The sequence below is a fragment of the Dendrobates tinctorius genome, unplaced genomic scaffold (assembly GCF_039654945.1).
Source record: "Dendrobates tinctorius isolate UK_male_01 unplaced genomic scaffold, ASM3965494v1 ptg000011l, whole genome shotgun sequence".
Lineage (NCBI taxonomy): Eukaryota > Metazoa > Chordata > Amphibia > Anura > Dendrobatidae > Dendrobates > Dendrobates tinctorius.
In genome coordinates, this window is record NW_027361679.1 from 111,698,065 (window position 1) to 111,842,243 (window position 144,179).

At 44.7% G+C, this 144,179-nt stretch overlaps 1 protein-coding gene and 1 long non-coding RNA gene across 4 annotated transcripts; one reads left to right on the forward strand and one right to left on the reverse strand.

The window, feature by feature from the left end:
* Positions 1 to 22,406: 22,406 nt before the first annotated feature.
* Positions 22,407 to 83,412, reverse strand: LOC141049624 (uncharacterized). Of its 3 annotated transcripts, none has more exons than XR_012220398.1 (3): positions 83,307 to 83,412; positions 23,733 to 23,885; positions 22,407 to 23,588 (listed from the first exon to the last, which is right to left on the reverse strand). XR_012220398.1 is itself a non-coding variant. In XM_073546234.1 (3 exons), exons 1-3 carry the CDS (start codon positions 83,332 to 83,334, stop codon positions 22,589 to 22,591), a joined length of 1,185 nt encoding a protein of 394 aa, XP_073402335.1. In that variant the 5' UTR covers positions 83,335 to 83,412; the 3' UTR covers positions 22,407 to 22,588. The 3 variants fall into 3 exon arrangements, 2 of the variants coding, with proteins under 2 accessions (XP_073402335.1, XP_073402326.1); XM_073546234.1 differs by having other exon boundaries at positions 23,729 to 23,885; XM_073546225.1 differs by having other exon boundaries at positions 22,407 to 23,591; positions 23,729 to 23,885.
* Positions 83,413 to 83,473: 61 nt separating this feature from the next.
* On the forward strand, positions 83,474 to 99,938 carry LOC141049634 (uncharacterized). The gene is made up of 3 exons (XR_012220404.1): positions 83,474 to 83,549; positions 96,122 to 96,262; positions 99,281 to 99,938. It is a non-coding gene; the product is annotated as an uncharacterized lncRNA (long non-coding RNA).
* Positions 99,939 to 144,179: the final 44,241 nt, after the last annotated feature.

Genomic DNA, 144,179 nt, shown 5'->3' on the forward strand with positions numbered 1-144,179 from the left:
TCAGGACAAATTTTACAACAACTTTTGTGTTCCACTTTCTCCTTTTACCCTTGTGAAAATAAAAAATTAGCGGGCTAAATATCATTTTTGAGGAAAAAATATGATTTTTTATTTTCACGGCCCTGCGTTATAAACTTCTGTGAAGCACTTGGAGGTTCACAGTGCTCACCACACATCTAGTAAGTTCCTTTAGGGGGTCTAGTTTCCAAAATGGTGTCACTTGTTGGGGGGTTTCCACTGTTTAGGCACATGACGGGCTCTCTTCCAAACGAGACTTGGCGTCCAATCTCAATTCCTGCTAATTCAGCATTGAAAAAGTCACACGGCGCTCCTTTCGTTCAAAGCCCTGCCATGCACCCAAACAGTGGTTTACCCCCACATATGGGGTATCGGCATATTCAGGAGAAATTGCACAACAAATTTTGTTGTTAATTTTCTCTTTTTACACTTCTGAAAATAAAAAAATTGGTTCTGAAATAAAATGTTTGTAAAAAAAAGTTAAATGTTAATTTTTTCCTTCCACATTGCTTCAGTTCCTGTGAAGAACGTAAAGGGTTAATAAACTTCTTGAATGTGGTTTTGAGCACCTTGAGGGGTGAAGTTTTTAGAATGGTGTCATATTTGGGTATTTTCTGTCATATTGACCCCTCAAAGTGAATTCAAATGTGAGGTGGTCCCCAAAAAAATGGTTTTGTAAATTTTGTTGTTAAAATGAGAAATCGATGGTCAACTTTTAACCCTTATAACTTCCTAACAAAAAAAAATTTGGTTCCAAAATTGTGCTGATGTAAAGTAGACATGTGTGAAATGTTATTTAATAAGTATTTTGTGTGACATATCTCTCTGATTTAAAGGCATAAAAATTAAGTTTGAAAATTGCAAAATTTTAAAGATTTTCCCCATATTTCCGTTTTTTCAGATTTAAACGTAAGTCATATTGAAGAAATTTTACCACTAACATGAAGTAAAATATGTCTCGAAAAAACAATCTCGGAATCAGCGGGATCTGTTCAAGCGTTCCAGAGTTATAACCTCATAAATTGACAGTGGTCAGAATTGTATAAATTGGCCTGGTCATTAAGCTGCAAATTGGCTACATCACTAAGGGGCTAATTATATCCTTTTTTTAAAATAATTGTTTAATAAAAATCAATACTTTTTAGACACTTTTTGTGTTTGGAGGATCCTTCTTTTCCTTTTTAAATAGAAGACTGAGCAGCTCGTTACTCAAGTCCGGCTTCTTTCTCAAAAATTGTGAATTGCCACGGGGAAAATGTCAGTAACTTTTACCGGTTGTGCTACTGATAATGGCTAGGGACCTGTTAGATTCCTAACATGGGGGGGTAGTTATGGCTGAGTTACTTAAAGGCACAGTCCACAGTCAGAGTCCACTGAGCAGAAGAAGAAAGACGCGCACTCTTGCTGTGGAGATAGGTGCTGACTGTACGTGGAGGGTCCACAAACAATAGTCAGCAGATAAACAGTCGCACTCAAGTGTGGATTAATCTTGCCAAAAAATCTTGAAGATTTTGTGAAATTTTGGGATTTTTATTTTATTTCAAATACATCAAATAGTGTAACACCGCAGACAAAAGAAGTATCCAAAATGTGGGTATAATATCGTAATCCAGGATATGAGTATACTATGGTTACGTTTCAACCTACTAAGAGGCCTTTCTCAAACCATACTCAAGTAGTGTCAAGGAAAAGATTAATTAGAGCATTTTCAGAAGTCCCAAACAGGGGCTAATGGCATGGGAGCAGCCTGGACCTGTTACAACACCGCAGGTCCAGGCTGCTCCCATGCCATCAGCCCCTGTTTGGGACTTCTGAAAATGCTCTAATTAATCTTTTCCTTGACACTACTTGAGTATGGTTTGAGAAAGGCCTCTTAGTAGGTCGAAACGTAACCATAGTATACTCATATCCTGGATAACGATATTATACCCACATTTTGCATACTTCTTTTGTCTGCGGTGTTACACTATTTGATGTATTTGAAATAAAATAAAAATCCAAAAATGTCACAAAATCTTCAAGAGTCCACTGAGCAAACGGTCAGCGAGTACTCCTGGCCCCTTGTACATAAATAGACAGGGTTCTGGGCAAGTAGAGTCCAAGAACATGGCTGCGGTCTAACAGGGAATAACTTTTAATGAGTCATACCCACAACAGCTGTAGTAGCCTAAGTTACGCGGTAGTCCAATCGCTTATAGTCTCTTCAATGAGGGGCCAATCCGAAGTCCTGAGACCCATGTTATGCTTCTTAAGTCCTTTGTCCTTAGTCCAGGGCAGCAGATCCTCTCCCTCCTGGGAGTCTGGCAATGCTCCGTTGTGTGTCTTTTTGCCTGGGGCGGCAGGTCCTCTCCCTCCTGAGAGTCTGGCAATGCCCCGGCTCAGGCCACACACCTGTCCAGGCCAACATGACTGGTAGCAGCAGCTTCCTGCCGCCTTTTCTGCTGCTGGCCCAGCCCATATCATTAACCCACTACTTTCCCTAACTCTAATATAGAAACATTACTGACACAGCACAGCATATTAGAGGGTGAACAAAGCACAAAAAAATTACATGACAACGCAGTGCAATAAAGATATATAACACAGTAGGATAACGTACACATGACGGCACTTAATGAGTACGTGAGGCATAACATGTACAACGTGCAAGCAGAGCCACATGGGTTCAGTGTGGGGGAAGGAGCAAATGTGGTCTCTCGCCACCTCCTTACATATTTTTTATGGTAAGGTCAGAATTTTGCAATTGTATTTCTGGGTAGCACTGCATATAGAGCTGACATTTACCCAGTTACATCTAAGCCACATTTTTAACAGAATATTTGAAAGATATTTGATGTAGACTAAGTATTCACATACAAAGTTAAAATGAGAAACTAAATCACAATTAATAGCAAAGGAGCTCAAGTGCTAGTGGTGTGAAGTAATGGAATCTAGACAGGTGAGTATTATGCTGAGTGTTGGGGTACTAAACAATCTGCTGTTATAACAGTTATAGCATTATGTAGAAAAAAGTAGTTTAAATACGGAGTGAACAGTATACATCTTACTGGAGAAGAATCGGCTGGTGGGCAGAAAATGTACAATGAAGCAGCATGTTTTCATGCTGGTGTGCACTACATGTAAAACTTTGTTTTCTACATGTTGTAGTAGTTCAGAGTTTTGATGGCAGCATGTTGAGTAGCCTTTACGCAAATTATCGAACAAAAAAAAGCATGCCTGATCCCAAAACTAAAACTTTTATGTCCCAGCCCAAGCGTCTAGGGCTTGCACAGAGTGAAGCTGAAAAGTTACCATTTTGCCAATTGCATAGTAGGTAAATATAGTAAGAAGTGTCTCACCCTTGTGTTTGTCCTGGCATCTTTCCCATAGCTTCATATTTTTAGGTTTGGTAATCTCTTCAAGGTAACGTGCTAAGAGAAGCAAAGCCCTTTTGAATCCATCAGTTTGAATCTTGGGAAATAGTTTTCCGGTTAAGCACTTAAAAGTGATATTTTATATGTTAACTTCCTATTTTTAGTGACCTGGGAAAAGCAAACAGATGAAGTCTTACATGTCTGAGGTATTGTCTTCTAACCTCAAGTGAGAAGAGATTACGAATGTATAATTTATCATGACAGCACTTTAGGCTATGATTTGGCGCCGAGACTCTTTAAAGATTAGATGGGAATACTAGATTCAGTCTTCAATTAAGAGAAAACCAGACAACAAGTGGCTTTTTCATGAACAAAGTCTTCTTTTTCATACAATTTTTTTTTTTTTTTTATAAATTTGTTCTTCAAAATCTGTTTTCCATATATGTGTCTCTCTCAACCTTGTTTTTTGCAGGTAAAACAAGTACCCATCAAATACTATGGGGCTTTCACATGCCTGGAAATTGTATTTATTTTTCACATATATGAAAAACTTATAAAACAAATAGACACGCTACTAGGACATACTACCAGCTATTTTTGTTTTGTTTTGCGCTTTCCGAACTTTTTTCGAAGATTGATAACTTTTTATTTTTCCATCAACATAGTTGTATAAGGCTGGTTTCACATTTGCGTTTTTTTGCGCTGGAAAAAAACGCATACGTGCGCATGCGTTTTTTCCCCTATATTTAACATGGGTGCGCATACCTGCGCGTTGGCATGCGCACGTATGCGATTTTCATGCGCTGCGTTTTTTTGGGGTGTGCGTTTGTATTTTCCAGACGCAGCATGTTGCATTTTTTGGCCCTGCAAAAAAGCGCATGCGCACGTATGCGCACGTTTTGCGCTAAAAATGGCCATTATAGCCTATGGATGCGCATACGTGCGCACTGGCATGCGCATGTAAGCGTTTTTTTAGAGCTGCGTTTTTTTGGTGGTGTCCACTTGTTGTACTAGTTATAATCTTCTAAAGTAAAAAAAAAAAGTCTATATAAAGGAGGTGCCTGCCAAAACTCTGCCACTACTACACTGACAGATTGGAGAGCAGACAGTCAACAAGGAACCCATCTTCTATCAGCGAAGAATGTGAGTATATTACATTATATGCCTGTCCTTTTAAATTATGTATGTACTAATGATTTTTATTATTTTTACATGCAGTATGTCTTCAGAATCCGAGTATTCCCCATCGCGGCAGGAATTGGCGCAAGCAGACCGTGAGGTGATTATTTTCGTGCATCTGGTAAGTATATCTGCAGCTTCTCCAAATCTCTTACGTTTTTTTCAACTTTTTTAAGACATCGTCATCATCATCTTCTGCGGACGGGACTAGTGAGGGCGAAGAGCAGGAGCAGCGAAGCCAAGTCCCGGTGGTGATACGGAATGTATGTATCAAATGATTTGTAATGTTCTTTATTTTTTATCTTCTATTTTTACTCTTTTTTATGTTTCTTTTTTTGTAACTTTTTATTCAATTTAAATTTGATTATTCTAATGAATGTGTTTTGTCTAGGTTCCACAACGGGATGAAGACGTCTACCTGGATAATGAGCAGCTCATCAGCCTGGTCCAGGAGCGTTCGCCGTTGTGGGACAGCCGTGACCGGCTGCACAAGGACATTGTGGTGACCCGGCGGCTATGGAATGAGGTGGCCGCAGCGTTGATGGATGGCTGGGACAGCGCCACAGCATCCTCCAAAAAGGCGTTTAGTGAGTATTTCCCTGCTCTGTATTGTGCCGCAGTGACTGTTGTCCTTGACGGCACTGTTGGGTTTCGTGCTAGGCATATTCTAGCAGGAAACCCAACAGTGTCATCGGGGTCTACAGTGACTGCTTTGAGTATTGTATTGCTACATTGTGCCGCAGTGACTGTTGTCCTTGACGGCACTGTTGGGTTTCGTGCTAGGTGTATTCTAGCAGGAAACCCAACAGTGTCATCGGGGTCTACAGTGACTGCTTTGAGTATTGTATTGCTACATTGTGCCGCAGTGACTGTTGTCCTTGACGGCACTGTTGGGTTTCATGCTAGGTGTATTCTAGCAGGAAACCCAACAGTGTCATCGGGGTCTACAGTGACTGCTTTGAGTATTGTATTGCTACATTGTGCCGCAGTGACTGTTGTCCTTGACGGCACTGTTGGGTTTCGTGCTAGGTGTATTCTAGCAGGAAACCCAACAGTGTCATCGGGGTCTACAGTGACTGCTTTGAGTATTGTATTGCTACATTGTGCCGCAGTGACTGTTGTCCTTGACGGCACTGTTGGGTTTCGTGCTAGGTGTATTCTAGCAGGAAACCCAACAGTGTCATCGGGGTCTACAGTGACTGCTTTGAGTATTGTATTGCTACATTGTGCCGCAGTGACTGTTGTCCTTGACGGCACTGTTGGGTTTCGTGCTAGGTGTATTCTAGCAGGAAACCCAACAGTGTCATCGGGGTCTACAGTGACTGCTTTGAGTATTGTATTGCTACATTGTGCCGCAGTGACTGTTGTCCTTGACGGCACTGTTGGGTTTCGTGCTAGGTGTATTCTAGCAGGAAACCCAACAGTGTCATCGGGGTCTACAGTGACTGCTTTGAGTATTGTATTGCTACATTGTGCCGCAGTGACTGTTGTCCTTGACGGCACTGTTGGGTTTCGTGCTAGGTGTATTTTAGCAGGAAACCCAACAGTGTCATCGGGGTCTACAGTGACTGCTTTGAGTATTGTATTGCTACATTGTGCCGCAGTGACTGTTGTCCTTGACGGCACTGTTGGGTTTCGTGCTAGGTGTATTCTAGCATGAAACCGAACAGTGTCATCGGGGTCTACAGTGACTGCTTTGAGTATTGTATTGCTATATTGTGCCGCATTGACTGTTGTCCTTGACGGCACTGTTTTTTTTTTAACAACAGTGGACAAAGTCCGAACACGTTGGCGTTCGATCAAGGACCGCTTCAACAGTGATGTTCGTGCTGAGGGCCAGGTTCGCAGTGGATCTGCGTCAAGGACCAGAACTAGATACCGTCACTATCACGCGTTGCAGTTCCTAAGACCGGTCCTTGCCACGAGATCGTAAGTATTATAAATTTTGGGTTTGTATTTTTATTAATCTGTGTTTTTCTAATCCACAGCTGATGCTTCTTGTAAAGGCATGGTAGTAATGATTTTCCTTTCTTCCACAGCACCTGGAGCAGCACCCTGCAACCTGGCCCTGGAGCGGTCCTTCCTCGGACGTCCTCTGACCCGTCCCAGCCATCCGACAGCCAGGAAGCACCTTGCAGGTCAACCACACACACAGCTGGTGACCAGGAAGCTGGGCCATCAGGTGTTCCCCTGTCCCAGGTCTCTGCCACTGGTTATGCGGGCACTACCCGCCAGCGGCAGAGGGCCTTGGACCGGAATGTCTTGCCCGAGTTTATGCATTTGAGCGAGGCCTTTAATTCCAGCCTCAAGTCACTGTCCGACAGAGTTGAAAGCGGTTTTGCACTCATGGAACGTGGTTTTAACCACTTTGAACACCGCTTCAATTCTGTAGAACAGCGCCTTGACCGTCTGGAGGCCGACCTCAACAGACCAGCACACCATTTTTTTAGTAAGATTGGAAAGGGCATGGCGGAACACCTTAGTCCTGAGCAACAGCTGAATGTGCTGCAGGCCTGCAACAATGCTTTCTTGCAGGCTATGCAGCATAATCGGTACGGTCAGCAGTCAGTGGTGTCATTTCCACCTGTGCCACCATTGACTCGCTTCACCTCACTACCGACTTGTGCTGCATACCACTGCACGGACACCTCTATTCAAAGCCAGGACACCCACCGTTACACCACCACAAGTCTGAGTGCAGCTGGTCACTTCACAGACACCACCATGGCAAGCGCTGCTCCTGTCTGGAGCACCACCGCCACTCCCATGCATGCGTGGAGCTCAGCCACCACTAGGCAAACATGGAACAGCCCTGCCACTACAACAACATGTAGTAGCCCTGCCACCACCACTCTGCAAACCTGGACCATCACTGCCGCCACCAGTCCTCCTGCAAGGACGAGCACTGCCAACGAAGAGCAGCAGCAGCAGCCACCTCAGCAGCAGCAGCCACCTCAGCAGCAGCCACCTCAGCAGCAGCCACCTCAGCAGCAGCAGCAGCAACCACCTCAGCAGCAGCAGCAGCCACCTCAGCAGCAGCAGCAGCCACCTCAGCAGCAGCAGCAGCCACCTCAGCAGCAGCAGCAGCCACCTCAGCAGCAGCAGCAGCCACACCAGCAGACGGGGGACCTACATTCAATATTTGCCCCTAGTTCAAGGCGAAATCTATCAAGGCGGGCATTGGGCCAAAGTCGGTCCAGGCACACAAGCCTACGGCGACATGCCATTACAACTAATGTACCTGAACAGATTTCCTCTCCTCCAAGTGTTCCTAGTTTAATTCCCTTAACTGGACTACCTTCCCCCACAAGTTTTGTTGCCCCTTCCCCTCAAACACCGTCTTCAACTGCAAGTGTTGCATATTCCCTGCACACCCCCAAATTGAAACCATCTGCCCCCAAACGCCGGAAAAAATAATTTTTTGGTTTATTTTTGTGATTAAAAATAAATATACATTTGTGGTTCACCATTACAAAGTTTCATTAATGTTGTTTGCGCCGCTCACACACACTGATGGGTAAATACATGTTAAAAACCAACCCAAGGCCTAGTATAGTCATATGTGAAATAACACGGACTAGTATAGTCATACCAAGTAATAACTCGAGTTTTACCAACTTGGATCTGGTTTCATGAAAAACAAACTGTTGAAACTTGTCTTAAAAATAAGTTTCTTTCTAGTTTCACCAGTTTGTTTTTTGTGAAACAAGATGCTAGTTGTTAAAAATCGAGTTATTACAGTAGGCCTTGGTATGACTATACTAGGCCGTGGTATTTCACATATTACTATACTACTAGCCCCAAGGCCTACTATACTCATATTTGAAATACCACGGCCTAGTGTAGTCATTACAAGGCCTAGTGTAATAACTCTAGTTTTACCAACTAGAATCTGGTTTCATGAAAAACAAACTGTTGAAACTTGTCAAGTTTCACCAGTTTGTTTTTCGTGAAACAAGATCCTAGTTGGTAAAAATCGAGTAGGCCTTGGTATTACTATACTAGGCCGTGGTATTTCACATATTACTATACTACTAGCCCCAAGGCCTACTATACTCATATTTGAAATACCACGGCCTAGTATAGTCATTCCAAGGCCTAGTGTAATAACTTGTAAGTTGGAATGGAGCAGATTACATTCATCCACTCAATGCTGACTTGTATTCCCCATGGACTTTCATTGGGGTTGGGTTTTGAGGGTTGTGTTTTGAGAAAATCACATACTTTTTTTTCAACTAGTTGCACAATTTTCTCTTGAAAAAAATTGGTTTCCTGATTCATGGCCTGCAGCTTTGCTCGTTCCAATATATTTTTATTTAATTGGAGTTTAAAAAATATAGTGCACTCAGTAATGGTATCAAATAAGGTTTTTTATTACCATAAACAAACAAAAACATTACAACATTTCATCTTGCCAGTGCACCCGTCCTACATCAGAAATAAAGTAGGCCGCAAATTGGTCCCTCATTTGGCCAACTTCAACGGATGACCTGAGAGTGTGCTGAGTGAATTCAGGCAATGGGTTAGGAGCATCATCGTCCAGTTCAAAGGTCGGGTGCTCTTTAGCCATCACAAAGTTATGTAGAACCACACAGGCCTTCACCACCTCATCGACTGTTTCAAGTTTAAGATTAATGGCCGTGCCCAGAATTCGCCATCTGGAGACAAGAATCCCAAAAGCACACTCGACAGTTCTTCTGGCCCTGGTCAGCCTGTAATTAAATATTTTTTTGGTGTGGTCCAAGTCCCGGCTGGAGTAGGGTTTCAGTAAGTTTCCGCACATTTGAAAAGCCTCATCGCCAACCATTACAAAGGGCAGTGGCGGAGCTTCGGTGTGAGGAAGAGGCCGTGGCATAGGGAAATTAAATTGGTTGCCATACAACCTCCGGCCCATGTCTGAGTTTTTAAAAGCCTGTGAGTCATTACCACGGCCAAATGCTCCAATGTCCACTGCTACAAACATACATCCGGCATCCGCAATCGCCATGAGTACTATTGAAAAGTACTTTTTGTAATTATAGTACTCAGATCCCGTTCTTTGGGGTTTGATGATCCGTATGTGTTTACCATCAACAGCTCCCAAACAGTTGGGAAAATTGCATACTGTCCAGAATTTGTCAGCAATTTCCATCCACTTTTCAGCGGTGGGCAGGGGCATAAATTCTGGACAAAGAACATTCCAGAGAGCCCGGCAGGTGTCAGCAACAATTCCAGACAAGGTAGAGATTCCAATACGGTACTGGAAGTGTAGTGAAGATAGGGTTTCTCCAGTCGCCAGGAATCTGTGAACAGACAAAGAAGTAAAATTAATATTTATGTATATTATTTTAAAAAACTATAAAATAAAATATTAGTACATTCACGAAAACTAATTACCCAAGGTTTTGAATACTAAATTTAAAAAAAAACCATCAGACCGCACCCCTTGGTTTTTAAAACATACCGTAATGTCACCAGTAGCCGTTCCTCAGGAGGAATCGCACGACGGAGCTGTGTGTCCTGTCTCCGGATGGATTGTTGGACACGAGCAAGCAAATCCATGAAACTTTCGTGGGACATCCGGATATAATCTGTAAATTTCTCCGGGTTTGACTGGAGCTCGCTGTAGAGGGTGTGGTATGCCCCACGGCTCTCCCGGAGTTCAACAATCGGATGTATCCACATACGCCGCCGTCTTCGCTGCCTCTCTCTCTTCCTTTGTTCATGGCAAGCAACTGCATACGCCTGAGCCATCGCGATGTCCAAATCCAAGTTGAAGTGAAAACTCTTCCAGCGCAGATCCATGGTCACGAGAAGAATCAAGCAAATGTGAAGAATACTGTAGACAGGGTCTATATATTAACATACCACACCCACAATGAAGTCCCATTGGTCTTGTGTGTTGTTGAATGGTTGTTTTTTCTTTTTTTTGGGGTTTTTCCAAAGTCTGTAAAAAAACGCAAACGCACAAAAAACGCATACAAACGCACAAAAATGCTGCGTTTTTTTCCTGCATGCGCATAAAAATGCTTGAAAAAAACGCAGCGTTTGTATGCATTTGTATGCGTTTTTTTAATGCGTTTTTTTGCGGGAAAAACGCGCTGCAAAAAAAAGCAAGTGTGAAACTAGCCTATGGGCTTATTTTTGCAGGATGAATTGAAATTTTGAATGACACCATTCATTTTGCCATATAATGTACTAGAAAAGGGAAAAAATCCAGGTAGGGTGAAATGGTGAAAATAATGCAATTCCGCCATGATATTTTTTGTGTTTTGTTTTTACAATGTTCATTGTGTGGTAAAAATAACCCTGAAGCATAATTCTTCAGGTCAATATCATTGCGGTGATACCAAACATGCGTATAATTTTTAATTGAAGTGGTGAAAAAAAAATGACAAGTTTGTAAAAAAATAAAACTCTAGAAAATTTAGATTTTTCCGCCAATTGAGCTTTATGCGGGAAAGCTGACTGTTTTATTGACACGCTTAACATTTTTATTCTTCCTTTGCTTTGTGAGGAAAAGCTGATTTTTTTTACAACAATTTGGATACATGCAACATTTTGGTGCCTATTTATTGTATTTTTTTCTGTGGAGGAGAGGCGACCAAAACACAATAATGCTGTTTTGATTTCCACTCGTTATGACTTTCACTGTATGGGTATATTATATGCTGCAGTACCATAGTATTGCAGCGTATAGTGAAAATCTTGGTCCCCTTCCAGCTTCCAAGATGGCAGTGACAGGGGCCTTTGTCAGGAAGGTCCAATGGAAGGTGAGGTTTTTTTTTTTTTTTGCTTTTATTCCTGGACTACAATGGATTATCAGTCATTAATTTAACTTAATTTGGGGAGAAAGTCACTAATTTAATACCATAGTGGGGCACACAGGCTAGTTTAACACTAAAGGTAGCATAGTGTTAAATATTAACCCCTTTATGACCAATGACGTATATTTAAAGGGGTTGTCCACTACTTTATATTCACCCCCCAATGTATCCTACCGGGGCCCTTAATGAATTTTGTAAATACCTTCTGTTGCCAATACTGCCTGTGAGCGGCGCTATCACTGGCCACTCACAGGCAGCACCTGACCTCCGGCTGCAGCCGCCGCTAATATCCGCTGATGTCACATCAAGTTCTTGACTCTGGAAATTGATGTGACCTCATCAGCAGGCGTGACCCAGCCTCCACAGACTGCTGTCACTCATCAAGAGTGACTTGGCTGTGGGCGGTGCTGCACTGCATACGGGGCGTTTTCAGTTGTGCTGTGGGTTGCCGGGGGTCTGTGGGCTGTGCCGGGGGGTCTGCGGGCTGTGCTGTGGGCTGTACAGGAGGGTCTGAGGGCTGTGCGGGCTGTGCTGGGGGCGGTGCTGTGGGCTGTGCGGGGAGTCTGTGGGCTGTGCAGTGGGCTGTGCTGTGGGCTGTGCAGGCTGTGCTGTGGGCTGTGCGGGGGGTCTGCAGGCTCTGCGGGGGGTCTGCGGGCTGTGGGGGGGGTGCGGGGGGGTCTGCGGGCTGTGCGGGGGGGTCTGTGGGCTATGCGGGGGTCTGCAGGCTGTGCGGGGGGTCTGCGGGCTGTGCTGCGGGCTGTGCATGGGGTCTGAGGGCTGTGCGGGGGTATGTGTGTGTATGTAGGCATCGGCCGATGCAACTACAAGTCTATCTATCAATCTATCTATCCCATATCTATCTATCTATCTATCTATCTATCTATCTATCTATCTATCTATCTATGTGTGTAGTGGAGTGTGGGTTGGACAAATGTAAAAGAGGAGGTTGGACAGAAATGACATCACCAATCTTTTTTTGTTTGTTAAATAACATATCTTTATTTAGCTTACAAAAACGCATACAAATCCGCATGTAAAAAACGCACGATAAACCGCATAAAAAACGCACCTGCATTTTCTGCCAAGAGATGCGGATTCTGTGCAAAACAATCCGCACTGGAATCCACAATGTGTGCACATACTCTTATAGCATTCAGCACTATAAAGGAATTTATATGGGTACATATTCATTATTTTTAAAAAAAAGAATGTCTGTGTTTGTGCTCATGATGCTTGCAATGTGTTACAATAAGATGCTTCAGATTGAAGATAGAGGAGGGAGGGGTTTGGGTGTGTTTTGGAGTGGGTGTGCTAGTTGCTGGCTTACAGGCCAGTGCAATGTATCATGGAACTTGTAGTATTAGAGCACAGTAAGTCAGGAGAAAGGAAGTTGTCGATTAACCCCATGAGAGCTGGAGCCAGCACTGAGGAAGTGCTGCAAGAGCATGATAAAATGTAATATGGCTAAAATAAACACAGTGGATGTTTTGAGTGGCACATAATAGCAAGAATTATGAAAAAAAAAAGTTATAGTACTGGATAACCCCTTTAAGTCATCGACCGTGTCTTTGATGTGGACTCACATGCTGAACCCACATCTTTCCATGCACTTGATGACTAATCTAATCTAGAAACTCTAACAGCCGCAGGTGGATCCGAGATCCACCCGCTGCTGTTAACTAGTTAAATGTTGCTGTGAATCACTGACAATGGCATTTTAACATGTGCAGACAGGTAGAATGTCATTGATTCCGTCCATCGACATGCCTCTCGTGTGATCGCGGGGTGCCAGTGAGTTTTCATGACAGCTGGGGAACTGCTGAATAACCCTGTGCCTGTCATCACAATCCTCCATAAACACTAACCCATAGCCGGCGTTCATAGGAGATCGTGACTTTTGCTACACAGCAATGCTATAGCACAGGCGATCGGGTGATCTTAGCTTCAAGTCTCCTAAGGAGACTATTATCAAAAAAGGAAAAGAAAGTTTTAAAAAATATATAATCCCCCCCACAAAAGTTCAAATCACCTGCCTTTTGCCCCATTAACCCCTTCATGACATGACGTATCATGACCACATATGTTGTGTCTTCCCCTTTAATGCAGGCTCCGGCGCTGAACCCACATATTTTCTGGCACATGACAGCTGATTTCATGCTAACGCAGCATGTTTTATCCGCATCAGCTTACGCATCATGGCAAAAAAATGCTGCATTTGCATGCGTTTTTGCACGCGTTTGCGCTTTTTATGTGCATGCGTTCGATAGGAAAAGATTTTCCAGGAGAAATTCCTTGTCAACAGACGCCACCAATGGGACACCAATGGGCGTGTCTCATGGGATTTCTATGTATAGACCCTTGTACAGATGAAATCCACAGATTTTGCTCCTGTATCTAGCGTCAAGATAGAGCTTCGCATGAAGAGTTTCTATTGGAATCTGGATTTGGATGTGAACTTGTGTCTTGCATTTGCAATTGCTTGTGAGCAAGAATGGAAAAGAGAAATATGGAAAAGATGGCGTTAGCGCTTTCTGCAACACCCCATTGTTGAAGTCCGGGCAGGGGCGGGCTGAGCCGGGTGGCAGGGAGACATGTGCCCCCGGGCCTCTTCCCCAGCAGCTGTGCAGGGCCGGCGGCCTGATGGCCCTGCACAGTGAACTGCGTGCGGCCGTGTCTGCTTTGCTGTGATGTGGCCGGCAGCAGACACGGCCGCGCACTTGTCTGTCTCAGCCGAGGTCTGCGGCTTTAAGCTTATGAGACAGACTGTGTTGTGCTCGCAGGCGGCGCAATGACATCATTGTCTTGCGCCGCTCTACAGGCCAGAAGAGGACACGGAGGCCGCGGTGCCAGGAATCAGGAAAAGGTGAGTATAAACTTTATTATGTTTATATGAACGGGCTGTGGGGCCATCATACTGTATATATGGGGTTGGGTTGGGGCCATCATCCTGCATATATGGGGGAAAACCGGGGCCATCATACTGCATATATGAGGGATGGGGCCATCATACTGCATATATGGGGGAAAACGGCCGGGGGTCATCATACTGCATATATGGGGGCTGGGGCCATCATACTGCATATATGGGGGCTGGGGCCATCATACTGCATATATGGGGGCTGGGGCCATCATACTGCATATATGGGGGCTGGGGCCATCATACTGCATATATGGGGGCTGGGGACATCATACTGCATATATGGGGGAAAACGGCCAGGGGCCATCATACTGCATATATGGGGGCTGGGGACATCATACTGCATATATGGAGGATGGGGCCATCATACTGCATATATGGGGGAAAACGGCCGGGGGCCATCATACTGCATATATGGGGGCTGGGGCCATCATACTGCATATATGGGGGCTGGGGCCATCATACTGCATATATGGGGGCTGGGGCCATCATACTGCATATATGGGGGCTGGGGCCATCATACTGCATATATGGGGGCTGGGGCCATCATACTGCATATATGGGGGCTGGGGCCATCATACTGCATATATGGGGGCTGGGGACATCATACTACATATATGGGGGCTGGGGACATCATACTGCATATATGGGGGAAAACGGCCGGGGGCCATCATACTGCATATATGGGGGCTGGGGACATCATACTGCATATATGGGAGAAAACGTGGGCCATCATACTCAACATATGGGGGCTGGGGATATCATACTACATATATGGGGGAAAACAGGGGGCAATCATACTGCATATATGGGGGCTGGGGACATCATACTGCATATATGGGGGGAAAACGGGGGCCATCATACTGCATATATGGGGGCTGGGGACATCATACTGCATATATGGGGCAAAACGGGGACCATCATACTGCATATATGGGGGCTGGGGACATCATACTGCATATATGGGGGAAAACGGGGGCCATCATACTGCATATATAGGGGCTGGGGACATCATACTGCATATATGGGAGAAAACTGCGGCCATCATACTGTGTATATGGGAAGAAACTGCGGCCATCATACTGTATATATGGGGGGGAAACTGCGGCCATCCTACTGTATATATGGGGAGAAACTGCTGCCATCCTACTGTATATGGGGAGAAACTGCGGCCATCCTACTGTATATATGGGAAGAAACTGCGGCCATCATACTGTGTATATGGGGAGAAACTGCGGCCATCCTGCTGTATATATGGGAAGAAACTGCGGCCATCATACTGTGTATATGGGGAGAAACTGCGACCATCATACTCTATATATGAACGGGCTGAGGGGCCATCTTACTGTATATATGGGGAGAAACTGCTGCCATCCTACTGTATATGGGGAGAAACTGCATCCATCCTACTGTATATATGGTTAGAAACTGCGGCCATCATACTCTATATACGGGGCTGGGGCCATCCTAATGTATATATGGGGAGAAACTGCAACCATCATACTCTATATCTGGGGCTGGGGCCATCATACTGTATATATGGGGAGAAACTGCGGCCATGATACTCTATATATGGGGCTGGGGCCATCATACTGTACATATTGGGGGAAACTGCGGCCATCATACTGTGTATATGGGGGGAAACTGCGGCCATCCTACTGTATATATGGGGAGAAACTGCGGCCATCATACAGTATATATGAACGGGCTGTGGAGCCATTATACTGCATATATGGGGAGAAACTGCGGCCATCCTACTGTATATATGGGAAGAAACTGCTGCCATCATACTGTGTATATGGGGAGAAACTGCGGCCATCCTGCTGTATATATGGGAAGAAACTGCGGCCATCATACTGTGTATATGGGGAGAAACTGCGACCATCATACTCTATATATGAACGGGCTGAGGGGCCATCCTACTGTATATATGGGGAGAAACTGCTGCCATCCTACTGTATATGGGGAAAAACTGCAGCCATCCTACTGTATATATGGTTAGAAACTGCGGCCATCATACTCTATATACGGGGCTTGGGCCATCCTACTGTATATATGGGGAGAAACTGCAACCATCATACTCTATATATGGGGCTGGGGCCATCATACTCTATATATGGGGAGAAACTGCGGCCATGATACTCTATATATGGGGCTGGGGCCATCATACTGTACATATTGGGGGAAACTGCGGCCATCATACTGTGTATATGGGGGGAAACTGCGGCCATCCTACTGTATATATGGGGAGAAACTGCGGCCATCATACTGTATATATGAACGGGCTGTGGAGCCATTATACTGTATATATGGGGGGGGAAACTGCGGCCATCACACTGCATATATGGAGGGAATCTGCGGCCATCATACTGTATATATGGGGAGAAACTGCTGCCATCATACTGTATATATGAACGGGCTGAGGGGCCATTATATGGCACATATGGGGAAAAACTGCAGACATCATACTGTATATATGGGGAGAAACTGCGCCCATCATACTGTATATATGGGGAGGAACTGCGGCCATCATACTGTGTATATGGGGAGAAACTGCGGCCATCCTACTGTATATATGAACGGGCTGAGGGGCCATCATACTGTATATATGGGGGCTGGGGACATCCTTCTATGTATATGGGGTGGAACTGGGACCACCATACTGTATATATGGGGGCTGGGGCCATCATACTATACAGTATATATGAGTGAACTGGGGCCATCATAAAATATATATATATATATATATGGGAACTGGGGTCATCATACTATATATACGGGAGAACTAGGGCCTCCTTACTGTATACATGGGGGAACTGGAGCCATTCTACTATATATATATATATATACATATAAATATATACTGTGTGTGTGTGTATATATATATATTATAGGAACTGGGGGTCATCATATATATGGGGTGAGCAGGGGATATCTTACTATATATATGAGAACTGGTGCCTCCATACTATATTTATGGGGCTGTGGGACCATCATACTTTATATATTAGGGAACTGGGCTCATCATACTACATATATGGGGGAACTAGGACCATCCTATTATATAATTATATACACGGGGGCAACTGGGGCCACCAAACTATTTATTTGGTGCAGTCGGGACCTTTATACTATATATACAGGGCAGTGGGGCCATCATATTATACAGTTAAAACCAGAAGTTTCCATACACTATATAAAGACACATATGACCTAAAACGGGAAAGGTTTATTCTGATTTCATGTCAGATATTGAGAAAAACTTGCAGATTTGTATTTTTATACAGTATATAGTGGGTGTAAATTTCTGGTTTCAACTGTATATACATAGGGGTCAGTGGGGATTTCATACTATAAACAGGGAGCAGTGGGGACCTTCATACTATATATAGGGGCAGGGGGACCTTCATGCTGTATATAGGCTCATTAGGGACAATCATACTATATTTAGGGACAATGGGAACATCTTTTTTATATAGGGGCTATGTAGCCATTTCACTATATATAGGGAGATCTGGGGTCCTCAATGTATAATAAAGGCTTTGGGGACCATCGTATTTTGTTTTGTGGTATGTAGGGCCATCATTCTGTATATTCAGAGCTTTGTGGGCACTCAGAGGACATTATTTGTTATAAATGGGGACATTATTAGTTTTGATAGGGGCACTCAGGTTCCATTATTTTTTTCTTAAGGCTCGGTTCTCCTTTCATATCTCTGTAGTAAGCTCCGTTCTGCTCCTATACTTCTGTAGTAAGCTCGGTTCTGCTCCCATATCTCTGTAGTAAGCTCCGTTCTGCTCCTATACTTCTGTAGTAAGCTCGGTTCTGCTCCCATATCTCTGTAGTAAGCTTGGTTCTCCTCTCATATCTCTGCAGTAAGCTCCGTTCTGCTCCTATATCTCTGTAGTAAGCTCAGTTCTGCTCCCATATCTCTGAAGTAAGCTCGGTTCTGCTCCTATATCTCTGTAGTAAGCTCCGTTCTGCTCCTATATCTCTGTAGTAAGCTCGGTTCTCCTCCCATATCTTTGTAGTAAGCTCTGTTCTGCTCCCATATCTCTATAGTAAGTTCGGTTCTGCTCCTATATTTCTGTAGTAAGCTTGGTTCTCCTCCCATATCTCTGTAGTAAGCTCTGTTCTGCTCCTATACTTCTGTAGTAAGCTTGGTTCTGATTCTATATCTCTATAGTAAGCTCCGTTCTGTTCCCATATCTCTGTAGTAAGTTCCGCTCTGCTCCTATACTTCTGTAGTAAGCTTGGTTCTGCTCCCATATTTTTGTAGTAAGCCGAGTTCTCCTCCCATAGCTCTATCGTAAGCTCCGCTTTGCTCCTATATCCCTGTAGTAAGCTCCGTTCTGGTCCCATATCTCTGTAGTAAGCTTGGTTCTGCTCCCATAGCTCTGTAGCAAGCTTGGTTCCGCTCCCATATCTCTGTAGTAAGCTCCGTTCTGCTCCCATATCTCTGGAGTATTCTCCATTCTGATCTATATCTCTGTATTAAGCTAGGTTCTGCTGCCATATCTTTGTAGTAAGCTCAGTTCTGCTCCCATAGCTCTATAGTAAGCTCTGTTCTGTTCCCATATCTCTGTAGCAAGCTCCATTCTGCTCCTATACTTCTGTAGTAAGCTTGGTTCTGCTCCCATATCTTTGTAGTAAGCTCAGTTCTGCTCCCATATCTTTGTAGTAAGCTTGGTTCTGCTGCCATATCTTTGTAGTAAGCTCTGTTCTGCTCCAATATCTCTATACTAAGCTCGGTTCTGCTCCCATATCTCTGTAGTAAGCTCGGTTCTGCTCCCATATCTCTGTAGTAGTAGTAAGCTCGGTTCTGCCCCCATATATCTGTAGTAATCTTGGTTCGGCTCCCATATCTCTGTAGTAAGCTCTGTTCTGCCCCCATATCTCTGTAGTAAGCTTGGTTCGGCTCCCATATCTCTGTAGTAAGCTCGGATCTGCTCCCAAATCTCTGTAGTAAGCTCGGTTCTGCTCTCATATCTCTGTAGTAAGTGCGGTTCTACTCCCATATCTCTGTAGTAGTAAGCTCGGTTCTGCCCCCATATATCTGTAGTAAGCTTGGTTCGGCTCCCATATCGATGTAGTAAGCTTCAGTTAGTTTCCTTATCTACGCAGCAATCTTGGTTCCGGTCTTGTGTCTATATAGTCAGCTTGCTTCTGTTACAGTATCTATGTAGGCAGCAAACTTGGTTCTGCTTCCATATATATGCAGCTAGCTCCGTTCTGTTCCCATATCTATGTACCACCCTGTTTTTAAAGCCTGTTATCTCTGCTTCTTTAATGTAGTGGCCGGAGATAAGCAGGGCAAAAGCACTGCAACTGGAGGGCCACTGCCTTGTGATTGCCCCCCAGGCTGAAAAGTGCCAGCCAGCCCCTGCGTCCGGGAGAGCCGTGGAGCCTACCACTCTTTATTCAGTGAGCTCCTTAAAACCCGGATAATGAGTACATGAGGATGTCTCAAGGGAGCTTCCGGGATTTGCTGCTTCGTGTACAAGGAGCCATCAGCAGGCAGGACACCCAGCTCCGAAGAGTGATTCCTGCTGAGGAACGTTTGCTGGTGACACTAAGATACGTAATATTTAAAAATAAACGCCTGTCATAATTATTATTGTTCTGCAATGTACCGTATTTTTCGCTTTGTAAGATGAACTTTTTTCCCCCAAATTTGGGGGGAAAATAGGGGTGCATCTTACAATGCAAATATACCTTTTATTGTGCTACCGCTGTCTGTTACTTGCCACCATTGTGCTGTGTCCCCCGGTGCCTGCCGCCGGGCTCTGTCCCATGCTGCGTGGGGGGCTCTGCTGTTCCATCCATGCCTGTGCGGTGGATTGCTTCCTGGAAAATGGCCGCCGTGCAAGCGCAGATGGAGATCTCAGCATTGAAATCTCGGGAGATGAGATTTCAGCGCTGAAATCTCATCTCCCGAGATTTCAATGCCGAGATCTCCATCTGCGCTTGCACGGCGGCCATTTTCCAGGAAGCAATCCACCGCACAGGCATGGATGGAACAGCAGAGCCCCCCACGCAGCACGGGACAGAGCCCAGCGGCAGAAGGGAGCGGGGGACACAGCATGGGGGCGGCAGCACCCGGGGGACCAGCGCGGTCGTGGCAGCACCCGGGGGACCCAGCGCGGTGGCGGCAGCACCAGGTACAGAGTGGGCGGTAGCACCCCGGGGACAGAGTGGGCGGCAGCACCCCGGGGACAGAGTGGGCGGCAGCACCCCGGGGACAGAGTGGGCGGCAGCACCCCGGGGACAGAGTGGGCGGCAGCACCCCGGGGACAGAGCGGTAAGCAATAAGACGCCTGGATTATAAGAAGCACCACCATTTTATTAAATTTTATTAAAAAAAAGTTTTTTCCTCCTCAAAATTTGGGGTGCGTCTTATAATCCGGAGCGTCTTATAAAGCGAAAAATACGGTACTTAATTTTTTTCCTTTTTCTGTTTTGCCAAACACCTGTCCTAAGTATTATTATAAAAGCCATGTCCTTGTACTTAATATTTTTTTCCTTTCTCTGTTCGGCAGATTCCTGGCTATCGGAGAAAGCTTAACATCGCTCCATTTCCAGTTCTGAATTGGAATTTCAACACTTTCTGGAATTGTTGCAGACACCTACCGGGCTTTGTGGGATGTTCTCCGTGAGGAATTTATCCAACTACCCAGCATGGAAATCTGGCAGGAAAAATTCTTTGAACTTTCCCCAACTGTTTGGGAGCAGTGGATGGAAAACATATTCGGATTACCAAACCGGCTGGAACTGGATCTGAGTACTTTAATTATAAAAAATACTTCTCTATAGTGCTCATGGCGATTGCAGCTGTGGACTGTAGATTTCTCGCCAAGGACATTGGATCTTTTGGCTGTGGTAATGACTCCCAGACATTTTAAGACTCGGACATGGGCCGATGGTTGTATGGGAATAATTTTAATTTCCACCTGCAACGACCTCTTCCCAACACTGAAGGCCCGCCAATGCCATTTGTTGTGGTTGGGGATGAGGCCTTTCATATGTGTGGAAACCTCCTTAAACCATATTCCAGTCGTGACTTGAACCACACAAAAAGGATTTTTAATTACCGACTGACTAGGGCACGAAGAACTGTTGAGTGTACCTTTGGTATGCTTGTCTCAAAATGGAGCATTTTGGGAACAGCCATTAATCTCAAAATTGAGACAGTCGATGAGGTTGTCAAAGCATGTGTGGTTCTGCACAACTACATAATGGCTACAGAGCGACCCAACATTGAACTTGATGAACCTGTTTGTAACCCATTGCCAGATTAAGGGAAGTTACCCAAATGAGGGAAACATTTGCTGCCTTTGTTTCTGATATTGGACGTGTGGCATGGCAAGATGAGATGGTTTAGTAAAATGTTCCTGTAATGTTATGTAAAGTTATGTAGCTGGAATGTTAAAATGTACCTTTAATGTTTGCTGACAATAAAACACCACTAGTGAAACACCTGTTCTAAGTGACCTCTACATTACAATACTTTTTTTTAAAGTTTAATAAGGTGATCACTGGTTCATAACTACAGTCTTTATAAAATCCAATCGCTGTCTCATGCAGATTGCATGAGACAGGGAGTCGATTATAACCAGATTGGGTTATGCTTTACACAACACCTCTTCTCTCTGAGGTCAGTGCTATGGTAAGTGACGTCGGATTAGCTCCATCGTCTCTTCAGTCTACATTTCTATAGTCTAATAGATTAATGCAGACTGAAGAGACGATGGAGCTAATCCACCTCATATCTTTACTCACCTGCCCGTGTGTCAGAACTAGTGAACTCAGGATGCTGAAAACCCAGCATCCTGAGTGCACTAGTGCTGACACCTGGGCAGGTGAGCATTGCTGACCCCTGACCCTTTGTTTTGTATTAATTCTGATTTTTTGGAGGATTTTCAGTCCTCTTTGTGTTTTTGCCACGTCATAGCTCTATGACAGACACAAGAAGCAAAGCTGCAGTGTAAAGCAAAGAAAGAAAAGGAGGAGCAGATTGTGTCTGTCATGGAGCTATGAGGTGGCAAAAACACAGTGTGTGTAGACGGCGACATGTGTGTTGACGGCGCACTGTGTGTGTTGCCAGCGACGAAAGAGACAAAGAACAAGCAATGATAGGGGAAAAACAACACAAATTTATTTACAACACAAATTTTTTTTTTACTTTTTACGAAATAATGAGGGGGAAATGGTTATGGACCTGGGAGGATTGGCTAGGTGTGGACGATGAAGGAGTTCCAGGGGAAGTGACTACTAAATGTGTGGGGTCTGGGAGGTCAAGGATAGAAGTATACACATTAGGAGTGGAAGCATGGGACGGAGAGAGACACATTGGAAGGGAGAGACAAACTGGACAACACAGACACATTGGGAGGTGTGGGTAGAGGTAGTTGAACAGTTTGTCTCTTCTTTTTTGTTTTTGGCTGCTGGCTTCTTTTATGTCTGTGTCTCCATGGGAGGGTTGGAGTGGTGGGTTCAGCGCTGGATGTGGAGGGGCGTGCTGGATCTGGACCCGGCATGGTGGTGGTAGTGGACAGCCGTGCATGATCTTGACCAGGCATGGTGGTGGCGGTTGACAGCCGTGCAGGATCTTCACCAGGAATGGTGGTGGCGGTGGATGGCCGCACAGGAGCAGGACTCAGCATGGTGGTAGAGTGGAGTTCAGCAGCACCCGGCATGGTGGTGGTGGTATAGTGGTGTGCGGCAGGACTGGGCATGGTGGTGGCGGTACAGTGGTATGCAGAAGAACTCAGTAAAGAACTGAAGCGGCTTAGTGGTGGCACAGGTGGAAATGCCACATGTGGCTGCTGGAAGTACCGAGTCTGCTGCATAGCCTGAACGTATGCAGCATTGCAGGCCTGCATAACATTAAGCTGGAGTTCAGGCGTAAGGTGTTCCGACATGCCCCACTCTATCGTATGAAAAAAATGTTGTGCCGGTCTCCGGAGGTCGGCTTCCAGATGGTCAAGGCATCGGTTGACATCCTGGAAAAGTGTGTTTATATGGGCAAGCCCACTTTCCAGTTTGTCACCGATCGACTTCAGGCCATTCTGTAAGACCGAGCTCAAGTGAATAAACTCAGGCATGAGTGGCCTGTCCAAGGCCTTCTGCCGCTGGCGAGAAGACTCATAAAAACCAGTGGCAGAGGCCTGGGACAGGGGAACACCTGATGGACCAGCTGCCTGTACTCCAGCCTGTGAAGCCGGCCCACTTGCTGCATCGCTGATGGATGACTGGAACTGTTCTGTGGCTGTTCGATGAGGGGCCGCTCCAGAGGACAATCCAGGTTCAAGGGTGCTGCTCCAGGTTTTGTGTGGAAAAGAAAAGAAAAACATTACTATACAAAAATAAGAATTGTAAAAGCTCCAACTCCTGTGGAACAGAAAAATTCAGATTAGGGAACACAAAACAATGGAATACAACACTAAAATACTTACGTACTCTGAGCAAGGGCAGGCCTCAGGAAAGCCAGCATCCTGTGATATTTGTATTTCCTTATCCTTGCTACAGCACCACTGCGAACTTGGATCTCCTGTCTCTGGTCCTTGTTGAAGCGATCCTTCATCGAACGCCAACGGGTTCTGACTTTGTTCACTGTGAAGGGGGAAAAAAGAAATTGTTAAACAATGCACTTTAGGCTAGGATCACACAACTGTGTGTGAAGCAAGCAGGGTCGCCATCAGGGCATGACAGCCCTTACAAGTGTATGGGGCCCGGTGATTATGGGGGCCCGGCCGCTGCCCGAGCACGCTGCCGCTGCCCCGGGTCCCCCTACATTTTGTTCAGGCTTCTCCGTTTGCTGCTTATTAAATCATGACTCAGGCCTGCCGGTCACCCCCGTTCACCATGGTCCAGCGCCGCCCCCTCAAGTGACGTCACACGCTGCTCTTTTCCACTTCCTCATTCCGGAGCAGATCGGTGTGCGCGCGCTACGTGGGACTGGGAGTGGTGGCAGAAGACTGTGGACTGTGGTGCCGGTGGTATGGCGAAGCGCAGACTGCAGCCAGGCAGAGTCACGAGGCGGCAGTGAGCAAGGAGGGTAAGGTAAGTAGTCTTTGTCTTGTCTGTCTCTCACTCACTCACTCTATCTCTGTGGCAGCCGTGCTGATGATGGGGTGAGCAAGGGGGGCTGATGATGGGGTCGGGTGAGCCAGGGGCCCGGCTGATGATGGGGTGAGCCAGGGGCCCGGCTGATGATGGGGTGAGCCAGGGGGCTAATGGATGATGGGGTGAGCCAGGGGGCTGATGGATGATGGGGTGAGCCAGGAAGCTGATGGATGATGGGGTGAGCCAGGGGGCTGATGGATGATGGGGTGAGCAAGGCGGCTGATGGATGATAGGGTGAGCTAGGGGGCTGATGGATGATGGGGTGAGTCAGGGGGCTGATGGATGATGGGGTGAGCCAGTGGGCTGATGGATGATGGGGTGAGCCAGGGGGTTGATAATGGGGTGAGCCAGGGGGACAAATCTCCATGCTCCTTGATAACTAGGCACATTGTTGACTGTCTCCACAGTCTCCACCTTCAGCTCAGCCCATAGTCCTATCCTTTTAGTCAGCACAGACTGTGCTGACCAGTACCAGCATGTTGACTGTCTACACCTGCAGCTCAGCCTGTAGCCCTATACTTTTAGGTACCAGCATGATGACTGTCTCCACCTGCACCTCAGCCTGTAGTCCTATCCTTTTAGCCAGCACAGACTGTGCTGACCAGTACCAGCATGTTGACTGTCACCACCTGCAGCTCAACCCGTAGTCCTATCCTTTTAGTCAGCACAGAATGTGCTGACCAGTACCAGCATGCTGATGACTGTGTTGGGGTTAGGGTTGGAGTTAGAATTGGAGGTTTCCACTGTTTAGGCACATCAGAGGCTTTCCAAACGTGTCATGGTGTCTGATCTCAATTCCAGCCAATTCTGCGTTGAAAAAGTGCTCCTTCCCTTCCAAGCTCTGCCATGCACCCAAACAGTGGTTCCCCCCACATATGCGATATCAGCATACTCAGGACAAATTGCACAACTGTTAGGGTCCAATTTCTCATGTTACACTTTGGAAAATAAAAAATTGGGGGTGAAAAGGTCAATTTTGTGAAAAAAATAAGATTTTTTTTTTGTGGCTCTACATTCTAAACTTCTGTCAAGCACTTGGGGGTTCAAAGTGCTCACCACACATCTAAATAAGTTCCTTAAGGGGTCTACTTTACCATAGCGTTTACAGACCGTGGGAATATACCCTAAAGAGTTTTGGAATTATTACTGTATAAAAGTTAGTATACTAAATAAATGGTGTGATCAGCCCTTTACTCTTGACTCCTATTTTATTTATTTTTGTTTTGTTACATAATCACTTAGTGTTACGTTTTGAGGTATATTTATGTTCTATAATTTATCGGTTTTTAATAAATACCAATAAAGAGTTTTTTTTGTAGTGTGTAAGCAGTATATGCAATAATATACACTTTCTATTTATTTGGTGGGCAGGCTAAGGCGGCAGTGGTGGGCAGGCTGAGACGACCATTAGATTCTTCTTGACTGGGTGGTGGGTGCGGCGGCAAAACCGGCTGTGTGAGTAAATAACAAGTCCATGTATTCGTTTGTCCACCATTTCAGTACGTGATTGTACTTATATATACATTGCTATTGGGGAGGTAATGGGGGAGGGGGAAGGCATGTTTGTATAATTATTCCTTCCCCCTCCCCTTTCGACTCCCCAATAGCAATGTGTATATATAAGATACTGGATGATCCAGACCTGCTGGAAAACCAAATGCCCAATGATAACATAAATTCCTTAATTGATGTAAAAAGACATAAATCCATGCGACACATTAATACCTCCACTGAATGTGTCGAAAGTTTTCATAAATTTGTACTCAGAGATTCTTCTCTCTCTCTGAGACTTGAAGTTACCTTTTAAGACAAGTAATTTAATGTCCATCATGCTATGACCAGGGATACAAAAATATTGTCACGCCGTGCTCACCTGGGGGCGGGACCTCGGTCCCGACGTCATCTCTTCCGGAGCTGCGGTCACTCCGGGGGTCCCGTAGGGTGCGCACGCGCAGCTCCCGTCCCCGGGCCTCCTCCTACATGTCACGTTTGCGCTTGCGCGCTCCTGTCAGTGCTGTATAGGGCTCGGTCCTCTCTATGGTAATGGAGGACCTGACCCGGAACCTGTAGTGGTCATGTGCTTTCTGGCTAGGTCCTGACCCGGAACCAGTAGTAGTCATGTGCTATATCAGACGACCTCCCCCTAGGGGAGGTGCCTGATTATTGTTGTGCTCCTGGCTTGGTCTGCCGTGTCCCTGCCTGGCTGTGCGCTGTACTCAGGTCCTCTGCCTTGCACTCTGTTGTGCCTCTTGGCACACGCTCTGAATCTGCACTCTGCTTTGTACTTGGTTGTGCCTCCTGGCACACGCTCTGACCCTGTGTTCTGTCTCGTACTCGGTTGTGCCTCCTGGCACATGCTCTGACACTGTACTCTGTCTCATACTCGGTTGTGCCTCCTGGCACACGCTCTTACCCTGTACTCTGTCTTATACTCAGTCGTGCCTCCTGGCACACACTCTGATTCCGTGCTCTGTCTTATACTCAGTTGTGCCTCCGGGCACACACTCTGATCCTGTACTCAGTCTCTTACTCTGTTACACCTCCTGGCACACCTGCTGCCTGATTCTGTGCTCTGACGTGCTCCTTGCACGCTTCCTGCTTCACTCACACCCGGACGAACGAAGTCTCTGTATACCACGTGTTCCCGTGTCCACACTTTACACGTTCCTACAGACACTCTCACCCACTCGTGTCTCCTGTGAGCCGGCCGCCTGGTGCCAGCAGTCGTGGTGCCTCACCCCCTGGGGCTTGCCCCTGACACTCCCTGTATAGGGGGTGGTCTTCACTAGGTCAGCTCGCCCTGGGAGGGTTGGTGTCACGACCCAGAGGGTCCACTCCAGGAGTCGTCACAGTATAATCAGGCCATGGACCCCGCTGGTGCCACCACCTCCATCCAAAAGGAACTGGTGTTCCTACGGGAGAGTCAGACCAGGATTATGGTCTTTTTGAAATCCATGGAGTCTCGTTTGTCGGCCATACAATCCGTTTCTGCCCAGTCCTCGGCCCCGCACCCGATACCGCGCCTCGGCAAGCCACCCCGATATAGCGGGGACCCTAAGTTTTGTCGAGGATTTCTGAACCAATGCCGGTTACATTTTGAGCTTTTGCCGCAGCACTATCCCACTGAGCGCGCCCAAATTGCCTTTATTGTTTCACACTTAGAGGGGGAGGCATTAGCATGGGTGAACCCCCTCTGGGAGCGCAATGACCCACTCGTCTCTCGGCTTTCCACCTTTTTGGACACCTTCCGCAAGGTGTTCGACGAGCCGGGTCGGCTGGCCTCTATCACCGAGTCCCTCTTTAACCTTCATCAGGGTACGCTACCGGTAGGACAGTATGCCATCCGTTTTCGTACCTTGGCCTCTGAACTCGGTTGGAACAACGAGGCTCTCGTAGGGATCTTTTGGCGTGGCCTGTCCAGTCGGATCAAAGACGTACTGGCAGGTCGGGATACTCCCACCTCTTTAGAGGATCTGATCTCACTGGCGACACGCATCGACCTGCGGTTTCAGGAACGTGCCCGTGAATTAGCCAGAGAGAGGAGCTCCTCTCCCCTCCTCCGTTCCTGCTCCAAGAAGCCGGGAAACTTCTCCGCCTAGGGTTGATAGGAGAGGCCTCCCTAGGTGTACGTGATTCCTCTCCTCCCCTGCTCGTGTCCGTATTATTGAATCTCGGTGCCAAGCGTTATTCTGAGGAGGCTTTCCTGGATTCTGGCGCGGAGGGGAATTTTATCACACTCGAGGCGGTTAAAAAATACCGGATTCCTGTCAGATCCCTGGAGACTCCTCGGTCGATTGTTTCGGTCAATGGTATGTCCGTGCTGGAGTCCGTTACCCAGGCCACCGAAGAGATCGAGCTGCAGATCGGAGCCCTGCACCTGGAGAAGATCTCCTTCCTCGTCTTGTCCACCATGTCTCACGCACTTCTTCTAGGCCTCCCTTGGCTACGGACTCATGAGCCAACCCTGGACTGGCGGTCGGGCGAGATACTCCGGTGGGGACCGTTCTGTCAGGAGAAGTGCCTGTTGCCCGTCCGTCTGATGAACTCTGCCGGTCCATCCCCGGCACCTACAGGTCTGCCGTCGGCTTACTGGTCCTTTGCAGATGTTTTCGACAAGAAGGAGGCCGAGACTCTGCCCCCCCATCGGCCATATGACTGTCCGATTGACCTCATTCCTGGTTCTACGCCACCCAGGGGTAGGATATACCCGCTATCCCCTGCTGAGACCCAAGCTATGTCTGACTATATCCAGGAGAACCTTGCTAGAGGTTTCATCCGTAAGTCCTCCTCGCCCGCGGGAGCGGGATTTTTCTTTGTAAAAAAGAAGGACGGCTCCCTCCGTCCTTGCATAGACTACCGAGGCCTGAACAATATCACGGTCAAGAACAAGTACCCATTGCCATTGATCCCGGAGCTCTTTGACCGACTTAGAGGAGCTCGAATTTTCACCAAACTGGATCTTCGTGGGGCCTACAACTTGATCCGCATTCGTTCCGGGGATGAGTGGAAGACCGCCTTTAACACCAGAGACGGTCACTACGAGTACTTGGTCATGCCCTTCGGCCTCTGCAATGCCCCAGCGGTTTTCCAGGAGTTCGTGAATGACGTCTTCCGGGATATGCTGTACTCCTGCGTGGTAGTCTATCTGGATGACATCCTCGTTTTTTCTCCAGACCTCTCCGCCCACAGAAAGAACGTGCGTCAAGTCCTCCAGCGCCTGAGGGAGAACCGCCTTTATGCCAAGCTCGAGAAATGTGCCTTCGAGCAAACGTCCCTGCCATTCTTGGGGTACATTATCTCAGAATCAGGTCTATGCATGGATCCGGCAAAAGTGTCCGCCGTCCTCGATTGGCCACAGCCCCATGGGGTGAAGGCAATCCAACGCTTCCTTGGTTTTGCGAACTACTACCGACAGTTCGTTCCTCATTTTTCCTCGTTGGTTCGCCCCATCTCGTCCCTTATCTGCAAGGGAGCTAACCCAAAGGCTTGGCCCTCTGAGGCTGAAGAGGCCTTCCAGTCGTTGAAACAAGCCTTCGCCGCTGCTCCGGCGCTTCACCGACCTGAGATTAGTAGACCTTTCACTCTCGAGGTGGACGCATCCTCTACTGGGGCTGGCGCAGTCCTTCTGCAGAAATCCTCTTCTGGACGTTTTGTCACCTGTGGCTTCTTTTCTAAAGTATTTTCCTCCACTGAGCAGAACTACTCCATTGGCGACAAAGAGCTATTGGCTATTAAGTTGGCCTTGGAGGAGTGGAGGTACTTACTGGAGGGTGCCATACATCCATTCAAGATCTTCACAGACCATAAGAACCTGGCGTACATCCAGTCCGCACAGAGGCTCAATCCTCGGCAAGCCAGGTGGTCCCTATTCTTCGCCCGCTTTGACTTTGAGCTACATTTTCGGCCCGGCGATAAGAACGTTAGAGCGGATGCGTTGTCAAGATCATTCCTGTCGTCTGATGCAGAGGAAGAACCCTCTCATATCATTGATTTATCCAAAGTAATTACTGTGGCTCCTGTCAAGTTAACCACGTTACCTCCGGGAAGAACCTTTGTGGCTGAGAATAACCGAAAACGAGTGCTAAATTGGGGACATTCGTCCAAGATTGCCGGCCACGTTGGTGTCAAAAAGACTTTGGACTTAATCTCTCGCCATTATTGGTGGCCTTCACTCTCCCAGGATGTTAAAGACTTTGTAGCATCTTGCCCGTCCTGTGCCCAGAACAAGATACCCAGACAACCACCCTCCGGTCTTCTGTTCCCGCTTCCCATTCCATCGGCTCCATGGCAGCACATAGCCATGGATTTCATTACTGATCTGCCTTGTTCTTCCGGTTGTACTGTGGTCTTGGTGGTTGTAGACCGATTTTCAAAGATGGCTCACTTCATTCCTCTTCCCGGACTACCCTCTGCTCCTGACTTGGCGAAGATCTTCATTTCCCATATCTTCAGGATTCACGGCTTCCCCCAGCACATCGTGTCGGATAGAGGGGTCCAATTCACCTCCCGGTTCTGGAGAGCTCTATGCGGACTCATGAAAGTGTCATTGGATTTCTCTTCCGCCTATCACCCCCAAACCAATGGGCAGGTGGAACGTACCAACCAGATCCTTACATCCTATCTCCGGCATTTTTCTAATGCTCATCAGAATGACTGGGTCGGTCTACTTCCTTGGGCTGAGTTCGCCTACAATAATCACTCCAGTGAATCGTCTACCAAGTCTCCTTTCTTCATCGTCTTTGGACAGCATCTCAATGTGCCTCTACCGGTACTTCCTGTCTCGGGGGTACCTGCTGCCGATTCTCAGTCTGTGGAGTTCTCCAGGGTATGGCAGGAGACCAAAACCGCTCTCGAGAAAGCACGGGACAGAATGAAATTACACGCTGACAAGAGGCGCCTGGACGTTCCTCCATTTCTCCCTAGTGACAAGGTGTGGCTCTCCACCAAATACGTCCGCCTTAAGGTACCATCTTACAAACTGGGTCCCCGTTACATTGGTCCTTTTGAGGTCCTCAGGCGGATTAATGATGTTGCTTACAAATTGAAGCTGCCTCCTTCACTCCGTATTCCCAATTCCTTCCATGTGTCTCTCCTAAAACCTGTGGTTCTTAACCGATTTCATCCTTCTCCAGGCCACACACCCCAGCCTGTTGGCTTGGGGGATGAGTTTGAGGTGAATGACATTTTGGCCATGAAGAAGGTAAGAGGGAGAACCATGTTCCTGGTCGATTGGAAGGGTTTTGGTCCCGAGGAGAGGTCATGGGAACCCAGGGAGAATATCCACGCACCCCAGATTTTGTCTAAGTTCCTCTCCAGTTTTAGAAAGAGGGGGCGTAAAGGGGGGGGTACTGTCACGCCGTGCTCACCTGGGGGCGGGACCTCGGTCCCGACGTCATCTCTTCCGGAGCTGCGGTCACTCCGGGGGTCCCGTAGGGTGCGCACGCGCAGCTCCCGTCCCCGGGCCTCCTCCTACATGTCACGTTTGCGCTTGCGCGCTCCTGTCAGTGCTGTATAGGGCTCGGTCCTCTCTATGGTAATGGAGGACCTGACCCGGAACCTGTAGTGGTCATGTGCTTTCTGGCTAGGTCCTGACCCGGAACCAGTAGTAGTCATGTGCTATATCAGACGACCTCCCCCTAGGGGAGGTGCCTGATTATTGTTGTGCTCCTGGCTTGGTCTGCCGTGTCCCTGCCTGGCTGTGCGCTGTACTCAGGTCCTCTGCCTTGCACTCTGTTGTGCCTCTTGGCACACGCTCTGAATCTGCACTCTGCTTTGTACTTGGTTGTGCCTCCTGGCACACGCTCTGACCCTGTGTTCTGTCTCGTACTCGGTTGTGCCTCCTGGCACATGCTCTGACACTGTACTCTGTCTCATACTCGGTTGTGCCTCCTGGCACACGCTCTTACCCTGTACTCTGTCTTATACTCAGTCGTGCCTCCTGGCACACACTCTGATTCCGTGCTCTGTCTTATACTCAGTTGTGCCTCCGGGCACACACTCTGATCCTGTACTCAGTCTCTTACTCTGTTACACCTCCTGGCACACCTGCTGCCTGATTCTGTGCTCTGACGTGCTCCTTGCACGCTTCCTGCTTCACTCACACCCGGACGAACGAAGTCTCTGTATACCACGTGTTCCCGTGTCCACACTTTACACGTTCCTACAGACACTCTCACCCACTCGTGTCTCCTGTGAGCCGGCCGCCTGGTGCCAGCAGTCGTGGTGCCTCACCCCCTGGGGCTTGCCCCTGACACTCCCTGTATAGGGGGTGGTCTTCACTAGGTCAGCTCGCCCTGGGAGGGTTGGTGTCACGACCCAGAGGGTCCACTCCAGGAGTCGTCACAAATATTTTGCCACAGGTAGATCCATTCTTTTTTCTCTTATTTTGTGGCGATGAGAATTCATCCTTGTTCTCAGTTTTTGCCCGGTCTCCCCCACATACAGAGCCCCAGTTGGACATTTAGTACAAATAATTAAGTACACCACATTAGATGTGATGCAGCTGAACGTACCTGGGATCTTGTAGTCCTGATGTGAGTTGGGGATCTTTATCTTGTCTATCTGATACAGATAGGGGCTATAATACACAGAGTCCAGGATTTTCTCACTTGTAGAACCTGTTACGTGGTTTATATCATCTTCTGCCCATGCGGTTTTTTCTATATTGGGAAAATCATCTGAACTTTGTTCATACACTTTTGGGAACATTTCAAATTTATTTCCAGAAGGAAAGGCTCCAGTAGACTAATCCAACTTATGCAAGAGGTACATGCAGGTAACCCCAAAGGGATGCGTTTTGCGGGAATGGAAAGGGTGAAATTGCCTGCCCAGGGAGGGGATTCACATAAACGCCTCCTTCAAAGATAAGCTAGGTGGATCATACATTCACGAGCACAAGGCCCTACTGGTTTTAATGATAAATTTGACATGACAGTCTTTTTATAAATCTGTATGTTAGTACATTAAATGTACTGTTCTCTAATCCGGACAGGTGGGGAGAAGGGCACCTGTAAGGATTGCTCTGATGCAACCACATAGTTTGATCCATAATAAAATTAGGAACCCCGTCAATTGCCCCTAACCTCTGGACCCATGGAAGTGCATGCAGCGAAAAACAGCCATAGTCCAACAACATCCAAATTCACCATTCCTGCCAATATGCATCTACACCACTGAATAAAGACCTGTATCTGGAACCGTGTGTGCTACTTCTTTACTTATACCGGACACTACGTTTTCTGCCTTCTTGGTTAAGCACCCCAGTTACCTGGTCTCCCGCATTCCTTTTGTGCTCCACATCGAATAGACATGGACGCCAGTGCTGGGACTTTGTCTCTTTTCTTGGATTCAGTTTCATTACTTACACAAGCACAGGCCCACACCCGATGTGTCCCCACACGGTGCACACTAAGCTCCCCATGAACATGGAGCTAGCTGATCCAGTTACACCTAATGGAATCCTGATGTGCAGAGAAAAGGTGTATTCTTTCTTCCTGGATTGCAAACCATTAGTACCAGAATGCTGGAGTTCAAACTTAGCACACTGGCTGAACGGGAGGTGCGACTCTTTTGCACAGGTAACTCTTTGAAATCTTATGCAGACTGCGGAAGTGTACCGTGAGGGTTACAAGTCTACAAAAATATTACCCATTTCAAAGACAATGATGTTGTTACTCAGGAATGGGATACAATTCTGTTACAATGTTCCTGAGACTTGCTAAATTTGGTCCTTAAACAGAATGAAAAGGACAATACAACAACTAATGTTGAACTGGAAAAAGCAAAACAAGAATTAAAGTCAAGACTTACTGACAGCCAATTGTCTAATTTTAACAAAAAGTTGGACAGGAAATTGGTATTAATACAAGCTGAGATAAAACAGAAAAAACGTGATAAGTTCATCAGAGACAAGGAAGATTTTGACGTACGCCAAGACCTCAAATGGAAACAGGTGTCTTGGAAACACTAAATGAGCATAAACCCAACAACAACATGGTCATAAACCTCACAAAACATGAGCTGGATAAAGTTTCCATCTCGGTGCTGAATAAAGGCATGGGTATTTGCATTCCTGTCAACTTTGACATTGTGGACTTCAAAATAGAAATGTTTAAGGCTACAAGAAAAATTAATCTACATAAATCTTTTATAAATAATTAAAGGCATTACGCCCTAACAGAGATTAACGCCTGTTCTATTTGCCCCTTAGGGTTTTGGGCAGCAACCTCTCCTGTCCCGTCATTTGCTACCGTCACTGAAGAAGCAGCATTATTACTCAGCCTTAGGGTATGTGCACACGCTGTGGTTTTGCTGCGGTTTTGGCCCTGCAGAACTGCAGCATTTCCGCAGGCATGGTACTTCACCACGTTAGCCTATGGGTTTTCAAAACCGCAGTGCTCACGCTGCGGTTTTTTACCTGCGGAAAAGCTGCGTTTTTTTTTCCGCAGCATGTCAATTGTTTCTGTGGATTCTGCTGCGGTTTCACACCTTTAACATAGTAGAGGTGTGAAACCACAGGGCAAAACCGCAGGCCAAACCGCATCAAAACCGCAGGTCACTTTACCTGCGGTTTTACCTGCGTTTCCGCGGGAAAAAACCCGCAGGTGAATCCGCAGCGTGTGCACTTACCTTTACTGTCAACTCTGAAAAAAGTAGGGGTTTCCAAATAGAGAGATCTGGGGCAACTTTCACCAACGGAATCAAATCCAGCTGTATGTCTCCAATTTCACTGGATAATTCAATTGATATTTTTCAGGAGCAGGTTATCAGGGACATGTAAGCCATTATTTATCCTAAACCCCCGACCAACTTGAGGAACAAAGAACGCAATGCATTAGAATTATTCAGAAGCTAGGAGAACACAATAATCAGGGAAGCGGACTTAGGGGGCAATATGGTCCTCTTATCCAAAGAGTATTATCTACAAGAGGCTGACAGACAATTTTCAGTCACCAATATGTATACCCAACTAAGACAAGACCCTACGGGTAGATATAGAAAAGAGTTGCAAAATTTTCTTAGATCACAACTAGATTCAGGGGCCCTCAGTAAAAAACAAGCAGAAATACTGTTTCCTGAATTTCCAAACAAACCACACTAGTATTTTATACCTAAAATACACAAATCCTTAGAAAGGTAACCGAGACAACCGATCGTATCGGGCATAGGGTCTTTAACTGAACCCCTGTCAAAGTACACAGACTGGCTTTTTTGGTCACTCTTACCCACAATCCCTATATTAAGGACTCAAGAAAATTTCTACAAGTCCTTCGAGAATTCACTTGGCAGGAAGTCTTTACACTGGCGTCAATTGACATTGAAAGCCTGTACACCAGTATACCCCAGAAACAGGGAATAGAAATAGTGCAGTCCTTATTAAACAAGTATGAGTAAGGAAAAAGAATTTGTGGATTTTGCCGGTGTAACTTTGAAATTTGTTCTCACACATAATGCCTTCCAATTTAAAGATACATAGTATCTGCATAACACAGGTACAGCCAAGGGTGCACCAGTGGCTTGTACATTTACAAATTTATTCTTGGTGGCTTTTGAAGACAAATATCTACATTCTTTGCATAACCCTTTCCTCAGTTATATTATGTTATATATACGATATGTGGATGACATCTTCATTGTGTGGGCTGGGAACCAGGAACTCTTTCATGACTTTGTTTCACACCTGAATTTAACCAACACGCTGGGTGATTGAGAAGCTAGGTGCACAACAACGGGAAGGGACTGGGGAAGCCCAAACACAAGGAAAGGGGGGAGTGAAGACCCCTAGGTAGAACAACACCCTGTCTCCCCTAACATCCCTAAGTAGGTTCCGCACCTATTGCCGAGCAAAAGCCTAATCTCTGACTGCCCCTAGTGATAGACCCTGGATAGGGAGGAGACGGGGTAATCACTAGTCAGCCCCCACTACAATTAAAGACAAATAAGGTAAACAAACGAGGTAATACAATTAGCTTGAGAAGACACCAAAGAGATCCTCTGCTTTGGACCATAACCCCTCCATTGCACCAAGTACTGCAAGGAGCTGCAGGTTTAATGACGGTGGTAATTTTATAGGGGTCAATAAACCTAGGTCCCAGCTTCCAGCAAGGGATCTTCAAATTGATATTCCTGGTAGACAACCACACAAAATCATTCACACTTAGGTCCAGACCTGGCGAGCGTTTCCTGTCAGCCATACGTTTGTACATGTCTCCCATGATCTTCAAATTACTCTGAACCCCCTGCCACACACAAGAGAGCAACAAAGCAAAATGTTCCTCAAGAACTCGTGAAGCCCCTCCCCCACTATAAGTCCCAAACTGTGAATGGAAACCATATGCATCAAAGAAAGGTGACCTACCGGTAGATTCTTGATGATGATTATTAATAGCAAACTCGGCCAATGGTAAGTAAGATGTCCAAACCTCCTTGTTTTCGGAGACAAAACACCTGAGGAAAGTCTCTAAATTCTGATTAATGCACTCAATCTGTCCATTCGACTGAGGATGGAAAGCAGAGAAAAAGGGCAGCTGCACCCCCAGTTGAGAATAGAAAGCTTTCCAGAACTTAGAAACAAATTGGGTCCCCTGATCTGACACCACATTGGAGGGAACCCTGTGAAGCTTCACGATCTCATTAATAAAAACCTGAGCAAGAGTCTTGGCGTTCGGAAGTGCTGATAATGCGATGAAATGCACCATTTTACTGAACCAATCTACAACCACCAGAACCATCGTCTTGCCTGCTGATACAGGTAGGTCAGTAATAAAATCCATGGACAGGTGTATCCATGGTCTACTAGGAATGGGCAGTGGAAGAAGAGGATCAGACGGACGGGTATGCGATACTTTAGAACATGCAAGCAGACACCTGTTCAACCACATCCCAATGCAACCCCAGCCACCAAAAACAGTGAGAATGGAGGTCTGCGGTTGCCTTTTTCCCTGGATGACCAGCAATCACAGAGTTATGATGTTCCCTAATAACTTTACGGCACCAATTATACGGTACAGATAACCAAAGGGCAGGAGACATGAGAGTCCCCTGAGCCTCCAACACCTCTTCCTCCTGGCCAGGGTACAAGGCCAAAATGACTACCCCCTTCTGCACAATTGGGGCAGGGTTCTCATAGTCACCACCACCCGCAAAGCTCCGGTACAAAGCATTAGCTTTGGTATTTTTAACTCCTTGATGGAAATTGACCACAAAATTGAACCTATAGAACAGGGACCACCCAGTTTGTCTAGGGTTGAGACGTTTAGCAGATTGAAGATATGACAAGTTCTTGTGGTCCGTGATAACAGTAATAGGATGGACTGCCCCTTCCAACCAATGTTGCCATTTCTCGAACGCCAATTTAATTTAATTTGAAGCTCCCTATTACCCACATCATAATTTCTCTGTCGAGGATAATTTTTTGGAAAAGAAGGCGCATTTACCAGTGGATGGGCCCTAAGACAATACAGCCCCAACCCCCACCTCCGACACATCCACTTCTAAAATAAAAGGTTGAGAAACATTTGGTTGACTCCGTATAAGTGCAGTGTCAATACAACTCCTTTAGGAGTAAAAAGCCTGCTGAGCAGCATTCAACCATTTAGAAAAATCAGACCCCTTCTTTGTCATGTCAGTAAGGGGTTTCACCATTAACGAATAATTTTGAATAAACTTCCGTTAAAAATGTGTAAAACCCAGAAAACGCTGTAATGCCTTCAGGTTCTCGGGACAGTCCAAATCAAGTACAGTTTGAAACTTCGCCGAATTCATCAGAAAACCTGAAGATGACAACAGTCACCCCAAAAACTAACTCCTTGACGGCAAAAACATATCTCTCACATTTCACGGGGAGAACATACAAACTCCTTGCAGATGTTGTCCTTGGTGGGATTTGAAACCAGGACCCCAGCGCTGCAAGGCTGCAGTGCTGCTAACCACTGAGCCACCATGCCATTCTAGCAAACTCAGCATCTACCATGCTGACTCTAGCTCCACTGTCTACAAACTCTCTAACTCCACAAGTGCTGGTTCACCTCCAGACCGGCCTCCTGGCACAGGGATATTGTCCCAGAAAGAGGACTCAGGAAAAGGTCGTCTTACCCATTTATCCCGCAGGCGTCTATCCACACGTATAGCCAATGACATGGCAGCCTGCAAGGACTCTGGGGTTTTGTACACTGCCAAATAATCTTTCTACTTTTCTGTAAGACCTTGACAAAATTGGTTTCTAAGAGCCAGGTCATTCCATTTGATATCGGTTGCATACCTGCAGAATTCAGAGCTATAAGTCTCCACTGAGCGATTCCCCTACTGAAGGTGATGCAGCCTGGATTCAATAAGAAAATTTGGCACTCCAAATAATGATGCAAGAAAGTTTTATTATATAATATCCGTAATTTTGTTGTAAGAAATTAATTTTACGTTTCAACCTAATGGCCTTCCTCGGAACATAGAATTGAGGTAAGTATAGACAGCTGGAAACAAGCAGAAAGAAGCCATGAATAGGAATACTTAAATGTGCAGCGTTGGCGTACAGCACGTCTGTACAGCATGTCAGTTTTGCAACAAAATTACGGATATTATATAATAAAACTTTCTTGTATCATTATTTGGAGTGCCAAATTTCCTTATTGTAAAGATTGTAGTGGATTCTTATTTGTTCACACTGAAATGCTGAGAGTGCCACATAGCCTTTTTTCATGCAGCTTGGATTCTGCCAAGGAAATTCGGTCATTATCATCATAGATAAGAGCTAAAGCCCCCAAAAACCTCTCAACCTAATGGAGACAGCATAGCCTTTTTTCATGCAGCCTGGATTCAGCCAAGGAAATTCGGTCATTATCGTCATAGATAAGGGCTAAAGCCCCGAAAAACCTCTCAACCTAATGGAGATAACTTGGACCTTGTAGCAAAGAAAAAGCCCAGGATTGAGGATCCCATTGCAACAGTGAAATCACAATTCCCACTCATTGCACCTCATCTTCAGAGGAGTAAGGACGAAGTCTAAAATGCAACTAACAAGTTTCTTTGAATAAAAAAAACTCAATAATTTTGAATAAGCTTCCTTTAAAAATTAGTAAAACCCAGAAAACGCTGTAATGCCTTAAGGTTCTCGGGACAGTCCCAATCAAGTACAGTGTGAACCTTCTCCGAATTCATCTGAAAACCTGAAGATGACAGTCTTTTTATAAATCTGTATGTTAGAACTTTAAATGTACCGTTCTCTAATCTGGACAGGTGGGGAGGAGGGCACCTGTAAGGATTGTTCTGATGCAACCAGATGGGTTGATCCATAATAAAATTAGGAAACCCATCACTTCCGCCTCACCTCTGGACCTGTGGAAGCGCACACAGTGTGAAACGGCCGTGGTCCAACACCATCCAAGTTCACCGTGCCCGGCGATATGTATCTACACCACTGAATAAAGACCTGCACCTGGAATTGTGTGTACTACTTCTTTACTTATGCCGGACACTACGTTTTCTGCCTTCTCAAATAAGCACACCAGTTCCCTGGCCTCCCGGATCTCTATTGTGTTACCACATTGAATGGACACAATTCAGTGCACGGACGCCAGTGCCAAGACTTTGTCTCTTTTCCTGGAAAAAGTTAAATATCCTCATCTTCAATTGGTAATACATGAAACTAAACTGAAATATGAATATTTCTAGGACTTGATTTAGGTCTTTTTTACAATATCAGATGAAAGGAAGCAAAGAAAATAATATATTAAAGGAAATCTGTCAGTAGGATCAAACTCCCCAAAGCCATCTATACTGTATGGGCATGTAGAAACACAAAAAACCTGAACTGGAGTAGACTTGAATGACATGCATGATGTGAAAGCATGTTCACACTGGCCATAAAAGCAAGCAAAACCAAAAGGAAAAAACAATGTGTGCGTACACCCTAATGAAAATAAGTAAAAAAGCAAGTGCATTAAATAACATAGGGTACTTGGTAAACACTGTTTTGATCAAAAAAGTATAAAGCACTGGTCATAACTGGTCTTAATAATAATATTATATTCTGTGAATACACTCAATTTTGGGACAGAATTCTATGGTTTCTTACATCCATTTTATGCCATAAGTAAAATTAAGACTTAGGCCCTGATTCATCACAGTCTTTATGCCCGGAACCTGTCATATAACAGTTTGAAAAGCAGCAAAACTTTGGCACAACATTGAATTGCACAAAATATTATAACTTTTGGCATTTACATGCTAAAATAGGTAGAGCTTAGAAGGAGGTGGGGCAGGACATGGCTATGGATGCCTGCCAAATTCATCAATGGTGATGTTTCTTATGCCAGACATGTTCCATCTAACAGGAGTAGCATTTTTGCTGAGGTGAATGGAGGTGCATGCCCGTGATAAGATGGCGTGGCACCTCTTGATGCATTTGGGACACCTTACTCCTGCCCACCCCTCATTAAGACTGGTGTACTTAATGGCAATCTTAATGAGTTGGGGTTTATGGCATCTATTATTGAGAAGGTAAGAGCTTCTTCTACATTTATCATCTCTTTTTATTAAAAACAAGATAATATTTGTTTCTTCATAATTTCTTTTTTTTTGTCTACTTCTTGTTTTTGAACATTTTTTTAAAACAAACAAAATGGGGTTAAAGTTAGGTGAGGCTCAGAAAGACTTTAGTTGCGAACCAGGCAATCAGTTGCCAGCACGCGTGCTTCCAACATATGTGAAGTGACCTCTACATTCCTTTTTAATAGGGAACATCCTAAGTTCTTAAATTGCATCACATGGAGTGTGTAGAGAGTGCCACACTAAAGTCATATGCATGCTAAAGATACATTGGCCAGACACGTGGAACATGATGGAACCTTCTGCCTGAGTTTATGCACTCTTTCCTTTATTTCTGTGGGAAGATTTTGGGTTGGCCATTCTCATAAAGGGCATGGCACAAACATTGAGTGATAATTAACTGTTTGTGATATTTGTTCTACACTTCATACTTTTACCATGAAACCGTAAGATGACAATATCCAGTGCATGAAATACCATTCTTTCAGTCTTTTACTAATACGTGCGTGATGGAAATGATGAACCAAAACTACAGAATTTAATGAAGCACAAGAAGGCTATGTTCACATTAACATTTATCTTTTGCAATTGTCTGTTCCGTTTAGAACAGACAAACGGAACAGGTAAATGGAATTAGTACCCTGTGTATTCCTGTTTAAGATGGAAGTTGACATAAACTGTATGTGATCTGCATGCCAGACTTTTTTTCTCCATTTTAATAATAAACAAGCTAATTTAGATACTGTTTTAGGTCTATTGTATGTTCAGGTTTTTTGGTGGGTGTTTACTTTGACCTGTTCTCCTGTATTCTGTTTGGTGTTGTTTGGCAGGAATAACTTCAGTTATGTCTGATGGCATTATGTTATACAGTTATAGCCAAAAGTGTTCGCACCCTTGAAATTGTTCCAGAAAATGAAATATTTCGCCTAGAAAATTATTGCAATTACACATGTTTTGTTATACACATGTTTACTTCCGCTGTGTGTATTGAAACAGCAAAAAAAAGGTCAAAAAAGGGAAATTAGAAATCATTTCACACTAAACCCTCAAAATGGGGCAGGCAAAATTGCTGGCAACTTTCCAAAATTGAGGGTAGACAACTTTGTTTTAAGCATGATGCTCATTCAAACTCACCTGTGGCAGGTAACAGGTGTGGGCAATGTGAAAATCACCCCTGAAACCAGAGAAGTTGACTCAATCTTTGCACTGTATGTCTGTGTGTGCCACACTAATCATGGAGAACAGAAACAAAAGAAAACTGTCTGAGGACTTGGAAACCAAAATTGTTTATATCAGCAATCTCAAGGTTTTAATTGAGGTTCCTTTTTCCGCAATGTGCAACATAATCAACATGTTTACAAGCTATGGCACTGTAGCCAATCTTCCTGGACATGGACTGCAGAGAAAAACTGATGAAAAGTTGCAACACAGGATAGCCTGGATGTGGACAATCAGCCCTAATCAAGTTCCAAAGAAATTCAAGCTGACCTGCAGGTTCAGGGGCATCAATGTCAGCGCGAATTAACCATCCAAATTTGAATTAAATTAAACACTATAGCAGGAGGGTGGCCTCCCTGGCGGTCTGCAGACTGACTAGAAATTGCGGAAATAGATGGGAACAGTGCTCAAATGACATGGGAACAGCATGGGGAACCATTTCTGACTGCTTACTCTACTTTTACAGACTCACAATAAAACATACAAAAACTAAACCAAAATAGATTTTCCTGGGAAATATGTTCAGGAACATCCCTTCCAAGGTAATGACTTGTATATAAGGCAAAATAAATAACCAAAAACAAAAATGCGGAACTATTAAACAAAATTCCCATCTGAAAATGCTGGCACCAGAGATCAGAGTTCGTTGGACAACCAAGGAGTACAGGCAAGAGACACAACGCCAGCAGAGACAGAGGAACACTGTCAAAGTTATGGGAGAGCCTTACAATGGGCTTGTTGCTTGGGTCGAGCATCCGAGCATTCCAATTTGCTCGATCCGAGCAATGAGCACCCGAGCATTTTAGTGCTCTGCCATCACTAGCAACCATATGAAATAGAGATGAAAAAGAACCAAATTGGTCTAAATCCCTGAAAGTTTAGTTGTCATCAACATATAAGTCCAGGTTTCTAGACACAGCCTTTAGGTATAAGTGAATACTTGTGCTTTTCAGATGCGGACGTCCATTATTATATAGGGGGATGTTTCATCCATAAGCCCAGATGTCTCATAGGGATATTTTCTGGATGTATATGATTGTTCATTGTTGTTCATCAACAAAGCTGAGGAAGACTTCATGAATAAATATCCAAAATTTGAGCAGTCAAACCATGGATAGTAGCTTATTTCTAAACATGAAATTATAAAAGCAAATAATTAAAATGAAAGAAAAATCAGTACATGTGAACACAGATAAAAACATGTTCCTCAACCCATATAAATGATAACTCATTCAAAAATTCATATTATATGAATGCTCCAAAGCCAAAACCCTCATTTCATTCCTGGAGTGTGAGAGTGCCTAGTCTGTAAATCCAACGACTTGTGCCAGAATTTTACCCAAATTACCATCTCTAAAACCCAGTGAAACCAGATCAATACCTCTAACTTTTAACAGGTTAGGATTGCATCGATGTTATCGTTTGGAGGGTCTTGGAATTGTTTTTTTTAGTAATGATTCATCTACCGTTTTACCCTTCTCTACTGTGTTCTCACACCTGGATTTTGAGTTCTTTTGTGGTAAGCCCAATATATATATTTTATGACACTGGCACACTGCATGAAATATGACACTTCTGGACATAGACGAGATATATTTTCTGATCTCGAAAGTTTTGGACCTATCAAAATTGTTGAAATTGTTTGCCTTTGCTGGGTTTGAACAGGTCTTGCACAACCCACCTTGGAAAAAATCTTTAGTTTTACATCTGTAATGGCTGTAGTGCACCAGCAAATCTCGTAAATTTCTTTGCTACAATAGGTGTTAAATGGAAGAACTTTGTTTAAAATCGGATCACTGTGTAAAACTATCTAATGCCTGTTTATGATTTCTCTGAATTGATGCCACTTGTTTTTGTATACTGTGATAAGTTCTACCTAATTGTCAGATATGCATTCACTTCAGGTTTCATTGTTGTATAATAGTTCATTTATGGGTGTTTTCTTAGCTTTCAAATATCCCCTTTAAATCATTATCTTACTGTACCCCCATTCTTAAAATCTTTGTGCTAGATCATGTGTTTGAATTTCAACATCTTAAATGTCTGAACAAATTTATTTCACTCTCAGGACTTGGATCCCATGTATAGTGGCCTGTGGGTGAGAAGAATGAGTATGTAGAAAGGAGTTGGTTGTTGTTTTTTTCCGGAATATTTTTGTAGATCAATTTCTATTGGGGAAAGTACATATCTGCAGATCCAAGAAGTCAACAGATATTCCATATTTGAAAGTTAAATTGATATTAACATAATTTTGGTTTAGTCTGTCCATAAGATTCTATAATACACTGATGGGCCCTTCCCACATAAACCAAACGTCATCTATATACCTCATCCACCCCTTGATTATATGACTTTCTGGAATTGGATTACTTTGAAATATGTCCCTTTCCCATGCTTTTAATAATAAGATCACATATGAGGGGGACAAACAGGCCCCCATTGCAGTTCCTTGTACTTGCAGATATGTATTATCTTTAAATATGAACAGATTGTGTGTGAGGATTCTTATCAATATTGCTAGACTTGAGGTACAGAGAAACTGCTTTCAGACCATCAGCATGTCTTATATTTTTTTCATTTTCACATTGTAAAATTCTGTGAAGCCCCTGTGAGTTGAAGGTGCTCACCCCACATCTAGATAAATTCCTTGAGGGATCTAGTTTCCAAAATGTTTTTTTTTCTGGGGGATTTCCACAACTTAGAAACATCAGGGGTCTCCAAACGTGACATGACACATGCAGAACATTCTATCAGAATCAGCATTGCAAAACGTCACTCCATCCTTTCTGAGCCCTGCTATGCGCCCAAACAGTAGTTTTCCACCACATATGAGGTATCTGCGTACTCAGGAGAAATTGCACAACAATTTTTGGGTCTATTTTCTCCTGTTACCCCTGTGAAAATAAAATAATTGGGTCTAAAAGAACATTTTTGTTGGCGAAATTGTGTTTTTTATTTTCACGGCTTAACATTCTAAACTTATATGAAATACCTTTAGGATTCAAGGTGCACACCACACATACAGATAAGTTCCTTGAGGGGTCTAGATTCCAGAATGTGGACACTTGTGGGGAGTTCCACTGTTTATGCGCACCAGGGGTTCTCCAAACGCGACATGGCATCAATATTTATAGTGCTGCTAGCAGCACTTAGGGTCCCGTCACATTTAGCGATGCACCAGCAATCCTGACAATGATACGACCTGGTCAGGATCGCTGGTGCATCGCTAAATGTTCGCTAGTGAGCTGCCAAACAGGCAGATCTCACCAGCGACGTAGCAGCGGTCGTTACTTACCTGTCAGACGCGGCGATGACGACAACGTCCTTCCGCCCGCGTCCACACGTCGCTCGTTGGCACCAGCAGGAAGCCCAACAGGAAGCGGCCGATGAGAAACGGTCCAGGACGTTCTCGCGCGATCAGCGATAGCCAGCGGGGGAGCCGGTCGGAGGTATCACACATAGCGATATCGCTAGCAATATCGCTGCTGCGTCACAAAATCGGTGACACTTTAGCGATATTGCTAGCGATATCGCTTTGTGTGAAGCCCCCTTTAGGTAGAGATTGTGGTGAAGGGATAGTGTGGAACAGGATAGGGCTAACTGCACATCTTTTCTGCTGCAACTCATACCAGAAGCCCTTCTCAGAGCTAGTAACATTATTTTTGCTCTTAATCCTGCAAATTGTTCTGAGCAGGAAAATATTATACATCATTTTTACTGCTACAGTTGTGCATCAAAAGTGTACTGCCAGACTTGGTTGGATCTCAATAATATTGGTATATTGCTCCTGCAGTATAACCAGTCCATCTGAGGAGTGCAAATTTTCCACCTATAGTAATACTGCAAATTTTATCAGCAGTGACATATTACATGGCATGTATAGTGTGCCAGTTGTGCCTCAAAATCATGCAGCCAGACTTGTTTGGATCTCAGTAGCACCGCTATATTGATACTGCACTGTAAAAAGTCCATGTGAGGTGGGCAAATTTTCCTGTGCCAGTATTACTGCTAATTTTTTTCAGAAGACAAATATTATATGCCATTTATACTGCGCCAGTTCTGCATAAAAAAGTCATAGTTGTTTATTTAGAAATAGCATCTCTATATTTCTCGGGCAAAGTACCAAGTCCATGTGAGGTGGGCAAATTTTCCTGTAATAGCATTCCTAACAAATTTTTTTTCAACAAATATTATACACCATTTATACTGTGCCAGTTATGCATCAAATTAAAAAAGCTAGAATTGTTTTTTTTTTTTTTTTTAAATAGCATCGCTGTATTGTTTCAGCACAGTAACAAGTCCATGTGAGGTGCGCAAATTTTCCAGTGCTAGTATTCCTGCCAATTTTTTTCAGAAGACAAATATTATACCCCATTTATAATGCACCAGTTCTGCATCAAAATGGAAAGCCAGCATTGGTTTGTTAGAAATAGCTTTGCTATACTGCTCCAGCACTGCAACAACTCCATCTGAGGTGGGCAAATTTTCTTGTGATTGTAATTCTGAAAATTTATTTGCTCCACCCTATCTTCCACATGATCCAGTCTTAGTAGCTATGATTCTTCCTCCCACCATTCCAAGTGCCTGGAGATAAGTAATCCCACACTTGGACACTCTGAAGAGTTGTTCACATTTCCAATTATAGATTCTCGCCTCTCGCCCTACCCATTTTAAGCAAGACATGAGGAGATCGCATGCAGCGATGCCCAAATATTTGAGCAGCTGCGCTCACAAGAAGCCGACAGTGGGAAAATGCAATTACTGTGGCAAAAGGTGGATGATGAGACACAATTGCCAACAAGTGATATTGTTACATCAGCAAGTCAGGAGGAGGACCAGAGTGCAGAAGTGGAAGACTAGGTTGGGGATGATGAAGTCACTGACCCAACCTGGGAATTTGACATATGGAGTGAGGACAGCAGCGCACAGGGGAGGGATCTACCACAGTCAGGAAGAGGCAGTGGGGTTGCCAGAGACACAAGTTGGGCAAGTGTTCCCCAGATCACCAACACTGGTGAAGTTGCCAGGCCAAGGTTTAAGTGTTTCTGAGTCTGGCACTTTTTTAAACAGTCCAGTTAACCCAAAAAAGGCAATAATGCAACATCTGCCATGCCAGTATCAACAGAGGCAGCACAACTACCAGCCTGACCACCACCACCATGCTCAGGCACATAACAGCAAAGCACCCAATCAGTTGGGCCAAATGCCAGGGTACAGAAACAGTGTCTTTGGGTGACACCACTGCTTCTTCCCCGTCCTGTGTCCACACCAATCCCTTGTCAATGATGCTGTTGAAGATGCCTCCCACCCTGCATCTGTTGTTGCACACATGCAACCACATCAGCAACCGCATACATGTCCATGTCCCAGCACAGCATTCAGTTGTCCCTACCCCAGTCCTTGGAACACAAGCAGAAATGCGCAGTCACCCACCCACAGAAAACAATACTAAACGGCCACATTTGCAGACTGCTTGCCCTGAAAATGTAGCCATTTAGGCTTGTGGAGATAGAACCTTTCTGCAACATCATGGCAGCGGCCATCCCTCGGTACTCGGTTCCCAGCTACCACTATTTCTCCTGGTCTGGCCACTTTACACAAGCAGGTGTTCAATAACATCAGCCATGCCCTTACCAGCGCTGTTACTGGGAAGGTCCACTCAACCACGAACACATGCAGAAATTCCTGTGGCCAGGGATGCTACATTTCGCTGAGAGTACACTGGGTGAATACTGTGGAAGCTGGGACCTAGTTGGTCCCTGGGATGGAACACGTTCTACCGACACTAAGGATTGCAGGTCCTAGTTCAATCATGGTTGCAGCCACCTTCTACAGCAGTTCCTGCACCTCCTCCTCACCCTCTATCTCCAAAACGTCAACACTGCAGCAGGTTCTTGGCCAAGCGGACACAGGATCTGCTGAAGCTAATCTGCTTAGGTGACAAACTGCACCGTATCAGAATTGTTGAAAGGTCTCACAGACCAGAATGATCTGCGGCTCTCAACCTTTAACCTACTACCAGGCATGGTCATGTGTGACAATGGTCGTAACCTGGTGGCAGCTTTGAAGATTGGCAACCTCGCACATATATGCCTGGCCCACGTACTCAACTTAGTGGTTCAGCGGTTTCTTAAAATCTACCCAGATCTGCCTGAGCAACTTGTGAAAGTACACCACGTGTGTGCCCATTTTCGCAAGTCAGCTACAGCTGCCGCCGCCCTGGCAGTGCTGCAGCATCATTTGCAACTTTCAGCTCATCGACTGGTGTGCAATGTCACCACGCGTTGTAACTCAATGTTACATATGTTGACAAGTTTTTGCAAGCAGCAGAGGGCAGTAGTTGAATACCAGCTACAACATACATGTCAATACTCTTTTCAGCCTCCGCGCATAAGAGCTGATGAGTGGGTATGGATGTCTGAAATCTGTGTGGTGCTCCAAAACATTGAGGACTCGACTAATATGATGAGCAGCGATGACGTCGTAATCAGCGTCATCATCTCGCTTCTCTGACTACTTAAACGCTCGCTGCTCACAATTAATGAAGAGTCTTTGCAGGCAAAGCAAGATGAGATGGAGCAAGAAACTATACAAGGTGATACTACACAGCCCAACCTCATCCATCTTCTCAATGCGGATTGGGTGATAGGGAGGAGGGGGAGGAACAGGAACTGGCTGCATGCGCTATAGATGGTAATACTCAACACTTTCATCCCATCTGTTCAGCGTGGATGGACTGTAGACAAGGAGGAGAGGGAGGATGAGGATGAATAAGACAACATGGACAGTCATGCTCTATGGGGACAGGGAAGTCTTGGCTATTGGCAGTCTGGCACACATGGCTGAGTTTATGTTCTGTTGCCTTTCTTGTGACTTTCACGTTGTATGCTTTTTGGCCAACACTAATTACTGGTTGGTCATATTTCTAGATCCACAGTACAAGGAGAACTTAAAATCTCTCCTTCCCATGGCAGAGAGGTCTAATAAAATGTTACAGTACCAGAAGGCTTTAGTTGAAGAATTAATAAAAAAATTCCCATATGACAACACTGGCGGCAGAGGTCATGGTTCCTTGGACAACCAAGGAGTGGAGACTAAGGAGACACACACCAGATGCACCAGAGTCAGGGGAACACTCTCAAAGATCTGGGATAGTTTTCTCACACCCTCCCATCGCCCAGGCCCTGATGCGCGTACTCTGACAAGGAGGGAAAAGTTTTAGAAGATGGTGATGGAGTACCTTGCTGAAAGTACCAGCATCCTACATGATTCCTCTGTGCCTTACAACTGTTGGGTATCCAAGTGAAACACATTGCATGAATTATCTCTCTACACCTTGGAGGTCCTGACCTGCCTTGCTGCTGGGGGATATTATAACTGACTAGATGTGTTCCCGATGCTATCGCATCGGGAGGGAAGTAACATCACGATGGGGGCAGCTTTGTGGCGCTGGGGGTGGCGGCCCACCCACTTCCGTGCAGTCACAACCGGCAGGAAAGACGGTGTTTTGCGGCCTATGCTGGAGATGGTGTGCGGCGCCGATCGACGTGCAGAGTTGATCGAGATAGCAGCAGCGGCCCGGATCCGAGCGGCGGTCGAGATCGCAGCGGCGTTCGGGATCGCAGCTGCATCCTGGATCCGAGCGGCATCACTTGGGTAGTCCAAAATGGCAGTCGGCGTACTTCCAGTGCAGTGGATTGAGGGATTCAGGGACATCCAGACGGAAGTGGATGAAGGACAATTTAAGGCAATTATATATATAGATAGGCACATCCAACTGTCAACTGAAAATGCTACCAGGCTGACTCTTATGAAAATGAACCATGGCTGGATTGGCCCATACTTCTCAACACCACTGGACGACAGCAGGGGAACATAAACTGAAATCCTTTATTGGGGGAGGTTCTATTCCCATGCACCCTTTCCCACCTAAACATGGGTATATGCTTCAGGATTTCGTCTTTTTTTTCCTTTTTATACCACTGTTAGCTGCGTTTACTGTAGCCATAGGTGCTAGGTTTTCTCTGCTGGAAATTAGTGTTCACTCTTTTCACATACATGTCTTCCCATGTCCATAACTTGATTGTTTTTTCCATGCACTGATTGACAGATTCATGTTTTTTACAGTGATCTTTACTCAGAAATTCATCGAAGCAGGCAAAATTAACTGATTTCATGTTTCCATTTGCAGTTGTTCTGTAGCATCTGTATGTAAGAGGTAGTGATGGGAGACTTTATGATACTGGAATTACCACTTCAGAACTCTCAAGGGATTTGTTTACATCATTTTTGGGTGCTTCTTGAAGTAAGGTTGTGGTCATTGTCATGCTGGAAGACCTATGACCTAGGAAGCAAAGCCAGGTTTCTGACACTGGGCACTACATTGCGACCCAAAATCCTTTGTGAACCTTCACATTTCATTATGCCTTGCACACAGTCAAGGCACCCAGGGCCAGAGGCAGCAAAACAACCCCAAAATATCTTTGAACCTCCACCATATATTGTGCTTTAACAAAAAGCTCTATCTTGGTCTCATCTGTCCACAAGGCGCCTGCTAACCCTCTTAAAATAATGGTGGGTGCCTACTACCCCTCTGTAAATTGTGAGGGCTGCCTGATGGCCCTGAAAAAAAAATAAAAATTTGTGACTTTCAGAGACCCTCCTTCATAAAGTAAACAGGATGTGTCTGATTGTGTCTCACACACCAAATGGCCAGATAAGATAGTAAAATGTTCAAATAACATTTCCTGACTTTTTTCATTGAAAACAATACGAACGTGCAAAAATACTACGTGTGAACATAGCCCACGGTGTGGATGAGCTTTTTTTTTCTCTTATTTATTTTGGCTTGTATGCAAGTCATTATCCTGGAAAGAATGTTTCTTAACATTCTTTCCAAGAAAATTCATTTTATCATGGTTTTTGTATGTTTTATTGTCAGTCTGTAAAAGTGGTGTAATACTCTAACAACATTGTTCACAGCAGCGACCTGGGATTCAGAGATGCTTCCAGGGGTCTTCCCCATGCTGTTCCCATGCCATTTCAGCTCTGTTTCCATTGCTTTTATCAATTTTTAAACCCCTTCCAGACCTCTGGGGCAGGGCCACTGGAAAAATCCTTGAGTTTCCCATTAATTTCCTTTATACTCAATGCTCTGGTCGAGCAATCAACCGATCATTACAATTTGCTCAACTCGAGTACCAAGAATCCAAACATTTTAATGCTTGCTCATCACTATGGATCACATTTATCCATCTATGTTGAGCACTTATATTGGAGTTACCGAGTGACATGATTCAGATGAAACCAAGAGGGAGCCACTTACTATAATGAGGCAGCATCTGGCCTCTGTTCAGCCGTCTCCTTTTTAGAAGTGCACAAGACTGTGGTTGACCACACTTTTATGCACGCCTAAAAAGATGGACACCACCAGATCACAGATCAAATGTCGTCCACAGTAACTTCACCTGCCTCATTATAAGAATCTTCTGCTGGGAGTTCCGTCTCAATCACATATTTCAGAGATCAGCACGGAATCCCCAGTGTATGCTTTCAGCGTAGAGCACTGGATAAATGTGAGCTGAGCTTTACTGTGATCTTTAGGAGGCAGAATGAACAAATCAACAGCAGGTGAAGAATTGGTTTCATTTACTTTTTATTTCTCACGTGGTATAAGTGAGTAGATGACTTTATTTTTTGGATCAGTGCAATTACAGAGATACCAGATTTATATCGGGTTTATATGTTTGGTTGCTGTCACACACTAAAAGACGCATGTTATTGTAAAAACAAGTTTTTGCATTTCCATGTTTCGATAGCTATAATTGTTCCTTATTTTGGCTAACAGAGTCATGTCAGGGCTTGTTTTTTGTGGGAGGAGTTGACGGTTTTATTGGTACCATTTTCGGGCACATAACATTTTCTGATCGTTTTCTATTCTGATTTTTGGGAGGCAGAATGAACATAAACCAACAATTAAGTAATTGTTTTTTTTATGCAGTTCTGCATGTGGTAAAATTGTTAAGGCAGCTTTATTCTTCTGGTGAGCATGATTACAGCGATACCACATTTACATAGTTTTTTATGTTTTGGCACTTTTACACAATAAAAACATCACTTTATTCTGAGAGCTATAATTTTTTTATTTTTCCACTGACGGAGCTGTATGGTAGCTAATTTTTTGCAGGACACAGTGACGTTTTCAGATATACCATTTTTATTTACATTCGTCTTTTTGATCGCATTTTATTCCACTTTTTATTCAGCAGTATGATGATAAAGCATAGTTTTTTGCCTTGTTTTTTTTAACCGTGTTCACTGAATGGGTTTACTAGTGGGGAAGTTTCATAGGTTGGGTTTTTCCGGATGTAGTGATACCAAATATGTGTACTTTTTGGGGGTTATTTTGTTTTTACATAAATACATTCATTTATTGCATTAAAATTTCATAAATTTTTTTCTTTGTTCTATATTTTGTGATTTTTTTTAAATATTTGTACTATTTTTAATAACTTTTTTCTTTTTTATATTGTCCCAGGATGGTGTGAAGAGGGGGGGGTCGACAGGTGCCACAGTATGTTAGCCAAAACTGCATGGACCAGAGATCATCCCACAGAACGCCGGCTCTCCCTTTAACGTGGGCATAACGCTACTCAGACAATACAGGGTGAGGGTAAAACATTGAGGCAATACTTTATTGAACCACAAAACAGGCAGATAACGCATAGAACAGTCCCAGCAAAATACTCCAAGTTAGTGCACATTATAGAATCTCATCCTTCTGCTGACTCACTGGGATAATAGCAGCTGTTACTTCAGTGCTTCCAGGGTCGACTACCCCATCTGTGGCACGCACATAGAGAGGAGGTAATGACAAATGTAGGAAGATGACAGTCCATACAGTTACAAGGCCTGTTGACCAGAGGATTACAACTTGGATTCATCTTCCAGGGTCGACTACCCCATCTGTGGCACACACACAGAGAGGAGGAAACAACAAGCATAGGAAGATGACAGTCCATTCAGGTACAAGGCCAGTTGACTGGAGGGTCACAACCTGACTTCTCTGAACATCTCCATGAGCCAAGCGATCGGCAGGTCCTAATCCTGGCTTTCTCCAAACATATCCATAGGTGCCAGGTGACCTGATTGTCCCAAACTGGGTTTCACAAACATATCCATGGTTCAGCGTTGGTTAATGGTGCAGATCTCAATTCTTCCAGCTGGGGCTGAAGTCCCCTAAACTGGCATCCTGTAGAATAATAAATCTGTGTCCCTTGTGATGGAGCCATGATGTCTTGGTTGCTGTGCTTTGTCTGGTCCCTTTGATGTCTTGATGTCTCTTTGGCTCTCTCTATCTCCCCGAGAGGCATATCACCTCTTTTTATGCTTAACATGTGTCTTTCAATCCAGCATCACATATAAGGGGAACAATGGTGACGACCAAGTCACATTGTTTGATTATGTAATATATTTGCAAAAATTTTCCTCCTTTGCTTGGCATGCCAACAAACTATCTGGCCTACACAATGCATAATCAGCATGTCAGCAAACATAATTAGTTATCCAGGGTAAAAGCACAATGTTACATCAAATGTCAACTTACAAGTCAATATTACAGGCTTACACAAGCAAAAGTCTGTTTTCTTGACCAACCAGAAATAAACACATACACTCAAAAGTTAACCTATAGATAACAGTCTATTGTTTCTGGCTTGCTAAAAATAGTCGTCTGGTTATTTAGGATACAATGCTGTGTCTCCACAGATGGGACATAAACTTTCCCTGCCCTGATCGCTGATCTGATACTCTGCAATGCTTTTGCATTGCTGAGGTGTGTCAGCTCCTGCTTTGAGTAGGAGCTTACAGGCCACCGATCCTGTGTGACAACATGACCATCTTTCAGCAGAGGCAGGGCCGGCCCGAGAGATTACGGCGCCCTAGGCGAAACTATTTTGTTGCGCCCCTACTATTCTTGGCAGTAGATGAAAACTTGGGATATAAATTTAGGAGCAAAATAAACCACAACAACAATGATTAATTAACTCTCTCCTAACTCTTTAATCTTCTGAGAAGTTGTATAGGACAAATATATACAAAGTAATCAATAACACAAAACAAAAACGACCATAGGTAATTAAAATTTTTGTTTCCTTGCCTTTTTTTTGAAAAGGATGACACTAAGTCACCGAGATTAATTTGTTTAGCAACTTCAGATTCTATCAAAATTGTTGCCAACCCAACCAACCTCTCTTGCGTCATATTTTCCCTTAAATATGTACACTTTTCTTTCCATCCCTAAAACTTTTTGCCTTTTGAAAAGATTTTTTATAATTTTTTCTATTTTTTCTCTGGCGCCCCCTTTGGTTTGGCGCCCTAGGCGGCCACCTAGTTCGCCTATACGTTCGGGCCGGCCCTGATCAGAGGGTCACCCGGAGTCACCATTGTTGTGCCGATGGAAGCAGAAAGGGAGCTGCTTTCCTCTGAGATGCCCCTCGATTTCACGTTCACTATTGACAGTGGCGTCAGAGGGGTTAAATGCTGTGATCAATGCTAGCACTGATCGCGGGTGTTGCTGCAGGTTATCAGATCTCGTAAAGAGTTGTTGTCGGCATTTGATAGTGGCAGCGCTCAAAGTGATCATCACTCCATATATATCCTGCGGTTTGCGGGAACGCAGCTACCACAGTGCCAAATATATACTGCTCATGTCATGAAAGGGTTAATGAAAGATGGGAGTTCATTCACCAGGGTTTAAGAAAATAATCAATGAATTTAGTGATTATTTCACAAAGGCCATTGTTTCAAGATACGATCAGTCTCCCAGGAGGTTCTGCCAGATTTTTATTTATTTTGGTGATCTAGTATAATGTAAGTAGCTGTGGGTGTAGGTCCTTGATCACCTTTTCAGAATAATGCCCTCTTGGTAAGCATTCTCGAATATGTTGCACAATTCATTCTGGAAGAGACCCATGGGATTAGATAGCATTTTCTTGTAGCATTTTTTGTTGTTCAATAATTTGAATTCTTGAACATTTATTTTAGCCAAATAGCCAAATTTCCCCCTTCATCAGCTGGCATGAATACTACGACATCCCATGATTTAATTTGTTTAATAGCTTAATGTTAAGATTAATTACAATTAGACTTACCGAATCCATTCTTGGATAAAAGTTTGATGTCTTTTGATACCAGTTTGGTGAAGACATCAACAGCGGGTCATTTTTTTTGATTTAACAATAATATGGTTAGGAACACTACTTACCACTGATGGATTATTTTCCTTTGCCAGGTTATCCAAAGTGGCTAAGGCTTCTTTCTCTTCCGGTGTTGCTCTTTATGATGTTGATTTTTTTAAATCAATTTCCTACAGAATATATGTAGAAGTTGATCGTTCTCTTCTATTTTTAGCGGTCCTTTTAAAAAAAATCAACTGAACACTGTGTTCCGCCGTGGAGTGTACGATGGTTCCACTTTGGAATACTATCCTGATCACTTATAGATAGATTATTTTCCGAAGTAGGGGAAATGGAGTTGAAAGAGGCTCTTCAGGGGGTGATTTTCATATCTCTTGGTTTCTTCAACTGCCATCTAAAGATTTTATTGTTTTCATAATCAGCTAGATCTCTCTGATATTTTTTCATTTTACTCTGGCATATATCGTTCTCCCATTTTTTAATATCATTGTTCATACTTGTGGACCATATTTAAAACTGTTCCTTACTTACATCCTTGTGTAGCATTAGCTTTAATTTGCAAATTTCTTCTTCAATTTTAGTAATAGACATGGTATTTCGATTATAATCAGCAAAAATTGTAAGGAACAGGCTGTAGCACTTCTGTGTGCACTTCCCTTGGTGCCTTAGTATGTGCACTCACGTGCTTCCTCATTCTTAAAGAGGCAGTGCATTTAATATAATCAGTACACCTGCAAAATGCCTCCCCAACAGTTGCTGGAAGTCATTCTGTATAAAAGACTTCCTCTCCCTTTGGTGAGTCATCAAGCAACGAGTTGAATCATTAGAGAGTAAAATGTTCTACTAGTGAGTTGTGAGAACTCTGAGCCTCATCCCCTGGTCCCAGTGCGATCAGTGCCTGAATCTTGTCCCCTGATCCTGGTGCTGCCAGTGTCTTGAACCCGTTTAGTTGCTTCCGCCAGTGCTCATCTGAATGGCAGCCGTGCCAGTCGCACCCGCCAGTGCTCTTCTTACCGGCAGCCGAACCTGCTGCACCCGCCATTGCTCATCTCTCCGCTAGAGGGTCCTGTCTGCTCCTGCAGTTCCTGTTATCTTCTCTGCCTGCCTGCATCTGTTGGACATTCCCTTGGGCCACCCCAGCTACTCGTTCCTAGCGGTTAGCTGCCATCTACCCAAGGTCAGTCCTGGAATAGCACCTGGACCACCTCCCCTGTCTCTCCTTAGATCTCGGTGTTGTTAACTACAATGTGTCCATGGTCAGATTGGGTGAGGATCACAGTCACACCCCTCCAAGTCTTCTTTTGGCTTCAGCACAGTGGTTCCACCACCCTGCCCTTTACACTATGTCCTTCAAAATGGTGTGATTTTCCGTATCATGTTTGCACATATAAATAATCAATAAGTGATTTGACTCTATGAACCATATTGATTAATTGCAATTGTTTCTATAGAATAATATTTTTTCCATTTTTCTCATATTCATACTACCTACAAGCTTATTTTCCTGTATATCGAGATATGACTTGGATCTTTGAGCTGGGTACCCTTTTGGTATGAGGCACTGTTAGAGTTGGCGGATTGCACTAAATAAAATAGCTAATAAAGTGCAATCGCAACCCGGGGTCCACTTGTGGGGAAGGTGACTTGATGGACAGACTTGACTGGAAGTAGAAGGGAACGGTTGGTGCTCTATGGACGGAGATTGACAAGGACAGCAGGGTGATAACTGGGAAAGACAAAACAGTGCAGTACCTAGAAATGACCACAAGAAGGCAGGGGGGAGTAGTTCAGGACTCAACAGCAGCTTAGGGCTTGAGAAACGCTTAGTCATGGGGGCGGGGAGATAGGAACCCAGGAGGGGAATTCCCGGTGAGAGAGGGGATAAATAGAACTGGTTGGGGTTCCAGGTAGGTTATTCCCGGGAGGAGCTCGGCAGAAGACGGAGAACAGTGAAGAGCTCGACTAGGGGACTGACAGGAAAGAGACAGTCAGGGGGGTGGCCCTGACCCGACGGACCGCAGGACAGACGAGGCCCCGGGGGTACCGATTGGACGACGACCTCGGGCAGGTGAAGCGCTGGCGGTAGATTGGTCTAGGAAAGCTCCAGCGAAAGATCCGTGAGGGATGTCATCACAACTAAAGGAAAGGTGCAGGTACCTGGGCCTGGAGACAGAGAACTGTAAAGAGGCTGCGGTGCGTGGTTGTGGTCGTCAGGAGGACGACAAATAAATCCGGAACTGTTACAACAGAAATCTGTCTCCGCCTCGTCCTTGCATCGCCTGGTGTCTGTGTCATTCAGACAGGGTAAGCAGTGGTCCACCCCCAAATCCCAGCCCCTACCACACATTGTGCAGAGGTGTTAAACTGCTGCTAGTGAGCAATGACGGAACACACAGCGAGCGATTGCTGGTACACACTGAGTTCGCGCCACTCAGTGTGAATGGGACGCAGAGTTCCAAGCTTTGTTACTCCACAGAGAGGGACAGTACTGAGTACTAAGTGCTAGGCCCTGTTAAACGTCACAGGACTAAGCATATGGACTATACTTGCACTGCAACAGAACCATGTCAATCGCACACAGGAGCGAAGCAGATGCTGAGTATGGAACCCTGACTAGGTTTGAGCTTGCTCTAAGACTCTACTGTGCTAACCTCACACATGTAGGAAACAGATGCTAAGCCAATGGCTAATTGCCTCCACTGACGCTAGCTGCCTGCCAACGTGTACAGTCCAAAAGCTAGATGGACACACAACACATGCAGACAGAGTGGTAGTGTCTCCACTCACATAGCTACACATAAATAATACTAGTGCGCCCGCGGGCTCCATTCGGGGTTTTTTATACAAAAAGCTCCACCCCAAACACTCACGCCAGGTCGGCCGAGACATTGTCCGTGGGCCAATCCGAAGCTGCCACATCACTGGAGCAGGAGGCATCTGACCACCAATAAGAAGATGCGACATCACGAACATGCTCAGTAAGGTGATTTCTTGACTTAGACTCCAGAGCGTCAAGCTGCAGCTGCTTATCGCTGGTTACCATAAACTTGGCTGGAGAGCCAGCAGTAACCAAACGAACACCACGAGCCTGAGCAAGACACTGAGACTGACATCTACGCTGAGCATCTCCTGCAGCGGCTGAGCCTGAATGGGAGACTGCAGAGGCAGATAAGGCTTGGGATCTATCCCGTGCAGCTGGAGAATCCCGATGACTTGCAGGCACCTTTTTTTTATAATTTTAATGTACTGTATGTGTATTGTATAATTTCGGTTAATTTATAAATAGTTTAGTTTTTACATCATATAGTTGTACAAACACAACTTGATCATTAAAAAACTTATAGTCATAGGGGTCAAAATAGTTCTTGCTCCCGAGTGAGTAGCATTGTTACAGTACATGCGTCATGATTTTTATTATTTCTAAATTTATTCCTGAATTTGATAATTCAGCTGCTAGAATCTAAAGAAGAGTTGTTGCGATTAAGAATGCAGTATGGTGATTGCGCAAAATGTACATTCAGCTATATACATGTGCCAGTCTTTATTAAATAAGACATTGTCCATATTGAAATAATATTTTATGGCTATTCTAGAACCTGTAAAAAAAAGTTTAGACCCAAATTACAGCATATATTAGTCGTGGAACAATTAGCATATTGCTGCATTTATATTCAGTGGTTTACATTATTTTACTCACTTATATAGCGCCATTAATTCCACAGCGCTTTACATACACTATTGACAGTATTTCACATATTGTCATTGGTTATTTTAGGATAGTTGAAAATGAATCAATATAAATTATTTTCAGATGGGAAATTAAAAAAGCATAGAGAAAACATTCAAGTTATAGCCAGATCATGCATTCATTTACAGCTCTCCAATCCAAGAGTTATTACCTTGTCACAAATGGATTTAGATTTCGACGTCTGTAAATGAATCTGTCACTGACGGAGGGAGCTGGAGACCTTAAATTGCCTAAGAGCCACCGAGATTCGGAAATGAAATACAGAAATGTTGAGCTATGGCTGAAAGTGATCTCAATAGGTAGTGTTCTTTCTAAAGTAATCTCTTTCTGTGCCAGAAATAAATGAAGAATAATGAGGCCTTTCAAATAGCTTGTTTTGATCATTAAACATACAGTTACTGCAAGTACGAGTTCTTCATGACAAACGATGCATAAAATCACCCTACTCTTTTCAAACGATAATTTGTAACAGACAAAAAAATTCTGTGGTAATTTTTGACATTGATAGAGCCTGCATGAGCTTTGTACATTTTGTTCTTCCTTAGTCCTGTTAGCAGCACAAAAGAAAAATAGAATTTTTAATTGATATTTAATTCTATTATTGACCATGACTAAAAGAGGCACGCGTCCAAGCTCTGATTATGTCAACGAAAAGACGAAGCTTTTGCACGCGCTTCTTCTATCACACTTTTTAAGCATACACCCTTACTCCAGGCCTTTCTGCAAAGGATGGGGGAATTTTTTAATTTTCCGGTTGAAGTTCTGGTCAGTTTTACTTCACTATTTATTTTATTTGTTTTTCATTGTGTGTCATCCTTTGCATGAGTTTCTGTCACTAGAACTTTTTTGGGTGCGGTTACCTAATGAGTTCCCCCCATGACCGGTCTTAGGGATGAGTGTGTGGTCATCAGGTTCTTTTCCCTCCTGTGAGGGACGAGGGAGAATCCATTTTGTATTAGAAGTTTCTGGACCTCTCCGTCGACTCCTGGAATGTGCATCCACCCTTGTGTTCCCCCAGGCCATAAAACGCAATGCAATGTTTTCCTTAATTAAAAATCCAGGGACAAGCTCTTTGAAGCTGGGGTCCCCACCAATTAGCACAAGAGTGCAAACTCATCTGCAGCTGCAGCCAGCTGGCCCCTTTTTGTGTGACTGAAGCACATGGTGACAGCGCGTACAACAAGTCACAGCAGGCTCTGAGCTATTGAATCTGGAAAATGACCTATAATAACTGTCATGATCCAGGACGGGGTTTTGCTTTGGCCCGTCCTGATCAGACTGGGGGTTAATTGTTCCGCCTCTCTCTGGCAGAGGGCGGCTATTTAATGCTCACTGGACCTAGGTCCGGTGTCAGTTATACTCCTGCCCTCGGCTGAGTTAGTTGACCTTTTGCGTACGTGTGCCTTGTGCCTGATATGTTGCTTGCTTCTTTGGTTTTGATCCGGTTCTGTCTCTGTTACGAGTTCTGCCTGTCCCCCTTGTACTGCGCTACCTCTCGTGTATGACTCTCTGCTTGTGACCCGACTTCTCTCTGCTCGTTCCCTTGGTACCACGTCGCCCTCTTGTGCATGACCTTTGGCTTTGTCTGACTACCCGTCTGTTTGTCCCTCCTGTGCCTCGGTTGCCTGTACTGTTGTGACCTCCATTTTGCCTGACTCTGAGTTGTTGTATGGTGTCCTGTCATATCTGAAAGCAGGACGCTAAGCCCGCCCCCTTGCAGTCACCTGACCATAGGTCCTGTGCCAGCTTGCTAACTTCAGTGTCCGCAGGTCCTATGCCTCTTTACTTTCTGGCGCTGACTGGACCCTGACACTAATAGTTTGAAGCACGCATTGTCACCTCTGCTGACCTGCTCCACAGGTATCTTTTAGCACTGTTTCTGTACTCAGGACATGCGCATGAGCTCTGTGAGCGAGTGTAGTGCGGTGTCTCTGACAATAACAGAATGCAATATCTCTGAGACTAGCCGAGCACATAATCTGAATCGGCATTCCTTTCCCCACGCCCCATATTATTTGGCCACCTCCAGAACCCTGCATGATGGACTTATAAAGCATAGCAAACAGGAATTACATACAGTAGGTATATTTGGTCTCTATGCACAGATATAATCCAGCAGAAACCAGTGGCATCACTGCCATTTCATTCAGAGCATCAGGGGGAAAGTTACTAATAAAGACTAATATAATGATATAGTTATGGCCGAAAGTGTTGGCACCATTGAAATTGTCCCAGAAAAATTAGGTATTTATCCCAGAAAATTATTGCAATTACATGTTTTGTTATACACGTTTATTTCCTTTGTGTGTACTGAAACAACACAGAAAAAAACAAAAACAGGCAAATTGGACATAATTTCACACAAAACCCCCAAATTGGCCGGTCAAAATTGTTGGCACCCTCAACTTAATATCTGATTGCAATCCTTTGGAATAAAAAACTGCAATCAATCACTTCCTATACCCATCAACAAGCTTCTTACACCTCTCAACTGGAATTTTGGACCACTCTTTTGCAAACTGCTCCAGGTGTGTCATATTTTAACCCCTTTACTACCTAGGGTGGTTTGCACGTTAACGCCTGGGCCAATTTTTACAATTCTGACCACTGTCCCTTTATAAGGTAATAACTCAGGAACGCTTCAATGGATCTAGGTGATTCTGACATTGTTTTCTCGTGACATATTGTACTTCATGTTAGTGGTAAAATTTAATTCATATAACTTGCGTTTATTTGTGAAAAAAATGGAAATTTGGCAAAAATTTTTAAAATTTCGCAATTTTCCAACTTTGAATTTTTATGCTTTTAAATCACAGAGATATGGCACTTAAAAAACTTAATAAGTAACATTTCCCACATGTTTACTTTACATCAGCACAATTTGGGAACCAAATTTTTTTTTGTTAGGAAGTTATAAGGGTTAAAAGTTGACCAGCCATTTCTCATTTTTACAACACCATTTTACTTTTACGGACCACATCACATTTGAAGTCACTTTGAGGGGTCTATATGATAGAAAATACCCAAAAGTGACACCATTCTTAAAACTGCACCCCTCAAGGTGCTCAAAACCACATTCAAGAAGTTTATTAACCCTTCAGGTGCTTCACAGGAATTTTTTGAATGTTTAAAAAAAATGAACATTTAACTTTTTTTCACAAAAAAAAATTACTTCAGGTTCAATTTTTTTATTTTATCAAGGGTAACAGGAGAAATTAGACTGGAAAAGTTATTACGCAATTTGTCCTAAATATGCCAATACCTAATATGTGGGGGGCAACCACTGTTTCGGTGCATGGCAGAGCTCGGAAGGGAAGGAGCGCTGTTTGACTTTTTTACTGCAAAATTGGCTGGAATTTAGATCAGATGCCATGTCAAGTTTGGAGAGCTGCTGATGTGCCTAAACAGTGGAAACCCCCCACATGTAACCCCATTTTGGAAACTAGACCCCCCAAGGAACTTATCTAGATATATGGTGAGCACTTTGAACCCCAAAGGGCTTCACAGAAGTTTATAACGTACAGCCGTACAATTAAAAAATCATATTTTTTCCACAAAAATGATCTTTTTACCCCCAATTGCTATTTTCCCAAGAGTAAAAGGACCCCAAAAGTAATTGTGCAATTTGTCCTGAGTACGCTGATACCCAATATGTGGGGGTAAACCACTACTTGGGCGCATGGCAGAGCTTGGAATGGAAGCAGCGCCATTTGACTTTTTGTCTGGAATTGAGATCGGACGCCGTGTCGCATTTGGAAAGCCCCTGATGTGCCAAAACAGTGGAAACCCCCCATTTCTAACTCTAACCCTAACCCCAACACACCCCTAGCCCTAACCATAGCCCTAACCCTAGCCCTAATGGGAAAATGGAAATAAATACATTTTTTTAAATTTTATTATTTTTCGCTAACTAAGCAAGTAATAACGGGTGGTTTGATTTACTATTTATGTTGGGTTTTTATTTTTGGCAGCTGTCGCACGCTAAAAGATGCTTTTTATTGTAAAAATTTATGCATCACCACATTTTGAGAGCTATAATTTTTCCATATTTTGACCCACCAAGTCATGTGATGTCTTATTTTTTGCGGGACGAGTTGACATTTTTATTGGTACCATTTTCGGGCACGTGACAATTTTTGATCGCTTTTTATTCCGATTTTGGGACGCAGAATGAACAAAAACCAACGGTTCAAGAATTTCTTTTGGGGGGTGCGTTTACACCATTCCACGTGCTGTAAAATTGATAAGGCGGTTTTATTCTTTGGGTCAGTACGGTTACAGCGATACCTCATTTATGTCTTTTTTTATGTTTTGTTGGTTTTATGCAATGAAAACTATTTTATATAAAAAATAATTATTTTTGCATCGCTTTATTCTGTGAGCTATAACTTTTTTATTTTTTCACTGTCTTTTTTTATGTTTTGGCGCTTTTAGCGATTTTTTATAAACAATTTATACACTTTTTTTTTTTAACTTTATTACAATGTCCCAGGGGGGACATAACTGTCATGTGACAGATCGCTGATCTGTCACATCACAGATCGCTGTGACAGATCAGCGATCTGTCACAGGCAGTGCTGCAGGCTTCTTCATACCGGCGCTTTGCAGGCATGAGGAAGCCGCCTCCTTGCAGGCCCCCATTTTGGATTCGGGGACCTGCAGGGAAGGAGACCCCCACAGCAGCGCTGCACATCGTGCTGCTGTGGGGGGTCTCAGGGAAGCAAGGAGGGAGCCCCCTCCCTCCCGATGCTTCCCTAAACCCCGGTACACTGCGATCGTGTTTGATCGCAGTGTGCCAGGGGTTAACGTGTCAGGGGCGGTCCGTGACCGCCCCTGACACATAGTGCCGGGTGTCAGCTGTGATAATCAGCTGACACCAGGCCGCGATCAGCTGCGCTTCCCCCATGAGCGCAGCTGATTGCGCTAGACGTACTATTCCGTCCTTGGGACTTAGGTCCCAGGTCACATGGACGGAATAGTACGTCTAATGTAGAAAAGGAGATCTGCCCACAGGTGTTTAATGGGATTTTGATCTGGACTCATAGCTGTCCACTTCAGTACTCTTCAACGCTTTGTTTCCATCCATTTCTGGGTGAAGAATCTTGAAGAATATTTGGGGTCATTGTCCTGCTGGAGTACCCATGACCTAGGATGAAAGCCCATCTTTTTGACACTTGGTACTATATTGCAGCCCAAAACCCTTCAGTAATCTTCAGATTTCATGATTGCTTGCACACAGTCAAGGCATCCAGTGCAAGAAGCAGCAGAACATCCCCAAAACATTTTTGCAACAATTATAGTGGTACACTCAGGAACCACTTGGCTTGAGACAAGTAAGGCAACTGAACCAGAGCACAGTGTCAAGTTGCATACCTCCCAACTTTTGAAGAAAGGAAAGAGGGATAAAGGCTGTGGCAAATTTTAGGCCACACCCAATTTATGTCACACCCCTCAACCACACCCATTTCACAGCTAGTCACACCCATGTCAACGAAACAACCACACCCATTTAGCACTGCTGATCAAACTGACTGGTACTGAGGGCACAGTGGCTGGCATTATGGGCACACTGGCTGGTACTGTGGGCACACTGACTGGTACTGAGGAAAAGAAACTGAGAGACGGAGAAAGAAAGAAAGAAAGAAAGAGAGAAAGAAAGAACAGAGTGAGAAAGAAAGAAAGAAAAAGAAAGAAAGAACAGAGAGAGAGAAAGAAAGAACAGAGAAAGAAAGAACAAACAGAGAGAGAAAGAAAGTAAGATCAATGAGAGAGAAAGAAAGGAAGAACAGAGAGAAAGGGGAAAAAAGAGAACAGAGAGAGAGAAAGAAAGAATGAACAGAGAGAGTGAAAGAAAGAAAGAGCAGAGAGAGAAAGAAAGAAATAAAGAACAGAGCGAGAAAGAAAGAAAGAAAGAAAGAGGGAAAAGAAAGAACAGAAAGAGAGAGAAAGAAAGAACAGAGAGAAAGTAAAAATGAAAGAACAGAGAGAGAAAGAAAGAATAGAGATAGAGAGAAAGAAAAAAAGAAAGATTAGAGAGGGAAAGAAAGAACAGAGAGAGAAAGAAACAGAGAGAAAGAAAGAACAGAGAAAGAAAGAAACAGAGAGAAAGAAAGATTAGTATGTCTTTTAACTAACCCCCTGCTTTACCCCAGTTTTATTTATGACCTTGTTTACTTTGGCTTGATCATATGCATCTGGTCCACTCTTAATTGTCTGACCAAGATGAGCACAGACCACTCCTCTCTGCTTCACACCTGAATGCAATTGTAGCACATATATTGCATAGCACAAGTCTGCCAAGACTTTAGTCTGCAGTTTGTATCCTATAAGTTTGTATCTTGAAAGTGTGAGATGATATGAATTAATCCAGAATTGAACCAGAAGGGAACTAAAGGTAACTGGATACATAGTCACTGTAAACAATTTTTCTGTTTGTTTTCACTCTGACCCTTATAATCCTTGACTTTCTGCTAACCCACCTAATTCCTACACCAAGCAAGGAATTGTTCATCTCTTCTTCAATCCTCCCCATCCATCTCACCTCTTCCTCTGATCTGTTTCTCAACATACAATCCTCTGTCTCCAAACACAGACAGTCCCCTCATGCCCTCTCCTGCTCCCACCTGCTAACACTTTCTCTGCTCCTCCTCACTGCCCGCGATATCTATCCAAATCCTAGCCCTCCTCACCACATTCCCCCAGTCATTTCGACCTCCCATTCACGCTCAATCACAACATTCCGTAACCTCGCCAACCTTATACCCATTCGCCTGGCCCCAGCTTCCCCAGTCCCACTAACAGGAGCTCTGTGGAACGCTTGCTCTGTCTGCAACAAACATTCTGTTACGGGGCTGGCGGAACGCACCAAATAATAAAGATAAAGATGAAATAATATATAAGGTGCATTCGCAGCCCAGGGCCCACCGTGCAGAGGTGACCAACTGCTGCTGAACAATGCGGGAAAGGCATGTAGGAGGAAAGCCGAACACCAGTGGGTAACCACTGAGCCGGTGCTAGCAGGCACGAGCTCCGTTACTTCACGTAATACGTACCAGCCGGCGAACGACTGCAACCTGTTAGCGTCACAGGTCATGGGTCACTGCTAGCAACGTGTGCAGTGTCCGCCCTAACGGACGCCACTAACCAGCCTAACAAACGGTGCTGGAAAGGGCACATACAGCGCACAGCAGCGGACGCTGCGGTAGCAGGGGCTGAGGAGGCCTATACTGGCCGACGCTCAAGGCGCTAGCGGTAGATGTGGAGCAACACTGCGGCGCTATGCAGTGCTAGAGCTAATGTGCTTTCTAATTCCTAACCCTAACTCAAACATAATATCCAAGGAGAGGGGAATTATAATGCGTCAGTCACCAGGCTAATTCATCCATCATCATACATACACTAAATAGATTAGCCTCAGAGTCTATCATAGCTCAAGGCGGGGCGGCCATGTGAACCTTTTATAGCTGTGCCCTTCCGGGACCTTCCTGATCCTCGTGATGGACCAATCAGAACTGGAGAAGGACCTGAGCATGTGACTCCCGATCACCAATGGGAGATTGTCTCATGAGCATGCTCAGTGGACCGAAGGAAAGACTTGGACTCTGGAGCTGAGCAGGCTCCATTGCAGCCGGAGGGGAATGGGAGACCGCCGATGGCAAGGCTCGGGATTCCCGCTATGCAGCGCCCGGAACCCGACACCTTACATTACCCCCCCTAGGGCCCCCCTCCCCTCTGAGACTCGCTGCGCTCAAATGCCATGATAAGGAGCGGGTCGTGGATATTCTCCACTGGCTCCCAGGTCCGCGCCTCAGGACCATGACGCTTCCAGTCAACCAAATAAATTTTTTTGCCACGCACCACCCTGCATCCCACGATGGCATTGACCTCAAACTCATCCGAAGACAGGTCGGATGACTCGGAAAACCGGGACAAGTGGGCAGGCTTAAGGAGGGACACGTGGAAGGTGTCAGAAATGGCCAAGTGGGGAGGAAGAGCCAGGCTATAGACCACAGGGTTGACCTGCTCCAGGACCTTGAAGGGGCCAATGTATCGCGGCGCAAACTTGGTGGACTTGGTCTGCAGCCTGATATTTCGGGCAGAGAGCCACACCAAGTCACCAGGGGCAAATGTGGGAGAGGGACGCCAATGCGTGTCGGCGGAAGTCCTCATTCTCTCCTTAGAGGCCCGGATGGCATCCTGAGTGCGATCCCAAATGTCACGAGCCTCAACTGCCCAGTCTGCCACCCTGGAATCAGTGGAAGACACTGGCATCGGGACGTGGATGCGTAGATGCTGGCCGTAATTAAGGAGGAACGGGGTCTGACCGGTGGAATCAGCTACTGCGTTGTCCAGTGAAAATTCTGTCCATGGTAGTAAGGATGCCCAGTCATCCTGCCTGGCCGAGACAAAATGTTGCAGGTATGTGACCAGAGTTTGGTTAGCTCTCTCAACCAACCCGTTCGTTTTGGGGTGATAGGCGGAGGACAAATTTAGCTCAATGCAGACTGCAGAGCTCCCTCCAAAACCGAGACGCAAACTGGGGACCCCGGTCATTAACTATCTTGTCCGGCATACCGTGCAAATGAAATATGTGCTTTATGAACAGCGTGGCGAGACCACAGGCAGAAGGCAGCCGCGCGAGTGGCACCAGGTGCACCATTTTAGAAAAATGATCGGCGACCACCCAGATGACCGTGCTGCCACTAGATTTGGGCAGTTCGACTACAAAATCCATGCCAACCATTTCCCAGGGTCTGTCTGCCATCGGCAAGGGGTACAGTAACCCAGCCGGCCTCTGCCTAGAGGACCTGTTCCGAGCACAAGAGACGCATGCCTGAATGTATTCTTTTGTGTCCCGAGCCATGTGCGACCACCAATAAATCCTTGCCTGGAGTTCTATGGTCCGCCTAGTACCAAAGTGACCACTCACCCTGGACGCATGAGCCCACGCGAGAACCTCTGGCCGCAGGCGGGGAGGGACAAAGGTTTTGCCCTGTGGCACTGACTTGAGAGCGACCGGAGCCACAGTCCTCAGACTCTCAGAGGGAACGATTAGCCAAGGATCAGCTGCCTCCTCCTCCGCTGACACCACAGAGCGAGAGAGAGCATCAGCTCGGACGTTCTTCTCACCAGACAGATAGTGCAGGGTGAAGCGGAAGCAGGAGAAGAAAAGTGACCACCTGGCTTGGCGAGAGTTCAACCGCTGGGCCGTTTGTAAATACACCAGGTTTTTGTGGTCCGTGTATACCTGAAAGGGGAACCAGGCTCCCTCCAGGAGATGTCTCCACTCGGAAAAGGCCAACTTCATTGCCAGCAGCTCCCTGTCCCTGATGGAGTAGTTTCTCTCCGCCGGTGAGAAGGTCTTGAAGAAGCAGGGATGCTTCTGACCTTGAGCATCCTTCTGGAAAAGGACTGCCCCTGCACCGACGGACGAGGCATCTACCTCTAGGATAAAGGGTTTATCCACATCAGGACGATGGAGGATAGGAGCACCAGCAAAATGGATTTTAAGAGACGAGACGGCCGCGGAGACCTGTTCCAACCAAAGCTTTGGATTGGTTCCCTTTTTGGTGAGGGCAACCAAAGGAGCCACCAGTGTGGAGAAGTGGGGAATGAACTGGTGGCAGTAATTAACGAAGCCCAAAAAACACTGCACCTCTTTAAGAGAGTGGGTTCCTGACAGTCCATTACCGCCTGCAATTTGGCAGGATCCATAGCCAACCCCCGGGCCAAGATGATATAACCCAAGAACGGCAAAGACTCCTGCTCAAATTGACACTTCTCCAACTTGGCGAAGAGAGAATTTGCCGGCAAATGGTCGAAGACCTTGCAGACGTCTCTCCGGTGAGAGGCCCACTCTGGAGAGAAGATGAGAATGTCATCGAGATAGACCACCGAGGTGGAGAGCATATCGCGAAAGACATCATTCACGAAGTCCTGGAAGACAGCTGGTGCGTTACAGAGGCCGAAGGGCATGACCAGGTACTCAAAGTGGCCATCCCTGGTATTAAAGGCTGTCTTCCACTCGTCCCCTTCACGTATGCGGATCAAGTTGTAAGCCCCCCGTAGATCTAACTTAGTGAAGATCCGGGCCCCTCGCAACCTGTCAAACAACTCAGAGATCAGGGGAAGAGGGTACTTGTCTTTTACGGTTATGGCATTGAGACCTCTGTAATCAATTCAAGGGCGCAGCTCTCCACTCTTCTTCTGTATGAAGAAGAACCCTGCCCCTGCTGGTGACACCGACTTCCTAATAAACCCTCTTGCCAGGTTCTCCCGGATATATTGTGACATAGCCTCCGTCTCCGGGAGGGACAGATGATACACGCGGCCTCGAGGAGGCTCCGCGCCTGGCAAAAGGTCCATCGGACAGTCGTAGGGGCGATTGTTGTGAGTTCATTTTCCCCTCCGTCACTGAGGCCTGGTGAACTCCCTATTCTAGTGAAGGAAGGTAGTGAGCCTGATTATCAGGCACCTGGGACTAATGAAGACGATTGGCTGAGTGGAGTCACTGACTGGATTTAAGGCAGCCTACGCCCTTTCTGCCCTGCGGGTGATTTCTCTGTGGACTCTTGGACACCAGTCTGATTCCAGCTCTCCTAAAGCTAAGTTTTCTGTTTTGCCTTTTGCATTTAAGATTTGTTTTTGTTTTTCTTGCTTTTTGGATTCTGCCACTCCCTGCTGGAGTGTGCAGTGTTCCGTTAGCTCTGTCTTCTGAAAGTACCTGAGTGCTGATTTAGTTTTTGAAGCTTAGTTGCTTCAGGGCCATTTTTATATCAGCTTGTTGGCTTTTTTCTCTGATAGGGTTTTGGCAGATTGCAGACAGCAGCCTTCCTATCCGTTCCTATCTAGGTAGTTTTTGGGCCCCGTCTTTGCTCAGTCTGTCTTTCTGTCTGTGTAAGTGTTTTCATCTTGCTTCACCGTCATTATATGTGGGGGGCTGCCTATTGCTTTGGGGTCTGCTCTGGGGCAGTTAGATTTCCCCTTTCCTTCTTTAGGCCTATGTATCTCTCCGGCTGTGATCGAGGGGTCTAGGTCATCGTAGGAACCCCCCACGGCTACTGCTAGTTGTGTTGATAGGTTCAGGGGTCTGCAATCTGATAGTTGCCAACTTCTCTCGTTTTCTGGACTTAGCTAGCATTTCTGTTTTTGCCTCCTACGGTGACTCATTCATAACAGAATCACCCGCCCAACCGCAGATCCTTGGGTACTCAATAGCAGGAAAGAATTGTGTTAAAAAAAAAAAAAAAAGGGAGTGTGTATATTCTTTCCTCTATATCTCTGAGGCCGTAGGGGGAATTTTTTTTTTCTCTCAATGGAGATAAAGCAAGTGTCTGATCGTGTGGAGCAGCTCGCTGCTGAAGTGCGAGGAATTTCCGCCTATCTTGCTCGTTCACATGCTGTTGAACCAAAGATCCCCACACCTGATGTATTTTTTGGGGATCGATCTAAATTTTTGAGTTTCAAAAATAATTGTAAATTATTTTTTGCTTTGAAGCCTAACTCGTCAGGGAGCCCCGCGCAGCAGGTTAAAATTGTCATCTCTTTGCTGCGCGGCGATCCCCAGGATTGGGCGTTTTCTTTGAAACCAGATGACCCTATTCTGACTAATGTGAACGCATTTTTTCAAGCCTTGGGGTTGCTGTACGATGAACCTAATGCTATTGATCAGGCTGAAAAGACCCTGTTAGCATTGAACCAGGGTCGAGAATCTGCAGAGTTGTACTGTCAAAAGTTCCAAAAGTGGGCGGTCCTTACTACCTGGAATGATAGTGCCTTGGCTGCTCTCTTTCGGAAGGGTTTGTCAGAAGCCGTAAAAGATACTATGGTGGGATTTCCTGTTCCCTCTGGTCTGGACGATTCTATGTCTTTAGCCATTCAGGTTGATCGGCGTTTACGTGAACGCAGGATTACACGAGAGGTGTTGCCACCGATTGAACAGACGTCTGAACCTATGCAATGTGATAGAGTTTTGTCTAAGGCGCAACGTCAGGAATTCAGAAGGCGTAATAAGCTGTGTTTTTTCTGTGGAGATGCCTCACATATTATTTCTGTTTGTCCTAAACGTGAGAAACGCTTTGCACACACGTTTTCTGTTGGTGGGGTTCAGCCTAAGTTTCTTTTGGCGATTACTCTGATCTGTTCCCTGTCCGCATTTTCCGCCAAGGCTTATGTGGATTCGGGAGCAGCGCTAAACCTAATGGACTTGGATTTTGCTAAACTGCTAAACGTTGTGGATTTCCGTTGACACCTCTGCAGACGCCTATCCCTTTGAGGGGGATTGATGCTACCCCTCTGGCTAAAAATAAACCTCAGTTTTGGACCCAGTTGGTCATGCGGGTCGCCCCAGACCACCAAGAAAATTGCAGATTTTTGGTGTTGCATGGTCTGCATGATGCCGTTGTTCTAGGGTTTCCCTGGTTGCAGATTCATAATCCAGTTTTGGATTGGAAGTCTGTGTCTGTGGTGAGTTGGGGTTGCCGGTGTACCTTTAGTGAGGCTCCGGTTTTTTCCACCTCTCCTCAGTCGCATGAGGTTCCTGACTATTTGGAGGACTGCTATGATGTATTTAGTGAGAATGAGTCTGCGTCCTTGCCTCCTCATAGGAGTTATGACTGTGCAATTGAACTAAACCCGGGGTGTAAATTTCCTAAGGGTCGGCTCTTCAATTTATCTGTACCCGAGCACGAGGCTATGCGGTCCTATATTAAGGAGGCGTTGGAGAAGGGTCATATTAGACCATCCTCTTCACCCTTAGTTGCCGGTTTTTTTTTTGTGGCCAAGAAGGATGGTTCTTTAAGGCCTTGTATTGATTATCGTGCCTTCAATAAAATTACTATTAAATATCAGTATCCGTTACCCCTGATTTCGGATCTATTCTCTAGAGTCAGAGGTGCTTGCTGGTTTACCAAGCTTGACCTCAGGGGGGCGTATAATCTTATCCGCATTAAGCAGGGGGATGAATGGAAGACGGCGTTTAATACTCCGGAGGGACATTTTGAGTACCTGGTGATGCCTTTTGGGCTCACTAATGCCCCTTCTGTCTTCCAGTGCTTCATGAACGATATTTTCCGAGACTTTGTCGATAAATTTTTGATTATCTATCTGGACGATATTTTGATCTTCTCCAAGGATTGGGATGCTCATGTGGAACATATTCAGACTGTGTTCCGGATCTTGAGAGAGAATTCTCTGTATGTCAAAGGATCAAAATGCCTTTTTGGAGTACAGAGGATTTCTTTTTTGGGATTTATTTTGTCTCCGTCAACTATTGAAATGGACCCGGCCAAGGTACAGGCCATTTATGATTGGGTTCAGCCCACTTCTTTGAAGGCCCTCCAGAAGTTTTTGGGTTTTGCTAATTTTTATCGGAAATTTATAGCAAAATTTTCTAGTATTGCCAAACCATTGACTGACCTGACCAGGAAGGGTGCGGATGTGTTGAATTGGTCTCCGGAGGCGGTTGCTTCCTTTCAGGAGCTGAAGCGTAGATTTACTTCCGCCTCGGTTCTGCGGCAACCTGATGTCTCACTCCTGTTTCAGGTGGAGGTGGATGCTTCTGAGATTGGTGCAGGAGCGGTGTTGTCCCAAAGGGATCCGGTAACATCTAAAATGAATCCCTGTGCTTTCTTTTCCCGAAAGTTCTCTTCATCTGAACGTAACTATGATGTGGGGAATCGGGAACTGTTGGCCATGAAATGGGCATTTGAGGAGTGGAGACATTGGTTGGAGGGAGCCAAACATCAAGTTGTGGTCCTCACTGACCACAAAAATTTGATTTACCTAGAGTCGGCTAAACGCTTGAACCCTAGACAGGCTAGATGGGCCTTGTTTTTTACACGTTTTGATTTTGTGGTCTCTTTCCTTCCTGGAACTAAGAATGTCAAGGCAGACGCCCTCTCTAGGAGTTTCTTTGCTGATTCTCCTGTGGTGACCAAGCCCGCTACCATCTTAGGCGAAGGGGTAGTTCTTTCTGCCATCTCGCCCGATTTGAGACTTGCTCTGCAAGAGTTCCAGGAGGACAAACCTGAGCGTTGCTCCAGTGGAAAGTTGTATGTTCCTGACCAGTGGAAGAAGAGAGTGATGTCTGAAGTTCATTGCTCTGCATTGGCTGGTCATCCAGGTATTTTTGGTACTAGAGATCTGGTGAGTCGCTCTTTTTGGTGGCCCACCTTGTCTCATGATGTCAGGAATTTTGTGTAGTCCTGTGGGACTTGCTCCCGGTCTAAATCTTGTTCTCGCTCTAGTGGGTTGTTGATGCCTTTGCCGGTCCCCAGGAGGCCATGGACCCATATTTCAATGGATTTCATCTCTGATATGCCTGTCTCTCAAAGAATGACTGTTATTTGGGTGATTTGTGATAGGTTCTCTAAGATGGTTCATCTTGTACCACTCCCTAAGTTGCAATCTTCCTCTGAGTTGGTGCCCCTGTTTTTGCAACAGGTGGTTCGCTTGCACGGGATTCCTGAGAACATTGTATCTGACAGAGGAGTTCAATTTGTGTCTAAATTTTGGAGGACGTTCTGTTCCAAGTTGGGAATTCAGTTGTCCTTCTCCTCTGCTTTTCACCCTCAGACCAATGGGCAGACAGAGAGAACAAACCAGACCTTGGAGTCGTATTTGAGATGTTTTATTTCCGCTGATCAGGATGATTGGGTTTCATTTTTGCCCTTGGCCGAATTTGTTTTAAATAATAGAGCTAGTTCTGCCACTTTGATGTCACCTTTTTTTTGTAACTTTGGGCTTCATCCTCGATTTTTTTCAGGGCAGGTGGAGCCCTCTGCCTGCCCAGGTGTTGACACTGTGGTGGAGAGAATGCACCAGATCTGGGACCAAGTGGTGGATAAGTTATCTCTATCCCAGGAAAAGTCCCAGCGGTTTTCCAATCGACATAGGACCATTGGTCCCCAGTTTAAGATTGGTGATATGGTGTGGTTATCATCAAAAAATATTGCTATGAAGGTGGCTTCTCCTAAGTTTAAGCCTAGATTTATTGGACCTTACAAGATTTTGGAGATTATTAATCCGGTCTCTTTTCGTTTGGCTCTTCCTGTCACATTTAAGATCCATAATGTGTTCCATAAGTCCTTGTTGAAGAGGTTTGTTGAGCCAGTTGTGCCTGAGGTGGCACCTGCGGACCCTGTATTGGTTGAAGGTAACTTGGAATATGAGGTAGAGAAAATTCTGGATTCCCGTCTGGCTAGACGGAGACTCCAGTATTTGGTTAAGTGGAAGGGTTATGGTCAGGAGGATAATTCCTGGGTCTCTGCCTCTGATATTCATGCCAAAAGTTTGGTGCGTGCCTTTCATCGGGCTCACCCTGATCGCCCTGGTAGCGTTGTTGTGGGTTCGGTGACCCCTCCTCAAGGGGGGGGTACTGTTGTGAGTTCATTTTCCCCTCCGTCACTGAGGCCTGGTGAACTCCCTATTCTAGTGAAGGAAGGTAGTGAGCCTGATTATCAGGCACCTGGGATTAATGAAGACGATTGGCTGAGTGGAGTGACTGACTGGATTTAAGGCAGCCTACGCCCTTTCTGCCCTGCGGGTGATTTCTCTGTGGACTCTTGGACACCAGTCTGATTCCTGCTCTCCTAAAGCTAAGTTTTCTGTTTTGCCTTTTGCATTTAAGATTTGTTTTTGTTTTTCTTGCTTTTTGGATTCTGCCACTCCCTGCTGGAGTGTGCAGTGTTCTGTTAGCTCTGTCTTCTGAAAGTTCCTGAGTGCTGATTTAGTTTTTGAAGCTTAGTTGCTTCAGGGCCATTTTTATATCAGCTTGTTGGCTTTTTTCTCTGACAGGGTTTTGGCAGATTGCAGACAGCAGCCTTCCTATCCATTCCTATCTAGGTAGTTTTTGGGCCCCGTCTTTGCTCAGTCTGTCTTTCTGTCTGTGTAAGTGTTTTCATCTTGCTTCACCGTCATTATATGTGGGGGGCTGCCTATTGCTTTGGGGTCTGCTCTGGGGCAGTTAGATTTCCCCTTTCCTTCTTTAGGCCTATGTATCTCTCCGGCTGTGATCGAGGGGTCTAGGTCATCGTAGGAACCCCCCACGGCTACTGCTAGTTGTGTTGATAGGTTCAGGGGTCTGCAATCTGATAGTTGCCAACTTCTCTGGTTTTCTGGACTTAGCTAGCATTTCTGTTTTTGCCTCCTACGGTGACTCAATCATAACAGGCGATGGGGCGGAAGCGTCTCTGCAGATTTCTTAGAAAAGATGTCCGCGTACTGCCGGTAGTGTCTTGGGAGTGTGGAGAGATCAGCGGGCACCTTGGCGGAGGCTTTCTGAACGCTGTCCCTCATTCATCTACCCTCACAGCACTTGCTCCAACCCAGTATTCTCCCCGAGGACCATTCTATATGAGGAGAATGGCAATGGAGCCAGGGAACTCCTAGGAGAACCTGGTTGTTGCCATCGGGCATTATGAGCAGGGACAATGTCTCGTGGTGAGATGGCGAGATTGAGAGCCCAAGGGGTGCTGTCTGGTGTGTAATCTGGGACGGTAAGGTCGAACCATTGACCACCATGATGGTCACGGGGTGAGGAAGTGGCACCAAGGGAATTGCGTGCTGTTGGGCAAAGGCCGAGGACAAAAAGTTTCCCTCTGTCCCGGAGTCCACGCAGACCTCTACCTCCCAGGTGAAAGCACCACTCTCTAACTTCACTCGGAAGAACAGCTTGGAGGAGAAAGTTCCATAATCAAGTAGACCTCCTGTGACTACCACTTGACGCGATCATTTTCCTGACTCCTGAGGGCACCTGTTGGCCAGGTAACCAGACTGTCGACACTGGTGACAGCGTGCAGAGGTTCACACCGGGCGCGACTTGGGACCGGTGTGAGACACCTCCATGGGCTCCGGAGGCATGACTCCCAGAGCGGGGGGTTCAAGAGGTTTAGGGAAGGCGGGAGCCAACCTAACCCTCGGTCTGGACTGAGAGCATTCCAACCCGCCCTCTGTAAAATGGAGATCTATGTGGGTGGAAACGGTAATCAGCTCCTCCAGACTAACGGGAATCTCCCTGGTAGCTAGAGCATCTTTGACATGCTGTGCCAAACCTCTCCAGAACACAGGGACGAGTGCCTTATCAGGCCATTCCAGCTCGGAAGCCAGGGTCCGGAAGCGGACGGCATAATGGCTGACCGAGAGGGGTCCCTGTGTTAATGCTAACAATTGGAGAGAGGTGTCGTGTGTGACCCCTGGCCCCAAGAAGACCTGCTTTAGGGATGACAGAAACTGAGCAGCACTCAGAACCACGGGGTCACCACGCTCCCATAGTGCAGTGGCCCATTCCAGAGCCCTGCCCGACAGCAGGGAGATGATGAACCCCACCTTCGCTCGCTCTGAAGGGAATCGCGTGGCCAGTAACTCAAGCTGGATAGAGCACTGGCTCACGAAACCCCTACAGGCAGCGCTGGCGCCCAAGAACTTGTCGGGCAAAAGGAGATGAGACAATGTCGGGGCAGGAATGGGTGTAGCGGCGCGAGCAACCGCATCTGCTGCCGCCTGGACGGCGACTGCAGTGATGTCCGCAGCTGAAGTTGAGCACTCGAGAGCGGACAACCTGTCCTCCAGCTGCTGGACAAATCACTGCAGGCGCTACCCGTCCACCATTGTTAGCCAGGCCCTGGCGCTATGATAAGGTTTTGGGACTGGTGGAACGCACCAAATAATAAAGATGAAATAATATATAAGGTGCGTTCGTGCAGAGGTGACCAACTGCTGCTGAACAATGCGGGAAAGGCGTGTACGTGTAGGAGGAAAGCCGGACACCAGTGGGTAACCACTGAGCCGGTGCTAGCAGGCACGTGCTCCGTTACTTCACATAACACGTACCAGCCGGCAAACAACCTGTTAGCGTCAAAGGTCACGGTGGTGTAAACCACTGCTAGCAACGTATGCAGTGTCCGCCCTGATGGACGCCACTAATCAGCCTAACAAATGGTGCTGGAAAGCGCACACACGGCGCACGGCGCTTCAGTAGCAGACACTGCGGTAGCAGTGGCCAAGGAGGCCTATACTGGCCGACGCTCAAGGTGCTAGCGGTAGATGTGGAGCAACACTGCGGCGCTATGAGGTGCTAGAGCTAATGTGCTGAATCTAATTCCTAACCCTAGTTCATACGTAATATCTATGGATGGGCAAATTATAATGCGTCAGTCATCAGGCTCAGTCATCCATCATCATACATACACTAAATATATTAGCCTCAGAGTCTATCATAGCGCATGGCAGGGCGGCCATGCGAACCTTTTATAGCTGTGTCCTTCCGGGACCTTCCTGATCCTCGTGATGGACCAATCAGAACTGGAGAAGGACCTGAGCATGTGACTCCCGATCTCCAATGGGAGATCGTCTCATGAGCATGCTCAGTGGACCGAAGGAAAGACTTGGACTCTGGAGTCTTTTGCTGCTGGCCAGGCTGCATTGCCATAACTGGACCAGAGGTGGCAGCAGCAACCAAACCCACAATGCTGGTGTGGACAGAATGCCGGGATCGTGGAGTCTGCTAAGCAAGCTCCTCTGCGGCCAGAGGGGAATAGGAGACCGCCAATGGCAAGGCTCGGGATTCCCGCTGTGCAGTGCCCGGACCCCAACACCTAACACTTTTCTTCATCCATGATATTTTTATTACTAACAAACTTTCCTTCCTCGCCATCACTGAACACAGCCTCTGACACAGCCTCTCCTGCTGCACTCTCATATGATGGAATCTACTTTTCCCACATCCCCCGCCCCAGCAGCAAGCACGGTGGAGAAGTTGGTTTTCTGCTGTCAGATAACTGCTCCTTGTTAGGCATTGGGTTCCTGTCGCTGTACAGCAGGAATCCTGAGCATTGCCTTCGGCAGTTTCCCATTCCTCTCTGGCCACAGAGGAGGCTGCTCAGCAGACTCGTCGATCCCAGTGCTCTGCTCAGACTAGCACTATAGGTTTGGTTGCTGCTGCCACCTCTGTTTCAGCTATAGCAACGCATGCTGGTCAGCAGCAAGCTACTCCAGGGACTAAGTCCTCCTTTTGGTCTACTGAGCATGCCCTTGGCACGATCTCTCATTGGAGATCGGAGGTCACATGCTCAGGTCCTTTTCCAGCTCAGATTGGACCATCAGAAAGGTCCCGGAAGGACGCTGCTATGAAAGGTTTGCATGGCCGCTCGGCCATGTGCTAGTATGGACAGTAATTGGTAGTGATGTGTTGTCATGATCTATGCTGGATCATGACAGATAAAAGAACATGTAACCTTTTTTTTTTCCTTAAACTTTGTGCTTAAGTTTGGCTTTCCCCCGTGGCCATTAGGATTATTACACAGTGGTGTCTTTTGTTCTAGCTTGCCCCCGGTTGTGGTGAGCGTCATTGCACTCTGGTATCTTTAGTTTAGTGCATGTGATTATAAAGCAGGTGTGATTGCTAGCTCTTACCTATAAAAGAGTGTCAGGTGTTGCAATCACTGTTGGTGATAGTGTTCATTTCAACCATCCTTGGTGGAGGAAGGCTCTAGAGAGAGGTCCTGGCAGCTCAGTCAGAGCCCTGTTGTGGAAGGAGTCAGAGGGGATTTCCTTGCAGCTCTGACAGAGCTTGGTGGCAGCTATTCAGGAGGAAAGCTGCATTTTGGTGGTGGACTCTGTTGCTGGGAGCAAGAGCAACAGAGCAAAGCTAAGTGGTGTTTCTGTATTTTTCCCTGGTGTGTATTAGTACAGTGGTGGGGCCAGTGCCTGCATCACCCAGCTCCCTAGCAAGGGATAGGTGTAGGGTGTGCTAGGGTGACAGGTATCCTGATCGGCGCCCGGTGCGGAACCAGCCTAGGGAACGTTAGGAGTGTGAGGGACACTGACTCAGGGGAGTGCAGGAGGTCTCCACGTCCCTGTCCCCTATCGCAGGGCCCACCATTGTAACTATTTCCCCTTTCCCCGTGTCTTGCTGCTTTAGTTACCGGCCTGCGGGCCGTGTCACACAGGACGGGTCCACGTGACACGTGTGTGATGATGGATGCATTTGAACCGCTGAATGACTCATTATGAAACCCCTTCCCTTTGGTACGCATATTGGTAGGATTTAGAGTCCTGAGTCAGCGCCGAGCGGTGGCACGGCTTAGCGCCGCAGTGCTTCCAGCTTCTCTCACACGTTATGCCAGAGAGTGTGAACTACACGAGACACCTCTGTACCGCATACGCCGCAGTGTCCATCTCAATGGTGCCGTGCGCAGTTAATGCACTTTCCAGCGCTAAGCTTAGGCTGGCTAGTGACATCCGCCAGGGCGGCGCTGTACGCACGTAGTGCGGTAACACAACTGTCGGCTGCACCCTGTGACTGCTAATAAGGCACAGCTTTTCTCTAGGGTTAATCCCTGTCGCCGCAATAGCAGTTCCCTAAGCCGTAGTCTGTAATGTAACAGGCTTTGGTGTCTCTTTCTGCGGCTCTGTGTTGTAACAGAGTTTGATCCTGTGCACACCGGGTCAGCGGTTACTCCACCGGTGTTCAGTTAGTGTCCACCATTACCGAGTAGCAGTTTACCATCTCTGCACAGTGGACTCCCGGTTGCAATCACACTTTGTTATATTTTATATTTAGTGCGATCCGCAACCCTAACACTCCTTTACCCCAATCCCACTGCCACCCTCTGCTACCCTCCCTTCCTTTGAGGTGCACTCTGTGCGCATCTACTCCCCTTCCAACCTCCAACTAGCTGTCATTTACTGCCCCCCAGGGCCAGTCACCACCTTTTTTGACCACTTCACCACCTGGCTACTTCATTTCCTTTCCACTGACATCCCCACTATCATCTTGGGCGACTTCAACATCCCCGTTGACACTTCCCTCTCAGCTGCCACTAAACTTCTATCCCTCACTTCCTCCTTCGGCCTCACTCAGTGGTCTTCTGCAGCCACTCACAAAGATGGCCACACACTAGACTTCATTTTCACCCGCCTCTGCTCCCTATCTAACCTCTCTAACTCCCCTCTTCCTCTTTCTGACCACAACTTACTTACATTATCTTCCCTCTCCTCTCCAGGTCCACAATCCCCACCCCACAAACTTGCACACCCTCGCAGAAATCTTAAACACCTCAATCTACACTAACTGTCTGAATCCCTTATTCCTCTTAAAGACATAAGTTCCCTACTTAATGCGGATGCCGCTGCTGCTCTATATAACAACACAATAGCCATAGCTTTGGAATCAGTTGCCACTCTCACACATACCAAAGCTCTCAAAATCAACAGACAGCCCTGGCAAACCAGCCTGACCAAAGAACTGAGGCAAGCTTCCAGGGCTGCTGAGCGGAGATGGAAAAGATCCCACTCCAATGAGGACTTCATCGCATTCAAACAGTCCCTCACTACTTTCAAGGCCACACTCGCTGCAGCAAAGCAAACCTACTTCTCATCTCTCATATCCTCTCTGTCTCACAACCCTAAACAGTTATTCAACACCTTCAATTCTGTCCTCCTTCCCCCAGCACCTCCACCCTCCCCACTCATCTCAGCTGAAGACTTTGCCTCATTTTTCAAGAAGATTGATAACATCAGACACAGTTTTGGTCGACAACCCCCCAGAGCCCTTCCTCCTAACTGCCCTGCCCTCCTCCTCCAAAACCAACTTCTCCACCATTTCAGAAGATCAACTCTCCACTCTACTCTCAAGATCACATCTCACTACCTGTGAACTTGACCCGATCCCATCCCACTTCATCCCAAACCTCACCACAGTCTTCATCCCAACTCTAATCCATCTCTTCAACCTATCACTAACAAATGGTGTTTTCCCCTCAAGCTTTAAACATGCCTCAATCACACCTATCCTCAAAAAGCCCTCTCTTGACCCATCCTCTGTATCTAGCTATCGCCCTATATCACTTCTCCCCTATGCCTCAAAACTACTGGAACAACGCGTCCATCGTGAACTGTCCTCCCACCTCTCTTCTTACTCCCTCCTTGACCGCTTACAATCTGGCTTCCGGCCACACCACTCCACTGAAACTGCCCTAACTAAGGTCAGCAATGACCTATTAACCGCCAAAGCCAAACAACACTACTCTGTCCTCCACCTCCTGGACCTGTCCTCTGCCTTTGACACAGTGTACCATTCCCTATTACTACAGACCCTCTCATCTCTTGGTATCACAGACTTGGCCCTATCGTGGATCGCGTCATACCTAACAGACTGGACATTCACCGCGCCCCCTATCCATCGGAGTCCCGCAAGGTTCAGTCCTAGGGCCCCTGCTCTTCTCCATTTACGCCTTCGGCCTCGGACAGCTCATTGAATCTCACGGCTTTCAGTATCACCTCTATGCTGATGACACACAGATCTACATCTCTGGACCAGATATCACCTTCCTACTAAACAGAATCCATCAATGTCTGTCTACTATTTCATCCTTCTTCTCCGCTATATTTCTAAAACATAATGTGGACAAAACAGAATTCATCATCTTTTCCCCATCTCAGGCGACCCGCCCAACTGACCTATCCATTAAAGTAAACGGCTGCCCTCTCTCTCCAGACCCACAAGCTCACTGGCTCGGGGTTATCCTTGACACTGATCTCTTGTTCAAACCACATATCCAAGCCCTTTCCACTTCCTGCCGACTTCAACTCAAAAACATTTCAAGGACAAATACATTCCTCAACCAAGAATCTGCAAAAAACCCTAGTCCATGCATTCATCATCTCCCGCTTTGACTACTGCAACCTCCTGCTCTGTGGCCTCCCTTCTAACACTCTCGCACCCCTCCAATCTATTCTAAACTCTGCTGCCTGTCTAATCCACCTGTCCCTCCGCTATTCCCCAGCCTCTCCCCTCTGTCAAATCCTTGCACTGGCTCCCCATTACTCAAAGACTCCAGTTCAAAACCCTAACCATGACATACAAAGCCATCCACAACCTGAGTCCTCCATACATCTTTGACCTCGTCTCCTGGTACTTACCTGCACCCATCCTCCGATCCTCACAAGATCTCCTTCTCTACTCCCCTCTTATTTCCTCTTCCCACAATCGCATACAAGATTTCTCCCGCGCATCCCCCCTACTCTGGAACTCTCTACCACAGCATATCAGACTCTCCCCTACCATGGAAACCTTTAAAAAGAACCTGAAGACCTATCTCTTCCGATAAGCCTACAACCTGCAGTAACCACCGATCCACCAAACCGCTGCTTGACCAGCTCTACCCTCGCCTACTGTATCCTCATCCATCCCTTCTAGATTGTGAGCCCTCGCGGACAGGGTCCTCTCTCATCCTGTACCAGACGTGACTTGAATTGTTTAGGATTACTGTACTTGTATTTATTATGTATACCGCTCCTCACATGTAAAGCACCATGGAATAAATGGCGCTATAATAATAAACAATAATAATAATAATAATTAGAGAGGGAAAGATAGAACAGAGAGAGAAAAAGAAACAGAGAGAGAAAGAAAGATTCTATAAAGATACTATAACAGCCCGGCTCCCATTGTAGTGCCCACCTGAGCCTCCCGATGCAGGACCTATCATGATCCGCTCACATGGCCGGCATCCCAGATTCCAAGGCGATACTGCTGTCCGCGCTGTCGGAGGAGGACACGGAGATGGATCTAAAGCATTCCCTGAAGTGCCTTCATAGTTCCATCACAATCTCCTCCTGAAATTACCTCATTTCCAGTCATCTTCCAGCACATCACTTCCGGTGGAATGTCACATGCAACTTCGAGCTCCCAGTGGCAATGCTCCCAGTCCCCAGGGTTTCCGCCGTGTACTGTGCTGTCACTGTCCAACCACGATCGTGGGAAAATAAACCTCCTGGCTGGGACAGTGGGATAGGGACTCGAAATCGGGACTGTACCGCTGTATCCTGGACACTTGGGAGGTATGGCTACAGTGAGGCCCCCCGGGAGCCCCGAGGCACTGGCTGCTGGTGATGCCCAGGAGAGGGCATTGCAGGAGAGCCCAGGCCATAGGTGATAGCAGCTGTCCCCACCCACTCCCTGCCGCACAGCAATGAAAAAGAGAAGCCTGCGACCATGGCAGGAGGCAGTCCAGGATGGTGTGTGTTACAAGCTGAGGCGCTGACACTGCCCGCAGGCTGCTCTCTGCCCTCTCTGCTGGATGACAGCAGGTCGGCTGTCTGCAGAATCCTAGCATGAGCAGGACATGGGGGAGAGAGCTTGGCCCCTGCAGCCTGAGAGGAGAGCAGGGCACCCAGTAGGCATCCCTGCTCCTCCAGGACCAGGCATCCTGTGCCTGTAATCCTGCAGGTGTCTGCCGCTGCCCCCTCTAGTGTGGTCGCCATGCTGCCCAGGGTCGGGGTGTTTGGCACCAGCCTGACATCCAGGGTGATCATCACTCTGCTAAAATGCAAGAGGTTTTCTGTTAAGGCTTTATGGGACAGGATGCAGGAGGAGGCCGAGGAGCTAGCTAAGGAGATGAGTGTGCCCTTCTACACCAGCCGCATGGACGACATGTTACTGCACCAGGACGTGGACCTGGTGCTCATCAACCTGCCCCCTCCTGCAGGTTGCAGTCAAAACCCTAGGTGAGTGGCCGTATATTATCTCTCAGTCATGAGGCATACGCATACCACAGCCAAGTGAGACACTGATTGTTTACAGCCACAGTGCTGCGCCTAAGCCTGCCTGCCTGCGTCTCTGGCTGTAAACAATCCCTCCCCCGCTGGACAGGTGAGAGCTCCACAGTGCCCGACTCTCACTCCTAACAGATGATCCCATCATACCTGTCTCACTCACACATGCCCTCTCCATGTGCCATCAGTTCTGTCATATTCTCCTCCTGAAGGTATTACCTCCTGACGTGCTGTAAGCTGACCGCCGTAAATGAGGTCAGCCTGACCTCATTTACGGCGGTCAGCTTACAGCACGTCACTTCCGGTGGAATGTGACGTGCGACTGCGAGCTTTAAAGTGCTCCCAGCCCCCGGGTTTCCGCCGTGTATCCTGCTGGGCGAATGCGGTTGGACAGTAAGTAGTGATCGCGGGAAAGTAAACCTCCTGGCCAGCAACCTTGTCCTTGTCCCACTGCAGCGTTCAGTTATCCCTACCCCAGTCCTTGGAGAAAAAGCACAAATACGCAGCCACCCACCCACAAGTCACAATGCTAAATGGCCAGATTCCCAGACTGCTTGTCCTGGAAATGTTTCCGTTTATCCTTTCCACACCTTCATGGTGGCGGCCGTCCTCCAGTAATCAGTCCCCATATGCCACTATTTCTCCCTGTGTTCTGTCCCCGCCTTTCACAAGCATGTGTCCCATAACATCATCTGTATGCTGACCAATGCTGTTAATGGGAAGGTCCACTTAACCACGTACACATAGACAAGTGCTTGTGGACAGGGACGCTACATTTCCCTGAAGGCACACTGGGAGAGCATTGTGGAAGCTATCACCCAGTCGGACCCTGGGACTAAAGACGTGCTACCAACCCCGAGGAGGATTGCGGGCTCTGGTTCAATTAGGGTTGCCCCCACCTTCCACAGCTCCTTCACCTCCTATTCTTCACCCTCCATCTTAGAAACGTCAACACCAGTCACAATTTTAAACACTGCAGCACTGTCTTGGCCAAGCAGCAACAAGCTCTGCTGCAGATAATCTGCTTAGGTGACAAACTGCACACTGCCACAGAGTTATTGAAAGGTCTAACAGACCAGACTGATCTGTGGCTGTTGCCCCTGAACCTACAACCAGGCATGGCCTTGGGTGACAATGGCCGTAACATTATGAAGCTTGGAAACCTCCCACATGTACCATAACTGGCCTATGTGCTCAACTTAGTGCTTCAGCATTTTCTCAAAACCTACCCAGATCTGCTTGAGCTACTTCTGAAAGTATGCCGCTTGTGTGCCCATTTCAGTGGGCATTCAGCGTTTGCATCTTCCAGCTCACGACTTCTATGTGTTATGAACAGCGAAACGCACTAAATAAATAATAAAGTGCGTTCGCCGCTCGGGGTCCACCGTGCAGAAGGTGTTAAACTGCTGCTAATTAATGGCAGACACGCTATATGGCGGTATAATGCGCACGGGTTCAATGTCACCTGATGTGCGCAGAGCGGACTCTGCTAACTCACAGAGGCACTGTAACATAAATTTAAACACTGAGCCTGTTAGACTCACAGGTCTCAGCGAAATTGCACGCACGGTATCAGGTCACAGGACACGGGTCCAAGACAGGGGACGGCGTCCGTCTAGACCTACCGTGCGTGCGGCATTGATACTGCAGATGCCGATAAGTGCTGCTGAATGCAGCGCAGCGGCAGACACAGCCGCTATGCGATAGTGCCATGAGAGACGAGACACCACCGGACGCTAGTGTAGAGGTGCGGTGTGCAAAGTGGCCTAAGGCTTGCCACTGACTGGCGCTGACTCTTTCTATAGTTCCCTATCCACATGCGTAATATCAGAGGGAAGGGAATCTCAGTCACCAGAATCATACATCCATCACCATTCACACATCTAGCAAGAAGAGTCTATACTAGCGCATGGCCGAGCGGCCATGCGGGCCTTTTATAGCCGTGCACTGCCAGGACCTTACAGATCTATGAGATGGACCAATCAGATCTGGAGAAGGACCTGAGCACGTGACTCCCGACCTCCAATGGGAGATCGTCTCGTGAGCATGCTCAGTGGAGCGGCAGAGGAGCTTAGCCTCAGGAATGACTTGCTGCAGAGCAGCATGTGAGGCTCTGGATTCCTGTTGTGTAGCTGCAGGAATCCGGCGCCTAACACTATGTGATGTCACCACACATTGGAACTCAACGTTACATATGTTGGCAAGGCTTTGTGAGCAGCTGAGTGCCGTAGTTGAATACCAGCTACCCCACGCCCATTGGTATTCCGGTCACCTTCCACACATAAGAGCTCCAAAACTTTGAGAACTTGACCAAGATGGCGAGCGGCGATTATGCCATAATCAGCATCAAAATATATCCTGGTCCACTGGCGTTTGGCCCAAAATTATTTTAATCTTGAGCAGTCTCTTTGGATAACAGCTACCACCTGCTGTCAAATATTATAAAGTGTATGCATACATAATCAGCATCACCCTCCCACTTGTCTGTCTACTGAAACGCTCACTACTCACAATTAAATAAGAGTCTTTGCAGGCAGTACAAGTTGAGATGAAGCAGGAAACTATGCTGGGTGAAGTTACACAGCCCAGCCTCATCTCATCTCCTCAATGCAAATTGGATGAGGAGGAAGATGAGGATAAGGAACAGGAGCTGTTTGTTTGCACTACCCACCACCTTCATTCTGCTTGTTCAGCATGGAAGGCCTGAAGACGAGGAGGAGAGAGAGGATGAGGACGATGATGAGGAGTACAACATGGACAGTCATCCTCTTGATGGGGACAAGAAAGTCTTGGCTGTTGGCAGTCTGGCACGCAAAGCTGAGATAATGTTCCGCTGCCTTTCCTGCGACCCTCACGTTTTACACATTTTCGCCAACACTAATTACTGGTTGGTCACCCTTGTAGACCCACGCTAAAAAAAACAACTTTACATCTCTCCTTCCTGTGGCGGAGAGGTCGTATAAAATGTTGTAGTACCAGAAGGCCCTAGTTGAAGAATTATTAAAAAAATTCCCATCTGACAAAACTGGCTACAGAGGCTACAGTTCCTTGGATAACCAAGGAGTAGAGACTAGGGAGACACATACCAGATGCATCAGAGGTACGGGAACACTCTCAAACTTCTGGGACAGTTTTATCCCATCCCTGATCTGCTGAGTACTCTGACAAAGAGGGAAAAATTTTGGAAGATGCTGAAAGAGTGCCTTGCCGACCGTACTAGTGTCCTCCATGATTCCACTGTGCCTTACAACTATTGGGTATCCAACCTAGACACATGACATGAACTGTCTCTCTATGTCTGGGAATTCCTGGCCTGCCCTGCTGCTAATGTTTTGTCAGAGTGGGTTTTTAGTGACTCCGAGGATGTTATAACCAATAGGCGCATCTGCCTGTCAACTGAAAATGCTGACAGGCTGACTCTTATCAAAATGAACAAAGACTGGATTGGGCCAGACTTCTGTACATTACCACATGACAGCAGCAGAACATAAACTCAAATGCAGTGGTTTTTTTTGTTTTGTTTTTTTCTGGTGTATTCCCACGCACCCCTTCCCACCCAAATATGGTTATATGGTTCAGGATTTTGTCTTTTTGGTGTCGTCCTCCAACTCCACCATCATATCAACATGATGACCATTCTTCCCTTGATATAAATTTTTGAAGGGTGTTTATGATGTTTGTATTAATTTTTAGAGGCCTACCTCGAACATTATTTTATATATGTATATTCCCTAGGGGTAAATGTTTTTCAGCTCATGCACTCAGGATACTAAAGGATACCCACTCCTTAATAATGGGAAGAAAATGATTTCTGAGGCACTACACTACGTCTCTTGAAAGGGGTATTGGAGTGCCTCCTTCTAATTTTGCTTTCACTTAGTGCATACGCTTAACCAGTCTACGAGACTCACTCCGTGGAAATGGGAAAAAAAGCTTTTAAGAGGATCAACCTTCTACTTGAAGGAAATTTTTTTTAAACCAAATGAACCAGTGGGCTCTATTAGTATATGATCCAGTGCCTTGTTGTGGTCTGTCAGGTGGGAGTCACATAGTGAGTTCTCACACTGCATACAGGATTTCACAGCCGGGACAGAAGACTTTGTGCAGTAAGTACAGAAGATCCTGATTATCACAGCTGACACCTGGCACTATGTGTCAGGGGTAGTCACGGACCGCCCCCGGCACATTAACCCCTGGCACACTGCGATCAAACATGATTGCAGTGTACCGGGGGATTAGGGAAGCATCGGGCAGGGAGGGGGCTCCCTGTGTGCTTCCCTGAGACTTCCGGATCCAAGATGGCTGCGGGGGCCTGCAGGGAGGCTGTGAGAAATCCTGCAGCAGCGCCTGTCAGATTGCTGATCTGACACAGCACTGTGCAAAGTGTCAGATCAGCGATCTGACACTAGACAGTGATGTCCCTCCCTGGGACAATAAGATAAAGTAAAAAAAAAAGTGTAAAAATAATTTATAAAAAATCCCTAAATAAATTAAAAAAATATTCCCTAATAAATTCATTTTTTGGAAATAAAAAAAACAATAAAAGTACACATATTTAGTATCGTCGCATCCGTAACGACCAGCTCTATAAAACTGACTCACTAGTTAACCCCTTTAGTGAACCCCTTAAAAAATAAAAATAAAAAGCAAAGCAAAAAACAATGTTTTATTATCATACCGCCGAACAAAAAGTGCAATAACATGCGATCAAAAAGACGTATATAAATAAGCATGGTATCGCTGAAAATGTCATCTTGTCCAGCAAAAAACAAGCCACCAGACAGCGTCATCAGCGAAAAAATAAAAAAGTTATAGCTTGCAGAATAAAGCAATGCAAAAATAATTATTTTTTATATAAAATTGTTTTCATTGCATAAAAGCGCCAAAACATAAAAAAAGACATAAATGAGGCATCGCTATAACTGTACCGACCCGAAGAATAAAGCCGCTTTATCAATTTTATCGCACGCGGAACGGCGTAAACGCACCCCCAAAAAGAAGTTCATGAAATGCTAGTTTTTGTTCATTCTGCGTCCCAAAAATTGGAATAAAAAGTGATAAAAAAAGTCACGTGCCCGAAAATGGTACCAATAAAAACGTCAACTCGTCCGGCAAAAAATAAGACCTCACAGGACTCTGAGGGTCAAAATATAGAAAAATTATAGCTCTCAAAAATGTGGTGATGCAAAACTATTTTTACAATAAAAAAGCGTCTTTTAGCGTATGACAGCTGCCAAACATAAAAACCTCTAAAAATAGTAAATCAAACCCCCCCTTTATCACCCCTCTAGTTAGGGAAAAATAATACAATTTAAAAAATGTATTTATTTCCATTTTCCCATTAGGGTTAGGGCTAGGGTTAGGGTATGGGTTAGGGCTAGCGTTAGGGTTAGGGCTAGGGCTGAGATTAGGGTTAGGGGTGTGTTGGGGTTAGGGTTGAAGTTAGAATTGGGGGGTTTCGACTGTTTAGGCACATCAGGGGCCCTCCAAACGCAACATGGCGTTTGATCTCAAATCCAGCCAATTCTGCTTTGGAAAAAGTCAAACGGTGCTCCTTCCCTTCCAAGCTCTGCCATGCACCCAAACAGTGGTTTACCCCCACATATGGGATATCGGTCTACTCAGGACAAATTGCACAACTTTTGGGGTCCAATTTTTCCTGTTACCCTTGGGAAAATAAAAAATTGGGGGCAAAAATATTATTTTTGTGGAAAAAATATGATTTTTTTATTTTTATGGCTCTATGTTATAAACTTTGGTGAAGCACTTGGGGGTTCAAAGTGCTCACATATCTAGATAAGTTCCTTGGAGGGTCTAGTTTCCAAAATGGGGTCACTTGTGGGGGGTTTCAACAGTTTAGGCACATCAGGGGTTCTCCAAACATGACATGACACCCGCAGACCATTCCATCAAAGTCTGCATTCCAAAATGTCACTACTTCCCTTCGAGCCCCGACATGTGCCCATACAGTAGTTTTCTCCCACATATGGGGTATCAGCATACTCAGGACAAATTGGACAACAACTTTTGGGGTCCAATTTTTTCTGTTACCCTTGGAAAAATAAAAAATTGGGGACTAAAAGATCATGTTTGTTGAAAAAATATGATTTTTTTATTTTCACGCCTGGGCGTTATAAACTTCTGTGAAGCCCTTGGGGGTTCAAAGTGCTCACCACCTATCTAGATAAGTTCCTTGGGGGGTCTAGTTTCCAAAATGTTGTCATTTGTGGGGGGTTTCCACTGTTTAAGCACATCAGGGGCTTTCCAAACGCGGCATGGCGTCCAATCTCAATTCCAGCCAAAAAAGTCAAATGGCGCTGCTTCCCTTCAGAGCTCTGCCATGCACTCAAATAGTGATTTACCCCCACATGTGGGGTATCAGCGTACTCAGGACAAATTGCACAATAACTTTTGGGGTCCTATTACCCTTGGGAAAATAAAAATTGGGCGTGAAAAGATCATTTTTGTGGAAAAAATATGATTTTTTAATTTTACGGCTGTGCGTTATAAATTTCTGTGAAGCCCTTGGGGGTTCAAAGTTCTCACTACACATCTAGATAAGTTTCTTGGGGGGGTCTAGTTTCCAAAATGTTGTCATTTGTGGGGGGTTTCCACTGTTTAGGCACATCAGGGGCTTTCCAAACACGACATGGCGTCTGATCTCAATTCCAGCCAAAAAAGTCAAATGGCGCTGCTTCCCTACCGAGCTCTGCCTGTGCGGGGTTTCCACTGTTTAGGCACATTAGGGACTTTCCAAACACGACATGGCGTCTGATCTCAATTACAGCCAAAAAAGTCAAATGGCGCTGCTTCCCTTCCGAGCTCTGCCATATGCACAAATAGTCATTTACCCCCCACATATGGGGTATCAGCGTACTCAGGACAAATTGCACAATAACTTTTGGGGTCCTATTACCCTTGGGAAAATAAAAATTGGGGGTGAAAAGATCATTGTTATGGAAAAAATATGATTTTTTAATTGTACGGCTGTACGTTATAAACTTCTGTGAAGCCCTTGGGGTTTCAAAGTTCTCACAACATATCTAGATAAGCTCCTTGGGGGGGTGTAGTTTCCAAAATGTTGCCACTTGTGGGGGGTTTCCACTGTTTAGGCACATCAGGGGCTCTTCAAACGTGACATGGCGTCCGATCTCAATTCCAGCCAATTTTGCGTTGAAAAAGTCAAACAGCACTCCTTCCCTTCTGAGCTCTACCATGTGCCGAAACAGTGGTTCCCCCCACATATCAGGTATCAGCATACTCAGGACAAATTGCACAATAACTTTTGCAGTCCAATTTCTCCTATTACCCTGGGTAAAATAAAAAAAATTGGACCTGAAGTAATTTTTTTGTGAAAAAAAGTTAAATGTTCATTTTTTTAAACATTCAAAAAATTCCTGTTAAGTTTTTTTCAGTGTCATATCTCTGTGATTTAAGAGCATAAAAATTCAAAGTTGGAAAATTGCGAAATTTTCAAAATTTTCACCAAATTTCCATTTTTTTCACAAATAAACGCAAGTTACATGAATGAAATTTTACCACTAACATGAAGTACAATATGTCATGAGAAAACAATGTCAGAATCACCGGGATCCATGGAAGCGTTCCAGAGTTATTACCTCAAAAAGGGACAGTGGTCAGAATTGTAAAAATTGGCCCGGTCATTAACGTTCAAACCACCCTTGGGGGTAAAGGGATTAAAATACTTTTTACTGGCTGTGTGTGTCTTTACTTAACTCTTTCATTACTATAGGATTAGTAATGGATAGGCGTCTTATTGACGCCTCTCCATTACTAACCAGACTTGATGTCACCTTACAATACAAAGCCGACATTAACCCCTTATTACCCCATATGCCAGCGCTACATGGCAATGGGAAGAGAGAGGCTAAGCGCCGGAATTCATTCCTGGGTGGCTGCGGGCAGGTGTTTGCAGCCGGGGTGGGGGCAGGGCAATATCTATGGTCCCTTCCTAGGCTATGAATATCAGCCCGCAGCTGTCTGCATAGCCTTTTAGCTGAGGGCTGATATTAATAGCTTGGGAAGCTCTATGGGTATTACCCCCTTCCCATGCTATAAACATCGGCCCCCAGTCACTGGCTTTCTCTTTCTGGACTGGAAAATAGCGTGGGAGCCCACGCAATTTTTTTCCCTTTTTTTTATAATTAAACATATTCCGTTTAAGGCCGGGGTCACACTTGCGAGAAACTTCCACGAGTCTCGCACCTCAATTCCCGGCACTGCGGCCGCACTCGGGACTGGAGTGTGAGGCTGCATGTATTTCTGTGCAGCTAAACTCTCCGTTATGAGTGCCGGTGGCAGTGCCGGGTATTGAGGTGCGAGACTCGTGCGAGTTTCTCGCAAGTGTGACCCAGGACTAATTTTTTCTATCTAAAGATATATCTATCTATAGATCTATTTATCTATCTAAAAATAAAAATAATAAGTAGCACAAAAATATAATAGGGTGCAAAAAGGCTTAGGCTGGGTTCACAATGCGTTAGGGTGAATTCGCTAGTGCTATCCGTTTGATAGCGCCGTTAACGCTATCTAACGGATACGTTAGTGCACCCATTGACTGCAATGCAAATAACGCATACTAACTTATGCCGAAAACGGCATGCGTTAGCAAATATGCGTTATTTTCTAACGTACCCTCGAACGCTGCTTGCAGCGTTTTTGGGTGCGTTAGCAATAACGCACAGTGAACGGACCCTTTCGTTGTGCATAGGATTGTATGGGCTAATGCATGGTAGCGCTTGGTACCATAGCGCTACCATGCGTTAACGCATACCGTTAGCGCTATGGCGCTAAAGTGCACAAAAGTGACATTAACGTTATTGCATCCGTTTAACGGATCCGTTAAACAGTTGCCCTAATGCAATATGAGCCTAGCCTTACAGGCATGTACCAAACCTTTACAATAAATCCAAAAAAGATGATGAAGGCATCACTTCTTTAGAAATAACAAGTGGAGTTTATTGGCCCATGTTATAGGCCCATCTATCTATCTATCTATCTATCTATCTATCTATCTATCTATCTATCTATCCCATATCTATCTATCTATCAATCTATAGATATATCTATCTATATATACATATATACAGTATATCTATATATATATATATATATATATATAGATAGATAGATAGATATAAAGATAGATATATCTATATACCAAACCTTTACAATAAATCCAAAAAAGATGATGAAGGCAGCACTTCTCTAGAAATAACAAGTGGAGTTTATTGGCCCATGTTATAGGCCCATCTATCTATCTACCTATCTATCTATAGATACATATATACAGTATATATACAGTATATATATATATATATATATATATATATAGATAGATATAAAGATAGATATATCTATAGATAGATAGATAGATAGAAGTAAAAGTGTCATAATACTCTGACATTGTTCCCAGCAGTAATCTGGGATTTAAAGATGCTCTCAGGGGTCTCTCCCATGCTGTTCCCTATTTCCATAGTTTTCAGCAATTTTTAGACCCTTTCCAGACCTTTTCAAGGGGGGGGGGGGCGGCGCTGGAAAAATGCAAGTTTCCCATTGACTTACATTATACTCGAGCACTCAAGCATTAAGATTTGCTTGAGTCGAGTAACGAGTACCTGAGCATTTTAGCGCTCTCCCATCACTATTATAGATACCTTGAAGGGACTTTTGTAATTTCCAACTACTGAAAAATATGGCAAATCAGTTGCAAAGTAGTGACACCATACACTGCTAAATCGTAGGAGCAAACAAAACGCTCCACTAAAATGCTGGATGTGTTTTTCATGAAGTGTCATTTTTGGTTCCCTTGAGGCTGAGTCATGTGGCAGCTTTACAACCAGCATTTTTCTTTCAATGTTGTAAATCTAAAATAGTGAGTGGCTTCCAAGCAGAAGTCATCTGAAGAATGATCAGGTAACTTCTTTCAAGCTGTTTGCACCTGTGAAAATGAGAAGCGGTTAAAAAAAGCTGAAAAAGCTAAAAAAATGGAACATGTTCAGCAAGTCAGTTTTACTTTGCAGTGCATATGTTCATTCTTTTTTACGTTTCTGCAACATTTTTTCTGGTGATGTATGGAGCATACCTGTCTGAAAATGATGCCATGTGCACATACTCTTAAAGTACCCCTTTACATTTTTCACTCTTTGACTCATTGCAGCCATTTGGTAAATTCAAAAAAGTTAATTTTTTTCATTAATGTACACTCTGCACCACATCTTGACTGAAAAACAACAGAAATGTAGAAATGTTTGCAAATTTATTAAATAAGAAAAACTGAAATATCACATGATCATAAGTATTCAGACCCTTTGTTCAGTATTGAGTAGAAGCATCCTTTTGAGCTAGTACAGCCGTGTGTCTTCTTGGAAATGATGCAACAAGTTTTTCACACCTGGATTTGGGGATCCTCTGCCATTTGTCCTTGCAGATCTTCTCCAGTTCCATCAGGTTGGATGGTGAACGTTGGTGGGCAGTCATTTTCAGGTTTCTCCAGAGATGCTCAATTGGGTTTAGGTCAGGGCTCTGGCCGGGCCAGTCAAGAATGGTTGCAGAGTTGTTCTGAAGCCACTCCTTTGTTATTTTAGCTGTGTGCTTAGGGTTATTGTCTTGTTGGAAGGTGAACCTCCGGCCAAGTCTGAGGTCCATATCACTCTGGAAGAGGTTTTCCTCCAGGATACCTCTGTACTTGGCCGCATTCATATTTCCCTCAATTGCAACCAGTCGTCCTGTCCCTGCAGCTGAAAAACACCCCCATAGCATGATGCTGCTGCCACCATGTTTCACTGTTGGGACTGTATTTTGCAGATGATGATCAGTGCCTTGTTTTCTCCACACATACAGCTCATCAGACCAGAGAATCTTATTTCTTATAGTCTGGGAGTCCTTCATGTGTTTTTTTTAACAGTCTATGCGAACTTTCCCCCATCTCCCTACTGCATCTGTGGAGCTCAGCCACAGTGATCTTGGGGTTCTTCTTTACCTCTCTCACCAAGGCTCTTCTCCCACGATTGCTCAGTTTGGCTGGATGGCCAGGTCTAGGAAGACTTCTGGTGGTCCCAAACTTCTTCCATTTAACTATTATGGAGGCCACTATGCTCTTAGGAACCTTGAGTACTGCAGAAATTCTTTTGTAACCTTGGCCAGATGTGTGCCTTGCCACAATTCTGTCTCTGGGCTCCTAGGCCAGTTCCTTTGACCTCTTGATTCTCATTTGGTCTGACACTGTGAGCTGTGAGGTCTTATATAGACAGGCTTGTGCCTTTACAAATCATGTCCTATCAGTTTAATTAAACACAGCTGGACTCCAATGAAGGAGTAGAATCATCTCAAGGAGGATCACAAGGAAATGTACAGCATGTGACTTAAATATGCGTGTCAAAACAAAGGGTCTGAATACTTATGACCATGTGACAGATCAGTTTTTCTTTTTTAAGAAATTCAAAAAATTTCTACATTTCTGCTTTTTTCAGTCAAGATGGGGTGCAGAGTGTACATTAATGAGAAAAAAAAGATATTTTTTGAATTTACCTAACGGCTGCAATGAAACAAAGAGTGAAAAATTTAAAAGGGTCTGAATACTTTCCATACCCAGTGTATGTGCACACACAGCTTTTTGAGGAGGCTTTGGAGAAGAAACTGTGCAGAAAGTCTCTAAACTGCTCCTCAAAACTCCTCCATAACTTTAACTGGCTATGTGTCACAAAGTTTTTCAGAGTCTATTGATCAGAAACTGAGTGGAAACTCTCCAAATCCTCCTCAAAAATGCAAAACTCATGAAACATTTGGAGCTTCTGCTCAGTTTCCATTGCAAAAACCCAGGAAAAGGAATCTGCGTGCACATAGCCACTTTTTGCTCCAAAAGCTCATCAAAAAGACTCGTGTGCACATCACCTTAATTTGCTCTTGTGCCCCCTCAGAAGCAGAGAACCTGAGCTGCCTTCTAAACTAAATGAAGTGATTGCATTTTTTTAAATTTTTGAGCTAACAGTATCATAAGGATCTATAAAGTGTTAGGTTGTGTTCCCATGAAGAGTATTTGGTGAGTTTTTGATGTTGCATCTTTTCTCCTGTATTTTTGCAATTAAATTAGCAGTTAAATTAGGTTGCGTGGAGACGTGGGGGGTCAGCGAGTGCTCTAGTCCATTGGTCGAGACCACAAGAACCAGGGATCATCCCACTGAATCCTCTCCTTTTACTGTGGGCATAATACTACTCAGACAACACAGTGTGAGGGTAAAACAGCATGGCAATACTTAATTGACCACCAAACAGACAGTAACATATAGAACATATAGAACAGTTCCAGCAAAATACACAAGATGGTACAAAATTGTCTCATCTTTCCGCTGACATGTTGGGATTAGAACAGCTGCGACTTCGGAGCTTCCAGAGCCAACTACCCCCACCTGTGGCACTCACAGAGAGGAGGTAATGACAGGCTTAAGAACCTGACAGTCCATTTAGGTATGTGACTAGGTGACCAGAGGGTCACCCCCTGGCTTCTCTAAACATTTCCATGGAGCCACGTGACCTGTGGGTCCCAATCTTGGCTTCCTCAAACACATCCATGGGGCTCAGATGACCGGCAGGTCCAAATCCTGGCTTCCCCAAACATATCCATGGGCTCAGTGATAGTCAATGGAGCAGATCTCTATTCTTTCAGATGGGGCCATGGTTCCCTAAGCTGATTTCTTGTAGAATGTCAGATCTGTGTTCCTTGTGATGGAGCCATGATGTCCTGGTTGCTGTCATGTAGAGTGTTCCTGGCTGTGGTTTAATAAAAAGTCTCTGGTTTACTTGTTACAGAGGAATATCCCCCTTTTTATATTTCACAACTGTTATCTTTCAAGCCATCATCCAGAGGTCAAGGGAAAGGTGTGATGAGATTAACTCACATTGAGTATTTAATCAATCTGCATGGTTTGTTTTTCTTTGTTTTGCAGGTCAACAAACCACAGGACTCACACAATGGTCTATCAACATATTTATCAAGCATCCATTATTCAATGATCCTGCATAACCTGCCTTGCAAAGATAGCAGAAAACAAGTTACAACAAACGTCAACTCAAAAGTCAACGATAGGGTATGTGCACACAATTAGTAAATGCTGCGGGTTGCATGTTGCATACTTGTGCAGCGTACAATCCGCAACGTCTAGTAGTTACAGCAAAGTGTATGGAATTTTCAAGAAATCCAGTCCGTAGCATGTCTATCTTGCGGGGACGCGAGCCTCCGCAAGATAAATTTCACCCGTACAATGTATTGGACAAGGTGAATCTGCACGGTTCAGTGAACACATGTGCATTCACCTGCGATCAATAACCAGCAGCGCTTTGGACACAGCGGACATGCGCTGCATCCAAAGCGCTGCCAATTGCTGATCATGTGCACATATCCTTAATGGTTCATATAAATAATAATAATCTATGTTTCTTGACCAACCAAAGAACAAACACAAAATTCAAAAGTCAACATAAAGATAGCAGTCTATACCTCCTGGCTTACTGAAAATAGACGTCTGGATAATTAAGATTAAATGCTGTGTCATCACAGGTTACTTCTCTGTTCAGAATGTCATGTTTTAAATAAAGCTGCTTAGTTTTTGATACTTCCTGGTATTTGTCATTTGAAGATTTTACCTGTGGATTTTCTTTATCTAATGCAGTTCTATGGGGAAAATCTACATACAGAACTCAGTGTCCCCGCAAGAGAAATTGACATATTGCAGAATTGAAACAGGTCATTTTATGGTGACTAAAAAAGAAGCCCAGTTGGCATGAGATATCTATAAATCCCATCCACTTTGCTGGAACTGTAAGACGCTGAGTTTTTGTGCAGCGAAACCAAAAACACACCAAAACCTCATTGCGGGAATTTGACTTTAGTGTTCAGGCCAATATTTGCAGTCGTGTTGCACTCGTGAAGTTGGTTTAAATTTGTATTGCCCAAAAAAAACTTTTAACAGACTTATGTGTAAAATGCTATGGCCTCAATTCATCAAAAGTGTTTCTAAAAGAAGTATGGCATAAGACGCTTTCATTAGTTGCAAAATCTTTGTGCAACTTGAGATAGAATCATAGAATGGTAGAGTTGGAAGGGACCTCCTGGGCCATCTGGTCCAACCGCCTGCTCAAAGCAGGATTCACTAAATCATCCCAGTCAGATGTCTGTCCAGCCTCTGTTTGAAGACTTCCAGTGAAGGAGAACTCACCACTTCTCGTGGCAGCCTGTTCCACTCATTGATCAACCTCGTTGTCAAAAAGTTTCTTCTAATATCTAATCTGTGTCTCCTCCCATTCAGTTTTATCCCATTACTTCTAGTCTTTCCTTGTGCAAATGAGAATAAAGATAATCCTTCTACAATGTGACATCCCTTGAGATATTTGTAGGCCATCCTTACGCCAAACACTCCTTACTAATTCAAATACACAACCATCTGGGTTTTTGGCATGTGAGAGATGCTTATGTTGCATTAGAACGTTGACACAAAGGAAGTTATAAACGACATTCACAGATATGACAAATAATAAATTTAGTATTAGAGATGAAATAACATGCCAAACTAAGGGGGTGATATATATACTCAGGTGCCCTTGCAATAAAATCTATGTAGGCAGAACCAAGAGACGTTTAATGGATAGGATTAAGGAGCACCTGGATAACATTAAAAAAGGATTCAAAGGTCACCCCTTATCGCGTCATTTTTTGGACAAGCATAATCAGTCTTACAAGGGGGTATCCTATTGTGGAATCCAGGTGGTCCCCCAAAATCCAAGGAAGGGCAACTATTTGAAAGCTATGTCAAGAGTGGAGTCAAAGTGGATTTACACTCTTGACAGCCTGGCCCCAAAAGGCCTCAACCATGAGATTGAGCTATATGCTTTTTAGATAAAATTCTTAAAACATTAATCTTATTTTTATAATTTTTTTATTTTTTATTTATTTATTTATTTATTTTTATTTATTTTTAATACACTTATTGTTATTTCTATCTACATTTTATGAAGCATACAATTAAGGATGTACATACTACATCCGTGCGTCAGTTTTCGCCTTTATCCATATTTTCTTTATATAAAGATTCACGACGAGTACCATATGGTCAAATTAGTCCTTTCCCCCCCCTTCCATTTCTATCCTTTTTTCCGTTTTTTTTTTTTTTGATAAAGTGCTGGTAGCACACAAATACTTTTTAGAAAATATAGGTATCTATTTTATTATCGTGCGGAAGGTCAATCTGCTTGTGTAACCCTCCATACTCATGTTTTATTTATTTAGTTCCAGTAAAATTATTTGAAATTATCTTAAAATTGGTATAAATAAAAGTTATGTTTTAGTTTAGTATATTATGCTCACAAGTTAGGTATACTTTAATTATTTAGGAGACAAAGCGGACTATCCATTTTAATAAATCAACAATATAATATTGCAATTATAGCAGCAAGGCGTATCTTGAGGCAACAATACACACAGAAAAAAAACCAAAAAAAAACCCATACATTTCTGCCCAAGACTAATGATTGGTATGGGTTGCAGCTGGGTGAGCTATTATATAAGGACGGGCTGACAGGCATTCAGCATAGCCCTGACGAAGAGGGAAGCCCCCCTCGAAACGCGTTGGTTGGTTTGTGCCTCTCGTGCACCCGTCCTCCTCCCTGCCTGTGACGTCACAGTAGCTCCGCCCCCCACTCTCGCCGCGTCCTCGTCAATACTTCCGGCCGGAGTACACGAGGTGCTGGCGTCTACCCGCTCCCCTACTACACGCTGCATAGCCTATCGCTCCATCAGCAGCTGCTGCCGCAGCCGCTGCCTCAGCCAGATTGCGCCAGAGCAATCACCAGAAGTAAGTGCATAGAAGTCCTATTAGGACTAACTGAATATTGGAATGCTAGCATAATTAGGGTGTCTAGTGGATCCCTCCTTACACTGCATCGCTTATCACTCTATCAGCAGCCGCTGCCTCAGCCAGACTGCGACAGAGCAATCACCAGAAGTAATGCATAGAAGTCCTACCAGGACTAACTGGCTACTGGAACGCTAGCACTATTTGTGGGTTTAGTGGATCCCTCCTTACCCAGCACTTTGTCATTTTTTTCAACAGTGGATATCGTCCCTGCACCGGCTCTAAATAAAGCCAACAAAGACCATTATAGAGAGTCTATCAGGATTTACACCTGGGTAGCATAACAAATCTAGCACAAGTAAGTGCATATGTACCCCAGGAACTGGGACTGAATATCAAGGTTGTGGTCACTATTAGTAATTGAAATTCTCTTCATATTTAGTATTTTATCAATCGATCCACCATAAAGGGAACACCCCGAAGAGAATATAAACGTTAAGATACAACCAGTGAGTATGGTGGACATGCAAGGAGTGGTGTGACCTTTTGTATGTTTTATTGGTACCTTAATATATCATTGTTCCAATAGCGTCAGCAGCTATCAAAAACGAGATCTCTACCATCAGATAACCTGCAAACTACTTACCACATAGACATCTCAACACAGAATATTCTACAACAACTTTATTTTTAAGTAAGTACGTATAACTCCTGTTAAGTATTTATTTCCCCTTTTTTTTTTTTGTATACATCTGCTCAGCATAGCGCGGTGAATCACACAAATATACAGTTCGCTCAGCTATTAAGTCTCCTCTCAGTCTTCTCTTTTGCAAGCTAAACATTCCCAAATCCTGCAACCTTTCCTCATAAGACAGGGTTTGCAGACCGGTCACCATTCTGGTCGCTATAGAATAAATTCAAAACATTTTACAACTTAAGTCATTTTCACAACAGGCTGTGCTGAGGGTGGATGGAGGCTGAATGGGGGCCTGCTGCCATAGCCTGTCTAATTCTTGATGACTTGTGGCATACTTTATACCAGAAATCTTGCTTTGGTCCCTGAATGGAATAAGATTTGTGGTGAGATGCACACCACTTTTTAGACACTTCTAATTCATTAAAAGCTATGTGCCTCTCAATGAATAAGGAGTGCCTGACTTCCTCAACAAGACCAGTGTTCTTCCGCCGGTCTTGATGAATTGGAGCTTATTATGTGTCTCAATTAGTGATGTGCGAGTATACTCGTTGCTCGGGTTTTCCCAAGCTCGAGTGTCCTCCGAGTATTTTGGCTTGCTCGGAGATTTGGTTTGTGTCGAAGCCGCTGAATGATTTGTGGCTGCTGGACAGGCTGAATACATGTGAAGAATGCCTGTTTGGTAGGGAATTCCCACATGTATTCAGGCTGTCTAGCAGCCGCAAATCATGCAGCTGAGGCGACGAAAACTGAATCTCCGACCACGCCAAAATACTTGGAGGACACCCGAGCATGCTCAGGAAAACCCGAGCAACAAGTAAACTCGCTCATCACTAGTCTCAGTGTTTCCAAGTTATCTCTGTAATCAGAAAGTTTCACCTTGTTGAAACCTTTCCAGTCTTTATGGTCCTATTCTTTAATTACCACAAGATGGCAGCACAGCACAAAACACCTTCATTAACCCGCCTTAGGAAATAGAAGGAAACATGCAGTATTCTACAGACAGCATAGAGACAAACCAAAAAGATATACACGCAATATATGCTATTTTAGTATCAGAAAGTATTGTAAAAAAAGCTGCAAATTTTGATTTCTAACCAGGATGTGTCCAAATAATAATCTACACACATGTGCAATTTCTCATGAATGGGTTCAAGGACGGGAGGTTTTTAAAGGGAGTTCCTTCCGAAGTACTTTCATAGCACAGAACAGTGAGGCAGGAAGCCGGACATGTTTTTTTTTACAGTGACACTAATGCATTCAATGACATCCACGCCCTTACGATACACAGTTGAAGATACAGTATCAGCTGGTTTCCTGCCTCTCCGCTCCGCACCTTGTGTATGACACATGAACATCAGATAGAAGGTGATTTTTTTTTTATTAGTTCTTAGCCATTGTGGCAATTTAGGTTATCAAGCGATTAGGTGGGAGGGGTACAGCAGCCATTTGGGATGTGATGTATGGGATCATATGTAGAGATGAGCGAATTTGTTCGGGTTTTGGCCCCGAACCTGAATTTGTCAAATTCGTGCCATATTGGTGCTCTATTCGTGCCAAATGTATGTTTGATGATCGGTTTCAAACATATTCGGTAATTTCTATTCCCATTGATTCTAATGACGTTCGGTTGTGTTCGACGAATATTGCAAAAACAATATTCTATTCCGATCGTATTTGGAACCCAATCCGAACACATTCGCTCATCTCTAATCATATGTACAATTTTTGTGTGAAATGTCACAAGTTGGATATTGCATATATAGGCAATGTGTAAGGAAAAATTCTGCTGTGTACTCTGCTTTTTCTTCTGCCTCTTTAGAATATCCCAGATGTCACTCACCATGAAGGCATGGTTTCATCTTTTTGGAGGTTTGGTGTGAAATTAACATTTCTATCTTGGACTTTTCTAGCTTGAATTTCATTGAAATGCACAAAAAACTACATGTGAATGGGTTTTTCAAAACTGCAATCACGCCTTACATTTTTAGGTTATGCGACAGATTTTCCAAATACAGATTTTCCATCTTAGGAAAATCTTTGGTGGTAAGTCTTATAAGGAACCTATTACCTCCAAAAATTATACACAGAAATAAAGTTAGTCTGCAGATAAATAGCATTTAATTGCTTCCAGTCATCTTGGCGGTGCCAGGGATTGTAACCGTAACCACTCACTACATAGTGAGCGTGAGTGTAAAGACAGCCTGCTGTGCAGTGTGAACATTGCAGTAAATTTGCAGCAAAATCCACTGTGGATAATACATTCCACACATAGCTAAGGCTTAGGGACTCAAGAACATGGTTGTGTAAGAAGATGGACATGCTGCCCACCATTCCCTCTTGAAGAATCAAATTTATTGTTATAAAATGTTATGCTATGTAATATGAACTGTGATGTGTGTTAAAAGTATCTGAGATATTGACAATATGTGTAGTTAGGACAGTTAGAGATAATGTTTGGGACTAGCACAGAGTGTGAGGGACTGAGTTGCTGGGACGGTAACAATTTACTGTAAGAGGGTCAGATAGGACCTAAAGTACATAGTAAGTGATCCTAAAGGTCCAAGGTTAGCAGTAACCACATTCTGGGGTGACCCTAAGTGAGAGGAGACAGAAGAAAATGGATAACGAGATTTGGAGCAGAAGTAATTATGAGATAGAGTGACCATCTGGAAATGAGTCCTGCGAGGGGGCGCCTAGCCACGACACCCCGAGCTTATAATGCTGGAAGGTAACGGACCTAAACTGGAAAAGGTATTGGCAACCAGGTCAATGATAATAGTGAAAAAATATTACATACAAACTTTATTAATCAAGAATTTAGTGCACAAGGGTATGAAAAACAATCAAAAGAAAAGATGGTGTTATTACAAGTGACAAATACATACTGTATATACATATATATATATATCTATATATATAAATGCCTTATCACGTCTGTCTGTAACCGAAATCACGGGTCGCTGGCTGCGACCAATCAGCGACAGGCGCAGCTGTTTGTAACGGTAAGCTGCGCCTGCCGCTGATTGGTCCAATCAGCGTCGGGCGCAGTCGGGCGCAGCGCTCAATGGGGCGGCAGGCCTTGATCTGTAAAAAAGAGAATTAAAATAAAAAAAATGTTATTCTCACCTTCCGACGGCCTCCGATCTTCTTTCCACGCGCCCGGCCTCGCCGTCCCAGTAATGCCTTGCGCCTTAGACCAGAGATGACGTTACTCTCGCGAGAGTGTGACGTCATCAGCGGTGTTTCGCGCAATGCATTACTGGGACCGCGAGGCTGGGCGCATGGAAAGAAGATCGGAATACCAGGAAAGGGGGAGAGGGTGACCATACATACCAGCAAAGAGGGTGAGTGGGACCATGCATACCAGCAATGGGGGGGAAGGAGACCATGCATACCAGCAATGGGGGGGAGGGAGGGGGACCATGCATACTAGGAAAGGGGGGTGAGGATGACCATACATACCAGCAAAGGGGGGTGAGGGGGACCATGCATACCAGGATTGGGGGGTGAGAGGACCATGCATTCCAGGATTGGAGGGTGAGGGGACCATGCTTACCAGGAAAGGGGGGGTGAGGGTGACCATGCATATCAGGATTGGGGGGTGAGAGGACCATGCATATCAGGATTGGGGGTGAGGGTGACCATGCTTACCAGGAAAGGGAGGTGAGGGGACCATGCATACCAGGAAAGGGGGGTGAGGGGGACCATGCATACCAGGAAAGGGGGGTGAGGGGGACCATGCATACCAGGAAAGGGGGGTGAGGGGGACCATGCATACCAGGAAAGGGGGGTGAGGGGGACCATGCATACCAGGAAAGGGGGGTGAGGGGGCCATGCTTTCCAGGATAGGGGGGAGGGGTACCATGCATATCAGGATTGGGGGTGAGAGGACCATGCATATCAGGATTGGGGGGTGCAGTATTGGATTATTATTAAAACTTCATAAATAAACTACATACATATTCTAGAATACCCGATGCATTAGAATCGGGCCACTCACTCACTGCTCAAAGAAATAAAGGGAACACAAACAGCCTGTTGTGAGTGTGTATTTTGTATGTGTGGAGTTTCCTTTGTACCCTTGTCTTTGTCCCTCTCTCTGTCGGGTTGGTATGCTGCGGTACACAGTAGTGCATCTCTTCCCTGGGTGGGGGAAGGGGACAGATGTAGGGCTGTTGTAGAAGATAGGGCAAGGGTGGAGGCCCCGGCATCTTCGCAATCTGACGTATCCCGAGGAACAGGGTGAGCTAGGGCGCCCCCTAGTGTTAGAGCCAGGAAAGGTGCCCATGGTCCCACGTCACTCGCCAGTCGAATTGTGACACTCAACTGATGAAGGCTGGGCTTTGGGTCTTGACCAGGCGGAGTCTGAATCCCAGGTCTTGACTTGCATAGTCTGGTTCTCAATGTTTTCCTCATGACGTCCAGCCTGTGTCGGTCCGCAAGCGCATCCCGGTAACTTGGCGTCTGCGTCCCTCCACTCACACATCCTGCTGGTTTTTCTTGTTGGCACCAACTGCTTTCCTGACTTGTCACAAGGCCTTTTATATTGGATTACTATGCCACATTTACTACCTGACCCGGAGTTCTCTTTAGCGCCATCCTTCCAGAAACACTTATTCCATCTTTCGGTACTGCCTTGTTCAGTTTGGACAGTAGCTGGTCACTTTTGGTCACAAGTGCTACACAAAGTTGAGGAACCATATCTTCTATTGCGCACCTCCTTACAGTGTAGTATACATGTTCACGAGGCAGTTTTGGTACAGTATCTGTATGGGTGAAATCTATGGTGATTTGCTTTGCTATATTTGCCGCATGTGAAGAGAGCCATGAAAGTTTACATATTTTTGAAAATTTGAACTGCACAAATCCACTGAAATCTACATCAAAATCTACATGTGGAACAGGAATATTTTCCACTGGTACCTAATTTAAAATGAGTATTTATTGTATTGTTACGTAAGATATGGAAGAATATTCTGATGACAACTATTAAAATATCCATTAAAACCACCTGAATGACACTGACCTGAAAGTGTTATCTCAACAATGTTATGACATATTGCTATGATATGCCATAACATTCCTGCTGAAGGGAAAATGTGTGCAGTAGGTGTACTTACAGACACCCTATTAGTAAATGATGGATTATTCCAGCTATATGGCACTATTTACTATAGTTGGAAAGCCCAAAGAATTTTTTCCTTTTTTCCCTCTAGAATGCTGTCAGTACCTACATAAGACCTATTTTTCATCTGGACTAGATCTTTCCCTGGTGCCATTTTTAATGACCCATATGTTAATGGTGAATGTACTGTATATTTATTTATAAGTTGAAGTAAATGCAAAAATAGGGTATTTTTTATTTTTTTCCTTATTATTTTATGTTTTCCATTCCATTCTCAAATCACCTAAAAAATACAGGTTTTTAGATCCTGTTCTTATGGTTATTGTGATAAGAAATTGCAAAAATATTGCATATATGCATATAATCAATGGGGATTAAGTACACAGGCTCTTTTTCGCGAATGAGAGTTTTCTCATAGTTTTGTAACTTTATTTTACTGTAATTTTGCAGACATTTATTTCACTCTATTGAATGATGGAAAAAAATTGCATTTTTTTTATGCAAAGCTTTCTTTTGATCTTTTATATATTGACTTGCATTGTAAAGTATAGATCGTCTTTTGAGCGGAAAAGACCAGAGGAATAGACATGTGACTTTTTTAACCATTTAAAATTTTTGGAAACCTGATGTGGTTAAAAGAATCTGAAAAGCCTGAACATATGAACAGTAATTCATTTTTACATTTGCATGTGTTTTTCTTTTGAGCGAATTTCTAGCAGTTTTTAAAGGCGGTTTAACAGTGGAATCCTCCTTAAAAAAGATGTCTTTTACACATACTCTTAGGCTACATTCCCACGATGAGCTTTTGGTGAGTTTTAAATTATTTTACTTGTGTTTTTTTATTGTGTTTTGTGAGTGTCTTTTTTACATGCGCTTATATCATGTTTTTGATGCTTCTCTTTTTGATGTGTCATGTTTTAAATAAAGCTGCTTTATTTGTGATACTTGCCATTTCTGACGCATTTCCAGATTGAAAATGCACTAAAAACGCATGTGAGTTTTTTTCATCTGTGGATTTTCCGCATCTAATGTAAGCCTATGGGAAAAATTTGCACAGAATACTCAGAGTACCCCCCCAAGAGAATTTGACATGTTGTGGATTTGAATCACGCTTCACAGGTCAGTTTACGCTGATGAAAAAATAGCACAGTGGTGATGAGATTTCTATTAATCCCATCCACTTTGCTGGAACTGTAAGACACTGTGCTTTTGACACAGCAAAAACATGCAGCATCAAAAACGCATCAAAAGCTCATCGTGGGAACATCGCCTTAGGAAGCAAGAAGCTTCTTCAAAACTCCCTTAAAGAAACGCTCTCATCAAAATTTGTATCCTCTCTATATATTGCAGTCACCTTACATTTTACTCTGTGTACTTACAATTGCTCATTTTCCCTTTCTACGCAGCTAATTTTTTTTTTTGTTAGGTCTATGACATCACATCATTAAAAACTGACTATCTGAATCCTTCTAATCTCTATGTAAAAACAGGAGGTCACTTTTCCATATCAGTCATCACTGCAAAAGTCTCTGGTAGGGGAAGGAGAGAGCAGCTGGGTCAGGAGTTGGTTGAAGATGGGAGGAAAAATGCAGGGACAAGAGATTCCCAGTTTCTACATAGAGCAGAGAAAAGAGAAGAATTAACGGAGTAGAAAGGCAAAATGAGCAATTGTAAGTACACAGTGCTATATCATTTGGGGACAGCAAAATGTTAAGATAAAAACTTTTGATGAGAGGGCTTCTTTAAAGAAGGAGGGTTTCTAAAAGTGTTTGCTACAAAAAAAACTATAGAACATACGGTAAGTATAGTACAATTCTAAATCAACTGTTAAAACCACAATTGTATAACTCACAAAGTGGTTATTGTGGTTAACAAAGAAATACTTAGTATTGAGCCCTGCAGTGGCAGCATTGTGTTTCTATTTTAAATTGTGTTCATTTTTTATGATAATAAAGATATTTGGTTAAATATACTCTGGTTGTTGGGATTTTTTAGGGCTCATGTTCATGTCATAAAGTAAATGATGAGCTGTTACCTTAAAGGTAATTGCATGTTCTATACACGTATGTTTCGTGTATAATAACTATCATAACAAACATTATTTACACAATAATGATATAATGCTACATATGCACAGTAACCAATTGATCAATATTCGGCTCAGCATTGTAATATACAATATGTGAATGAGGCTTAAAGTAATATTCATCTTCCGCCATCCATTCATTAATCATTTGTTCTAAATGGTCTTCTATATTTCAAACTCTGTGCTATTTCCCCATAACCTACGAATGATTTCTAACTTGGCCAGAAAATCATTCATTCTCTAATTTGCTTATTAAACTCAGATGGTGATTCAATGTGAAAGATTTCCTGGTCTAAAAATACAGAATTTGTGAGAAATCTACGATCTGCAAACTTTATTTACTCAAGGGAGAAGAATGTCACCTAGCTCCAGATGGTTGATGAATGGCCTATCAGCAAGAAACCCGTGATTGTTTTTGAGATCTATTTCCATATAGGCGACCTGCAAAGGTAATGGTGCTTTGATTTTTACATATTATTGCAACATTTGAAATTTCCAAGCTAGAATTGCTAAAAAGATGACAGGTCACCTAAATTATATCTAAGTGATGTTCATCAACACTTTACCCCTAAGGACCAAGCTACTTGGGCCCAACTATTTTTTTTTTATTTTTAAGCCTCGTCATCAAGGTGGTCATACCTATAGAAACTCTCCTGAATTGTAAACTTTCACATCAGTCTCTGTCTCCAATTTTCATATCTCAAATATACCAGGGGTAATTTTCTATGATTTATTCAATCAGATTTTTTTTAATGTGGGAAGAAACCAGTATATCTGAATAAACTCAAGCAAATCCATAGAGATCTTACAAATCACATGCAGATGTTGTCCTTGGTTCGACTTGAACCTAGTACTCAAGGTCTGCAAACCAGCAGTGCACAATGTAATACAACAGTGCGTAGTATGAATTGAAATTCCAACACCAAGATTGACATATTGCGGCATTATAAAAATCACAGGATCAATAGACACGTTAATGATGCGTAAATGATGAAAAAATGAAAACAACATTTTCAAAACATCTTTATTCAGTATCAAGTATGAGGGTCACACGCAGAAATACACACACACACCCACACCCACACACACACACACGCACGCATACACCCCTTGGGTGCTATCAATGAGGCTATTAATGGTTGTCTGAGGAATGTTCTGTCACCTTGAATATACTTTGGACTAGTAAATTGGAAAGATGCACAGCCAATGATATAGAATTTGAAAATAAATGAGGGTGCTACATATATATTGGAGACAATAACTATTAAGGAAGAGGAAGAGGAAAAAGAGAAAGCATATACAATGTGCACACATGTATGGAAAATAAATCATTTATTTCTATATAAAAATCAACATGGCATAATTAAAACCCATTTAAAACTATACACAAATGTAAGCAAGCTTCTGACACCATAAATACCGTATAAAAGAATTCTCTCCAATAATACAGGAATGCTGTATAAAATCAATATATAGCATCATACATCAAAATTGACAGTGTATATATGAAAAAAGTGCACAAAAAGTGTATGTGTATCAAGCTTGAAGTTCTAAATGTAAAGGTAGTAATGTCCAAATAACAATACAATAAAAGAGATCTATACTTGTGTAGAGAGATTATATGCTAGGTTAGTATAACTGCTTGCTATTTTTAAATAAAAAGGAAAAAAAAAATCTTTTATTTCAAATAAAGGACTTTATTCTGGCTGTGTCTTTATTTACCAATTAACTATAGGATTAGTAATTGATAGGTGTCTTATAGATGCCTCTCCATTACTAAGCCATGGGCTTGATGTCACCTGACAATTAGAGTTGAGCGATACCGTCCGATACTTCAAAGTATCGGATCGGAATGGATCGGCCGATATTAAAAAAAAGTATCGGTATCGCCGATTCCGATACCGGAAGTCCCATTCAAGTCTATGGGACTTCCGGTATCGGAATAAGAAAAATCCTGTTTTTCCCTTGTACAGCCTCTCTGGGGTCTGTACGGGCCTTTCGGGGGGCTGTGCCGGCCTGCCAGGGGGTCTGTGCAGGCTCCGGTGGTCTGTGCCGGCCTGCCGGGGGGCTGTGCCGGCCTGCCAGGGGGGCTGTGCAGGCTCCGGTGGGCTGTGCCGGCCTGCCGGGGGGCTGTGCAGGCTCCGGGGGGCTGTGCCGGCCTGCCGGGGGGCTGTGCCGGCCTGCCGGGGGGCTGTGCCGGCCTGCCAGGGGGGCTGTGCAGGCTCCGGTGGGCTGTGCAGGCTTCGGGGGTCTGTGCAGGCATCGTCCGATGGGACTACAAGTCCCATCGGGCGATGCCTGCTACCATGACAGTGATTGACACATTAGCCAATGATGGGACAGTAGTAGTCCCATCATCCGGCTAATGTGTTGAATGTACAAAAAAAAAAAAAAAATTACATGCTACATACATACAACATGCATACTACATACATGCTACATTCATACTACATACATGCTACATTCATACTACATATATACTACATGCAACATACATACTACATATATACTACATGCAACATACATACTACATATATACTACATGCATGCAACATGCATACTACATATATACTACATGCATGCAACATGCATACTACATATATACTACATGCTACATACATACTACATATATGCTACATACATACTACATATATACTACATGCATGCTACATACATACTACATACATACTACATATATGCTACATACATACTACATGCATGCTACATACATACTACATACATACTACATATATGCTACATACATACTACATATATACTACATGCATGCTACATACATACTACATGCTACATACATACCACATATATACTACATACATACTACATGCATGCTACATGCTACATACATACCACATACATACTACATACATACTACATACATACTACATACATACTACATGCTACATACATACTACATATATACTACATGCATGCTACATACATACTGCATGCTACATGCATGCTACATACATACTACATACATACTACATGCTACATACATACCACATATATACTACATACATACTACATACAATACATTCATACAATACATACATAGACATACAGTACATATAACATAGAGTAACATACTTACCAATACTTGTCACATTGTTCCCCGAAGTCATTGTCTTTTACGGAATAAATATTAACATAACAAACCACAAAAATACTCACCCACGATCCGAAGCAGTCCACGAGTGTGTCCCACGATGATCTTGGGTAGAGAACTGCAGCATCAGCTGTTGCTGCCGTTCTCTACGGGCTGCAGTAATCCAATGACGGAAGGTAGGTATCCTTCCGCACTGTATTCCTCCTTCCCACACAGCAATGGCATAAAGTGAGACTAGGGACTTTTTTTTTTTTTAAGTGGCAGAGGAATACAGTGCGGAAGGATACCTACCTTCCGTCATTGGATTCCTGCAGCCCGTAGAGAACGGCAGCAACAGCTGATGCTGCAGTTCTCTACCCAAGATCGTCGTGGGACACACTCGTGGACTGCTTCGGATCGTGGGTGAGTATTTTTGTGGTTTGTTATGTTAATATTTATTCCGTAAAAGACAATGGCTTCGGGGAACAATGTGACAAGTATTGGTAAGTATGTTACTCTATGTTATATGTACTGTATGTCTATGTATGTATTGTATGAATGTATTGTATGTAGTATGTATGTAGTATATATGTGGTATGTATGTAGCATGTAGTATGTATGTAGTATGTATGTAGCATGCATGTAGCATGCAGTATGTATGTAGCATGCATGTAGTATATATGTAGTATGTATGTAGCATGTAGTATGTATGTAGTATGTATGTAGTAAGTATGTGGTATGTATGTAGCATGTAGCATGCATGTAGTATGTATGTAGTATATATGTGGTATGTATGTAGCATGTAGTATGTATGTAGCATGCATGTAGTATATATGTAGTATGTATGTAGCATATATGTAGTATGTATGTAGCATGTAGTATGTATGTAGTATGTATGTAGCATGTAGTATGTATGCAGCATGCATGTAGTATATATGTAGTATGTAGTATGTATGTAGCATGCATGTAGTATGTATGTAGTATGTATGTAGTATGTAGTATGTATGTAGCATGCATGTAGTATGTATGTAGTATGTATGTAGTATGTATGTGGTATGTATGTAGCATGTAGCATGCATGTAGTATGTATGTAGTATATATGTGGTATGTATGTAGCATGTAGTATGTATGTAGCATGCATGTAGTATATATGTAGTATGTATGTAGCATATATGTAGTATGTATGTAGCATGTAGTATGTATGTAGTATGTATGTAGTATGTATGTAGCATGCATGTAGTATATATGTAGTATGTAGTATGTATGTAGCATGCATGTAGTATGTATGTAGTATGTATGTAGTATGTAGTATGTATGTAGCATGCATGTAGTATGTATGTAGTATGTATGTAGCATGCAGTATGTATGTAGCATGCATGTAGTATATATGTAGCATGTATGTAGTATGTATGTAGTATGTATGTAGTATGTATGTAGTATGTATGTAGCATGTAGTATGTATGTAGCATGCAGTATGTATGTAGCATGCATGTAGTATGTATGTAGCATGTATGTAGCATGTATGTAGCATGTATGTAGTATGTAGTATGTATGTAGTATGTATTTAGTATGTATGTAGCATGCAGTATGTATGTAGCATGCATGTAGTATATATGTAGTATGTATGTAGTATGTATGTAGTATGTATGTAGCATGTAGTATGTATGTAGCATGCATGTAGTATGTATGTAGTATTTTTTTTTTTTTTTTTTTTTAACATTTAACACATTAGCCGGATGATGGGACTACTACTGTCCCATCATTGGCTAATGTGTCAATCACTGTCATGGTAGCAGGCATCGCCAGATGGGACTTGTAGTCCCATCGGACGATGCTTGCACAGACCCCCGGACATCAGCACAGCCCCCCGGCAGGCCGGCACAGCCCCCCGGCAGGCCGGCACAGACCCCCACAGGGTGCACAGACCACCGGCAGGCCGGCACAGCCCCCCGGCAGGCCGGTACAGACCCCCACAGGGTGCACAGACCACCGGCAGGCCGGCACAGCCCCCCGGCAGGCCGGTACAGACCCCCACAGGGTGCACAGACCACCGGCAGGCCGGCACAGCCCCCCGGCAGGCCGGTACAGACCCCCACAGGGTGCACAGACCACCGGCAGGCTGGCACAGCCCCCCGGCAGGCCGGTACAGACCCCGGGCAGTCCACACAGCCCCCCGGCAGGCCGGCACAGCCCCCCGGCAGGCCGGCAGAGACCCCCGGAAGGCCCGAAATGACGGCGCATCATGATGCGCACACACCGCGCATCATGATGACGTCAGGCTGTCAATCAACTTTGAACTTCCGATTCCGATGCCGACTTCCGATATTGAAAAAATATCGGAAGTCGGTATCGGAATTCCGATACAGCAAGTATCGGCCGATACCCGATACTTGCGGTATCGGAATGCTCAACACTACTGACAATACAAAAGGTGAAATCAATCCCACAAATATGAACCCCACTTGCCACCATTACAGGGCAAGTGGGAAGAGACGTGCAAAGAGCCAGAAATGGCGCATGAGCCTTTTCTGGGCAGCTGCGGGCTGCTATTTTTAGGCTGGATGAGTCAATATCCATGGCCCCTTACTAGCCTGAGAATACCAGCCCTCAAGCTGTCTGCTTTAGCAAGGCTGGATGTCAAAAATGGGGGGACCTCATGCCCTTTTTATTAAATTATTTATTTAAATACCGTATATACTTGTGTATAAGCTGAGTTTTGCAGCACATTTTTTTGTGCTGAAAACACCCCCCTCGGCTCATACAAAAGTCATCATTTTCCCAGAAGCTGGCTGGAGAGGGGGAGTGGCTGAACAGTGGGTCACAGGAGGCAGGAGCTGACTGCTGTGGCCAAATTCTGTGCCCGCTGCTAAAGAGAAATGAACATTCACTGCATTGGCAATGAATATTCATTTCTCTTATAGCATGCACAGATACAGCTGCAGCTGCCGTCTTCCAGCAGCTGCACAAAAAAACCTACTTAGCTTCCCTGCGTGCCCTTGCAGCATCTTGTTCCGGCTTCCAGCAGCTCCTTTGGCTGAGCGATCATGTATATACAGTACTTGGTTATTGTGCCCAAAAGTACAATTTTAGTTTCATCAGACCAAAGAACATGTCTCCAAAAATTAAGGTCTTTGTTCCATTAACCTGGCTTAGTTATGTTTCTTTTGGTGTAATGGCTTCTACCTGGCAGAGTGGCCTTTCAACCCATTTTGATACAGTGCTCATTTCATTGTGGATATTGTCATAATCTTACCAGCTTCTGCCATCATCTTCACAAGGTCTTTTGCTTTTATCCTTGGGTTGATATACACATGTCGGACCAAAGCATGTTAATCTCTAGGACACAGAACCCATCTCCTTCCTAAGCGGTATGATGGCTGGACATTCCCATCTTGTTTGTACTTGCAAATAATTGTTGAACGAGGCACCGTCAGGTATCTTGAAATTGTACCCAAGGATGAGCCAGACTAGTGCAAGTCCACAGTTCTCTTCCTGATATATAGGCTGATTTCTTTAAACTTTCCCATGATACTACACAAAGAAGCAGTGTGTTTCAGGTGTACATTAAAGTACATCCACAGGTGTGTCTCTAATTAACTCTGATGTTGCCAAAAACCCTATCAGAAAAAGTTCAGAATTGTTTAACCCCTTAACGACCTCCAATACGCCTTTTAACGGTGGTAGTTAAGGGTACTTAAACCACAGCGCTGTTAATTAACGCTGTGGAGAAAGTGTATAGCGCCCCCCATTTTCTCCGGGGTTTCGGCTGCCGGGGTTAGCCAAGACCCCAGAGAACATGATTCGGGTCAGTTTTTACCAACCCCGCTTTTGCGATTGCCTTTATTAACTGTATAACGGCGTCCGCTAAAAAAGTCTGATGTGCCATTTAATTTCCTTCTCTGATGTGATTGCACATCAGAGGAGAGAGAAATAGGGTCTCCGATCCCCCCAGTACCTCCCGGTGGTCCTCGGCCCACGTGCTTCCCCTCCATGGATGCCGTCATCTTCTTCCTAGATATGCCAAGATCTGTTGGTCGGGACCTGGCAACAATAGGAAGATTTTTCCTATTGGTTCATTTTGGTCTCTGTAATAGACCCTATCACAGTGATCAAAATAAAAAAATAGTAAATAAACCCCCCCTTTATCATCCCCATAGGTAGGGAAAAATAATGAAATAAAGAAAATATATTTATTTTCATTCTTCCATTAGGGTTAGGGTTAGAATTAGGGTTAGGGTTGGAATTAGGGTTAGGGTTGGAATTAGGGTTAGGATTAGGGTTAGGATTGGGACTAGGGTTAGGATTAGGGTTAGGGTTGGAATTAGGGTTAGGCTTAGGTTTGGGATTAGGGTTAGGGGTGTGTTGGGGTTAGGGTTGAAGCTAGAATTGAGGGGTTTCCACTATTTAGGCACATCAGGGGGTCTCCAAACACGACATGGCTCCACAATTGATTCCAGTCAATTTTGCGTTCAAAAAGTCAAATGATGCTCCCTCCCTTCTGAGCACCGACGTGTGCCCAAACAGTGGTTTACCCCAACATATGGGGCATCATTGTACTCAGGACAAATTGCACACCAACTTTGGGGGTCTAATTTCTCTTGTTACCTTTGGGAAAATGAAAAAATAGGGGGCTAAAAAATAATTTTTGTGGAAAAAAATGATTTTTTATTTTCACGGCTCTGCATTATAAACTTCTGTGACGCACCTGGGGGTTCAAAGTGCTCACCACACATCTAGATAAGTTCCTTGGGGGGTCTAGTTTCCAAAATGGGGTCATTTGTGGGGGGCTTCTACTGTTTAGTCACATCAGGGGCTCTGCAAACGCAACATGATGCCTGCAGAACATTCCATCAAAGTCTGCATTCCAAAACGGCGCTCCTTCCCTTCCGAGCTCTCCCATGGGCCCAAACAGTGGTTCTCCCCCACATATGGGGTATCAGCATACTCAGGACAAATTGTACAACAACTTTTGTGGTCCAATTTCTCCTGTCACCCTTGGGAAAATAAAAAATAGTGGGCTAAAAAATCATTTTTGAGGAAAAAAATGATTTTTTATTTTCACGGCTCTGCGTATTAAACTTCTGTGAAGCAGTTGGGGGTAGATAAGTTCCTTAAGGGGTCTAGTTAACAAAATGGTGTCACTTGTGGGGGGTTTCCACTGTTTAGGCTCATCAGGGGCTCTCCAAACATGACATGGCATCCAATCTCAATTTCAGCCAATTCTGCATTGAAAAAGTCAAATGGCACTCCTTCCCTTCTGAGCTCTGCCATGCGCCCAAACAGTGGTTTTCCTCCACATATTGTGTATCTGCACACTCAGAAAAAATTGCATGGATAAATTTCTCATGTTACCCTTATGAAAATGCTATATTTGGAGCTAAAATAGATTTATCTGGGAAAAATGTGATTTTTTTTAATAAGTCATACGGCGCTCCTTCCATTCCAAGCCCTGCCGTACGCCCAAACAGTGGTTAACCCCCACATATAGGGTATCGGCGTATTCAGGAGAAATTGCACAACAAATTTTTTTGTTCACTTTCTCTTTTTACACTTGTGAAAATAAAAAAAATTGGTTCTGAAGTAAAATGTTTTTAAAAAAAATTAAATGTTAATTTTTTTCCTTCCACATTGCGTCAGTTCCTGTGAAGCAAGTAAAGGGTTAATTAACTTATTGAATGTGGTTTTGAGCATCTTGAGGGGTGCAGTTTTTAGAATGGTGTCACTTTTGGGTATTTTCTGTCATTATGACCTCTCAAAGTGACTTCAAATGTGAGGTGGTCTCTAAAAAATGGTTTTGTAAATTTTGTTGTAAAAATGAGAAATCGCTGGTCAAATTTTAACCCTTATAACTTCCTAACAAAAAAAAATGTTGGTTCCAAAATTGTGCTCATATAAAGCAGACATGTGGAAAATGTTATTTATTAAGTATTTTTTGTCATATTTCCATTTTTTTCATAAATAAACGCAAGTCATATCGAAGAAATTTTACAACTAACATGAAGTAAAATATGTCACGAAAAAACTTTCTCAGAATCAGCGGGATCCGTTAAAGTGTTCCAGAGTTATAACCTCATAAATTGACAGTGGTCAGAATTGTAAAAATTGGCCTGATTATTAAGCTGCTAATTGGCTTTGTCACTAAGGGGTTAAAGGCATAGTAATCTTAGTGTATGTAAACGTTTGCCTTTGCAGTAAGAAATAAAAATGCCTCTCTCTATCATTATTCTGACATTTGGCAAATATTAATAATTAGAGTAATCCTAATTGACTTAAAATGGAAAGGTTTATTCTGATTTCTTTTTCAGATATTAAGAAAATCATGCATATGTGTCTTTTTATATAGTGTATGTAAACTTCTGTTTTCAACTGTATTTACAGCGCAGGCGCTGGCTGATGAATACTCAGCTGCACCTGATCTCACTGTTATGAGCAGGAGCAGGTGTTGGCTTATGGGAGCAGTAGTCCGATCAGCTTAGACCTATGACTGGATTGAAACTCTCTACCTCCTAACACAGCTGCAAGCTCACACTGTCTTTTGACAACATGGGAACCACAGCTTTCTGACTGGCTGTGATGATTTTACCACCAATCAGAAGCAGTGTTTGCGTGCTGTCATGCATATGTCAGCGCAACAAACACCCGGTGTTTGTGGGGCTGAACCCAGTAACATGGACTTCCTGGTGAAGTTCTTGTTTGGTGTCTGTGCCCGAACAGTAGGTATTCGGTGCGGATCCAACAAAGAAGAAATGTCCAGCTCAACTGGTTCTGTGAAGATAAGATTTTTATTCACAAAACTCATTACATGGAGGATAAAATGTTTGTCTCTAGTTCTGATGCCAGCAGCTGACATCACTGTCATGCGCCTCCACACGCTAATGCTGGAATATTCACTGCTCCCCTAATCCAGGACTATGGGAGTGGAAAGCAGTGAATATTCATTTTCTTTAATAGTGGGCACACTGTTAGCCGCAGCAGCCATTTCCTGCAGCTCCTGGTCAATCACTTGTGCCCGTTTTTCGCAGACTTGATGTAAGGTTTTGGCAAACATAGCAGGGCTGAAATGTTTTTCTTTGTAAGAAAAAGCTTCCATCTTGCCTCTCTACCCCACAGGCCAGACATATGAAGAATATGGGAAATTGCTGTGACATGCAGTACACAAACTTGCTTATATTTCCTGCTCCTTTTATGTTGCTCTAAGCCTCGCTGACCAATTTTTTTCTTGTATTTTCATCAATTGTTGGGAGCATCTCCAGTTCACGGTAATTCCATCATTGTTTCAAGTTTAAGCCACTTCTTTGTGACTGTCTTCACAGTGTTCCATGGTATATCTAATGTCTTCGACATTAGTTTGTATTTTTCTTTTCAACAAAAATTAAAGAGAGAGAGGACTGAAGTGTTTTGAGCGTAAAAAGAATCAATTTTATTCATACCAAGATCACATAAAAATCCCCCTCAGGGATCATTTTAACAAATAATACACAAGTGGTAATTAACACGGAAAGGGCAACCTCTGTACAGATAGCTATACGAGTAAAGTGAGTCAGAGAAAAGGTTTAAACTACAAATCCATAATGCCATTCTGGCCATTAATTCTCCACCACAATAAATGCCCACCAAGCTTCAATAATGTCATTAGGAAGATAAATTCTTACCCATACTGCCAGAGGCAACCCAGTGCACATGCAAGTGCAGGTGAATCCCCAGCATATGTTTCGCGTGTTGATATCTCACAATAATGTTGATTACAGGATCTTTTGAACATGTGATCACATCACTTGGTCACCAGTCCCCGGAAGTAAATAATCTCACAGAAGTGGATTTATACCTACTGTAGATCCTGAACCATTACAGAAGCGCTGGCCTACTTTTGAGTTCTTGGACAATCTCATCATTAACCCCTTCACAACCTAGGATATACTCAGTACGTCTTGGTCGGCTGATGCTTAGCAGCCTTAGACGTACTGAGTACGTTTAGACGATTTTGAGCTCACAGAGGTTGTGCGCGCGTGATCACTGCCGGATGTCAGCTGATTCTGACAGCTGACACCCGACACTCAGTGCAGGAGCGGTGCCCACACCGCCCCCAGCACTCTAGCCCCCTAAACATTGCCATTACTAGAGATCGCAGCATTTAGAAGACAGGCAGAGGGAGGGAGCTCCCTCTGCCCTATAATCAGCACCCTCGCAATGAAGTCGCGGGGGCCCAATCGTTGGTATAGTGATCGGATGTTGTCATGCCAACATCTAGGTCACATGGCTGTAACAAGGTGGCACGGGGTGGTAGTCGTAGGCCAGTCCATTAAGGCACAGTCAGTGAGCACCTCGGCCCCTTGCACATAAATAGACAGATCTGGTCCCAGCCCCGGGTCACATGGGTTACCTCAGATATATGGCTGCTCTCCATGCTGGAACGGATGCACCACACATCACACTCTTTAGGGCCCAACTGTGGCACCTTGTTAAATGAAAGTAAGGTAAAGAAGAAAATTCCTGAACTGTCCCTCTTCACAGCAACGGCTGCAGCAACAGAGGCAATGACTCCCAGTTTTCCTGACTTCCAGGAGCATAAAATCTCTTGTGGGGCACGCACACAGTCCATGTGCCTGACAGTCCACTGGCAGCTCTGTTCCCTCCAAGGGGTACGGTATGCTCCCAACAGGGGAGCATGTCTTGCCACGGCAATCCTGCCTGGGCTCTCCCTGCAGACAGGGACTTCCTGTCCCTTTTGAGGCTGCTGAGCCAGCACACTAATTTAACCCTGTACTAACCCTAAGCTACAAACATCTCACAGTACAGTAATACATATAGTACACATTATAAGACAATACAAGCAGAGCACATACTGTACATTAAGGCATGACTCACTGTGAGAGCACCGCATGGGGGAACCACATCAGGGATGGGGCGAGGGAGCAACTGAGGGTCCCAAAGTTTACAGCAAATAACACTTTGCTATGGGACTGGACTGAGCGGGTCAGAGGCATGTTGAGGATGCACCCCATGACCCCCCAATGGAGGCAGGGATTGCTATGATGGCCCTGGATGCACTTATTTAGCCATGTCCAAAGGGAGGGTGAATCCGTGACCCAGTACATGAAGGTGCTGCAGGAAATCCACACCGCGATTGCTAAGCGAGATGGTGTAGGTGTAGGACTCCCTGACAGAGGTATTTTAAGATTTAGGTATTTTGCATAGTCTGTTAGACTATAAAGAATGTGACAACAACATTGCAGAAATAGCCCTGACCAAATTTTCGAACCATTTGTGGTATTTGAATGCAGAGTTGGTGGGATTATCGTTTTTTGATCCCACCATTACAGACAATGAAAAGTTGTTAATGGCTAATAAATTGCTCAATAGCACAGATGAACCATCAGAGCCCGCTAACCTACATGAGTTGATAATTTTACATAGTTATCTTATCTATTCTAGAGCTTTTGTTAAAGTAGTTTTTGAAACGTCAGAATATAATGCTCGGCATTTGCTTACAACTTGCAGGACATATTGCTTTTGTTCTTCATCTTTTGTCAGAAGGTCGTTAAAGTCGGTTACTTCCTACCTCTTTTAATTTTTCTTTCCTAACTTTTGGATTTACAACCCTAGCGTGCTCTGATGGTTCATCTGTGCTACTGAGCAATTTATTAGCCATTAACAACTTTTCATTGTCTGTAATGGTGGGATCAAAAAACGATAATCCCACCAACTCTGCATTCAAATACCACAAATGGTTCGAAAATTTGGTCAGGGCTATTTCTGCAATGTTGTCACATTCTTTATAGTCTAACAGACTATGCAAAATGCCTAAATCTTAAAATACCTCAATTTGGATTTTTTCAAACTTTGAGCGACGAGCGCCACGGGTTAACGTCGTTTGATCGAGCTCAAATTTTGGCTATCTCAATATCTGGAAAGGGGAATCGTTTTGTGAGGTCCAGACGGACAAAATTGCGACATCGATTTTTTGCGGTCACCCTAGTGTACAGTTACATAGTAACATAGTAATTAAGGTTGAAGGAAGACATTAAGTCCATCTAGTTCAACCCATATCCTAGCCTAACCTTCCCTAACATGTTGAGCCAGAAGAAGGCAAAAAAAACCCTTGTGGCAATCAGTAAGCTTCACATTGGGGAAAAAAATTCCTTCCCGACTCCACATACAGCAATCAGACTAGCTCCCTGGATCAATGCAATATCAAGGAAACTAGTGTATATAACCTGTAATATTATACTTTTCAAGAAAAGCATCCAGTCCCTTCTTAAATTTTAGTAGGGAATCACTCATTACAACATCATATGGCAGAGAGTTCCACAGTTTCACTGCTCTTACAGTAAAGAATCTGTGTCTGTGATTATGCTTAAACCTTCTTTCCTCCAGATGTAGAGGATGCCCCCTTGTCCCCGTCACAGATCTAAGAGTAAAAAGATCATTAGAAAGGTCTTTGTATTGTCCCCTCATATAGTTAACATCAGGAAACAATCACTGACCTCAGGGAGACCAGTCAAAGAAAACACTACGGCAGCCGGCAAAGGCGCTCAATAAGTGAAATCCTAGGTGCATTGCTCCCTGGGAAATACGAATATGCAAATAAAGTCCGTGGAGCCTCATTTAAGAGTCTCAAACATGGGACTAGCCAGATCTTCCTCCAGGGAAGGACCCAGCCAAGGAGTGGCTCCTTTCAGAAACCACCATTACCACCATATTAAGTGGCCCTTTAAGTCAATATCCAGCTCTTTACGAGTTTACAGATATGACAAGGGAAATACTAAGGCCAGGTATCCATCCACAGACAGCTGTTTCGGGGTGTTGCCCCTCATCAGTGTACAGTATGATTCTGGCTAGGTGGGAGCAATGCCTAGTAGACCAACATCACGAAACAATCACTGACCTCAGGGAGACCAGTCAAAGAAAACACTGCGGCAGCCAGCAAAGGTGCCTCCCTGGAGGAAGATCTGGCTAGTCCCATGTTTGAGACTCTTAAATGAGGCTCCACGGACTTTATTTGCATACTCATATAGTTATACATAGTAATAAGATCACCCCTAAGCCTTCGTCTTTCCAAACTAAATAACCCCAAGTGTAATAACCTGTCTTGGTATTGCAGACCCCCCAGTTCCCTAATAACCTTGGTCGCTCCTCTCTGCACCCGCTCCAGTTCAGCCATGTCTTTCTTATACACTGGAGACCAGAACTGTACACAGTATTCTAAGTGTGGTTGCACTAGTGACTTGTATAGCGGTAAAATTATGTTCTCCTCATGAGCATCTATTCCTTTTTTAATGCATCCTATTATTTTATTTGCCTTTGCAGCAGCTGCCTGACACTGGCCAATAAATGTGAGTTTGCCATCCACCCATACACCCAGGTCTTTTTCAGTAACAGTTTTGCCCAGTGTTTTACAATTGTGCACATAATTATACATCTTGTTTGTTCTACCCAACTGCATGACCTTACATTTATCCCCATTAAAGATTATTTGCCATTTATCAGCCCAAGCTTCTAGTTTACATAAATCCTCTTGTAATATAAAATTGTCCTCCTCTGTATTGATTACCCTGCAGAGTTTGGTGTCATCTGCAAATATTGAAATTCTACTCTCTATACCCCCTACAAGGTAATTAATAAATATGTTAAAAAGAAGAGGGTCCAATACTGACCCCTGTGGTACCCCACTGCTAACCGTGACCCAGTCCGAGTGTGCTCTATTAATAATATTAATAACCACCCTTTGTTTACTATCCCTGAGCCATCTCTTAACCCACTTACATATATTTTCCCCTATCCCCATTGTTCTCATTTTATGTATCAACCTTTTGTGTGGCACCGTATCAAAAGCTTTTGAAAAGTCCATGTACACCACGTCCACTGCATTTCCTTGGTCCAGTTCGGAACTTACCTCTTCATAAAAGCTTATCAGATTAGTCTGACAGGAACGGTCCCTTGTAAACCCATGTTGATATTATTCTTCTTCAGGTACTCCACTATAGTATCTCTTAGAAAACCCTCCAGGATTTTACCCACAGTAGAGGTTAAGTTTACTGGCCTACAATTTCCAAGTTCAGTTTTTGTCCCCTTTTTGATTATTGGCACCATATTTGCTATACGCGAGTCCTGTGGTACAGACCCTGTTATTATGGAATCTTTAAAGATTAAAAATAATGGTCTATCTATGACTGTACTTAATTCCTGCAGTACTCGGGGGGTGTATCCCCTCCAGGCCCGGGGATTTGTCAATCTTGGTGATTTTTAGATGCCGACGCACTTCCTGTTGGGTTAAGCAGGTGACATTTAATGGAGAATTTTTGTTATCACTGATCATGTTATCCGTCATGGAATTTTCTTGTGTAAATACTGTTGAAAAAAAGTCATTTAGCATATTGACTTTTTCCTTATCCTCATCCACTATTTCACCCAGACTACTTTTAAGGGGGCCAACACTGTCATTTTTTAGTTTCTTACTATTTATGTAGTTAAATAATATTTTGGGATTATATTTACTTTCTCTGGCAATGAGTCTCTCTGTCTCAATCTTTGCTGTCTTGATTTGCTTTTTACAAAATGTATTTAATCTTCTGCATTTATTTAATGCCTCATCACTACCTATTTGCTTTAATTTTCTAAATGCTTTATTTTTGTCACTTATTGTGCCCCTTACAGCTCTATTTAACCATAGTGGTTTCCTCCTATTTCTAACATGTTTATTCCCATATGATATATATTGTGCACAGGTCCTATTCAGGATGCTAATAAAAGTCTCCCATTTTCTTTGTGTATTTTTATGTTTCAGGATATCGTTCCTGTTAATTGCACCAAGATCATCACTCATCCATTGGAAATTTGCCTTCCTGAAGTTTAGTGTCCTAGTTACCCCTCTACTACACATCTTATTAAAGGATACATGAAAACTTATTATTTTGTGATCACTATTACCCCAGTGACCTTCAACCCTTATATTCGATATTCGGTCTAGCATGTTGGTTAATATTAGGTCTAGCAGTGCCCCCCCTCTTGTTGGGTCCTGAACCGGTTGTGAAAGCTAATTGTCTCTCATAGTTGTCAAAAACCTATTACCTTTGCTGGAACTGCAGGTTTCGGTTCCCCAATGTATTTCAAGGTAGTTGAAGTCCCCCATAATAACGATTTCTCCTTGAGTCGCTGCTTCATCTATTTGCTTTACGAGGATATTCTCCGTTGCTTCCATTATTTTTGGAGACTTATAACAAACCCCTATCAGCGATTTACAATTCTTTCCCCCTCCCCTTATCTCCACTCACAGGGTATCACGCAGGATGGGTTTTAAGGTGATTTAACATATAAACACACACCTCCCCCTCGCTTATTTGTACTGTCATTTCTGAACAGACTATAGCCCTGTAAATTAACCGCCCAGTCATGGCTCTCGTCCAGCCATGTCTCAGATATCCCCACCATGTCATAAATATGTTCCAACAAAATTAATTCTAATTCCTCCATTTTGTTGGTGAGGCTTCTGGCATTAGTATACATGCACTTTATGTACTGTATCTCTCTGTACCTCTATTCTTTCTGAAATTATTAACTGTTCTAACCCCACCCCCCATGCCACCCCCAATTTCATTATTTGTGCCCAGGTCTTTATCTGCACTATCTTACCCTCCCCTCAGTTCCTAGTTTAAACACTCTTTCAACCTTCTAGTCATTTTCTCCCCAGCACAGCTGCACCCTCCCCATTGAGGTGCAGCCCTTCCCTAGTGTAGAACCTGTAGCCGACTGAGAAGTTGGGCAAGTTCTCCAGGAACCCAAACCCCTCCTTCCTACACCAATTCTTGAGCCACTTATTAACCTCCCTAATCTCACGTTGCCTTTCTGGCTTGGCACGTGGTACAGGCAGCATTTCAGAAAATACCACCTTGGAGGTCCTTGCTTTAAGCTTGCAGCCTTATTCCCTTAAATCATCTTTAAGGACCTTCCACCTACCTCTAATTTTGTCATTTGTGCCAATGTGCACCATGACCGCTGGGTCCTCACCAGCCTCTCCCAGTAATCTGTCAACCTGATCAGCGATGTGTCGGACTCGAGCGCCAGGTAGGCAGCACACCGTTCGATGATCCCTGTCTTTGTGGCAGATTGCCCTATCTGTTCCCCTAATAATTGAGTCCCCCACTACCAGAACCTGTCTGGCCTGCCCTGCTCTCCTATTCCCCCCTTACTGGAGCAGACACTCTTCCGGCATTCAGAGGACATGCCCTGCTGCAGCAGTGCTACCACTGTACTGACACCCCTCTCATCTGCCAACTTAGCAAACTTATTGGGGTGTGCCAGATCAGGAATAGCCTCCCTGGCACTCTTCCCTCTACCATGCCTTCTGACTATCACCCAGCTTGCTGCTTCACTGTCCTGCAGCTCCAACCTAACATCCCCCCTCATCTATCCCATTGAGCATCTGCTCAGTGAGCAGAAGACTCCTTTCCATATTGTCTATGGGTCTCAGTGTTGCCAGCTGCACATTTAGATCCAGTATCTGGGCTTCCAAATGCACAACGAGCTCACATCTCGCACAGCAGTATGCACCCTCAACCGGCTGTTCAAGGATTGCATACATGTGGCAAGATGTACACTGGATGGCATTGGCAATAGTGGAGCTCATTCCTAATGGGGATTGCACCAGACAGAAAAGATAAGTAAAAATAAATAAAAAGTATTAATAAAATATAACAGCAATTCAGTAATTCCTCCCTTGGAAACTCCCTGAATCCAAAGTCACTGAATCACAAGTCACACACTTACCACCGTTCGCACTTATGCTCCGGTCACACTCAGCTCGCTCACACTCGCTCAGGCAGCAGATTTAAAGAGTTTTTTTTTCCCTTCACAAGCAAACCACCCTGCTGTTCAATGCACTACCAAAAGTGCCTGAAAAGGATTCACTCTGACCAAGGCACTTGCTTTCAAGGACTGGTTATGGAAGAGCTGCATCGCCTGTATACGACTGAGAAATCCAGAAGGATGCCATACCATCCTCAAGGGAATGGGGCCTATGAGCACTTTAATTGGATGCTGATTCAGATGCTGAGAACCCTAGAGGAAGACCAGAAGGTCCACTAGCCTGAGTTTGTGGCTGAATTAGTATGGGTGGACAGTATGGCTGGATATACACCATAAACCCTTCTGTTCAGCTGGAAGGGGAGAGAAATCATGGAGCTGGAATTAGATCCAGAGGAGGACTACCCATGGATGGTGGTGTCCACCTGGGTCCGCGAACACCGTCACCATCTGCAGACTCTACATCGGCTTGTGCAGACCAAGTTCTGTGAACTTGAACATCACGAAGTGACTCCCCTGTGAGGGACAGCTCTTAAGGCCGGGGACCACGTGTTGGTCCAAGACAAATGTCCTCGAGGCAAGCTGGAGTGTTGGTGGGAGAAGACCCTGTATCGGGTGAAATGCCGAATCGGATCCGAAGGTCCCATCTATGAGGTTCAGCCTGAAAGGGAAGAAGATGCTCCCACTCGAGTAGTTCATCTGAACATGTTGCGCTCTTGATTGTCACGGGATCCCGATCGAACAGAGAGAACACCAGTTGTTCCTGAAACAGTCACCTCCACAGCTGTCGATGATGATGAGGGAGAATTCTCCGACCCAGAAGAATAACAGGAACTTGAAGCTCCCGAACTGGCTGCTCCATTAAATCTGGATGCGTCCCCATGCTCACCTGCTCAACCTGACTCCACTACTCAGCCTGACTCCACTACTCCACCTGTCCCCACTTCTCCATCTGATTCATATCGTACAGAATGAATAACAGCAGGAAGACCACGCGATCGATAAGAACAAGACTAATTTATTTGGCAGCGGATTATTCAGGAGATGGAGGAATGTCAAAGTCTACTGCAAGAACTCTCGCCCATGGAATGACATGCTAAAGGAAAGGGGGAGTGTAAGCAGAAGAACCGTACCATGGGTACCTGTTCTGTGCTGGTTCTGGAACTGTCGGTGCTGTGTCATGGAGCGACTGACCAGTGTGACACGTCCCAATGGTTAGTTGGTCATCAAACGGCACAACAACACAACACCGATGGAATAGGGGAGAGGAAGGCACTAACAATAGGGAATCATGGATGGTCACCTCCAGAGCTCCACCCTGAGCCTGTCCCTGTTCTTACCTAACACCCTATGCAGGTTCTTCCCCCTGCCAACATCAGGACCCTATTTGTCACCTAGATCTGCTCTGGCTAGAGCACTGGCCAGCAAGGAGCTCTAGCCTCACCTCTGCAGATAAAAGCCACAGGGGGAAGAGACAGACACCAAAGGGACAAGATAACAAAAATACAACACTTAGCTTGTGCACACCACTGCTTAGCTCCACACCACAGATAGTACAGCAACAGGACTCCAAACACCAGACTTGGTTGACCCCAGAGTGCTGCTTCTGCAAAGATTGGTGTCCAACGAGGAACTGTATCACCAACAGTCAGCTGATACATCAGGTGACCTTTTAAAGGATGTGAGAGTGGTCACCAGCAACATCAGCTGACCCAGCAGCACTGCAGTAACACTAGCTTGCCAGTGGAGAAAAACTGCATTTAACCCCCGCTGGTCGGAAAGGAAAAAAGTTTTAATGTGAGTGGAACCAGAGCTGCCACAAATTCAAAAATGAATCGTGACAGGCTGTCTCCCCTGTTGTCCAGGGGAAAGCTTAAGGGACCAGACCAATCCTTGCATGCGGAAGCAGGGGACATGATTAAGGGGGTACAGCTTCAGCGCGCACGGAAACAGGTAGATTTAGTGGGAACAGACAGCGCACAGCAGGGACCAGTGAGTGATCCGACCCTGGAGCATTCGTACAGCGCAGGCCCGCGCTCGAGCACCACCACCGCAACTGGCAGAGACTGTGAGGAGAGACGTGCAGTGTGCCCATTGGTCGCCACGAACCGAGGTGCCAAATGATCCGGGCCTGTGAGTACCGTGTGCATGCCGCCTAAAAGAGACCGAGTGCGAGACCGTCATTTGCACCCTGATTTCCCAGTGTATATCCGTTGGACCACAGTGGGTGCAGACAGTATGGTGCTCTGCACCATCCTGGCTACATCAGTATATGGACTAGGGGCAGCGGGAGGTACCAGAGACCAACCGCTGTTGCCAGAAGACGGATCCGTGTTGTCTTCAGGACCCCCACCAGACAAGTACCACGCCGACCGTCGTGGACATCATCTCCTGCTCCGTGATTCATCCCATCCTGGGGAATGGCTGACAAGTTAACTGACCCTACAAGAACTGTGATACCCTTTCTGCTGTTCTTTAACTCTGCATATTGCTTATACTTTGAACTGCTTATGCCCCTGTTAACCATTTACCTCCCTGTGTGGAGTATTCCCTGTTCAAATAAAGTTGTTAGCTCTTGCTCTGCCTTCTGTCTGTCACTGCATCTCGCAACTTGCTTACAACGACCTGCCCCATAAAACTGTCCCACTAGTTATCCCTTTCAGTGAACAATGTAAAAAATATAAATAAATTGCGGGAAAAAACATGTGTTTTCATCATATTAGGAAACAAAAATTGGAATAAAACGAGATCAAAAAGACAAATGTAATTAAAAATGGTATGTCTGATAAATCTTCTTGTCCTACAGAAAACAAACAGCTCATCAGTGGAAAAATAAAAAAGTTATAGCTCTTAAAGTGATGCAAAAATAATTATTTTTTCTATAAAATAGTTTTTACTGTGTTAAAGCATCAAAAAATAAAAAATATAAATGAGGCATCGCTGTAATTTTACTGACCCGAAAAATAAACCTGCCTTTTAAATTTTACCACACGTGGAACGACATAAAAACTTCCTGAATTGCTGGATTTTGTTCATTCTGCCTCCCAAAAATCAGAATAGAGGATGATCAAAAAATGTTATGTGACTGAAAACGGCACCAATAAAAACGTAAATTTGCTCCACGAAAGACAAGCTCTTACATGACTCTGTTGGACAAAATATGGCAATGCAAAAATTAGTTTTTGCAATAACAAGCATCTTTTAGTGTGACAGCAGTCCAACATAAAAAACTATATAAATCTGGTATCGCTGTAATCCCACAGAGCTGAATAATAAAGTTATCTAATCCCTTATACCGCCTGAGGAAGGCATGAAAAATAAATAAAACCAAATCTTCACCTGCTGTTGATTTTTTCATTCTGCCTCCCAAAGATACAAGTAAGGATCGGCTCACATTTATCCTGCAATGAGTGTTTACATCGGGATTGGCATGTAAGTCTCTGAAATACATGATTCAGAAGGAACTCCTGGCAGAAAATTCCATATAACTAGGCAGATTGAGGCATTGTGGATGCCATGGGACCTATGATCCAGCGGTGTCCATCTTTTCAGGATTGTATAAAAGTGCCATTGGCACAGTTTTGTGCATGTCTGAAAAGAAGGACAACGCTGAACAGAGACCAGACGGAGTCTACTGCCTCATTATATTGAATGGATCCCTCAGGGGTTTCATCTGAATCATGTCACTCAGAAATTTAGATGGAAACCCCAAAGTGCTCAGCATAGAGTGCCAGATAAATGTGATCCTGAGGCTGTGTGCACACGATGTGTTTTTTTGTGTTTTTGCTGCGCTTTTCCACTACGAAATTGCAGCGAAACGCAAAGAAAATGCATCCCATGCAATCCAATGCAGCATGCTCATTCTTTTTGCAGAATCGCAGCAATTCTGCACCCATAGGATTGCATTGAAATGCTCACTTTACGCAGGTTGCTATGCCCACCGTGCATAAAGTGAGCGCTCAATGTGCGGATGGTACCCAGGGTCTGGAGACTCTCCTCAATGCACTGGGTACCATATTCCTGTAAAAAATAGATTTAAAATAAAATATAGTGATATGCTCACCTTCCGACGGCCGCTGGAGCCTTCCCGCCTGTCTGCCACGTTCCCGGCATCTTCTGGTCCCAGTAATGAATTGCGCGAATGACCGCTGATGACGTCACGCTCTCGTGAGCGTGACATCATCTCAGGTCCTTTGCGCAAAGCATTACTGGGACTGGAAGATGTCGGGAACGTGGCGGACAGGCGGAAAGGCTCTGGCGGCGGTCGGAAGGTGAGAATATCACTATTTTTAATTTTTTTTAATTATTTTTAACAGCCTATCTTTTACTACTGATGCTGCATAGGCAGCGTCAATAGTAAAATGTTTGGTCACACTTGTCAAGCACTAAACTTGACAAGTGTGACCAACCTGTCAATCACATTTCCAGGCGATGCTTGAAATCGCTTGGAATGCGCAAGCATTCCGCAAGCGAAAAACGCTTGCAAAATGCTTGCTTCCCACGGGAAAAATGCATGCAAATTCGCATGCGTTTTACCTGCAGTGGGAGTGCGGAAATGTTGTGGAAATTTCCAAAAGCTGTCAAAACACATCAAATGAGGGGCAGACACCAGGAAGTGGCCTTAATTCACCCACAGTACAAATTATAGCATCGCATGGCAGCAATCAGCCATACATAAGGTATCGGGGTCTGTGCCATCATTTACAGCTTTGAATTTAACTTCAAATTAAGAAAAGATGGGTGAGGGATCACTGTAGGCCTGCTGTAATGGGAGTCCTGATACTACATGCAGCGTCGCAACTTGCTTTCATGCTCAGCTTCACTCAGGTGGCACAAATATTAGTAACATAGGCTACTATTGTCAGAAAAATCTAAGGATAGTAACACGGGTAGTTGACTCAAAGGTGGTGGAGGCCTGCCTGTATCGGAGGCCTACTGCAACAGGCAACACACATGAAGGAGACCCAACGAGGAGTGTTCACATTTACCAAAATTAGTGGCAGACACCACCAAAGTGGCATCAATTTCATCATAGTGGAAATAGTTTATTAGGGACCGACACATTTTCCACTACAGCCAACCCAGCAGATGGAGAGACCCAATCAAGAGTGCTCACATATCCAAAAATTAGTGGCAGACACCACCAAAGTGGCATCAATTTCAATACAGTATAAATAGAAAAATTGGGACTGATACATCTTCCACCGCAGACAACGCAGCAAATGGAGACGCATCAGGAGTCTTCAAATTTCAAAAAATGCGGGTCTGACACCACTGAAGTGGCATCAATTTCACGAGAGTAGAAATAGTATAATAGGGACTGACACATCTTCCACTACATCCAACCCAGCAGATGGAGACCAACCATGACTGTTCACATTTCCACAAATTTGGTTAACATCTGCAGCAGCAGAGTGCTATTACGCGAGATAAATGCAGCACACTAAAAACTTCAACAACGCCTAGTCTGTACAGGCTGCGATTGGGGTGCAAAAGTCCTTGAAGATCCATGGCTTGTTCATCTTGATGAAAGTTAGGCAGTCTACAATTTCAGGGGACAGTTGGCTGCGCTTATCCATCAGGACACCATCAGCAGCACTAAAGACACATTCTGAAAGAACGCTGGCTACCGGGCATGATAAAATCCGTGAGAGGCTAGCTCAGGCCACTTATCCATTTTTGAATACCAAACTGTGAAAGGGTTCACACCCTCCCTAATGGCATTGATATTCAGTTTTAGATACTCTTAAGGCCCCGTCACACACACAGCGATTCCGCTAGTGAGATCGCTGATTTTGTGACACCATAGCAATCTCGCCAGCGAGATAGCTGTGTGTAACGGGGATCAGCGACTGCCCCCCCCTGCCGGGTATCGCTGATCGCGCTCCATCGTCCTGGGCCATTTTTTGATCGCTGGTCTTCCGCTGGCCAGCGCGGATCGCTGCGTGTGGCAGCGAGAGACCAGCGATCAGCGACGCTGGACGCTGGTTTCCAATGTAAACATCGGGTATCTAAGAGCCGTGGCTCTTAAATACCCGATGTTTACATTGGAAACCAGCTTGCTCGCTGGTCCTGATCACTGGAGGGGCTGTCTATGTGACAGCTCACCAGCGATCAGCCTAACGATGTCCCAGTGATCCCATCCATGTTGGATCATTGGTGGGATCTCAGGGACATCGTTATGTGTATGTTTACACCATCCTATCCATTCATTCACCACGTATCAGACTTGGACTATGTTGTGCTGGTGCACGAGATGTTTTAAAAAATGTCTCAAAGGACTCACAGAAAATGCTTCTGCCACTTGCACTGCTGCTGCTGATAATGTTTTGGCGTTGATGAATTGATGTGCTGGAGGTTGGAAGTCTAGAGCTGCGATGCACACTGTGTGCCTAACTGTTGTCTTGGTGAAAACTTAAGTTTGTGTAAAAGCGTGTTTCAATACTCCAGCATTCACTGGTCCCTTCCAGGGCGGGAAGAATTTGCAAAATTTTGTCTTATAACATGGATCTAAGGATAAGTTCACATTTGCCTATATGTGCGTGTAGGGAAGGTGATCTGACGGATGGACGGACTTGTCAGAATAGAGAAGGAAAGGTTTGCACAGTTTAGACAGGTGTCAGTTACTACAGTGGGGAAACAGCTAGGAAAGTGTAGTGGATGTTCAGTACCTTGGGTTGACCATTAGAGGGCAGGGAGGAGTGTGAGCAAAGGACTTGACATCAGCTTAGGGCTTAGGAAACCATTGGTCATGGGGGGCGGAGTTACAGGGAACCGGGAAAGATATAAATTTGAAGGAGGGTTGCTGAAAGTTCCAGTCCCCAGGGGGAGCTCCAGTGACAGGAGGACTACGACAGTTTGTGCACTGTGAGGAGAACCAAACCAAGGGGACTGAGAAGAGAGAACGTCAGGGGGGTGGTCCTGACAGGAAGAACCGCAGTATAGACAAGGCACGTGGGGGAAGGACACCGTATTTGGAACGACGAAGCTGACCAGTAAAGTGCTGATGGTGTACGGGCCTAAGGCAGCCACAGTGACTGAGCTGACAGGATCGTCACAGAGTGAAAAAGGGGCGGTACGTATAAATACGTCCCTGGTGTCAAGTACGGTGTGTGAAGCCGCCCTGGACACGGAGGGCCGTGAGAAAAAGATACTGCGGTGTGCTGTGAGGGCCGTCAGTCGGACGGTGGAAAATATACTTGGACCTGTTGCACCCAAAACTTGCCTCATCTTGTGTCTGTACGTTACTGCGTGGTATATCGAGGGACCACCCCCCAGCCCGGCCCACGATCCTACATGCACAGCATATCATCTGCATACGCAAACACATGCCAAAATGCATGTAAACGCATGCTAAAGCATTGTTTTTTTATCCGTATCAGCTTATGCATGACACCAAAAAAGCTGCGTTTGCATGCGTTTCGGCATGCGTTTGCGTTATTTATGCGCATGCGTTCGATAAGACAATGCTTTTCCAGGAGAATTTCCTTGACGCAAGCCACATCCAATGGGCGTGTCTCATGGAAATTCTGTATATAGACCCTTGTACAGATGAAATCCTCAACTTTTGCTGCTGTATCCAGCTGCCAGATGGATTTTGGCATGGAGAGCTTTTATCGTAATCTAGATTTGGACTTGAAATTGGCTGTTGACTTTGCTGTGGCTTGTGAAGAAGAAAGAAGAGAAAGACGGAGAAGATGTCATCGTCGCTACTGGCAACACCCCATTGTTGAAGTCCGAGAGAGCCGTGGAGCCTACCACTCCTTGTACACCGAGCTGCGTGCAAACCCTCAGAAGTTTTTCGACTACACGAGGATGTCGGAACAGAGCTTCGATGATTTGCTGCTATGTGTCCGAGGATCCATCACCAGGCAGGACACACAACTACATCGAGCAATTACTACTGTTGGTGACCCTAGGGTACGTAATTTTGAAAAAGAAACACCTGCCATAATATTATTGTTATAAAAGCCATGTACTGATTTTTTTCCCCCCATTTTTTGTTCTGCAGATTCCTGGCTACCGGAGAGATCTTATCATCTCTACATTTTCAATTCAATTGAAGTGTCCACCCTTTCTGGGATTATTGGAGACACATGCCGTGTCATGTAAAGTTCTGCATGAGGAATTCCTCCCCCAACCCACAACTGAACTCTGGCTGCAAAATGCTGCAAAATTCCAGGACATTTGTAATTTTCATAACTATTTGGGGGCTGTGGACGGCAAACACATTCGGATTAGGAAACCTGCTGGAAGCGGATCTGAGTACTTCAATTATAAAAAATATTTCTCTATTGTTCTCATGATGATTGCAGATGCTGACTGTCGATTTGTCGCCGTGGAAGTTGGCTCATTTGGATGAGGAAATGACTCCCAGATTTTCAAAAACTCAGACATGGGGCAACGTTTGTATGGGAATCATTTTAATTTTCCACAGCCACGACCTCTTCCAAACACTGAAGGACCGTCAATGCCATTTGTTGTGGTTGGAGTTGATGAGTTTCAAATGTGTGCCAACCTCTTAAAACCATACTCAAGTCGGGACTTGAATCACACCAAACGGATTTTCAACTACCGACTGACAAGGGCACGAAGAACTGTGGAGTGTGCCTTTGGTTTGCTGGCATCTAAATGGCGCATTTTGGGAACACCCATCAATCTAAAAACTGAGACAATTGATGGGGTTGTGAAAGCGTGTGTTATTATGCACAATTACATCCTGGCAAAAGAGCGACCCAACTTAGAACTGATGAACCTGTTGCTATCACATTTCAGGATTACCAAGCTCACCTTCTGAGGACTACAGTGGATGCTGCCCAAATGAGGGATAAAATTGCTGCCTACTTTGTTTCTGATATTGGACGTGTGGCATGGCAAGATGAAATCATTACCAAGATCACCCTCTGAGGACTACAGTGGAAGTTGCCCAAATGAGGGATAAAATTGCTGCCTACTTTGTTTCTGATGTTGGACGTGTGGCATGGCAAGACGAAATGGTTTAAGCCGTAAGTAAAATGTATCTGTAATGTTATGTACCTGTAATGTTTGCTGACTTTAATAATAATTCACCTCTAGTGAAACACCCTTTTACAAGTTACCTCAACAATACAATACACACATGTGTTTGTTTGCGGTGCATAAAGAGACAAAGAAAACACAGTGATTGTGTGAACAAAAGCAAATTTTTATTGAACAATAAAAATAAGTAATTATCTTTGGGATATGTCGGAGGGTGAGATAATGTGGACGTGGGGGGTGTGGAGCGGGGATGAGTAGCTACCATGAGTGGATGACGAAGGGGTTCCAGGGGAAGGGCCTATAAAATGCATGGGGTCTGGGAGGTCATGGATGGGAGTAGACACATTAGGAGTGGAATCGTGGGAATGGAAATACACATTGGAAGTGAGAGGCACATTGGAAGGGAGAGACAAATTAGAAAAAAAAGACACATTGGTAGATGAGGGTGGAGTTGGTTGGACAGTTTTGGGACGACGTTTGGTGCTCCTAGTCTTCCTCTTCTGGCGATGCTGAGCAGAACTAGTACTGGGCATCTGTTTCCTGCTTTTTTTCCTTGGGTGTGAGGGAGTGGTGGCTTCAGGCTGGCGTGCTGAAGGACTCTGATCTTCACTTAAGTAGAAGTCAGCAAGAGAGACAGAAGTCAGTACAGACTGCAGTGAGAGAGACCGACAGGCAGGCATTTTTATAGCTTCTATACTCACATCCAGATTGAAATCCAGAGTCTTTACAGCAGATCCACAGGGTTGTAATAGCATACAGAGTCTTGAGAGGAATGAACTTGCTGTGTCCTCACCCCCTTTTATACCCCTTTGTTTAGGGGGGACTGAAACAAGTTCCTGGAGCTGCTCATTCTGAAGTATGCATGCGTATCGAACGCATGTGTACGCATGTCCTTGTGTGCCAATGCTTTCCCATAGATAGTAATGCGTTGTTTTGATACACACTGTGAAACGACGCATGTGTAAGCATCGGCAAGTGAACGCATGCAAACGCATGTCCCTGTGTACACCATTTTAAAGATATGTATGCATGACACATGCAGATCTATGTGGATCAAATGCTGCTCACAGATACGCAAATGTGAATCCAGCCTAACAAAGTGGCAATCCAGTATTCAGCACTATTTTGAATCATAAGTATACGAGAATCATGTTACAGATAGTGCAGCAAGAAGGCACTCATATGTCATGGCTCTTCCATGATGTGTTGGTGCCTGTGTAACACTGATGTTTGTTTCCTCCGTCCACTCCCACCAACCAAAAACAACAGAGAGGGGATGATTATCCTCTACATCTCCAGACAGTTGCTCACTCATCACCTCTTCTCCATTTCTTCCTCAGATCTTACACCTTCACTAACAGTTTGTCTGTTGTCACCAGCCCCCTTTGATTGCAGTAATCCACCCTCTCTTGGCACCTGCCTGAGTGATGACAGTCTGGAATTTTGAGACAATGTTATCAATTCCACATCCTCCTCTGCCTCCTCCTCTTCCTCTGGGACCATCACCTCCTCCCGCATTCTATTCAATGTATGCTCCAGCATCTAGATCAGTGGTCCCCAACCTTTTTTGCACCGGGGACCGGTTTCAAGCAAGACCATTCTTCCATGGCCCCGTAGGGCGGGGATGGAGGTGTGGCAGGGGCAGGGCTTTGGTCATAAGGGGGCGGGGCTATGGACACGGTTGTAGTGTAGCAGGGCATACTTATAATTAAATAACATTTATAATGTGACTCAACTCACCATAGGTTTTGAATGAGTGCTCCATCACCCCATTCTTGCCTGCTCCATCACCCCATCACTCCCTTCTCCCCATCACTGCCATCTCTCCATCATTGCCTTCACCCCATCACTGCCATCTCTCCATCATTGCCTTCACCCCATCACTGCCATCTCTCCATCATTGCCTTCACCCCATCACTGCCGTCTCTCCATCATTGCCTTCACCCCATCACTCCCTTCTCCCCATCATTGCCTTCACCCCATCACTGACGTCTCTCCATCACTCCCATCAATGCCTTCTCTCCATCACCCCCATCATCTCCCATTACCCTCTCATGGCCTTCTCCCATCACCCCAGGCATCATGGTCTTCTCCCATTACCCCCCTCATGGCCTTCTCTCCCCATCACGGTCTTCTCATGTCCCCATCTCCTCCAGGGCCAGGCTCCACCTACACAAACACAGACAAACACACACACACACAGACAGACATACATACACACACCACCTCTCACCTGTCGCAGCATCGCCCGCGCTTCCTCGCTCTCACACAGCAGTGGCACGCTCCTCTCTGTCAGTCAGAGACAGGAAGCGCGGGCGGCGGGCAGGAAGCTGGACGGGTCCTTGCAGCTCCGCTCCTGCTATTCCCTCTTGCAGGCAGCGGAGCTGCTTGATCGCTCCCTGCCCGCCGCTACACGCAGTTTAAGAATTGCTGCGCGCCGCCCCAGCCCCCGCTACGCCACTGACCGCCCCTGGCTCCCCTTGTATCCGGGGACCGGCAAGGGCACTGCAGCGGCCCGGTGCTGGGCCGCGGACCGGCGGTTGGGGACCCCTGATCTAGATAACCGGAATAGTGATGCTGATGATGGCATTGTCAGCGCTAGCCATCTTAGTAGCCATTTCTAAACTGTGCAGAATTGGGAAGACATGTTATACAACATGACATACTGCGTCAGAGCTCATTGCTGCTGCCACAATTGCTGAGACATGTGCAGAGTGGAATTCCACATGTCGGCACATCGCATATCAATCTGTTAACTGGCATGGACAAAGACCTCTGTATCAAAGCAAGCCAATGACCTGAGGTGTAGCAATGGCAGAAGTGAGCACACAGCTTCAGTAATTTCTGCAGCAGCTCACCCAGGCCAGAATAGTAGTGGAGAAAACACTGTACCACAAGGTTGAAGATGTGAGCCGTGCAAGGCACGTGTGTGAGTTTGCCTCGGCATAAGGCCGACACCCCGGTTTGTACCGTTATCAAACACGGCCTTCCCAGGATTTCAGGTTCAGCAGAGACAGCCATTGCTCAAACTCAGCCTGGAGAGCTGTCTACAACTCTTCAACTATATGACTGTTATCTCCAAGGCATATCAATTTTAACACTACCAGTCCCACATAAAATACATATAGGATGAAGAAGAGATCACAATAATAAAAATAAAAAGCAATATTTTATTAATGACTATTAAAAACACATATAAAAAAGCAAAATGTCGTTAGGGGACGCTGGAGCACACCACTAGGAGATTGTATTAAAGGTGGCGTAATATATAAAAAATGTAACAAAGGTAACAGAAAAAGACCAAAATAATGATAATTCTATAGGGAGAAAAAGATATATACCTCAATAGTTCATGTAGATGACTTATACAATAAGACCTTATCTAGAAAGTAATCAATTGAACCCCTCAAAAATAATAAAAACCCAAAGTTGCACCAAGTGCATAAACAAATGAGGTGTATCAAAGATTGCAATAGCTAAATTACTATATCCCTGAGTATGGTAACCCTGAAGCGTATAAAGGATAGGTAGGAGTAAGTGAAATCAATATCTCCAGAAAGTATTCAGTGGAAATGACCCACCTAAATATGCAATCAATTATGCATCATGGTGGAGATAATTACTTTATAGTGGTGGTGCTCGTTGCATCCCCTCACCCCGATGCACATTTCGCCACCTGCTTCTTCCGGGGGCGTTTTTTATATATTACTCCCCCTTTAATATGATCTCCTGGTGGTGTGCTCCAGCGTCTCCTAATGGCATTTTGCTTTTTTATATGTATTTTTAATAGTGGTTAATAAAATATTGCTTTTTATTTTTATTGTTAGGAATTTGGGATCTCTTCTTCATCATATAAGTATTTTATATGGGATTGGTTGTTGTATTGTTTTGAAGTGCCCCTGGCATAATTGGACATATGTTGATCTGGTCAATTTTAGCACTGCCTAATTGTGGTGAGCCCTGACTGCGCAGTATGGAGGTAGGGGGTTTCGGTCTGCACTGTTGGACCTGTTGCGTGTCACATTGAGGCAGAGGTTGAGGGCGCAGCTGGAGGCCCTAGAGGAGGTAGAGGAGGAAGCAGAAGCAGTGGAGGAAGTGTGAAAATATACAGGTTTGTCCTCCAAGCCTTGGGGTTCTAAGGTTTGTGAAGCAGCACCTTTTCCACCTGCCCCCACACCCACCAGAGTCACCCAGTGTCCAGTCAGCGAGATCTAATACCTTTGGCCATGCATACTCATACAAGTGTCTGTGGTGAAATGCATCCTGGCAGACATACAGACATAAATATAGTCAATGAATGGGTGATGTTGTCTGCAACATGCTGGTGTAGTGCAGGCACAGCTTTCTTAGAGAAGTAATGGCTCCAGGCAACTGGTATTAGGGGACTGTGATGGACATCAGCTTTTGTAAACTGTCTGAATCTACCAGACGAAATGGCAGCATTTCTGTGGCTAACAGATTGGAGATGGTGGAGTTCAACCTCTTAGCTTTGTAATGTGTAGGAAGAATTAATCTTTTATGTGACCACAAATCTGAGACCGTGGGCTGCCTGTAGTGCTGAGTGAGGCCAGAGTATGGAGAACCAGACAAACTTCTGGACCGTGAGGGAGGTGCAGGCGGAGATGTTAAAGTTGTGGTGTGCTCATTCTCTCAGATCAGTAAAAAACAGCAAAAACAGCAGGCATGTCCACTTGTGTTACAGATGATGGGTCTCGCTCAGTCTGACTGTAGCGCGTAAAGAACCAGAGGTTCTGTGGTTAGAGACCTGTGTCACAATATTTGGCATGGTAGCAGAGGAGGAGGAAGAAGGAGAATGTTAGGAGTGGTGGAAGACACTAAATAAAAAATAAATAAAGTGCCTTCGCCACTCGGGGTCCACCGTGTGGTGGATGGAAAAACCGCTGCTTAAAAGAGGCAGAGCACTAAGGCGGTAATGTGCACAGGGTTTTAACTGCACACAGTGCACTCAAGCAAGCTCTGTTATGTTCACAGAGCTGCAGGAACAAAGCATAAACTAAACACTGAGTCTGTTTCAGCGACGCAGACACGGTATTAAGGGTCACAGGAGTAGCCTTAGACAGCAGGACTACTCTGTCTAGACCTACCGTAAAATGATCTGCGTGGCGTCGCAACTGCGGACGCAGAAATAAGCTGCAACTGCAGTGCGGCAAGAACTGAGCCGCTGGAAGGGCACTGCAATAACGCTGGCGCAATGCAGACGCTAAGCTGCTGTGCAAAATGGAGCTAAGGCGCGCTGGCGCTAGCGCTGCTACTGGCTGAACCCAAAACACTCACACAATCGTATTATCAGAGGGAAGGGGTTTCTTAATAAGTCAGTCACCAGTCCAAGTATCCATCACCATACATACAGCAGCAAGTATGAAAAATACTAGCGCATGGCAGAACAGCCATGCATGCTTTTTATACCAAACGGGACCTTACGGAAATCTCCAAGGCTCCATGAAGAGCCAATGGGATTCGACACAGGACCTGAGCACCTGACTCCCGAACTCCAATGGGAGTTCGTCCCATGAGCATGCTCAGATGAGGGAACAAAGGACTTAGCCTCTGGAGAGAGTTGCCACAGGGCAATCTCCTCTGCAATCTCCTCTGCAGCAGGAAAAGTGCAGGAGATTGCAGAATGTGAGGACCTAGATCTCAGCAAAAGAGAGGCAGAAATCTGAGTCCTAACAGAGAAGATGCAATTGATGGGGAGGCTGCTGGTTATTGAGGTCCGCTGATGCTCATTTTAATGCAGTGGGATTCCTAGAGTAACGCATGATGATTGCGCACATGAAGGTTCATGCATGTAGTAGTCAAATTATTGCACTTTTTCCCACTATTCAGTTTTTTGCAAAATTGGCATATTACGTGAGTTGGCTCATCCTTTGCGGTAAAAAAAGGCCCAGGCTAGGCAAACCTTGCAGCCCATGTGGGCTGCAGACCCTCAAACTCTCCTAGCCACAGCCACAATTGTGGCTGAGGATGCATTGCTCATTGTGGCTGCATCACTACATGTCTGAGCCATATGGCACAATGTAGCCTCCTTGTATTCCTCTACATCCTCCACCTCCTCAGATGACCTACTCAGCTGCGTGCCTCTGTGTTCACACCAACTGGGATCTACCACCTCATCATCATTCTCTGTGCTATCACATTCCTCGCCCTGACAGTCACCCTCCTACTCTTCCTGCCCTGACAGCACAATACATTCTCCAATACATTCTGTGTGATCCTCAGATAGTCAAGTCTCATCAGTAGAGATGAGCGACTTTGCCTTTTTAGGGTCGAGATGGGTTTCATGAAACCCGACTTTCTCAAAAGTCGAGTCGAATGAAATCGACCGACTATAGGGAAAAGTCGGGGTCCGACTGAAACATGAAACCCAATGCAAGTCAATGGGGAAGCAAAGTCGTCAGGGAGTGGAGGACAGTAAACACACCTACAGTGCCCATTCCAATGCCAACAACATCAATTCTTATTACTTAAGCTGGCAACCTTAATTTACTTTATAATAATAGTTAGGCATTGAAAACTGGGGGTTATTTTGCTAAAGTTGTGTATGGGGGGTAGGGCTGGCTCCAGGTTTTCGTGTGTCCCGGGCTAAAGAGTGTCAGTGGGCCCCTTTAACACATAACACAATTCATGATGGGGGGTGACAGCACTGGCACAGGGCCCCTCATAGTACGCTGGTGTGTCTGACGGTGAGTGGGCCCTCCCACCAGCAGAGACACTTTTGCGTACTATGAGGGGCCCTGTGCAAGTGTCGTCACCCACGAGTATGCCCCCCCACCTGCTCAGGGAAGCAGCACTTTCATCAGCACCTTCCTCTGTGTCACTGTGTAAGGTGCTATAGTATGCGGGAAGGGGCATCTGCATTTCATCAGAGTCAGATTCTAGCTCTGTGGAGTGCGAGGGGAATGTAGTGTTGTTGGTGAATGTACCAGCAGAATAATCTAGTAGTGGCTGTGCATCAGTGCACTCCATCTCTGATTCATGTTGGACAGGGGAATTCAGGCTTTCACTTGATAACCCAGGCATGGTATGTGAAAACAGCTCCATGGAGTAATCTGAAGTGTGGCCTGCCGCATCCTTCACTTTTGGTGGGGGTGAAGGACACACGGAAAGGGGTTGTTCCTGACCAAAAGCCTTCACTGACGACTCAGTGCTTGCATTTTTTGCAACTTCAGAAGAGGAGGTGATAGAGCTGGAGGCTGTTTCGGCAATGTAAGCCAAAACCAGTTCCTGATGCTCCGGCTTTAAAAGTGTTTTACCTATTCCGAGAAAAGGGAGCCTTCCAGGCCTTCAGGAGCAAGACCATGCTGCAGTCTCAACCCCTCCTGCCTTACCTGGTATTGTACTTTTGGCAGCACCACCATCAGTACCAGCTAGCCACCCACGTCCACGTCCGCAGCCTCTTACACCATACTTCCTAATTTTTGTGAAAATGGACCCAAAATACCAGCAGATACAGTGGGGCAAAAAAGTATTTAGTCAGTCAGCAATAGTGCAAGTTCCACCACTTAAAAAGATGAGAGGTGTCTGTAATTTACATCATAGGTAGACCTCAACTATGGGAGACAAACTGAGAAAAAAAAATCCAGAAAATCACATTGCCTGTTTTTTTTTCATTTTATTTGCATATTATGGTGGAAAATAAGTATTTGGTCAGAAACAAAATTTCATCTCAATACTTTGTGATATATCCTTTGTTGGCAATGACAGAGGTCAAACGTTTTCTGTAAGTCTTCACAAGGTTGCCACACACTGTTGTGGGTATGTTGGCCCATTCCTCCATGCAGATCTCCTCTAGAACAGTGATGTTTTTGGCTTTTCGCTTGGCAACACGGACTTTCAACTCCTTCCAAAGGTTTTCTATAGGGTTGAGATCTGGAGACTGGCTAGGCCACTCCAGGACCTTGAAATGCTTCTTACGAAGCCACTCCTTCATTGCCCTGGCGGTGTGCTTTGGATCATTGTCATGTTGAAAGACCCAGCCACGTTTCATCTTCAATGCCCTTGCTGATGGAAGGAGGTTTGCACTCAAAATCTCCCGATACATGGCCCCATTCATTCTTTCATGTACCCGGATCAGTCGTCCTGGCCCCTTTGCAGAGAAACAGCCCCAAAGCATGATGTTTCCACCACCATACTTTACAGTAGGTATGGTGTTTGATGGATGCAACTCAGTATTCTTTTTCCTCCAAACACGACAAGTTGTGTTTCTACCAAACAGTTCCAGTTTGGTTTCATCAGACCATAGGACATTCTCCCAAAACTCCTCTGGATCATCCAAATGCTCTCTAGCAAACTTCAGACGGGCCCGGACATGTACAGGCTTAAGCAGTGGGACACGTCTGGCACTGCAGGATCTGAGTCCATGGTGGCGTAGTGTGTTACTTATGGTAGGCCTTGTTACATTGGTCCCAGCTCTCTGCAGTTCATTCACTAGGTCCCCCCGCGTGGTTCTGGGATTTTTGCTCACCGTTCTTGTGATCATTCTGACCCCACGGGGTGGGATTTTGCGTGGAGCACCAGATCGAGGGAGATTATCAGTGGTCTTGTATGTCTTCCATTTTCTAATTATTGCTCCCACAGTTGATTTCTTCACTCCAAGCTGGTTGGCTATTGCAGATTCAGTCTTCCAGCCTGGTGCAGGGCTACAATTTTGTTTCTGGTGTCCTTTGACAGCTCTTTGGTCTTCACCATAGTGGAGTTTGGAGTCAGACTGTTTGAGGGTGTGCACAGGTGTCTTTTTATACTGATAACAAGTTTAAACAGGTGCCATTACTACAGGTAATGAGTGGAGGAAAGAGGAGACTCTTAAAGAAGAAGTTACAGGTCTGTGAGAGCCAGAAATCTTGGTTGCTTGTTTCTGACCAAATACTTATTTTCCACCATAATATGCAAGAGAAAACAAAAAGCAAAAAACACAAATATCCTGAACTAAAAAGTAAAAAATGTATACTGCAAATAATGCATAAAGGTAATGATAATAAGGGTATTTAGTAAACATATATGGGTGTGACCGCCCTCTTTCTGAGCTGGGAAAGCCATCCAGTCTGGCCTACACTGTTACTAGTGGTTCAGCCGCTCGACCCTTGTTCACATTCACGCCACTTGGCAAGTGAAAAGGTTTTAAATACTAGAGTAGGAACTGTCCCACAAGGGTTGCCGTGACGTGGCGGGATGGCTTGTACATTATTTTGATCAAAATTATGTTTACTAAATACCCTTATTATCATTACCTTTATGCATTATTTGCAGTATACATTTTTTACTTTTTAGTTCAGGATATTTGTGTTTTTTGCTTTTTGTTTTCTCTGGTTAATGGTCATGTGTTGATATGCACTTACATTGTGCATACACATTAACTTACTTTTCTCAGTTCAGATTTGTTTTTTAACCATAATATGCAAATAAAATGAAAAAAAAACAGACAATGTGATTTTCTGGATTTTTTTTTCTCAGTTTGTCTCCCATAGTTGAGGTCTACCTATGATGTAAATTACAGACGCCTCTCATCTTTTTAAGTGGTGGAACTTGCACTATTGCTGACTGACTAAATACTTTTTTGCCCCACTGTATATGGTACTGTATCAGAAGTGTACAGCTTTGTACAGTGTAGGGGTCATTGGAAATCTCTGTATATATTTCCGTAGTCCCCCTCAGACAGTCACCCAGTAAGGATTTGACTGTAAGACAACATGTCTAACAAAGGTACTGTATCACAAGATAGGAGGTTTATAGAGTATAGGGTAAAATGTTTTTCTCCATATATATTGAATGAGTAAAGCACACACACTCACTGAGTATGGATTATACCGTAAGAAAAAATTTAGAACTAAGGTACTGTTTCATCAAATACCAGGTGTATGTAGTGTAATCGAAAATGTTAATCTCCCTATAAATTTCCGTAGTCTCATACAGATAGTCAGCATGTATTTCTCCTTGATACCATCCGGTACACGGTAGTGTGTGACGAGCGTACAGCTCTATATGGTGTGTGAAATAATGAACGTTTGTTCACTGCAGGAAAACAGAATAAAAGTAGGAGTGCTGTGTAAAAACAGTCTGCACAGCTGTGTCCACACAGCAATACTGCTATAAGGCAGGCTAATAATCAGCGCTACTGCACACAAGAAAATCATCCCTGTCACTGGCAGGCAGCCTAATAACTAGCGCTGCTGCACACAAGAAAATCCTCCCCTGTCACTGCACACTAACAGAACACAACAAATGCGTTCAGTGCAAGCACCTAGCAACTTCTGTTTACAGGCCTAAGTGTCTCCCAAATCATAAACAGCATCAGCAACCTCTCCCAAC

Bases quoted from the DNA above. Each gene is read 5' to 3' on its own strand.
- LOC141049624 (XM_073546225.1), bottom strand. From the start codon at position 83,334: ATGGAGAGGGCATGTGTGAGTGAGACAG. The intron at 23,886-83,306 runs GTATGATGGGAT...CCCCCTTCACAG, and splicing joins GGCATGTGTGAGTGAGACAG to TGAACAAAGTCAGAACCCGT. The intron at 23,592-23,728 runs GTAAGTATTTTA...CAAAACCTGGAG, and splicing joins CCTGCCCTTGCTCAGAGTAC to CAGCACCCTTGAACCTGGAT.